Genomic DNA, 144179 nt, shown 5'->3' with positions numbered 1-144179 from the left:
TAGGCAAGAGCTTTAATGTTTTCCATTGTAAAAACTTGTTTTATAAGTTTTGCTGAATAAAAGTAAAAGACAATATTTGTGAGAAAATTTGGGCTGATATATTTGTGTATTTCAATACCGAAAAGAAATTGGTTACATCAATCTAATCAGATTTAGCAGAATTTTTGCTCTGAGCTTACATTACCTGTTATGAAATTGTTTTTTTCAATTAAAAATATTATGGTCAGACAGAGAAGAGTCAACTGAAGATTTCACACTTCAATCTAACCACATAGAATATTTTAGGCAAAGTTTTAGAAAAGAGAGACTATTTTTTAAAAATACAGCCTTCAAAAAAAATACCAGAAACAGTGTATCATCAACAAATATAAATAGGAGACTAATTAAACTACAAGACTATCAGTGAAGATAAAAAATCTGCTTATGTTGTGCCTTAATATTCAGAAAATTGCTGTAAACTAAGTTTTTTAATTTGATTTTGCTTTATTGTGAAATATCTTTATGTATGATTATCTATCTATATACCTGCATCTGTATCCTTAAATATAGATAGTACATATAATAGATAATTCTAATTTTGAAAACAACTTTTTCATAGTAACATATTTTATGTCAAAAAATACAAGTCAACACATTTATAGATTTGAAATAAATATTTCAAATACTGTCTATTTTAAATTATTTTATTGCTATGTTTTACTCTTAAAAGTGGCTCACAGGAATGATAACTTGGTGTCTTGCCATGGACAAGGTTTTTGAAAGATATGTTTGTGATTGTCATGATTGTCAGATGAAGAAATGACCTGGTAGTCAATTTTTTGTATAACTAAAAAGCAATTTATTAAGGAAATAGAAGATTTTGTTTTAACCGGACAGTAGCAGTTGACTGCAGCAGTTTGTTTTCAGTGACTAAACTTGGTTTCATTAAACAAGTTAAAGTAGTTGAGACAATAAAAAATAAACATCATTGCTAACAAATAAGCCTTAAAGCAAAAAAGACAATAAGAAAAAAAAAATGTCCCTACTTCTTATTAATACAAAATGAGATCATGTATTGGTGATCCAAAGGCCACTTCTTGCAATCTTTGAAAACCTGCAGGAAAGTACATGTCGTAATTATGTAGAGTTTGGATACATCTACTGCAAAGTCTAACATTGAACATGGACTCAGCTCATGCACTTCTTACTTTGAAAAATCCACTGAAGTATCAATGTCAGCAACAGCTAGGCTGTGATCTGAGGGCATCACTTCAATTGTGCCTGTCAACAGCTACATCCAGCATGGGGAAGACATCAAGAAATTAAACACATCCATCACTGGGGCCAATTTTAGAGGAATGAATATTTGGTGACTTTACTTGTTCATTTCTGCATTTACATACATGGCTCTAATTTATTCTTAAAAGTACAAAGACAAGAATATTAAATTAAGTTGCCCTATGATAGTGGATTAGCTAAAATTGGAAATAAACTTTATTTTTTCTCTAAAAAATTCTTATTTTAGAATTATAATTAAGGCTTTCTTCTTTCCTGAATGAACAAGAAAAACAATTAGAAAGAAGATTGGAAATAACAGCAAATAATGTTCATGCCTTGTTGAAATCAGCTCACAAGCTGGAATAGTGCAGGTGAAGAGAGGGGTATATTTGGAACTAGTTGCCTGGAGTGGTCATCCATATAGCAATCCCTGAAAAGGTAGAATTATATAGTCAGAGGTGTCTGCTGCACTTTTTCGTACATATAGTTTCTTTATTATGCCTAAACTAATGGTCATGATAAGGTAACTTTATTGCATGCATAAAATAGATCTTGTTACTTTGTTGGCATTCCAATGTTTTGTGCTGTAGGGGAAAAACCCTTTGTTAAAGAATACATATTTTGTTACAATCTCTTCTTCAAGGTAGGGCAAATTGTAACCATAAAAATCAATGTATATTAAATGACAAAAATAGAGTGTGTTTTCTGACTGCATAGAGTATTAAGCTTGAATTCAAGAATAAAAATAACTGAAAATGTTCAAATATATTTGAAAATTAAACAATACATATCTTATTAATTCATGAATTTTTAATGGAAATGAGAACATGTTTTGAACAACATGATAATGGAAACTTGATGTAAGAAAACTTGTTGGATGTAGTTAAAAGTTTTCTCCAAGAGGAATATACAACCTTAATTGCATATAATAGAAAAGAGGATAAAAATGAATAAACTAAGTATGCAACTACAGGAATTATAAAATATTATCAATTTCACTCAGCAATGATAAGGATAAAGGCATAAGTAAGTGATAGAGGAAAATAGGATAATAGAATGTTTTTTAACAGGTAAATGTGATATTTAAAAAATCTAGTGAAATTGAAAAACATGGAAAAACAGAGAGCACAAAGAAGAAGGCAGAGTCATCAATATCAGAAAAAAAAGGAGGTGATGCTGCTCACGCTCCTGAGGCATCAAAAAAGCAATAAGTAGTTTAGGAAAAGCTTATGATAACATTAAAAATTTTTACTTCAAACACATTTCTGGATAAACGCAGTTTACAAATCTGACACAAGAATATCTGGAAAATCTGATTTGTCCTTTGTGCATTAAAGATATTCAGTTCATACCTATACATGGTCCACAAAGAAAACACCAGTTGATCTCATCAATGATAACTCCAAACATTTAAGGAATCAACACCACCAATCCTTCTCAAACTTGTAAGGAGACTCTAACAGAAAATACTTTCCAACTTCTTATTAAAACTACATAAACCTTGTTATCACAACCTGACAAAGATTGTATGAAAGGAATTGGAGAGGGATTTTTCCCAATAACTTAAATTCAAAACCACAAAAAATAAAGTTAGACTATGAAATTAAGCAGTGTATTTGTAAGTATATTATAATCATATAATGTTGTATTTATTCTAAGAAAGCAAGGATGAAATGGCATTTGAAAGTCAACTCAGTTTATTTATCACTATTTGAAGAAAATAATATAATGACTAAACAAGATTATAATAGTTAATGATAAATAAAGTTGATTAAAATGCAACACGGTGATGTGATCAGATATAAGGATGTAAACAGAAATTCAGTGGGACAGAATATTAAATTTGAAATTTAGGAAAAGCCTCTCTGAAGAGGTATTTTTTAAGCTAAGATCACAGTTGTGAAAAGCCAACTTTTCAGAAACATCTTGTGGAAGAACATTCTGTGTAGAATGCACATTTTTGCAAGAAGCTGTGAAGAAAAACAAAGTCTCTAAGTGGGTTTTTTTGAGTCATCATTTAAGCTAATACAAATCACTAAAATTATTTTATTTAATGCACACTCCAATTAAATAGCCCCATTTTCTTCAGACTATCACAGACTCCTTAAATAAATTTAGCCTACTCTCCTGTATCTTCATTCATTAACCCAATGCAATGTGACTTCCTTATGCAGAATTCCAGAAATACTAATTAGGCCAAGACTTCTTAATACTGATTTTTCTCCTTGTTTATTACTATGTCCTCATTAATTACCAACCTATACCATCTTCCTAGGTGATCGATGACATCAATAAAATGAAGACTCCCATAATCTGATAATCCATCAAGCCCAGAATTCTCTCCTCAGTGCTAAATTCATTTTTATGATTTCCTAGTAGATAGCTCTACCTCAGTGATTCATATGCAACTAAACCTCAGAAGGTCCCTTACTGAATGTCACCAAACTCTATTGCTTTGCAGTTTTCTGTCTTGATATAAGGCACCACTGACTAACCTGTTCCCCAGTTTATAAATGTAGGCACCATTAATACCCCACTCTCCATAATCACATCATTGCTCAGTCATCAAGTCCAATCAGTTCTAGCTCATATATTTGTGGAATAATTATTCTCTCATTCTTTCTGACTCTCTCTGTCCTGGTTGAGACTATAAGCATCTGTTTCCTGGACAAAAGCCAATTCACCTGTTTCAACTAGGTCTTTCTCCTATTTTAATTATCCATACTCTAGTGTTTCAACAAACAAAATCTATTAATATACTGTCCTTCAGAGGCTCCACATTGGATTCTCACCACTCTTATAAGACCCTCCGAAATCTCTGAACCTGTTGATCTGATCTGAACTGATCTGATATCATTGTTTTGTGCAAATTTGGGTATGCTTTAATCATGTTAGACTACTTTCAGCATCTCAAAGGTGCTAGACTCACTTGTTTTAGGATCGTCCTTATTGCTGGAACAATTAGACTTGTTTCCTACCAAACAACCAAACTCTCAACAATTTTCTTTCTAAATCTTCACCATTCTTTTAGTACCAGTGTAAATTTCTCTTCTATGGGAGGTACTGTCTGCCATGCATGCTCATTGAACCCAGAATTTCCCTTGTAAGGGTCATCTCACTTCACTGGAGTTTTGCAATTACCTATCTGCTTTACCTGCTAGATAGAGACATTTATGGAGAAAGGGACCTGCTTTATTTTTGTTTACCACTTTGCAAACCCCCACTCCATACAGTGCCTGGCACCAGAGTAGGAGCTCTTTGAATAAAACAGTGAGTAAATTAATGATTAAAAACTAAATTACAGTTGAAATATTCAGCAAAGCAGAAAGGGGTGTGCAGTGAACGTGCTTTGAAATTCCGTTTTCCTTTAAAACATTTTCTTTGGAAACTCTCGAAATACTTTGAATTTAGAGATAAGTATAGAGAATAAATTAATATCATTAAATATCCAGATTTGAGAAATGTTAACATTTCGTCTTAAAGTTAAAAAATTAATAACAATATTACACATTTCAAGTCCTACAGCACCCATTTGCCTCTTTGCCTCTCCACAAGCAATGTATTCAAGTTGATGAGTTTCTACCCTATCCATGCTTTTATGAGTATATGATATATAGTCTGTATCTATAGTGTATGATATATAGATATAGATATATAGATGTAGACTGTATGATATATGGTCTATATCTATAGATAGTATATGATACAGTCTGTATTTATAGATATATAGTCTGTAGTCTATAATCCCATCTAAATTGACTTTTTGTTCATTTTAAGTGTAAATGTAAAAGCTTAACTGTTGTTATGGTTTTAAGATTCTGATTTTGAGAATCAGAACTAATTCATTCATTTTAAATTCTATAACCTTTCCATTATATCAAACCACTATAATTGATTTCTCATTCCTGTATTTAAATATAGTTTTTTGTAATTTTAAACAATGATTTAATGAGCAACTTATTTTTTTCATTAACACATAATCAAGCATTTCTCTAGTTATGAGTTAAAATGAAATAGTCAAATTACATCCACACAAATTTTAACACTCATAAATCACCATTATGTCCATTTTCTTAATTGTACAGCTCATATATTCTTTGTAGTAACCTTCAAACTTTATCTGTCAGTTTTGGCAAAATCACAATTAAAAGGTTGAACCAAGATTATAAATTTATGGCTTTGGCTTTGTAATTCTATTGATGGCTTTTTATAGATTATGAGAATATGTTTCTGAGGACATTGAAATTCAAAAGTGTTATATATTCTTTGGAATTTTTTCCTTTTAAATTTAGTACTAACCTTTTTTATTAATAATACTTTTTATCTAAAAATCTACTTTATCTGATAGAAATATTATTATACGAGTTTTTTTTGGTTAATTTGGTTTCATATATCATTTTCTAAAAGTTGAATTTCATATTTACAGTACCCTTATGCTGTAGTTGTATCTTTATGGCAGTTGCCTTCTTCACATGTTTTAAAAATTAAACTGGGACCAAATAGTTTTTCATTTTTATTTTTAATCTGTGAATGTTCTATATGCATATGCATGAGGAATTTCCTGACAAGGAAATTTCACATTCGCTTGAGTTCCAGGAATATGAGAATTTTATAAATTTTTTAGTTAAATGTAGATTTCCCGCATTTTGAATGGTGTAATTCAGATCACTCATTGCAGAAGATACAGTCCTGTGGTTCCAAAATATTCCAAGTGACTGTTTTCTATCCATGGCCCAAGAAGGTCGGTCTTCTCCAGTTCTAAGTCCCTCAGCCCTTCAGAACTGATGTTTTATTTTTTAGAGAGTTCATTTCACCTTCATTGTAGCATGATATTGGTGTAAGAATATCAGTCTTTAGGAATGACTCTAAAACTTGTCTGCACTTGTAATTAATAACTGTTAAATACTTTGTATCTGGGTTTCTTCTTCATATCTGGTCCCTGAAGCTTTTACTTTCTTACTTGTGAGCTAGTATAAATACTATAAAATATTTTGTTATATTTTATGTATTATTTCATTGTGTTTTAAAAGATAGTAGAGATTTTGAAACACATGGAAATAAAAGTAGAAAAAATAAATTAGTAGTTAGTATTAAAAATTAAAATCAGTTAAATTAAAATGATTTATAGCTAAAAGTAACAGAATTCTACCTAATAATTATCATTCCATATATGTGAAGACATTGGAGAAATTCCAGCCAAGATACCGTTAGCAATGTGCATTTCATATGTTTATTTTTAATAATGTCAGACTTCTGAAAAGAAAATCTTAACAATATTATCATTTTCTAAGGAGATACCATATAAAGATGACGTTAGAAAGTCATTTCAAAACTGACACGTGTTGGTGAATAAAAATTTAGCAGTAGTGGTAATAAAAGGGAATTGATAGTGAAAGTGCTGGTAATACTTGGAAAAACGGCTAATAAAGTAGCAGAGAAAAGCCAAATATTGATTATCTTATAGGCTGTAAGCATTGTACCAGGTGACTTATATATGTTATTACACTTAATATCACCATAATCTTATATCCTAGTTATTAGTCTTACTTTCCTGTGAATGAGGAATATGAGTCTCATAGTTCAAATAAATTATTTAAGATTACCTAGCTAGTAAGTAGCATGCAAAATCTGGCAGTGTGCCTTAAGTTTTAATAATTCCATATTATATTAATGCTAATTTTAAATCATAAGTATAACATTTGCATATTATAGAACATTTAAGAATTACAAAATAAATTTAGCTCACTTAAAACCCTTTCACCAATTTTATTGAATTATCAAAATATTAGGTATATATTTCCATTCATCATGTTCCTATGTTGGTAGATTTTATTTTGATATAATTAAGAAATTGAAGATACAGAAGACATAGGTATGGATATAAGAGTAGAGATAGATAATACACATATTTAGGATTTCTTTTTAAGTAAGCATGTGATAAGTATGAATATATAAATCACATTCTCATGAGTAATTAAAAATTTGCCAAGACTGATATCAACTATTTTCAAAATTTGGAAACTTCAGTTCTCTCTTTCTCCTCCTCTTTTCATTCCTCAAGACAGCAAAGATTGCACACTTCTTCAGTCTTTCTGTCACAGATAAACATAATTACAAATAAAAAAATTAGTGACATTATCTCACTTAAGACTCTAATAATTTTTTTAATTTACTTATATTATTAAATTGCTAGTGATTTTATAATTAATAATCTTAACATGCAACACATTACACATACATATAAAATATATAAGACATAATATAATAATCATTATCATAATTATCAGTGACAAATTGTCTCACTTCGAATGTTCATGCTGCACACAGTTATTTCATTTCTAAAAGATAAGGTGAAGATTCTTAATAATGAACTGATTACTCCATTTCAATTTATTCAATCACATTGCTCCCTAAAGGATTACAAAAACAGTGGTGGATGAGGTGCTTTCTGTCTTAGCATAAATTACCCAGAAAACAGAGTCTGAGGCAAAAGTTTATGGTCAAAAAAGTGTAATCCCAGGGAAGCAAGATTGAGGGGAAAGGAAATGAGGCAAGAAGGAAGCAGAGCATTATGCGGTACATTACAAGCTGCTCACTATTTGCTATCAGGTGATTCTTACTATTTGATTCCACCATTTTCAGAAAGGCCATATATTCTGCATCTTAAGTCAAATGCCTTAGGGGAATAACTGTTCTACCAATTTACAGCTCTCCTTTGTCAAAAGTTTCCTTACAATGAGTTAGCTTTTCTGTATGACTAATTACCCTTATATAAGCAACAAATGAGGCCTGTAGTCCTGTGGTAGCACATGACTTCGCATCAAAAAGAAAATTTTAAGATGGGGCATGAGAGTTACTGAGTGTGCATATGAGGTAGGGTGCTAACTGCACATCTCGCTTGCTTATGTCCTCCATTTTATGTTGCATTATGGGATATATCTAAAAACAAGAGAGTCTTCTGTCTTGAGATAATTACAAATCTAACTAGTCACAGGGTATCTTTCAAATTCTTAAAATGATTTAGGTCAGAATCTTAGTAAGGAATTAACAATTCTCACTGTTTTCTTCCCCAGTTTTATTCAGATATAATTGACAACAGTCCTCACTGTTGAAGGTAGTGACTGAGACTCATCATTTCCTTCCTCTACTACCCATTCTAAAGGTTGGGTAATGTGCCCTGTTTTGCTTCTATTTGATTTGACTTTTTTCTGGCTTTCTGTTTTTGTTTTTGTTTATTTGTTTGGACTCGGTAAAGTGTCCTGACCTTTAAAACCACAGGCGATTAAACTTGTCCTTGTTAACTTGTGGATGCTTCAATTTGCCCACTTGCCATTATCAATGGGTATTGAACCAGAACAAGACATCTTAGTAAATACCCTGAGATGCAGTCATATTTCTCCTCTTCCCCATTGTGTACCTCTTCAGAGACGTTACCGCAACAGGATATTACCTTCTTCCTTTGTTTATTGTTCTATCTGAAAAGGAGCCAAAGTGACCAGGTGATAAAATTGAGCATCTAAATAGTTCCTTTGGCAGAAGAATTATCTCTTAGGTACCAAGGTCTCTACCCAGAAGAATCCCCTCAAGAATTCCCAAAAGAAAATACGGTTTTCACATGACATAGATTCAGTCTACATCTTAGCTTGAGATAAACTTCAGTGTAAATGTGTTATTTGATAAATGAAGGACATATTGGTATGGGAGTGATGAATTGAATCAGGGAAAAGCAGGCAGGCCACAAAGGGTGCATCATTAAGTCATCTACCTCTGTGGATATGGAAACTCAAACTCAACAGGGAAATACTTGAAAATATGCCACCCAAGAGGCAATTATGATATTTATGTACCGAATCCTTTTGTCAATGTGAGGGCTAATTCTGGGGAGTCATTGTTAATTCCCTGGCACTACAGTTCTGTCCTGCACATAGCTTTGGAGAAAGGTTTTAAGCAAAAATATGCAGATACTAACTGTTAGAAGTCCTAGAGCACACTGGAGTCATAAGGTTCCAGGGAAATATCCTTAGGATCTCATAATCTCTTAACCATGTACTATATCCTAGGGAAGAGCATCCTTTTCCCACAAGATGCTGACACCTTAACTGAGTGTTAAATAGACCATTGCACCATATTACTCTGTTGGCTATATAATATTCATAGTAAGTATATCAGATTCCACTTTAATGTGCATATTGTCATATAACTCCATTATAAAATACATCTTTTGGCTGGAGGTGATGTGTGGGAATATTTGGGGATAAGATCAAGCATTCCTAAGCCATCATGTGGCAGAGACACTGTGGGCAAAGAATCCATATCTGCCAAAAGTATGGATTATTGTTAGGATAAATCACTTCTCCATAGGAGAAAGGAGTCTAACATAATACATATGCTAGCCACTGGGAGAATGCATCACCTTGAGGGATGGTGCAAAATTAGGGACTCAGTGTCAATCTTTTCTCTTGGCAGGTTGTGTATTCTGCCGTGAATGTACATAGATCAGTCTTGGTAAAAGAGAGCCCAGGCTTCTGGACTCATGAATATCCTTTATTCCTATTGCCAAGGTTAATCCACCCATGAACCCATGTGCGAACACTGAGGTGACAGAGGACAGAGGTTATATACACAACGAAATTCCATCCTGTAAATCTGGTTATTGAGAGCCCTCTCTGAAGTTAATTATCTCCAGTGAGCATTAACATGTGACACAAAGATCCACATATTCTATGCACACTTCACCAGATGTCGGGCTCCTGGATCTACCATTCTTAATTCTTCTGGGGATGATTTAAGACTCACGCAATTTGCCACTGCCCAGGAACCTATGTAACTCTGTCCATTTCTCCTTTACAACCTGAATGACTGAATGTACTACTTGAAATTCAGCTACTGGGAGTTTTTCATGACTGGTCTTTAGGACTGCTGTTAAGTGAAGCTGTAAGGTGGCAACAATCCATTTTCAGTTAGTACTGTGTAAGAAAAACTGAGCTCTTTGTGACTCATACATAGCTTCTGTCCTCTGCCAGTTGGTTACAGCAAACCTTTCATTAGACCATAGATGTGATTTGAAAAGAGGCATGTGTGTAACAGAGGGAAGTGACCTGATGGTCTGGGATACCAGGGCATGCCATTTTTTATTGCTCTATTAATCTACTCAGGCTGATCCAAACTGCATGATTTCCATTTTGCTATGCATGCTGTTATACACACCTAAATGAATCAATTTTTTTCTCATTGTATTTAACTCATATGCTAGCCACAAAGTCTCTATGTGACTCATGATGAGTCATTCAGGTTCTTCTTGGGACCAAAAGAATGAAAGTATTTTAGCATAATCAAAATACATTAAAAACCCATTTTCTTATATTTTTTAAATAAATTACCAAAGTACAGTGACAATGAAGGAAATTTAGAGGATAAATGTATGAAGTCCTAAAATAATGCAAATAATTACTAATCCTGACACCTAAGTAGAACCTCTATTAATCTCCCCTATAATGACTTTATACTGCACTCTACAATTTTCAATTATCATCAGATTTAAGTACATTGAAGAACTTTCAGTAAGGTATTTCCAACAGACAGTTTTCTTAAATATCATATTTTAATATGAAGTAAATTACACTACATGATTTCAGATTCAACATTAAAATTAATTTTACCTCAAGACTTTTGAAAATTGGTTTGTTTTTAATTTATGCCATTATTTTCAGTTATCTTATATAAAATTTTCCATGCATTTTCTGGAAACTTCATTTGTTCTTATTTTTAAATAGAATAAACCAAATAACATATTTGAAAAAAATCTTTAATTTTTAGTTTCAAAATATTACTATCTCTAATTATTTATGCTTGCTTCATATTTTTTAATGATAAATTCAAAAAGAACAATTTAATGGCCAAAATAAAAGCCTTTGTTATTTGGAAAAAATTGAATCATGATAATCTTTTTAAACTTATCTAATTAAAGATTAGTTATTCTTCAATCTGGAAAATGAAAAATTAAAACTCACCTTTTACGTCTATCTGAATACTCAAGAAATGTTATTCATATAATGTATTTTAACTACTATTACATTGGGGTTTACTTTGCTATTATTATATAATGAATTCCATTTATATCAAAATATATTATTCTCCAGCTTTCAGTGCTGCCAAAAATCCCAATAAGTTTCCTTGCATGAGTTTAACAGCCAATGAAAATGATTTAAGACTATTTATCATCACAAATATATCTTGATTTATTTTTAGGCTCACAATCATAGAAACATCCATAATTTTTAACTGAATACTTAGTCAGTTGCTTTCTCCTCAAAAGGGTAGTGAAACTTATGAAATTTGGAAATTCACTTGTTTAATTTTTTAAATAATTAATTAAATTTTGCTATGCTAATTACTCAATTTTGTTTTCTTGTTGTCAAATGATGGTAAGTTAGTGACTTTTTATCCATGAAAAGGGATCTGTCTTACCTCCAATAATTTAACCTTATGAATACTTATGCTGAGTTAACAGTCATCAGAATAGATTGAAACTGATGGAGTTATTTACTCTAATTCCCTGGAGGCTAATTTAATATTGGTGTTTCTATATCTGTTTAAAAGACCCTCCATACTAATTCATGAGTTAAATGAATTACAACATTCTGATTGAGCTGCTTTTCTCTGGGACTTACCTTAAAGCCTTATTATAAAGGTTTAAAGCTAAATTAAGATGACATCTAAACACATAAAAATATAAATCTACCTTGAATAATGCAACTTTAACAAATAGCCGCATTGTAAAATTTAAAAAATTAGGCTTATATTAAAGGCAATAAAACCTCAGATCACTTAAATTATTATAGCTAGCAATTATTTGCAAAATCACTTTATTATCTAATATATTCAGCTAATTGCTTTTTCTTTCACGTCACTAAATTAGACAATAGCTTATTTTATTTATGTTTTTCGGGAGAAAACCCTCTTGGTTCTCTTATGCCATTTGCGTAATTTGCTTTCAGAACTACAATGTTTAAACAGTAGTGGGTTCTCCTTTGCTTAACAAAAAAGAATATGAGAATTTAATCATTCTGATAGAAAGAATTCACATGAAGGATAATGACGATAAAAAGTCAAAGGCTGGTTTATAAATGAGGTCTTTTCACACAAATACTTAAAACTCTGATATCTTTTCATCATATTAAGTAGAAAATTTTTTAAATGTATTGTAAATTTATCAAGTTTATCTTTTTGTTTTTCCAGTTTTTACAAGGAGTCTTTGGCTTAGTGTTGCATACGGTGCCAACAACTTTCAATTTTTCAGGCCTTATGGGTAATTAGACATTAGATTAGAATGACAGCAAAGGAATAGCCAAGATTCACAGTTTGTATATTTAGTATGTGCTTGGCAGTGTTCTAAATACTTATCACTCAACAAATCTTAATGACCCTAATAGGTAGGTCAGTGTTATCATTTCCCATTTTAAAAGAGAAAAATTGAGGCACAGAGCAGTTTAACCTGACTTAGTTTATACATCAATTAAGTTGAAGATTTGGAATATAAACTAGGTAGGTTGTTTTTCCCCAGATTCCAAGTCTTTATCATGAAAGCCTTCACAGTAGATGAAGTCTCCTTCACTAACCAGTATTATGCCCTTTGAAGAGTTACAAATGTTTTCTGTGACTTGCTTTCCATGTAAACAGGGAATGCTAATGTTTTATCCACCTATTTGTTTATGTCTGTGGATTCCTGAAAATGTGTCCAATAGATTAAGGAAGATCTAAACAACCCATGTGGGCCAAGCCTGGACCAGGCCACTTGTCTGAGTGACTATTAGTTCTGCTGACTAGGCTGCACCATCACTCCTCTGCTGTGTCATCACTTTATAAGTCATCTTTTGAAAATTAACATAAAATCGTTTACTTACATATTTCCACATTTAGAAGACATTTCTCTGGCTCCAAACCAGGACCGTTAGATTCTTACAGGGCAAAGAAAGTATAGTTAAGTAATCTATTCCTGATATAATTTTCCCACCTACAATAGTATTTGTTATTTGTTATAATTGTTCCTGAGTAAGGAAGCACTAATATGTTTACGTGGCAAGATGATCAGATGATGCAGAATGAATGCAGCATTCTGATGTCGGGCTCCCAAGGACCTTTGGCTCTATGTCAACATTTATTCTTTGCTTTGTTTATTCATCTTTTTTTTTTCTCCAGGAAATGAATTATGGATGAGGGTAAATGGTATTGGGATGTAAAGAAATAGAGGTATAACTTTGATGACAACCTTTATGGTGTATGTTATTATCTTCTAATGGTTTTCTAAGATTTCAGAGAGAAGGAAAATATAACATAACCAGTAAACCAGTAAAAGCAAACAAAAAAAGAAAAAAAGTATAAGGAATTCTACATAATGATCTCAAGCCAAAACATCTGGATATGTCCTCTGACACCTTGCTCAAGTCCAATACTTAAGTACATTTTGAAATTGAAGATTCTTTTCCTCTACTATCCAAATGGAGGCTAGTAGAGAAAATGACATAGTGCCATTCATAGTCCTATTCTATGATTAGATGGCTGCTGCTCCCAAAACCAGACAGCATCCTCATTCTGAAACTCAGGTATTCAGACTTCAATCAGCCTAGGGTGGAGCCTACAAAGGTCTTGAAAGAAAGTTCTATGCAGCGGATGCTTTTACCATGATTGAATTAAATAATTGTTTATTTATTTCCTAAAATAAAATTGAATACAAATACAAGAATAATAGAAGTAGGTAATAACAGCAGTAAACATCTACAATAGGAAAACAGGGTCTGAGATTAGTGAGGTGAAAGGCCCATAGAGCTGCTTCCTCCCTTACACTTAAGAAGATCAGAATACAAAGCTCCATAAAACAGGTATAAGTAAAATGAAATGACCAAGTTATGTGTGTGTGGCTGATGGGGACGGAGTGGCTAAAGGTAATTGGGAGTAATAGAGAAGTTTCCACGACATAGAAAGCATTGTGCTGGACCTGTATATTCATGCAAGCTTTCTAATTATGGACATGATAGCTATTAAAAAATGTGTGTTCAGTGCATTGGTCATAGATAATTTGTTTTCTTCTTTCGTTACATTTTCATTTGTCTTTCAATAACTATATGCCCCTGTATTTCATGATGATTAGGATCCTAATGTTCATACAGAAAATTTAAACATTAAAGAAAGTTCATTGACAGAGTTATATCCAAACTATTTTCTTTATGAAGTAATCTGCCACTGATTATATCTAAATGAGGGAAATTTATCCTATAGCCACTAGCCATCTTATTTGCCATCTTTATTTGATACATAAATTCTTGCATACAGAGACAGTCCTACAGAGCAATGATAATTATTGAGACTTTTCTTTAATTTTACTGTTTTGTGTATAAACTTAATGTGCTTTCACTAATATATTATGAAGCTTTTTAAAAAAATATGTAACTACTAACGACTTCCTTCTTTACCTTAGTTGTAACTTTTTTTTTTTTTTGGTCACATATAAAATTGTTTCCCAGAGATACATTCTCTTACAGATTTCTTTAAGACTACTATGAGAACACTTGGGCAGCTGAGTCCATGAAAGGGAGGAGTCAGAACAGAGAATCGCCTTACTGTCAGTGCTATTGTACCATTATTCCTAATAACCTAGGAATTTAACTAATATCCTGCATGAGATTATAGTACTTTTTGTCAGGTAGTTTAAATCATACTATTCTAAGATTAGTGATAAAATGTTAAAATTTATTAAAATACATGAGTGATTTTTTTACCAAAACTGAAAAATTGGACCCATATATGTGGATAGGTTGAGTTATTTAATTAAATATAACACATTTTAAAGTTATGCTTTGGAATCAAGTTTAAAATAGATATACCATTTTTTCACTTTTTATTACTTTTCAAACTTCTTCTACAGTTCAAAACATAACCATTTAGCTTGCAAGTGCGAATTTGATAGGTAATATTAATTGTATAATAATTTAATAAACAAGACATTCATTCTAAGTAAGTCTATTAAGTAGACTATGAAGATAAACTTTTTTTCAGCTTTACTGAAGTATAATTGACAAATAAAATTGGAAGACATTTAAAGTGTACTATGTGAATACTTGATGTTTGCATACATTGTGAAAATATTCTTCCACTGAGTTAATACATCCATCACCTCACATATACGTGGGTTTTATGTTTGTTTTTGTGTTTTTTTAATTAGAACATTTAAGTTATCCTCTCATAGCAAACTCAGTTATAAGATACAGTGTTATCAACTATTTTCACAAAGCTATCCACTAGGTCCTCAGATATTCAATCGGGTGACTTCTTACAAAGCTACTGAGAATGTCATTGATAAAGGAAATATCAGCATCCTTGACGTGTACTATAAATGGCTTTCTTCTGTGGGCAGAGGATATAAGCGGGAGATGCTTCTGTTGACATTAATTCAATGTTCAGTAGTAATTACAGAGTTCTTGTGGTTGCAAAGGCAAAAATACAACACTTAAGATCAACTAACAAGCCAGAGAGACAATAATTATTGAACAGGTAGCAGAGAAAAAGTGATAAAATCAGAATCATCTGAGTGACAGATTTTGTCAGTAGCTAGTCACTTACAATATCCCTAAGAAACTGTATTAGCCAGTTAAGATTGCACTTTATTTACTCAGCCAAAAAAACTCTTCTATGTCTAGTGAAGAGAGAGTAATATTGAATTGAATCACCAGATGGGGCTTTATTATATCATATCAAAATCCCATAACTAGTTTCACTTAAAAAGAAAGTCCTTTGAGTGAAGAAGGGAAAGCCACATATCTGGTTAAAGGATGCTACAAAGACATATTAAGTATATGTAGTTTATCTACTTCCCAATCTTCACCTAAGAGATCTATTTTGAACAACTTGCACTGGAAAATACATATATATTCTTTTCTGAAGTAATTCAACACTGACTCAAAACCAATTCTATTCTTTTGGATGTAGAATGCCATAGTGGTTCATTGATCAGAGTGAGGACTTATGAGGGTCAGATGATAAATAGAATTTACTCTGTTTATGAACTCACTCTGTGATTATTTCCCCAGTTCCTGAATGTGTGATTAGAATATAATTACTTAGACATTTATAAAATCCCTACAATACTTCCCTGTAGAGTGAGGACTATTGGTTGGCAAGTTAATTGGAAGCCTTTGGAGCTCTCTGTCCTTACCAAAATAGTAAATCAAAAGCAGCAATGAATCCCTAGAGGCTTTACAAAAGGCTTTTAAAGGATGCTACAAAGACATATTAAGTATATATAGTATATCTACTTTCCAATCTTCACCTAAGATCATTATCAAAGATATCAAAGAGAGAGCAGAATTGGCCTGTGTCACATCCCTATATAGCTTATCTTTTTGACCTACACAGAAGAAAAATTAGTCTTAGAAATTAATAAACAATTATTTCAAATTGAATTAAGTGATTACATCTATATTAATTTTAATTTTTTAATTTTATTGCAACAAATTAACACAGCCCTGACACCTTTTATAGAGATATTGATCTGTTAAATGTTATGTGGCTACATGGATAGGCCACATTACAGGTGTTAGTCTATCCCAATAATCAGAAGAACATAAGAAGCACTATGCTTTCCTCCAAAAGTTCCAACAGTAAATCTTGCCTGATCTACTTAAGGTTATGCAATACTCTCCTTCTTGGTCATATTTTAGTCTGCAGAGACCTTAACTGTCTTACCACACCTTACTTGCTGATAGCAGCTATTGATAGGGAAGTAGGAGTTGATGGATGCCAGATGTATAACAGCACAGGCATCTGAGAGTTTCTGGCATCTATACATGTAGCCATGTTAGGATACCGCCTCTAGAAAAAAGGACAAGTTGTTTCAATTTATCTTATTGACCATTGAGAAAGAGGCATAATATTTGGTATACCTCTCTGGATTTTGGAATCTATAGTATGTTTAATAATATTGCTTTAACACATTTACTAAGTGGCCCATCAGATTTCCAGTCTGGAGCTGAACTAAAGTCAAGAAAAGGTTTTCCATTTGTCTTAGACTTGATCTACTCAAGGGCTGCCTCCACCTAGCCCTTAGTAGGCCCCACATGTGATAGTATTTTCAATGCCTGTCTGATAAAGATGATTCATGGTGAATCCTATCATAGACTTGGATGGGCCAGTCAGAGCAGAAGCTGCTTAGAGTTTTAGAACAAAATTACATTCTCTTTGAAGTGACCAGAAATAATTCTTAGATTGTTATTGTGCCAAGGTGCATACTGATCACCTGAAGAGGGAGGGAAAAAGTGACTGTAAGCCCAGAACTTTCCATCAGACACTTGGTGTTATTTGACCTAAAAGCCTTAAAGCTGGTCCTATCCAGAAGCACGTTCTCATAATTGGGTGTAGTATATTCAAGACCAAGTTTGAGCAGTTTTTTGTTTCCCTGTGAACTTGACCCACCTCTCTCTGAACCCAAATTTATAGAATTTCCCTATTGCAGTTAACTGAAGAGAAGCATTTGACACAGAAGTAGAATGCTACAGTTGTACAGAATAACTGGGAAAAGAGTGGGAAAAGAAAATCTTACCATTAAGCAAAACTTCCAGAGTTAGATAATATTTTCCATTTGGCTGGGGATTTAAAATTATTGGAAATGCAAATTTGTGGTGATTCATGGGCAGTGTCTAATAGTTTGTCCAAATGATGAAGGATTTGGAAATGACAAGATTGCAGGATTTATTACAATGCAGTTTGTGAAAGAGGAATATGGGTAGACCTCACTAAATGGTCCTAGAAATTGAGAATATTTATGGCTGACATGAATATTCTGTAGAGGAGGTTCTCAAAAATTAGATGAACAGTCCATCCCTACTCTTGCTCAATGAATTTATATAATGTGGCTATCGTGTCAGGAGCACAGGTTATGCATGGGAGCATCCTCACAATAAGGAGTATCTTCTGAAGTTGAACCCCTGAAGTGCATATCGCAGAGAACTGTCAGTAAGATGCCATATTCTGGGGAGTCAGATAGCCAACTAGAGGCAGAAAGATTAGATCAGATATTACTTTCCAGAGAGAGTTCAGTAATTTTTCTTGACCATAAATAAATGCTTATTTAAAAATAATTATGTCTTTTATGTCCACCATGCTTTTAAACATACATTCAACTGATTTACTAAAACCTTTCTCACCATCAGTTTTTCACATACAATATTTATTCTTATCAAAGAATTTTCATTTTTAGCACAAAATAAATAAGGCACCTGATCTTATACTGGATTCACTGATATACTAGAAGGAGCTGCTCTTAGAGAATGCTACTGAACTAGTCTGAAATAGGTGGTGAAAAAACCCTGGTATTTTTGGAGTTTGTATTACAAGGTAGTGTTTTCTATGACCAGAGTCTATGTGTTTTGATACTAAGAGATGTACTTAATAATGACATTTCTCGAAATTATATAATTTGAATAATTATATAATTTTTAAGCCTATGGAATAATAAATAAATAGAAAATCTTACTTCCTATCTCTTTAACTTTTGTATCATATTTTAATAATTTGGCACCCAGTGGTGTCATGCTTCCATAGGGACTTAAGAATGAGATCACTAAATTGAAAATTGAAACTTCCACTAGGCAGCTCTGGGAACCCATGCCATCAGAACAATAAGCAAAAAAAAAAAAAGGTTATTCTATTGCTTTGGTGTTTGATCTTTCCAATCAAAGTTTAATTTGTTTGCTGCAACAAAATCAAGAGAGGGAGTAGTATTTCTCAGACTAATTTGATCATCTTAAGAACACCTTAGTCCTGCCATGTGCATTGGCAGACTGGAAATATCTGGACTGACATGACAACCAGGAGACCAAAGAGACCTGAACAATGAGGGAAACAGCCATAATGGCCCCTCAGAAGGGTAAAAGAAACAGAATGCGTAAAGGAAAATGAATATTTTAAGTGCCAAACAAGCCTTTAGAATCCTAGAAAGAATGAGGATATCTATAGTTATCCATACTTTTCTCTTCTGCTGTATTTATTCATATTTATGTATAAGATATATGTATATGTATATATACATACACACACACATAAATGGATATGCACATAACATATGTGTATGTATGTGTAGACTGTAGAGACTAACAGAATATGTCAGACATGATAATGTGATTTCTGAGACTATATCACAAAAAGCTGTGGAGGTTTATTCTTGCACACAAGATCACTCATGCTTTAGTGAGGAAGCTCATGCTACATGGACAGGCCACTTTACAGGTGTTAGTCTACAACACAGGTCCTAATGCTTGCCATTCAAGTGGGCCATTCTGGATAGACAACCTGACTAAGCATTCAGATGAGTGGAGCCCTAACCAGTGTCTGACCACAACTGCATAGAGACTCAAAGAGAAGGATGAGAAAAATTAAATGGTTTGTGACACTGCTAAGCATTGAGATAATTTGTTTCTCTACCATAGCAACTGGAGCAGTGCCGTTACTGATGCTGAGTAACCAAGGAGGTAGGGTTAGAGCTGACACATTTTCCAGTATACACTCCAATACCCTCTAAGTGTATGGAGTCTGGAGACTGGTTACATTTGCTGTAATACCTTGCAGCTAGAATACCAGATGTAATGTTGGTTCCTGTAATTAGATTCGCTTATGATGGGCTTATTTAAGAATCAAGTAATATATAATTAGAGTAGTATGGTTCTAGGCTGGTGGTAATAGTGAAGGACTTCCTAACTTTTCAGACTTCTCAGCTTGGTAGTTTTAGGTTTGTCACGGGAAGTGATTCATTCTGGAGTTTACTTCTGAGTTTCAGGTTCCTGACAAGGGCTGTTATGGTGGCTCCTACCCGTAATCCTGGAAGCTCAGCCTAGAGTCTCTATCTCTCCCAGCACATTGGTGAACTATCCCTCACATTTTATAAATGCCTATTTAGTTTAACAAGCTTTTTTGGATTGTTTTCTACCAATAAGTATCTTGACCTCTTCTTTAGCTTTTTCAGGAGATGAAATTTAAAAAATTGTCAAGTGTCTGGAATGCACAAGCCCAAGAAATGTTAATTTTGTTCTCATCTATTACTTTATCCACTTAAAGATATTAGTGTCTTCTATTAATATTTTAGTTTATTTCTGTACAGATATTTGTATTTTTCCCATTTCCTCTATCTAAAAATAAAATTTACATTATTCATTTTATAAGACAAAAAGAATAATCATAAAGCACTAGTTTTGTAAAAGTTCTACTCTTTACAAAGTGTAATTTATGAGAGTAGAACTTATGAATAAATATGCCTATTTCCTGCACTTCTAATAATGTTCTAATAATACTGGTAACTATAAGATTAGAATCAAAGAAGTTGCCTTTTCTGTTTAATAAGAATGTCATAACCTCTTTTCATCTTTCATTACTAAGGTTTATCTTTCATAATCATGTTCAATCCTATGGGTACAGGATGAAAAGATTTGATGTAGCTAGCACAGAGAAAGTTCATTATGAAAGGGGACTGATTGTCAATATTGGAAAAATAATCTAACAATAGATTATCAGCTTGCATTTTAATTTAACTTGGCTAAGTAGACAAACAGGTCTAAGGATCTGCAAATACCTTTAATATTTGAGGAAGAAAAAGAATTTGAAGCTAAAATCACATTGGTTTTTTTGAATCTGTACACATCCTTTGTCTGTTAAAAAATTAATGATAAAAATCTCTCTTTTATAATGGAAGTTTACTTCTAACTACCCAAAAGAAAGATAAGTGTTTTTCAGTCTCCTGTGAGAATAAAATCTGTCAATATTCTAAATTTTTCCTGTGCTTTTGAGAATGTTATAAGAAACTATTATGAAAATATATTGGAATATTCTTTTTGACATTTTGCCGTGTATACTATAAAACATATTCAAAACTGTTAAAACATTCACATTCCAACTTTCTCCATGGTTTGATGTAATGTTAGGCTCAGATTTGTGGTGAAGCTGTTGATACATTTTGTTTAATTGTTGACTAGGTTTAATTTTGTAACTACATTTTCATTTTTAAAGAGTATTTTTCCTTTTCCTAATTAGGAGATATATTACTGAATGCAATCATATTTCTTGTTTAATGAATCTTCTTATGTTAAAGGGAAGTAACATTTCCAAGCTTCCTGAATTCACTTACAAAGTATATGTACCAGGTAAGTCACCTTTATTTAAAAACCTAAGTACATCAGCATTTAGAACCTCATGAAAAAAACAGTAGCTAACATCAGAAGAAGTCACTACTGGATGCAGAAAGAAGAGATTTTGCATGAAAACTAATAGTGTAATAACCCAATATTCAGTGATAGAATTGAAAATATTATTGTTTCACTTATGAAATGTCAATGCCTTTAATTTTGTTCAGACTTACTTTACTGAGAGAAGATTGACTTTTTGAAAATGAGCACCAAGTAATAGCCTGAATATGTTTTCCAGGTGTGATTTTTGCCAACACATAGAAAATATTCCCTGTCCTGATAATGTTCAGTGAATTTTTAGATGCTGTCAAGTTGGCAATAAAAAAGGGCAGATAAAGAGAAGCCAATGTAGGCAGAATACATACATGAACTGAGCCAGTAAAGAACAATAATACTTAGTACATTTTGCTAAATATGTTGCTTGTATCATTGCATTTCAAAATAATTTATAAGACTTTTTACCAATTTAGTATGCATTGATAGCCATTTAGGTGTAATTTTTACTTGATGAGACATGAAAATAAGTCTTACAGGTATACAAAATTGTCATATCCATTCATGCAGTTGTAATAAGCTGGCCTATCACTCTTGTCTTTGCTATTGTTAAGAAGGAAATATATATAATAGGAAAACACAAGTAGTGATTCTGTTAAAATGGGGACTAAGGTACAATGCACTCTATAATAGTTTTAAAATATGTCAGCAGAGTATTTGACACTCCTCCCATTAAAAACTAGAATCTAATGTCTCTTCCCTTGAATTTGGGCCAGCTTAGGTTATGCTTTTTGATGAATAGTATGGGACAGAAGTGGTATTGCTTGACTTCTAGGACAAAAAAGGTAAAAAGTAATATACCTTTCACTTTCCTCTCTCTTCTCTCTATTGTGACAGTTTTACTTGGAACCCACCTGCTATAATGTAAGGAAGCCAAGTAGCCACCATGGAATGGTGACATTTATGTGGCCTGCTCCTTCTCTCAGCTGATGTCCAAACTAACAGTTGACCTCCAGAAATGTGAGACTGAGCCTTTGAATTGTTTTAGTCTCTAGGGTTCACACTGTCTCCACTGACACCAGGAGAATCACCGATGACTGTGCTGGGTCCTCCCCAAATTCTAGACTTGCGATATTGTTTTGAGCCACTAGGCTTCGATCATGCAGCAATGCATAACTTAACCAGAAGCTATCACTTGTATTAATCACTATTCTTCAAGGAAGTTTTCACCAATTCATTTATGCATTAGTTTGTTCATTCAACAAATATTTATTGCATACCTACTACCCAGTGGGCATAGATTTAGGCATTGCAGGGGGTACATCAGTGAACATTAAGGAAAAAATATCCCTGTCTCCACTAAAATTATATATTAGAAATAGAATCAGAACAGGTATAATAATAAGGCTTGTAAGGAAAAAAAACATAAAGGTAAGTTAAGAAAGAGAGTGACAGGGGATTGCTTACAATCAGATATTGAAAGGAACCATCTCTGAGCCTGTGGCATTTCAGAAGAGACAAGGCAAAGAACAAGAAGTAAGTCACTCTAATATATGGTATAAACACTAAAGGGAAAGGGAAGAGAGAATATCAAAGGACAAAGGAGGATATCCCTGTGGCTGGAGCAAGAGAGTAGCTGGAGAAAACATCATGGCCAGGTAATGTGGGGTTTTTTGACTATGTTAGGGGATGACTTGTATTCAAATTACTACATACATTCAGATTTACTCGAAATGTAATGGGAAGCCTTTGTAATTGTTTTGAAAAAGAAACTGACATAATACTATATAATATTATAATAAATATCACATTTATTACAGCAATTTGAGAAAGCACTGACAAAGTTTAAAATTCTGGTCTTTGTGGGGAAAAACAGAGAGTCTATGGATTCAAAAATTGTAGATGAACCTATAAAGAGAGAGCAGTAGGTTGGTGGGATGATCGCTGACATGCAGGTGAGAGAGAGTCAAATGAAAAATGGATTTTGAAGACAGAGAAAGAGAATAATATTGTCAGTGGTTAGATGAAACAATGCAACAATCAGTAAAAAATTAAGTGACATTAATACTAGAATAAGGATGCAAGTGTAATTATTTGCAGATGATGTAATTGCTTATACAAAAGAAAGTTAGAAAATTAATAATCACATAACTAAATGAGATATACAATATTATTGCAAAATTTGGGGCCAAGACAGTTAGAGTTGAAATTGGACCCAGTTTTCTCACAGTCAATAAGACAACAAGCCTCAAGTGTGGGAAGGGGCAGGGGATATTTGGCCAATGCAGTGGACTAAACTGAAGCAGGAAACAGACCTATCATTATATATTTACACACACATACACATGCTGAAATACTGAACATGATATTAAATTTAAGAATAATAAAACTTGGGAACAAGTAATGGGAATTCTCAGGCATCAGAAAGCATACATATACACACAAACATAAATAGTAAGATTCTGATTAAGGTAAGTCCTATAGTTATTTGATATGCTGGGTATAAGGGAATATTTAGTTTTTAAAAAGTCACCAAGTTGCTCAGTTCTCATAGTGCACTTTTCTATATTCATGTAGCAGTTCATCAAAAATTGTTAAATATAATTCTATGTAAGGGAGGAAATATTTCCCATGGGGGCATCAGAGTTGGTAATACAAACATTAATTGGCATTTTAAGTCACTCAGAAGAAAAGTGAGGGCTCTTCCCTGTGTGGAATAGTATTATAACTACATTCCTTCATAAGCCTGGAAAAATGAAGGCTTCTTCTCCCCTAAAAATAGGGACTTAAATAATTATGGCCACCAACCTGGAGATTTGGCAAGTATGTTTTAGAATTAGATATAGAATTATGAGTAGATGAAAAATGAATCATTTTTCATTCATGTGTGCAGATTGAAATTGTCACTACCCAGGAAGAACATCAGTATAAAAACCAAACTTGACTCAATGAAACCATAGAGTCCATGGAGAGGCAAGTAGCAAACTATTACATAGCAGCCTGTACAATTTGTAGCATTCCGAGTTCTCAGGGAAAGTAACCGAGCCGGAAGATAAGATCACTGAACATACAAACCGTATGGGGAAATAAACTGCCATGAAATAAAATGAGCAGCTAGACAAAGAACAATATTGCCTCCTAAGAACTATGGTACACTATTCAAGCATCTTTAAAATACATAAGCTTACAGTGTTTAAAGAGGTAAAAAAGAGAGAAGCAAAGAGGAAAAAATATATTCTTAAAGTGAATAGATAGTACTAGAAAGAAGTAAATAGAAAGTTTACAAATAAAAACAAAGTGGTCATTGTAATTAATAATAATAGATTATACAATAGGCAATACAGACAGAAGAGAAAAATGATGAATTGAAAAACAAATTTGAAGGAATTATTTGTAATAGAGCACAGAGAGATATCTAGAGAGATTGCATGAAGAAGGAAAGGGGAAACACGAAAGCTAGCTTGAAGATATTCAATTTATACTTCTTAAAAAGAAAAAAAAACAGAGAATCAATATGTAAAGATATAATAAGAATTTCTAAGAACTGAAGCAAGGCATGGGTCCTCAAACTAAATATAGAGTCCGTAGCAAAATTTACATGTCCATGTAACTATATATAGATATATCTGCTTTAGCACATACTAGTGATACACGTAAAAAATTCTAAGACAAAAACAATTAAACATAACAAGAATGAAGAGTGGATTTTTGCAAAGAGAAGGCAATAAATAACAATTCTTATGAGCAATAACAGATGCAGGAAAGAGAGAGAGGAGTAATATCTTTATTGATTAGGTGAAATATTTCCCAAGCCAGACAGACAAAGTAGCTTAATTATCATTGAAGAGTGATTGTAGACTAAAGCTGTTTTCATGCAGTAAAATGTAAGTGAGCTTATTATACTTACATTATGACTGAGAGAAAAGCTTATATGCAATTTAGATTCAAACTAAAGAGAGACCACTGAATCAAGAAGAAATGATGAGAAAAATATTATCACTCTGATATGCTGGTTAATCAGTATGTATTGACTATAATATTTTATTAACTTGTAAGAGAAAGAATTAACTTCCAGACAACAATATTACAGGTATCCTCCCTTTCCCAAAGTTTGCGTTTTACCCCTTCATACACTAGCAAAACAGTATATTTTTGTTAACCATTAGAAATCTGAAGAGGATTTTCACTTTTACAAAACAAGGCATGACGGTATTAATGTTATATCTTTAGTAGAAGTGAAGTGGCAAAATGGAAACTTGGGAAAGCTGGGAATACTCTTCACTTTATACTATTTCTGCAAAGAAACATTTACATATGAATGCTCTACTTTTGGATCCATATTAGAATTGCACACAGAATTGCAGACTTAGAAGTCTATTGTATTGTTTTAACTTCACCGCCTTACCTGGAAGGACAGAAGAGATTATGATTAATTTTAAATTTTCTTAGAATAGCAAAAATATATGTTTGGCAGATTGTTGTGTTGGCTCCCTTACTTAAAATTCTACTACCCAATTACTTTGCAGCTGGGTTTCTATAAGAAGTGGCCTGGGCCAAGGGGTTGGAATAAAACAATGTGATGCAAAATCTGTAAATAAGATGATGATCTAAAATTCCCAAATCAGAAACAATTGTCAATCATATACATATGTTGATCTTTTTGGGTTACCTAGCTACAACTATACTACCTTGTCTTCCCTAGTCTAGGCAGTTCTCTGACTAAACAGTTAAGCCTTTCATAATCAATATAACACTACAAATTCCTATCACCCCTCTGGATTCGAAAATCAAAATAAAGAATCTACCTAACAATATACACTGTACCCACATCTGAGTTGCAAACAGCAAACAAACAAAAAGTATCATTATTTTCCTTGTAATCCTCTCCTACTGTGGATATTTTAATGTTGAATGAATTTCTGGAGGTGGTTTAGTTTGGTTTCAGTAGCAGTGAAGTTCTTGCAGCCTATGAAAAGATTTCAGTGTTCAGGCATGAGACAGACAGAAGATCCATAGGTAAGGGAAAGGTACTTCAGAAAGCGAAAACCAAAAAGAAAAATAGATATGCAATACAAATAGCCATTGAAAAACCTTACATGTATGAAACCACAAGAATTATAAAAAAAGAAAACAAGGAAACTGGTCAATGCTTTCTGGGCTTCCATTATGATAACAAAGAATGAATAAAAACTTTCTTTCCTCACCACTCCTCAGTTTAATTGTTGGGCTAGACCCAATGGCTGGGTAGTTTCTACATATCTAAGTCTTCTGAATAATTTTGCTAACAGGACTGCTAAAATCCTCTTTCCATTATGACCTTTAACAACTATCAGCTAGTGCTTGCAATTAATTATTTACAGCAATGAAAGTTGGGATTCACTAAGAAATAAAACATTTATTTGTGACCTGGTCTGCATGCAATCATTAACCTTTAACTATATCCCATCTATTCTGGTCCCTTTGTTAGCAAAGTGACAGAACTTATTACAGAAAGTTCAAGACCTTGTGCTTAAATCTTGTAAATTAAAACATCCTATGTTGTGACACAACCTCCCCAAACACGATACTTTCTGGAACTATTCTGGATATTTTTAAAATCTGCTGCCATACTTTCTGTCTTCGACCTATTAGTGAACAAAAATGCTGTCATGGCATGTTTATTGTCTGTAGAAATGAGAGAAAGCCGTAGCTTTGGTAAATGAAGTACATGATTTCAGGAAGGTGTAAAAAAGTTCCTACAGAAATGGTTTGAAAAGTCTTGTCATCACAGACACTGAGTTGACAGGCAAGTGTGAATGTTCAGTTAAAAGTGGACATGGCTTGTCCATCGCAGTGGTGGTTTCTGCATGACAGACAGAACATGAGCAGAAGGAAACATACTCTAACTTTACTGTGAGTTGAGAGGGGGTAGAAACTGGGAAAAACTGAGAATTGTAGCACACTGTAAATGGCATAATAGGACATATTTACAGCATATATGAATATGGATAAACTAGATTTTAAGTGGGGCAAATGGAGTGAATTCAATCATAGAAGGATTGAGTGAAGAAAAATAAAAAGAAGCAGTTAGTTACATACAATAGAAAAAGGGGGAGGTCAGAAGTTTCAAATATTGAACAAAATGGAGAAGAAATCAGAAGCATTAGATAAAAGATTATGAGTTCAATTACTTACATCAAAATGCCTACAAAATGTTTCATAAATTAATAATAACCAAATACTGTTATATTTAGAACCACTGTTTCTGCATTGTACTGTTCCAAAGAAATTTAATAACTTGTTATTAATCTTGCAGACACCTGCCTGATACTCTACTTAAGGTCTAATTTTTAATATTCTTTTGAATATATTTTTTTATTTGTGGACTTTGATACTTGACAGCTATGAATGAAATTAAATTACAAGTCTACCTTTTGGAAAGTTCAGCATATGTATTGGTTATTAAACTGTTTCATAGTCTGCAAAATGCTGTATTTGCTTGTCTGATACATAATCAAATTTAGTTGCATCCAATTCTGCATTGTGGAAAATGAAGGCTTGCAGGAGGAGGCTTATTCAGAATTTCATGTATTTGAATTGTTCCTTGGACACATACCTATTTTTCAAGGTGATGGAAATATATATTAGTAATGTCTAAATGTAAATAACTAATTTCAAATGTACTTATGTTTAAAGTAAAATAATAGAAAGTAGATGATAAAGATAAATGGACCTGATTGTGAATAAGGACAAAATAGCAAAGCAATTTAAATTACAAACTCAGGATGAAATTTAATTTACTATCTCGGCAGCATTGGGCAAGTACTTACAAGCTCTGGCTTCAGTTTTCTCATCTGCAAAATGGGATAATATTGTTGAGGATTATTATTTGTGAAATGCTCTGAACAATTCTTGACACATGATAAGAAACTGATAAACAAATTAATTGAAAATCAGCATCATTTTGGAAAGATTTTATTGGTATTCAACTGTATACTATGTGAAAATACACAAATCATCTCCATATATCTGTATATGCAATTATTAGTTGAATCATGCAACTTACTAATGCATAATACCCTCTTTGAAGGTCCTGGTGTATCTTAATATATGGCTTTAAAATCCTAGTGTTCAATAAATATCCCACTTACATATTGTACAGTCTTAAGATACTGAACAATGATTACTACATTAATATTTTCTCTTTTACTGCCTACAACTTAAGCTCTGAGCCTGAAGTCGTACTCCACAAATAAACATCATATTGAGGGAAAATAAAAACTATGATTTTCATCCTGGCTAGTTTCCACTGTGTTACCCAGGGGTATAATTATCCATGGTAAAATGAGTTACTCTCTACAGCCCCTTAGCAGCACTTAGTACACCGGTTGGATCTCAGGTCAAGCCTGGCTATTTAGAACACCTGTGACCTTCAGTTTGGGGCACAGATTTAAACCAGCATTTGTTTTCTCTATCTTTGGCATTATAACACATACATGTGAACCCTGGTTATCAGCAAATATGCTACTTGTTATACTTCTGTTTTTGCTACTCTGCAGCAAAGATTTTTTAATTTTTTTGATGAAAACTCCATGAAAAAAATGTGTAAATATTATCTTATAACTATGACAATACACACACACAAATACAAATAATTTAAACACGAGTTTGGGAAATAAAAAGAACATTTATTAAATAATAAAATGTGTTATCTCTGATGCACTTTGATTTTTTTCTTTTTTATTATACTAGTCCAATTTATTTGCTCTTCTGTAATATTCCTTTATTTTTAAATATTATTTTATTTTTGAAATTGTTGGTTCTGAATGATGTGGATGATTAAGCAGAATTCACTACTCACTAACAATGCATCCGGCATTTTGTACAACTTCGTTCTGGAGGATGTCTCCTATTTCTGGTATGTCACTCAAAGCCTCCCCAGTCCCAATGTGAAACTTTCATTTACTATATAGCTTGCATTCTAAATTGAATCATCTCTACCATACCCTCAGTCTCTCCCAACAATTTTTATAGAGTGCTTAAGCTCTCATAAAGGCATAAGGTTAATTTGAAATTCTGAAGAGATGTTTTACAACAAGATTTTCTTTTAACTTGAGAAGTTTGGCTTCAGAACTTTTTGTTTGCATAACCGTCATCCCAACATCTTCAGGATTTCATATGCTGCTTTTCACTTATGTGCTCTGTAGAAAGTCATGCTGGGAATGAATTCTCTCCTTAAATTTTACTATAGAGGAAATTACTGTTTTCAACCTAAAAAAAAAATGTGTTTCCATTGTCCTTCACACAAAAGTGAAGGGGATTGAACTTTTCTATCTCTGTCCCAACTCTCCCATCTCCAGCCAGGCTGTTATATCAAACAAAAGTCTTTCTCATTATGATGAATGCATAAAGCTTGGCTGTTGCTGACTGAGGGACTGCCAATGAAGGGTAAATAGCTAAAGGTCTTTTTAAAGTAAAGATAATTTCTCCCCAGGAGAGCAACAGGACTGAGAAGTTGCTGGGCAGCAGCAAAGGCTCTGTCCCCAATTTGTCCCAGGCTGTGCTCTCTTTGACTCCCTGCCTCCCAGAAAGGTACAGATTCAGAGGCTAGCTTGTAGCATCCCTGGAATGTCTAATGCAAATGGCAGGAACTGTTTTTCTCTCCACAATTGAGCGCAAAACATTCAGTATCTGCCTACTTAATCTCACACAGACCTGCCTTTCCTGTGCTAAGAAGGAGGGGAAAAAGCTAAACAAATTATTTCAATGAGATGTTATGTTAATTAAGATTGTAAGCATTCAAAATTACCAAATTTACAGAAGCTCTCTTTTAGTTATTTTCCTAAAATCTATCAAATTGCTATGACATCTGAAAAACACACATATATGAAACATTATAAAATATAAGTGCTTCCTTTTCATGATATATTATTTGCCCATATGGAAATGTCTAAACCAATATATTGATTTTTAATTACTTACTTTAATTTAAAATGACATTTATAATAAAAATAAATAAAAGCTCTCCAAAGCAGAGAGAATTAGGACAACAAATGTGATGTATTTCACTAATGAGGTCGCCATTTTAAACATTCGCGAGGTTACTTATTCCGTCTTTATTAGAAGGAGAGCTAAAATAAAATGGAAAACTATCTAAAATAGACCTTTGTTATTTTATAAAGTCAAACTTTAAGCAAATGCTATGTTCAAACTTACCAACTTTTCTGATTTAGATGTTTATCTGTGGAAATGGTGCACTTATAGAAAGGCTTACAGTTACATATGTTCACAAACTGAAACAGACTCCTAATTTAATAAATTTCTAAGTTGTAATACATGAGCCCTTTATTCTCAGTGAGTATAGAAGTGGCTAAATTCGGTTTTGCATTAATAAACTTTTTATAATGTTCAAATGAGATTTTTTCTTATTATCACTTAATAATTACTCTTAGCAGTATTTGTTAGCTATATTTAAAAATGAGTGGCAGAAGTCCTTGCTCAAATGATACCTCTGTATCCTCAGTGAGAGTAAATATAACTCTTAGGATAAACCAGGTAAGCACTGCCCTGTTATCTGAGCAAAGCAAAGAGGCAGTGACCTACTTTCCCTTCACATTTTGCCTACCAGCAGTATTAAATCAAATGGAACACATTAAAACCATCACGAAAGGCAGACAATAGTTTCTCTCTGATTGCCTGCCTCAGCCTAGTAGCAGTGTGAAAGTTACAAAAGTCATTTGTATCAACTCATTACCATGTCACCTCATTTCATGCCCCTGCTGGATAAGTGGCAATAAGCCCTGTGTTAGCGTATTCCACATTGTCACCATTAGAACAAATCCTAATAGCACCCAGCTGTCGAAGATTACACTAGACAGTTATTGAGATTTAGGAGGGGCAGCTTGCTACTGATTTAGGACATATTCTTTATAATGTTCTATCATTTATTCTAGAATGGAGAAATAAAGCTAATTTTATGAAGAGTACTCATGAATTATTTTCTTCATGTAGGATACTATAATGCTCCCGGTAGAGTGTTCTTACACTTTAATTCAAGGAAATGATGTTGTCACATCTCTTATGTAGGCATTTAAAATGCAGTTTAATGCCACAACCACTACCAAAACTCCTGTGTGGATTCTTAGTATATTAAATTAACTAAAAAGCTGAGTAGTGAAATTAATAGCTTTGAAGTATTAAAACTTTTCTTTCTTTTTTCAGTATAAAAAAATTAAAAAAAAGTTGCCTCCTGAATTTGCAAGGAAAACCCTTTATTCTAGAAATGCATCGGTTGTCAGAGAGGAGTGGATGAGATGAAACAATTGCAAAAATGAATTTCTATCGGATCTTCATAACATATCTAATAATTGAGCTTCTGGAGTAAGACTTTTAGTACTCTCCACAATCTGCCCATTGTGTGGGTAGTTTATGGCAAACGTTTCTACTATTTAGCATGTATTTTTACAGTAGAGCACCAATTTTGCTGTGTTCATGATTAAAGATCTTAAAATTGGTCCTATTTTCTACATAGTGGTTTTATATCCATTTATTAAGTTGGAGAGAGTAAATTAAAGACCACAAACTGCGTAGATGTCTAAGCGTGTCTTCAGGTTTACTTTCTGCTAAATCACTAGTCATTTAATATAGAAACACACAAATGCTCTATGTGCTTGCATAGTGTGTAAAACACTAAAAGGGAGGTGAGCCATTAGTTTGTAATTTGTACTGTGGCTTTCTGTTAGGAACACCAGAACATTGCCCATGATGCTCAGCGAGGATCTGCCCTTGCCCCGATTTAGAAGGGCAATGGTTAGGGCTACTGTTTAATAAGTAAAAATTTAGGAAGCTGAAAGAAAGACAAAGGGAGAGAGACAGACAGAGAGGAAGACGGAATTTAGCCACATTTACTTATTCTTGGGAAGTAGTGTGTATGTACACATGTGTTTCCAGTATAAAGAGAGGGGAAGGGAATGAGAAAGAGATTAGATTCTGCAATTTACTGACTATATCCTCACCCATGTAAAGTTAAACTGAGAGGCCCTGACCTGTCAGAAATTTCTTCTAATGAATTAATGAATTCTCTGTGCTATTACAGAGATCAAGTCACTTGATCATTTACTCTATCTGAAAAATTGAGATTAAAAATAAAATGTATCTAAGAGCTCCTGTGATTATTACATTACAAAATAAAATCTTAATAAAAATTAGCTCATATAAGAATATTACATAAAAGCTTTTTACAGTTTGACTTCTGAATGGAAGGTAACCTATACTTTAATTACAAGTAATTTCTGGTTATATTACTTCTCATGTCTGTGCTTATATACTTGCAAACAACCTGCATTTAATTAGTTGTAATGTCTAGTTGTATAAAATACCCACTTTGCCTCTTTCACTGCTGCTGTTCAGGAAGCTGCATGTTTCCATAGCATTACAATAACAGGCAACATTAAATTTATATATGTATTTATGCTTTTTATAAAAAATGAGTTAAGTCAAATGAATATATGGATCGAATTTCAAATTAAGGCAAGAAAGATTTTGGACAGGTACATTTTAGCAATCACACAAATTGTAGAACTATGACATTTTCAGAAAAGCAGATGTTTAGATGAGAAGACCATTGTCTTCTCAATCATTTACTACAAAGTATAATATAGGCCAATTACACATCAGGTATAGACAATGAGGAGGTGAGAGTCTTAGAATTTCATTGATATCTTCCTCCCCACCATGAATTTAGAAATTATTCTGCCTCATGAAAATTAAACTATGAAAATTAATCATCAGATTTGATCAGATTAAAATCAGTCAAAATCTTCTTTAAAAAGGTGACGTTGGTTTCAGACCAGAGTAACTTTAGCAGCAAAAATAAAATTCCAATGTCCCATGTCGATATGTACAAACTTATTAGAATTTGATTTTCTCTTATTTTAATTTATCTATAAAGAAATCATTCACTTCCCAGAGAATTTGGCTTTGGAGCTCTTTAGCATTATAGTACACACTTAAAAGTAATAAACTGTCATTTATATCTATGTCTGTAAGCATAATAATATGTCTCTAGTCTAAAAAACAAGATCCAACATTTCTGGGCTGACTACTCAGATTTCTGAACCTACAGACATTTATACTATTGGTGAATTCAAATGAATTCTAAGCAGATAAAATTCTTGATAGAATATTGGCCTCTGCAGTTAAGACTGAGATTTTGCAGTAAGTATGTGTGCACATATTTATGGATATAATTTTTCACCTAAAATCTATACCATGCATTGTCAAGCTTCTCTATTTCGTGGAAATTTCACCTACCATTGTGATTTTTCGCTACATCTTTTCCTTTAGTCAATTCAACCAAAATTTATTATGATGCTATATTGTAACAAGCATTGACAAATTTTTCAAATGGGGAAATATACATTTTATAAGAATGCACACATATCTACATATACACAAAGATTATGCTTCAAGGTATTTATTTTGAACACAACAGAAAATGGTTTGTTGATGTCTACAAAACTTCTTAATAGCAAACAATAGAAAGGTAGAGCATACTTCAAAGTATTTAAAAATATTGTTACTACTAAGTAAACATCTTCAAAAATATTTAAAACTTTGCTGTTTTAATGAAAACAATAAAAGATCACAAAAATAAGAATACTTCTAGGTCGAGCATTGCTCTTCTCCTTCTTTAATAATGAAAATAATAATTGCATCTCTAGAGACCTTCTAAATCCTGTCAATATCGTTGGAAGTCCAATAGAACCCTAGAACAAGGGTAGGAGTCTTTATTTGAAAAATAAAAAAGAGAATTTGTTCTCTGTTGATGATTTGTTTATGGAAAAAAATTATCAATTAACTTTTAGCACAATGATCTCTATTAAACATGCATAACTATGGTTCATTTTGAAGAATGTACATTAATGAGAAATCCTAGCTTTTCTACCTGTATTTCTGTTTTGCAACTAACATAGAAAACAGGAATTGAGGCTCAACCATACTCCCATCGTTTCCTCATGTGTGGAAAAGTGAAATATATGTTGAGCATGGTTTGATGAGTATGTCAAGAATAAGCTTGTCAGTTTTTATGTGATTTGAAGAAGAGTTCTATAGCTTTGGCATAGATTTACTGTGACAGTACTTTTATTTTTCTTTTAGTATTCTTGGTTATATTTATATCCAAAGGAACAGGTTTTCTTTAAGGGCTCACCGTATACATGGCATTAACAAAAGATTTTCTCATGATGCATTCTGTCATAAATATTACAAACAAATTTAATGAGAATTCACATAGCTGCCAAGCTTAGGAAGGGGCAATTTTGAAACTATGTTTTGCAATTGGTATCTCTGACTACTTGTAAAAATAGAAGACCAAATAACTATCTGTCAACAATGAATCCTTTGTGATCAGATTGTTTGAAAGTTATTCTAAACCTAGAAACACACATGGTTGTGAGAAAACAAGACAAAGAGGAAGAGGGGCTGTGCTTATGCAAACTCATATTGGGGCTATTAAAAAAAGGATCAATTATTTGGGAAGCCTGATTTTTCAGTTTTTATGCAGATAGGTTTCCAATAATGCAGGTCCATATGAAAAAGGTAGGATCACATTTTCCTTTTCCTGAATTCTCACTTTTAAGGAATATGCTCGTACCACTGCAGAAAATTGGGCCTCAATTCTATTGTTAGCAACTATGTCACATGATGGGCATGAAGGAAAATTTTATGAAGTGATAGACATTAACTTCTCAAATAGCAAGATTCACACTCAACATTTGTTAAGAGTAGGGCCTCATCTTTATCTTCTTTGAGGGTTCTAGCATCTCACCCCAAATCAGAAGTATTCATCACTTATTGATTCTTCTTTACCATTTTTAAATTTTGAATGCTTAAATTCACCTTATGTTTAACATATCCAGTGAAATTAGTACCAGTGAGTATCAGTAGTATACCAAATATTCATTTAAAAGAATTGTATTTGTACATATCAACATATCATACATATGTCACTTTGGATTGTGATTAGGGACAAAGTGGATGATTATAAAATATTGAAGAACTACAATCAAAAGGAATTTTGGACTTATTTGAGATAGAGACATGGTTGGGATACAGAGATGTGAAGGATAAATTTCAGTTTGCATAATTGGGCGAATGGTGGTCATTTTCATCTAAACAGAAAACATTGGTAGATACTATTGAGCCATCTCAGTATAGGTAGTAAACTAAATAACAGGAAAGGAAGTGAATCCTAGACAATGAGACAGGAAGGGAAAGATAGGAGGAAACAGGACAGATCCCTGCAGAAAATTAAACATTTAATTTCAGAATAAGGCAGGATAACATTTCAAAAGACATTCCCAAACCTGCCAGAAAAATTAGGGAAAACTAGGAAGCAGAAAGGAAGCCAACGGAAGGAAGTGTTTCAAGGAGGGTTTTGCAAAAGAAGAAAGTACTTTTAAGAGATCATTTAAAATGAGAAAAGAAATACATGATCTAGCTGCAGAGAGCTAACGGTTCTCTTTCCGTAGAGCTGTGTTCTGGGGGTGGGGGTGGGGGTGATGAAGCAATAGACATACCTAAATGGATCAAAAATTGAATTTGTTGTTGTGAAATACTCAGATGGTGAGTGATCCAAACTGTTTTGAGAATTTTTTTTTGGTAAGGGGGCAATGTACGGTAATTAGAAGAAGGTATGAGAGTAGATCAGGTTTCATGCGTCCATATATTTTTTGTTGTTGTATTTTTATGTTCGTTCTTTCAAGAGGAAATAGTTTAGCATGTTTGCTTTATTGCTGCATAACCAGCAATAAAGTAGCTTTTAGTCAGCGATAATTTGTTATTTTTCATGTTTGCCCGGGTCTTTAACTGAGGCAGGATTCTGCTGAGTGATTTATGCACTTGATGGAATAAATCAGTGGAGTTGTTCATAGCTATATTTAGCTGGTCACTGGGTGTAGGTGGAAGGTCCAAGAAGATTTCATCTCGTGTATCTAATGCTTTGGTACTCTTTCTTATGACCTCTATCACACCATGGGGATTAACTTGGTTTTCTTACAGTTTAGAGGGAGTTTTACAAAAGAGGCAGCCCTGACGTGCAAGTCTTTATCAAGTCTCTGCTTGCCTCATGTTTGCTAATGTACCATAGGCTGAAGCAAATCATATAAGCAGACTCAAACCTGACGTGGCTTTTCAGAGACATAGTTCACTGGAGATCCCAAACATAATAATCAGCTATATTATAAATGAAGCCAGTATAAATGAAGGATTTGAGAGGCTGAATATCCAAGAAAGAGTTAGCAATTTTTCAATATCTCAGAGAACGTGGGAAAGTTTGGGTGGCTTGAATTCAGATAGGAGGAGGCAGAATTTCCCTGGCTTGTCTGGAAGAAAGGGAATTAAAATGGATGGAGATATAGTCAGGATTGTATCTATAATTCCAGAAGACAGTTTCATTAAATGGCTTCAATTTTCTTTCCAAAGCAGGAGGCACAATTGTCAGCTATGTATGAGGGAGAAGAAAAGGCACAGGACATTTCAGGAGGAAGAGAGCTTTAAAAAGGTCATGAAAATTAAAGACTTAGGGTGGAGAGAGAAACTTTATTGGCTTGTCAGGAAAAGTTTAAGAACCATGAGAAGTTAGTGATAACAAATTTTCGCAGAGACTGTTAGCTTTTTTGTATGAGTAGTCCGTTTTGCCACAAAATTTTACTAGTGATGAACTAAAGGTAATTAAGTTAAAACTGAAGAAATAATGAAGAAAATATTTGAGGGAAGTATTATTCCTCAAATACATGTTGTGTAAAAACACTTTAATCTCTCTTTTAGGTGTCAAAGTTTACAACTCTTTATTGTTAAACCTTACAACTTTGTGAGATATTATCTACATTTTACCGAAGAGTCAATGGAAGCCTTCAGAATTTCAAATTCTCATGAATTGCCAAAAGTTACATGGCTGGCAACAGGCGATAGGCCCTCAGTGCTCTCTACATCACAGTTATCTCCTAGGAATTGAGTCCAAAAGTCACTTAATTAAACTCCTATTTGCTTTACATAGAGGCCGTATGACCTGATGAGTAAGATTGGAATTCCCAGTAGTGATTGGGGTAGTGTGGTTGTAGTGACTGGATTTTAATGCCAGATTCACAGTCATTAATTATTTGACTTTGGAAATGCTATTTAACCTCTCTTTGTCTTCCTTCCTTCAAATCTTGAATCAGGATTATTATAGTACATAATGGAAGGATTTAATTTAATGAGATGATATTGTAGCTTAGTGCCTGAACATACAGTAAACACAGAGTGTGGTGATTATCATTAGTAGCAGTTTTCAAAACTAACACCAATAAAAATGTACTCATCATTTTGAGAAGAATGGAGAATACAAAATAGCAATTAACATCTATACTTGGAGCAATGCTCATTTCTCCATAATCATTTACAAAGTGCCTATGACATGTCATATAGCCTACTAAGTACAAGCAGGTGCTTATTAAATTAATGAAATGAGATAGTTTTGTATGATATGTGTTTGAGTCAATTTTGCTGGTTTGCCTTTCCAGGTTTCCCGTTTCTAAAATTCCTGATGAAACTTCTAATGTATTCAGGAGTTCAAAATTGATTTGACATAACTGAAGCAGAAAATCATTAGCAAAGTATGTAAGTAGAGCTGGCAAACAATTTTCCCTTCAGACAGGCACAAATGGAAAACTTATCCACAAGTAATCAGTCCCTCAGTTCCTGAGCCTCGTAAAGACCATAGCTAACAGGAAAAATAATTAGAGACGCTAAAATCCTCCAAAGCATTACAATATGAAATCTCAGTTAATTTGAAATTATTTTTAATTTTCAATTATCTACAAAATCCTCACTTCCATTCAGCAAATAAAGAAAAAAATATATATATATATTAAAGAGAAAACTAGTTAATGGATGTTACATATGAAATAAACTTATTGATATTACATATATACATTACTCAGTACTGATGCTATGGAATTTCAAATATATTTGTAATCAAGATAGCAAAAGAAACACTCCCTCGTTGACAATGGTTTTGCTTTGTTTGTTTTTTGCTTTTTTCCTGATTGTGATATAAGAAAACAACCTTTGTATGCAGAGACAGTCCAGGTATATGTGAATAAGTTGGCTCAAAATTGGACAGAACAGCAAGCACAATAGATATGAGAAAGGTAAGGATAGAATTTACTCAAATGATGAGACTTTAGGCATACCTAACAGTGTGTCTTAAGGTCCATTAAATCTGAGCCTAAATAAGTAACCATTACAATTGATTTTAAAGGACATCATGACTGATTAATCATAATTTCCTGTGACAAATTTTGACGAGCAAATTTACACTAGGGAGCTGCGGTTTGTCATAACCACTGAATCATATTCACATGGAATTTCGAATTATTATGTAACTACATAGTTTCTACAGTCGTTAAAAAATATATTGATTATACCATAGCAGTGATACATATGGAGAAAAATGACCCATCTCATAAATTGCTTCTTATGTTTTCCATAAATATCAATGGAAAAATGCCAAAACTGATTTAACATATATCCTTATGTAATAATAAAATAAACAAGACTGCATTGAAAGTTGCTTAATGTTGTGGAATATACTTTCGGGTGCCAGGATAACTACCAAACAGCACACTGCTGGCAAGCATCGCGGTCTCACACTCCCAGGCACTTGCAAGCTTTCTAGGATTCCATGCTACAGTCACTGCGAGCTGCCTCTCCTGGAATCTCAGCTGTACCATTGTACCAGCTGTTCAAGTTTGGCTAAATTACTTACTCTTTTAAACTCTATATTTTGTCCTGTGCAAACTAAAAAAGTAATACTATCTTTGTTAATAGGGTTATTATATATATTTGATAATAAAAATAACAATTACCATTAATTCATCATATGCAAACTTTGAATGCCTTACATATATGATTTTACTTAACCTGCTGAGCAATCACTTGAATTAGGCATCATTATTATCACCATTTCAGAGATGAGAGACTAGAGGCTGAAGAGCATAAGTAATTCACCCTGCATTTAAACATGGGAAGAATTTAGCAGAGCACCTGCTGTTGACCCCCACTCTTTCAACAGCCTATATTTTTCCTACTGAATATTTAGTGTCTCCTAAATTTTCTTTGCCTCCAACCATTGATAATTGGCTTCCCCACTCTCTTGCCAATGGGTTTCAGCCCCAGGCAAGTTCACTATGGATTAGGTGTGACCAAAGAAAATGACAGCAAATCATTCTCTTTGGGTGAAAGGATTATACACAACTTTATTTCCAGGTGGCAGGTCAGTCACTAGAATCCCATTCACTCAGTGAGTCCGTATGCAGCAAGTCAGTCTCTGCTTCTGGGCCCCTCTGTCTGCACAGCTGTCCTCTGGGCTTCTCTGCACAGCTGTCCCACAGAGCCATCCTCTGGGCCTCTCTGCACAGTCGTCCTGCACAGCCATCCTTTGTGCCTCTGTCCTCGGTGCTGCCACCACTCCAGCCTCTGCTCTGCTCTCCTGCAGCCTTGAAGCCCTGCCACATGTGGCACCCAGAACACTGGGTGGAGCTCTTTTTATAGAGTCAGCAAACATGTAGTGCCCACAGGTGTGCAGTGAGCTAGTCAACCACAGCCAGGTGAGAATCCAGGCGACAGGAACTCTCATTTTATCCACACCCACTTACAGATAACCTTAAGTTTTTCCCTTTTGGCAGAAAATTTCAAGACTCCTTTCTTGTAACATAGATGTAAAGTAAAGCAAATCAGTTGTGAGAAACTAGATACAGTAACCAAAGCTTTAGTTGTTGGTCATTCAGAAGCACATGCAACAAGTATTTATTGAGCTCAGACTATATGACAATTAAATGCTGAAACCTCTTAAACATCTGAACAGTGTATTTGTGTCATAATTTCTGAAAATAAGGTGCACATAAACTCTAAAGCAGTCACCACTCTCCACTGATTCACGTTTATCATTCTGAGTGGGAAGTGAATACTTGGCCAGGAGTAGAGAGAAGTCAACAGCATATTTGTGCTTCATAACATTAAGTTGGCAGATGAAATCAAACATTTGCAAATTCTTTGATATTTTTCTATGTTATTTTCAGATAAGTGCCTGAAGTCAGTGCCTCTACTACTTCTACATTTGATATCAGAAATCCGTGTTTTTACATCTCTGTCTTCCTTAAATACATCTCATTCACCCCCATCTCCAGGCTTTATGACACAAACACACTGTTCAATTTCTCTAAGCATTTTGTTCACATAATAGATGGTGTTAATAATATTCAACCTTAAGGCTGGCAAATATTTAATAAAATACAATTAAAGAGTTTCCTGTATACCTAACATTCACTCTTAGTGAAATGTAGTAAGAACAGGGAAGAAAAAAGAAATTAGTCTTCTATTCTCTGGGAATACTAAAGGAACTGAAAATGATCCATAGTCTATGTTTTATTAAGTTTCCTTGCATTGCCATGTGATGTGTATTTATAGAAGAAAGAAAGGTCTATGTTTCTAAGTAATTAATTCTGTGAAATATCTTAAATATCTAATGTTTAAGAGATTACAAATCTAGGTGATGAGGGCATTTTAAATCTAAATGTAATGGCTTTTTCAAGACATTTTCATTATGTCATGTTTCATAATTTGGCATCTAAAATGCCAGGGAATTTGGTGCTCATTTTTTAATTTAAGTAACATTAGAGTTAATATCAGCCCATGTTTATGTATAGTGGGGGTTCACTTTTTGATGTAGTTGAGCTTCTCAATCTTTTTAAAAAAAAATCATGGGCACATCGAAAATGAACATTGAAGTGTGCTACTGGTGCAAGCTTTAGGAAGTTGTTCCTGCCAAAACAATTTCCTAGGAGTTTAGCAGTCCCCTGGTGCTACCTCATACCCAAGGCCTGAGAATGTCAAAATGTTTGTACAAGTGAGACCTATTCATGCCACCTGCAGACCACAGTACATCTGTGAGCTATGCCACACTGTAAGCATGGCATCCATAAGCCACAGCACGGTTGGGAAACTTCATGTGAAGACACAATCAAGCCTACATACACATTGGCCTTATCTATTTGTAAATAGATATTCATTTATCAATATATGTCTTTTAGTTCAATTCACTACAATACCTTTTTCAAGTCTATATGTGGATCCAATGTCTTATTTAGTTAATTATACACAGTGGATAATTATGCCAATGCACAGGTAAAAATATTATGTCCTGATTTCTAGAAGGTTCTGTTAGGAGTTGTGAAGGATATGACTGCCAACTGTACTTGCAGACTGACATGATAGCCTGCTACCTTTTCACTGATACAGGAAGCAGACTCTGAGATCAGAGATAAAGGACATTATTATTCTAGATGGATGCACTATGAACAACTGCAAATTTGTATCAGTTGTCCACTTGTCCAAGACCCCCAGGGGTGCTGTGGATGGACACACAGTGTTTTAGAACAAGGACCCTGAGCTTGGAAAACAAGTATTTTATAGTGGTTAGGAAGTAGTTTTGTCCTTTCTTCCTGTCTTCAAAAGCTTGTTACACAAATATCCTTACAAGAATAGACCAGAGGAACGAAAAGCAGTGTTCTCTTTGCTGGAAAGCTATAAGGAAATGAGAGAAACCCATGGACAGTTATCTACCAACACATACCAGCGATATCAAGAAGGTTTCTTTACATGATAACAAGGTCAGTATCACTTCCAGTCAGCACTTAAGTCAGAAATTACAAACTGAAATGTTTTCAGAAGCTAGGAAAGTTACAGAAACATAAATCGACTTTTACATGGCATAAAAGAAAGCAGTTATATATTGTATTTTTTCTATTTTTCTACTTTTATTTTTATTTTGTTATCATTAATCTACAATTACATGAAGAACATTATGTTTACTAGGCTCCCCCTTCACCAAGTTCCCCCTGCACACACCATTACAGTCACTGTCGATCAGTGTAGTAAGACGCTGTAGAATCACTACTTGTCTTCTCTATATTGCACAGAACTTCCTGTACCTGCCCCACATTATGCATGCTAATCATAATGCCCCCTTTCTTTTTCCCAGCCCTTATCTCTCCCTTCCCACCCATCCTCCCCAGTCCCTTTCCCTTTGGTAACTGTTAGTCCATTCTTGGGTTATGTGATTCTGCTGCTGTTTTTTTCTTTCAGTTTTTTCTTTGTTATTATACTCCACATATGAGTGAAATCATTTGGTACCTGTCTTTCTCCACCTGGCTTATTTCACTGAGCATAATACCCTCTAGCCCCATCCATGTTGTTTCAAATGGTAGGATTTGTTTTCTTCTTAAGGCCGAATAATATTCCATTGTGTATATGTACCACATCTTCTTTATCCATTCATCTACTGATGGACACTTAGGTTGCTTCCATTTCTTGGCTATTGTAAATAGTGCTGTGATAAACATAGGGGTGCATCTGTCTCTTTCAAACTGGGCTGCTGTATTCCTTGGGTAAATTCCTAGAACTGGGAGTCCTGGGTCAAATGGTATGTCTATTTTGAGCTTTTTGAGGAACCTCCATACTGCTTTCCACAATGGTTGAACTAATTTACATTCCCACCAGCAGTGTAGGAGGGTTCCCCTTTCTCCACAACCTGGCCAACATTTGTTGTTGTTTGTCTTTTGGATGGTGGTGATCCTTACTGGTGTGAGGTGATATCTCTTTGTGATTTTTAATTTGCATTTCTCTGATGACTAGCAATGTGGAGCATCTTTTCATGTGTCTGTTGTCCATCTGAATTTCTTCTTTGGAGAACTGTCTGTTCATCTCCTCGGCCCATTTTTTAATTGGATTATTTGCTTTTTATTTGTCGAGGTGCATGAGCTCTTTATATATTTTGGATGTCAAGCCTTTATTGGATCTGTCATTTTTGAATATATTCTCCCATACTGTAGGGTACTTTATGTTCTATTGATGGTGTCCTTTGCTGTACAGAAGCTTTTCAGGTTGATATAGTCCCACTTGTTCATTGTTGCTTTTGTTTCCCTTGCCCGTGGATATATGTTCATGAAGAAGTCACTCATGTTTATGTCCAAGAGATTTTTGCATAGGTGATTTACTAAGAGTTTTATGGTTTCATGACTTACACTCAGGTCTTTCATCCATTTCAAATTTACTTTCTAGATGTAAGGGGTTAGACAGTGATCCAGTTTCATTCTCTTACATGTCGCTGTCCAGTTTTGCCAGCACCATCTGTTGAAGAGACTGTCATTTCTCCATTGTATGTCCATGCCTCATTATCATATATTAATTGACCATATATGTTTGGGTTAATATCTGGAGTCTCCATTCTGTTACACTGGTCTGTGGCTCTGTTCTTGTGACAGTACCAAATTATCTTGTTTATGGTGGCTTAGTAGTACAGCTTGAAGTTGGGGAGCGAGATCACCCCCATTTTATTCTTCCTTCTCAGGATTGCTTTGGCTATTCAGGGTCTTTGGTGGTTCCATATGAATTTTTGAACTATTTGTTCCAGTTCATTGAAGAATGTTGTTGGTAATAATTTGATAGGGATTACATCAACTCTGTATATTGCTTTGGGCAGGATGGCCATTTTGATGATCTTAATTGTTCCTAGCCAAGAGCATGGGATGAGTTTCCATTTGTTAGTGTCCTCTTTAATTTCTCATAAGAGTATCTTAGAGTTTCCAGGGTATAGGTCTTTCACTTCTTTGGTTAGATTTATTCCTAGGTACTTTTTCTTTTTGATGCTATTGTGAATGCAATTGTTTTCCTGATTTATCTTTCGATTAGTTCATTTAGTGTATAGGAAAGCCACATATTTCTGTGTGTTAATTTTATATCCTGCAAATTTGCTGAATTCTGATATTAGTTCTAGTAGTTTTGGAGTGGACTCTTTAGGGTTTTTTATGTATAATATCATGTCATCTGGAAGTAGTGACAGTTAAACTTCTTCTCTACCAATCTGGATTCCTTGTATTTCTTTGTTTTCTCTAATTGCTATGGCTAGGACATCCAGTACTGTGCTGAATAACAGTGGGGCGAGTGGGCATCTGTGTCTTGTACCCAATCTCAGAGGAAAAGCTTTCAATTATCATTGCTCAGTATGATGTTGGCTTTGGGTTTATCATATATATCCTTTATTATGTTGAGGAACAATTCCCATTTTGTTGAGAGTTTTTATCATGAATGGATGTTGAATTTTGTCGAATGCTTTTTCAGCATCTTTGGAGTTGATCATATGGTTTTTGTCTTTCTTTTTATTTATGTGGTGGATGATGTTGATAGATTTTTGAATGTTGGACCATCCTTCCATCCGTGGGATTAATCCCACGTGGTCATGGTGTATGATCCTTTTGATATATTTTTGAATTCGGTTTGCTAATATTTTGTTGAGCATTTCTGCATCTATGTTCATCAGAGATATTGGTCTGTTATTTTTTTTTTGATGGGGTCTTTACCTGGTTTTGGAGTTAGGGTGATGTTGGCTTCATAGAATGAGTTTGGGAGTATTTCCTGCTCTTCCATTTTTTGGTAAACTTTAAGGAGAATGGGTATTATATCTTCTCTGTATGTCTGATAAAATTCCGAGGTAAATCTTTCTTGCCCAGGGGCTTTGTTCTTGGGTAGTTTTTTATTACCGATACAATTTCGTTGCTGGTAATTGGTTTATTTAGATTTTCTGTTTCTTCCTTGGTCAGTCTTGGAAGGTTGTATTTTTCTAGGAAGTTGTCCAGTTCTTCTAGGTTTCCCAGCTTGTTAGCATGTAGGTTTTCATAGTATTCTCTAATAATTCTTTGTATTTCTGTGGGGTCTTTCATGATGTTTCCTTTCTTGTTTCTGATTCTGTTGATGTGTGTTGATTCTCTTTTTCTCTTAATAAGTCTGGCTGGAGGCTTATCTATTTTGTTTATTTTCTCAAAGAAACAGCTCTTGGTTTCATTGATTTTTTCTATTGTTTTCTTCCTTTCAATTTTATTTTTTTCTTCAATGATCTTTATTGTGTCCCTCCTTCTGCTGACCTTAGGCCTCATCTGTTTTTCTTTTTCCAATTTCGATAATTGTGACATTAGACCATTCATTTGGGATTCCTCTTCCTTTTTAAAATATGCTTGGATTGCTATATACTTTCCTCTTAAGACTGCTTTTGCTGTGTCCCACAGAAGTTGGGGCTTAGTGTTGTTGTTGTCATTTGTTTCCATATATTGCTTGATCTCTATTTTAATTTGGTCATTGATCCATTGATTATTTAGGAGCATGTTGTTAAGCCTCCATGTGTTTTTGGGCCTTTTTCTTTCTTTGTACAATTTTGATCTAGTTTTATACCTTTGTGGTCTGAAAAGTTGGTTGATAGAATTTAAATCTGTGAATTTACTGAGGCTCTTTTTGTGACCTAGTATGTAGTCTATTCTGGAGAATGTTCCATGTGCACCTGATAAGAATGTGTATCCTGTTGCTTTTGGGTGTAGAGTTCCATAGATGTATATTAGGTCCATCTGTTCTAGTGTGTTGTTCAGTGCCTCTGTGTCCTTACTTATTTTCTTTCTGATGGATCTATCCTTTGGAGTGAGTGTTGTTTTGAAGTCTCCTAAAATGAGTGCATTGCATTCTATTTCCTCCTTTAATTCTGTCAGTATTTGTTTTACATATGCGGGTGCTCCTGTTTTGAGTGCATATATATTTACAATTTTTGCATCCTCTTGTTGGACTGAGCCCTTTATCATTATGTAATGTCTTTCTTTATCTCTTGTTACTTTCTTTGGTTTGAAGTCTATTTTGTCTGATACTAGTACTGCAACACCTGCTTTTCCTCCCTGTTGTTTGCATGAAAAATATTTTTTCATTCCTTGACCTTTGGTCTGTGCATGTCTTCGGGTTTGAGGTGAGTCTCTTGTAAGCAGCACATAGATGGGTCTTGTTTTTTTATCCATTCTATTTCTCTGTGTCTTTTGATTGGTGCATTCAAGTCCATTTACATTTAGGGTGATTATTGAACGATATGAACTTATTGCCATTACAGGTTTAAAGTCATGGTTATCAAAGGTTTAAGGTTAGCTTCTTTAGTATCTTACTGTCTAACTTAACTCACTTATTGAGCTATTATAAACACTGTCTGATGATTCTTTATTTCTCTCCCTTCTTATTCGTCCTCCTCCATTCTTCATATGTTGTTTGTTTTATTCTGTGCTCTTTTTCATTTCCTTTGACTGCTTTTGTGGGTAGTTGATTTTATTTTTTGCTTTTTGTTAGTATTCGGTTGATCTGCTTTCTTTGCTGTGATTTTATTTTCTCTGGTGATATCTATTGAGTCTTCGGAGGGAATTGTTTAATCTCTCTTTTATATTTAAATGATAATCATGCTGGATACAGTATCCTTGGTTCAAGGCCCTTCTGTTTAATTGCATTAAATATATCATGCCATTCTCTTCTGGCCTGTAAGGTTTCTGTTGAGAAGTCTGATGATAGTCTGATGAGTTTTCCTTTGTAGGTTACATTTTTCCTCTCTCTAGCTGCCTTTAAAACTCTGTCCTTGTCCTTGATCTTTCCCATTTTAATTATTATGTGTCTTTGTGTTGTCCTCCTTGAGTCCCTTCTGTTGGGAGTTCTGTGTACTTCTGTGGTCTGAGTGACTACTTCCTCCCCCAGTTTGGGGAAGTTTTCTGCAATTATTTCTTCAAAGACACTTTCTATCTCTTTTTCTCTCTCTTCTTCTTCTTCTGGTACCCCTATAATGCAGATATTGTTCGTTTTGGATTGTTCACATAGTTCTCTTAATGTTGTTTCATTCCTGGAGATCCTTTTATCTCTCTCTGTGTGAGTTTCTATGCATTCTGTTCTCTGGTTTCTATTCCATCAATGGCCTCTTGCATCTCATCCATTCTACTTTTAAATCCTTCCAGGGATTGTTTTATTTCTGTAGTCTTCCTTCCTACTTTGTCCATTAGCTCTTACATTTTTCTCTGCAGCTCCATCAGCATGGTTATGACCTTTATTTTGAATTCTTTTTCAGGGAGATTGGTTAGGTCTAACTCTCCCAGCTCCATCTCAGGGGTTGTCTCTGTGATTTTATTCTGGTTCACATTCTTCTGCCTTTTTATGGTGATAGAGGTATTTGTGGGGGGCTTGCGCATGTGTCATCTGGGAGAGTGTCCCTTCTTGCTAGTTTTTGGCCTTCCTATCCTGGGAGAACTGTGAGCCCTAAGTGCTTGTGCTGGGCAGCTGCACGCAGACAGCATCTCTGATTCTTTTCCGGCCTCTGTGGAGTAAGTTCTGAGTTTGCTTTGGGCACATCCGCTCTCAGGCTACCACTCCACTATGGCAGAGCCACGTCGGAGGATGAACAGGCAGGAGGCTATTTATTACTGTGAGGGGCCTTAGAGCTGTGCTGCCTCCCAGGGGTTTAGGGCGCCCGAAGTTCCCCGGGATTCCCACCTTCTGGGCTGAGTGCCTGGGACACTTCCATCCAGGTGTGGGGTCCCTGTACCTTTAAGATTTTCAAAAAGCATTCATTTTTCTTTATCCCAGGGGCACCGGCTGCGGGGACCCACTCGCAGGTTTTACTGTTCTGTTTCCCTATTATCCAGCACACCACACACTATGTGTCTGCGCTCCCAGTGTGGATGGCTAGGGTTGGGTGTTTAGCAGTCCTGGGCTCCCTCTCCCTCCTGCTCCGACTCCTCTCCTCCCACCAGAGAGCTGGGGTGAGGGGCGCTTGGGTCCTGCCAGGCCGCAGCTTGTATCTTACCCCCTTCATGAGATGCTGAGTTCTTGCAGGTGTAGATGTAGCCTGGCTATTGTGCTGTATCTTCTGGTCTCTCTTTTAGGGATAGTTGTATTTGTTGTATTTTCAAAAATTTTTATTGTTTTGGGAGGAGATTTCTGCTTTTCTACTCTCACCGCCATCTTGGCTCCTCCAGAGAGCAGTTATTTTTATTTAAAAGTTTGTGTGGTAGTGTGTGCTGCAGAAATATTAACTCATTTCAAAATAAGTCTTCAAGGGAAGGACAGCTATTATTCTATCTAACAGAGGAGGAAACTGAAGTCTTGAAAGGGTGAGTAAGGTGAACTAGGCCACATGTCTAATAATTAGCACAGCCAGGTTTCAAAGTCAGACACTGAGTTCTAGCTCCATTAGTCCATTAGTTTTAACCGCAATTATCCTCTGTCTGAATAGCAGGGACTGTGGCAACTAGTGAATAAACATCTGCTTAAAATCACCCCCTTTTCCTGTCTTATTTTTTCTTTTTTCTTAACTGTACTTGGAAAGGAAAATATGCATATTTTTCTAAGCTGCTCATTTCAATTCCTGATTTAATTAAATGCATAGTTTGATGATGAAGATAATTCACAAAATCAGAAACTACCTTTTTTTATTTTAAGCGAAAATGGCTGTTTTGAGTTATGTCTGGCTAGTATATATATAGTGTATATATATGTGTGAGCAGGCATTCTATAAAAGAGAATCATAAGTTGGGTTTTCTGAAAACATACAACAAAATATTTTTTCTTTAAAGCCTCTAGAATCAGGCAGAATGCACTTATTTGAATCAAGCATTTCGATGGAATACCTTTTACTGTAACAAATATGGAATACAGCAGAAAAACCAATTAATACTCAGTCATATTTTTTTTAACTCACTGGTAAAGTACAGAGGAAGGAGGAAGAAGTATAACAAGAAAGGTTTTCAATCTCAGCCATATTTGTGTGGCCTCCATACACCTCATAAGCTCTGCTCCTAGGCAAGCAAGTGATCTAATATTAATATCTGTCATACAGAAAGATGGTCTTGTCTTTTAACGATGCCCTTTCTAGCTCTAGAGTTCAATTCTTCCTTCACGCATTAAGACAGTGTCAAAAAATTATAATGACTAATGCAAGGTTGAATTTTAGCACTACTTGTTAAATCCAAGTTCCCAAAGCATGTAGCTTCATTCTCATTTTATAGCAATTCCTTTTCAGTCACAGAGTGCAAAAAAAGTATCTGGGTTTTTATGGTATAAAAAAGTTATCTTATATGCTCCTTGAAAACATATATTCAATTATATAAAGCCCTATTCCTAACATGTCATATCAATTCCTGATTTAAAAAATCAGACATGCTGTTTAGTCTGCATGATGTATGATAAAATTAACTTTTTGTTATGTGCCAAATAAAAATCAATTTCATCAGCTTGGCTGGCTGGAGACAGAAAAAATAAAGACATCATCTCATTGAGAATGAGGTTTCCCTTTCCCAAAAAGAGCCAAAAGAGAACACTGAAAGAAATAAGGCATGGAGTCAGATTAAAGCATAACGTTGAACTGGTTTTTTAGATTTCCTAAAGTAAATTACTACCACATTGTAGGGTGCTTCATGCTATCTTCCTTATTTCTGTTACTAAAACTAATTTTCAGGGCTGTTTTCCTTGAATTAAAAAGGCTTATAGATAGAATGAGACTAGAAATTACCTCTCCTAACTCTATCCTTATAATTTTCCAGTAGTTGAAATTGAAATAATATTCAAGACTTGAGGGACAAACTTACCAGTTCATAACTCATCATTAATGAAGTGTTCTTTGTAGTACACCTCATTTATGGAGAGCTCAGTTTGATTTATAGCACTCAATGTTTCTTTAAATTTTATAGCAAAATAAATATTACTTTTACAGAAACAATCAGGAGTGTACAAAAATGGAACTTTCTAGAGGACAGAATGTAGAGCCTAATGGGATCCTAAATTACAAGATGAGCTTTTAGTGTCCTGTAACTATGAATAATAGCAACTTAAGTGGATATCACTGTTTTGAGTCCATTGGTCACAATAAACATACCTTTGAAAATGGTGAATATTCAAAATGCCTAGCAAAGTATGGATTTTTGTGAGGTAGTTTTCCTATCTTTTATAGAGTTCTAGGTGTGGGGCTAGGATTACAGCTGATGCCTATACCTTAATACCTATATTCATAAAAGGAATCTTCTAGCTATGCTGAAATAACACAGTTCTGAATTTTTTTGTTAACTGAATATCAGACCAGGACACAGCTTCCCATATTGTGTCTTTAAAAGTGTGAAAAATCTAAAATACACAAAAAGACCACATGTTTCAAAAAACAGAAATAATATGTCTTGTAGAGATAAAAAGTTGTGATTAATATTCAAAATATATCTCAGTGAGTACTACAGTTAGAAAGCAACAATTGTAAAAGGAAAAAACATACGGTGATAAATTAAAAGTGGGCATCACAAAAATATACACTTATACCTTTCAATTTTAAAATCCAAGAGGGTTCGTTTTAGAGTTTGCATTGTGAAAAGCATAAAGTACTAATTGAAAATTGTATATGTTTAGTTAAACACTGTGCTTCTGAAGCTTCCAATTTCCTCATCCTTGTCAGGCATCATTACCTGTCAATTCTCCAACAAGCCTGTGCGAAGGGATTTCACAGTAGGAAAGAAAAGAAGGAGAAGCAGATTTAGAGGAAGTAATCATAGGAAAGGTATTCTTAAAATAATAATTGTGGGAAGTACATGTATTTGCTTAACAAATTTGAATTTGAATATTAGTATCATCTATATTAGAATTTTTTTCTTTTTTTAATATTCTTCATAAATGTCCAAATTCCCCAAAGTCAAGTCTTCCTCAGCCCTCTAAGGAGATGATATCAGTTACCTATGCATACAAGGTTTCTTGATGGGGGAATATATGATATGACCATAAAATAATGAGTGAGATATTTCCATAAGAACTATAGAAAAAGAGACCTGTCTTTAAAAATCAGGCACTGAGACTCCAAAATAACATTTTATTGCAGCCCATGACACCCAGTCTTGTGTGTTACCTACAACTGCTGTAGCACCATTAGGAGATTCTCATAATGAGAACTTGGCAAGCCTCTCTCTCTCCTATAGATTCACTGTGTGACAGTTTGTAGAGTTAATATATCTCCAATTAAATATATCCAGTTAAATATTTAATTTTACTGAACGGAATTTTCATAGTCAAGGAGACATCTCTAGATTATTCCTTGTATGGGGGTACAAGGAACCCTGCACGGGGGAAAGAATATAAGAACTTCTGCAAACTGAGTATCATTGAACACTTTGCTAGTAGGGAAAGAGGGAGCATTTTGGGACTTTTTGCTAAACATGCTTGGATTTTTTCAAAAGCAATTATTTGGAGATGTGGCTCAGCTATTTGAAAGGTGAAATAATATAAGTATCCCAGAGGAAACCACAGCACACTGATTTCTACTATACAACACAACAAATATTGTCTTATTCCATACACCCCATATATACAGACTTGACATTAGAAGAGTATTCCTGTGAACACATGCTTTCTTTTAAATATAATCTTCCTAGGAACCGTATCTTCCCATGGAAGCTCCTAAACTTGGACTTCATTTTGTTAGTGACTAATGAAAACACCCTTTCTGTGGCCAGTTACTAAATGAATGTGTTACAAAATCCCTGAATGCTAATGCTTGATTTCATAGTACATATGGTGACAGAAAAGAAAACATGGCCCAAATCCACAGGAATAAAGATACACCTTTGGCGACCAAAGAATAAAACTGAATGCATGAAGAATGACTGACGCTGCCTGAAAAAGGAAACAATGCGTCTTCAGTGATGAAGAGGAATCTTCATAGTTATCATTTTCACACTTTAAAAAAAGCTAAGCATTCATTCCAGATACAACACATAGAGTTGCTAAACATTAGGTTAAATATATCTCAATAGTGTTAGTATATTATATTTTAAAATAATTCATTCCATTATGTTTATCCTACCATGTAATCGCTTTTTCACCTCAAACATATATATTATCATTTTAGCAAAATTGTTTAATGGGTGCAGGATTACTAGTGCAAACAAGGAAATGCTTTAGCTGGTCTAGCATGCATTTCATAGAATGTTTACAAAAGTAGTTCTTTACTTCTATTTATAATCTACACGTAATTGCGAATACATTTTCCTAAAAATAGTTCCTCCCCCTTTCGGGAGCATTCAGATGTTAAAATAATTCACTTGCCAAGTATAGCAAAGGGACCCAGAATTCTATGACCCACACCTACATACATACCACTGACTGAGAGTTTATAAGTAACAACCTTTAATGACCTACAACACAATTTTTGCTTCTTTTCTTTCATTATCATCTATCATTGCTAAATACAAAGCACTGGCTTCTATTAAGTCTGTTACCAAAGCTTTTATGTCTGTCCTCTGACTCGTAATAGCAGGCTCTACTGTGACACTCAATAGCACCTTTATGAGTCTGTCCATACTCCAAAGCATTGTACATCATTTTATTAGAAACAGTGGATCAAGAGCCAGGTGAGATAAGTTAACCAGTTATCAACAAATGCACGAAACATGTAAGTTTTAAAACATATCCTGTTGTTATAACAATATCCATTTTTGGGACCTACTCAGAAGAAAAAACATGACAGAGGAAGGCTAGTTTTGCTGTTCCAAATCTGCAGAAGGTTATGAGTTATTACTCTCTGTATTTACAATATGATAATATTAGTAGGGAATTCAGAAAAAGAAAGGGGGTTTAGTTTATAAATTTAGAGATGTTTAAATATCTTTATTATTATGTTGTCTGGAAATATTAAAATTAGGATTCAATTGCACTTTACACTTTACACTAAATGTGTTAAAAATATTTTACTTGACTACAATCTTTGTAAGAAATGAGAAAAGATGACTATTTCCATTTTACAAAATCAAACACTGATTTCCAGAAAGCTTATATATTTTAAGTCCAGGAGTTGAGCACAGCCTTTTTGATTCTCTGTACATACTCTCAAAATTTACAAGAAGCCTAAAACTAATTTTACAGACCCATCTTCTATGAACCACTGTGTTTGTTTTATGTTTTGTAATACTGTACTAAGCTAAAAACTAATGTAATATAATCTCTGAATAAACTATATATGTCTTCCTTATTCTACAAACAAAGGTTACAGACATACATTACAGTTAATCTTGGTTACTCATAAAATAAAATAATTCTGTTATTAATTATTGAAAAAGCCAGTGCTAAGATATATATTCCAAATTTAATACTTTTCATACCTATAGATGCATATGTATGTATATATAATTTCTTGTAATAGTCAAACAGTTAATGTACAACTACAGTCTTATATCTGCAGTTGTCTGAAGGTAATACTGAACTAGAATGAATTTGTGACTCAGTGTATGTTTTTTCTTTTCAAGTTTCTTTCAAGTTAAAACACAATTATCGTAAGTTAAGAATCATACCAAAGATTCAGATTAATTCACTTCTCTTTTCATTGATATATACTGGTTTTGGTATCTTTGTTTCCCTGTAATATACTAAATTAAGTATTTCATTTGTTAATTATGTTGACAATAATAACAACTGCTAGAAGTGAGAATTATATGAACCATTTCTGAATTGTCACTTTATGTCAATACTTTTTATGCAGGAGATTACTTAACCACCCAACCATTTAACATAGGTATTGTTATATCTCCCTAAAGTAAGTGAAGAACTAGAGAAAAAGTGGCTAGATACAATTTCTCTCTGTTATAATGCTAGTAGATGAAAAGGCAGAAGGTGAACCAAACCCAGGTTTGTTGGTGAGACAGCCCATATCTTAAGATGATATTCTGCATCCAGATTTTCAGTTCACTAAATAATATGATCTTCTAGAGTAAAAAGTTTTAATATTTACAGTTCACAGTCAATAGAATACATGTGTCTCCTCCATTCTCAGAGGGAAGTGCATACAATTTAAGAATGTTGGCATGCTGACTGATGTGAATAGAACTAAGAGCTCAAGACTCCTCTAAACCCATGTGATGGTACAGTACTTCCATACTATTGAAAATTCTTTAATTCAGTTGATTTTCAAAATAATTCTTGGAAAAAGGCAGACAGTAGCTACATTATAGAGATGATAATATGAGGAGCAAAAACATTCAATGCCATTCCCAAGGTATAATAATAGCAAAATTCAGAGTAGACCATTTTTTAATACCTTCCATCTCTTTGGATAAAATTGCTTTTGCTTTAAAATTAACTGACTAATAAAAACTTCTCAAAAAGAAATGTAAAGTGCCAATTTTTCATCTTGAACTCTGTATATATATAATAGATTTAGTAACTGTAAGTAAAAATAAAAAAATTGAAACGGTAAGAAATTAAATATCTTCAATTACATTAGTTTATTTTTTTAAGGAAGAATATACCTTATTTTGCACCTTTCATCATTTTAAATATAAATAACTTATTTTGCATCTTTTATCATTTTAGATATCAAACATTAATAAAAATTCAAAATTGTCACATAGAATAAGAAGATTGAAGCATCTTATATTCTGTTACTTCATGCTCACAATCCCTGTGTATATTTCAAGATTAGTGAAGTGCCATAGAGATTGGAGACATGATGTGTGCTCAAAGTGAACTTAAATGAGTCTAAATTATTGAAATTTGCTCTTGAAATAAATACCTGTAGCTGATCCTTGGTGTGTTGGTGATGACTATATGAATGGGAATTCTACATATTAACTTCCTTCTATAATGCAAAGTTTACTAAAGAGTAATAAACATTACTATTGAAGTTACATGTATATTATTAAAACTCAACAGTAGCCACAGCAGTTTAGATCACTAGAAAACATTTCCCACAGAGGAGAATTTATCAATTGGTTTAAAATTGCTTGCATAATGTGATAATAAAAATCACGTGGATATTTAATTCATTTTATTATTGTTTTAAAATTATCTTCAGATTCTGTACTTAGTGCCAGAACATGGCAAATGTCTTCCAACACCCCACTCTTGGGAGGCAAGTTACTATACCTAAATGTAATTATTTGGAAATATTTAATGAATATTTATATATCAGGCAATACTATGAAATCTGAGGACATAGTGGTAAATACAGTTATTGAGAGGGACTTTCAGTGGAAGTGCTTTTTAAATTTAAATCTGAAATATGGAAACTTATGGTTCATAGAAACACAGAGGAAAAAGAAATTACAGATAAAGTAAACCACATTTACAAGAGCTCTGAGCTTGGGTATCTAGAAATTTAAAAAAAAAAGAAAAGGGTGTGATAAAGTATATTTCATTTTAAATTTCAATGGCAAACTATTCAAGTGTTTTTTTAAAATTATCAAATGTACATCATAGTGGTTCAACAGTTCCCCACCCCTGCCCACTCCCATCCCCCTTGGTAACTACTAGTCACTTCTCAGTGTCTATGAGTCTAATGCTGTTTTGTTCCTTCTGCTTTGCTTTGTTTTTCTATTCTACAGATAAGTGAAATAATATGGTATTTGTCTTTCTCCACCTGGCTCATTTCACTGAGCATAATGCATAATACCTTCTAGATCCATTCATGTTATTGCAAATAGCAGGATTTCTTTTCTTTTTATGGCTAAATAATAAATATTCCATTGTGTATATGTACCACCTCTTCTTTATCTACTCATCTACTGATGAATACTTAGGTTGTTTCCATATCTTGGCTATTGTAAATAATGCAGCGATAAACATAGGGGTGTATATGTCTTTTTGAATCAGGGATCTTGTTTTCTTTGGGTGAAGCATTTTTTATTTTAAGAAGAATAAAACCATGATATTATTTAATTTTTTTGCTTATTTGGAGGAGGATATTATGTGGACCAAGTGAGACAGCAGATTTGGGTAGCCAAGCCTTAGATTTCTTAAATAAATATATTTCTAACACATGCATAATGGAAATGGGAGGACAATTAAATAGGGTAATAGAACAAAATTACAAATATTTAACAAATAACTTAAAAAATCTAAGTTGACATCTAATAGGTTTTGAGATCAATAACAGCAACAAATGTCTAAAAACCATTTTTGTCTTTATCTAAAACCTTTATATATTCAATTTTCTAATACCTGATGTTTATTTGAAAGAGCTGCTACTTTGTAAAATTATTACTATAATAAATTCTCTATATCATAGTAAACATTTCTACACATTTTAAGTGGATTTTTTTAAAGGTCCAAAAATTAAAACAAATGAGAGCTTCAACTAAGACACAGATACAGCATGAACTTCTTTGATGGAAAGATTTCTTATTTTCATAATATAGGAACATAAGTCTGTGGAAATTATACTATGTTGTATAATTTTGATTCTCATTGAAAATTAGTAATTTAGCTACTATTATATGTTAAGATTAAATACTACAAAATAATTAAGTGTATCTATACATTCAAAATGAGTGTATGTCAGGAAGTTCAGTAGGAGACCTGTTGCCCCTGCATCTGTCCATGTATGTACTTGGCGGCCAATATAATGTATTCCTTTCAACACAATGATATAACTAAATGCGAAAACTGTTTAATGTTCTTAGTTGTATTATTTATAATGTGTTTCAATGAAGTATAGATAAAAGTAAGGGAAGATATATATGTTTAGAGCTATACACAAGCATTGGAGAAAGATCTTCAGGTTATGAGACCAACTCTTCAGGCAGAAGAAGCTGTTATTATTAGCTTTTTCTAGGTTTTTAAGCTGTTGTTATTAAGAACCATATCAGCTTATCATACTGAAGGGCAGTTAGGATTTGAGAAATCTGGGTAATGCTCTGAAAGAAGCAGAAAATCAGTAAAAGTCTAAGAGGACTAACTATGATGTCAGATAGATTTAGAAACTCCAAATGTATAGAACTGAAACAGGTAAATGATGTCATAGGTGGACTTCGGTTACATTCATAATCCATGACTCCATATTCACATGTGGAAGTAGATACTGTTGCCGGGCAGCTGCGTCTGGGAGGTCTCTCTCTGTGAAACCTCATCCTGCATCAGGTGAAACCTCAACTTGCACAGGGGAGGATTCTTGACTCTGAATGAGAAAGAATTCTCAAGCAGGTCAGAAGAGTGTAGGAAAGGAAGGAATTTGTTACAGTGAGAGTAGCCGGGAGTGATAGCTGCCTTGCAGGCAGCTGAGAACAGGAAAGTGCAGAGGGAAAGAGAGAAAGTTCACTGAACATGTTCTTGGTATAAAGCAGATTCCCTTGCCATCTCTTAAAACCAGGGTCACTTGGTGTCCTGTGTCCACTTGGATCTGCATGGCATGGGACCAGCTCCTACCACCCCAGGATTTGTGGGAGCCATGGAGCATGGGATAGAGTGAGATTATGTTCTGAGAACGTCTCAAAGAAAGGAGATTTCCAGGCTGCCTCCAGCAGATGCAGGTCCCTGGGTCACCAAGGCGATGGGAAATTGCAGGCCCAAATCGAGCTCTCAGCAGCCCCGCTCTATTTGTCAGGAGTAAAATGGAGACTAAGTGAAGACTTAGAAATAGAATGAAATAGCAAATAAACAAAGACACTTAGCACTGGAAAAGTGCAGTGAGACAAAACACAATTAAGTTGAGTTGTGAGAAAGTTTTATTTAAAGTTACACACTTAAAGAGAGAAAAGATGTGAACATCCTCAGAGAGGAGGTGCAATGAAAGGCTGCGGTTCCCTCTTTTAAGGATTTTTCAAAGGGCCAGTGGGTATAGACTTGTAAAGTGGTTTCAAAATGCTTACCTCTGGTGTGAGATATTCAGTCTCTTCTATTATCAGTCGTTCAGGTAATTCTGAAAAATTAACCACACAAGAAATTGGTCAGTTCCTCTCCAGGATAGCAGCTTCCCTTTGGGAATATACCAATCAAGACCGCCTGCCCTGACCCCAAAGTGGAGTGAGTTATTGTCTGTTGTCTAAAAAATATTTAGGAAGTTAGAATCTACCTTCCTAATTTTCTGGTTTTTAAAATGGAATCTTAGTTTTAAGATGGAATCCTTCCTGTTCTTACTATACTATTTATATCTCAGCATTTGTCATCATAAGCAGGAAAAGCTAACTATGAAGCTTGTTTCCTGTCTCTGTCCTATCTCAGTACAGGATACCTCATAAATAAATATTTGATTATGATAGGGTCTGGTCTGAGCCATCTGATGACTAATACGGGTCTTTATAGTCTTAGAAGGGAAAATGGCTCTGCTTATGACCAGAATACAAACAGGCAAATAAAAAAACTATCTCAGTTAGTTTTGAAATCATTAAGTGTCAAAATGGGGAGGAAAATCACATTTTCCAATCTCAGTATGTGAAATGGGCCTAAGCCACAGCCTATGTGAAATTTTTCTTTTCCTTTCTAATCAAGTATACTCAAACACTGGCCTTTTTCTAACTGTAAGAATAAGACCTGGGGGAAGTGCACACAATTTATTTTTATGAAAATATAAGAAAAATAATTAGTGGGGTAAAATAGAGACCTACTTTTGCTAAACAGAAAATATTTGATTTTCATAATTATTCATCATTGAAGAAGGTGCATGAAATTAACCACTTGAAAATATATGTGTTAAATTCGCTGTCCTCTTACTAAAAGAGAAGGGAGAAAGAAAGCTAATCACATGTGACTTTGAAAAGCAAAGGCTTCCCTTGAACTCCATTAGCACACATCTTTAGTGTTAAGTAAAATACAACCAGATACTATGATTAAAGCACACATAGCATTTCTAGAAGCTGATTAATTTTGGTCAAATTTTTATAATACTAGATTGTTATAAACCATTTGAAATGATATTGACAAGAATATTTCAGGATATCAAATTCTGTGGCTAAGGACACTAAAGAAAAATGTATCTGTTGGTTTTCAGAAGAGAGCCATTATCTGACATGAAAAGGGGTTGATTAGTGTTGCATAGATCAACTTATTAATCCATGAAGGCAAATTTCACTTTAAAGGAAGAAACAAATATCTTTAATAATGTCTGTACTACTCTAGAGATAAGTCCCATATTTCAGAATTAAACTTTGGATATTGAGCTTACTTCAATCATCTGTCCACCCATTTATAAATTTATTCATGTATTTATTCATCTGCAAATTTATATTTCTCCATGAATGAATAAAAAGAAAATGAAATAAAAAGTACTAAAATTCTCTTGTTAATTTCTATATACCTCCATTTACACACTTGGATGTAGATAAGAGGCAATTAGCTAAAGATCTATGTAATACTTTAATTGTAAGTTAGAGAATCATTAAAAATAACTAGAGAACAAAAAAGGTATTTCTTCATTTGGAATTTAGAAACAAATCATTAGGGAATATAGGTGGGAGTTTTTAAAAAAAGTAATAGAATAGTTAAAGTTTAAGACTGGTGTAGTATATATGGAGTCTTGAGTATTTCTAGGTTAAAAATGATCTCTGTCCAGGAAATTTCATTGTATGATTAAGCCATTGACATTGTAGTTAGAAAGTAACAAATATAAAATAGTCTTAACACAGTATTTTAAAGTCCGCTAGATATTTTCTTGAGAAATAAGCAAGGAAATATGTCCTATAAATCATAATGCTGGGCACCAGGCCTTAAAATGAATTTTTCTTATATAAATCAGTGACTCTCACTATACTCAAAATTTTAAGATACACACAATCAGTACTACAATATTTTAATTTTGGAATTTATTAAGATTCATTTTCAATTAAAGGATTCTGCAAAAGTCCTGAAAACCTGAAGTTAAGAACCATGGACTTAAAGATAGGCAAGCATTGTTTCATATGGAAGGTTATAGTTTCTCATTCATTCAAACATTTATAAACATTTATTGAATTCTTTCCTTGTGCTAGTCCGAATGCTAGAAGATCTAAGGATACAGTAGAAATAAGCAGGATGTGTTTCCTGATTACATACAGCTTAGCACTGACTTTTAGAAACAATAATGTAGGCATTTAGGATTCATCAGAAAGGTTAAGAGAAATATTTTTTAATGTTGCTTTTGGAGGATATAAAATATCATGAAGAAATAATACCTAAAGTGAAATTTTAACAGGAAGTAAGAATAAATCATAGGAAACATGGGAAGAGCATCAAGAAGGATGACAGCACTTAATAAAAGTGATGTAAGTGAGCACAGAGGAAGGTCAGACTGTGTAGGTGGGGAGATTTGCAACATGGAGCCTGGGAGAGTAACAGAGGCTAGATCAAGAAAGACCTTCTAGACCAGATTAAGTAGTTTATGCTTTATCTTCACAGGAATGAAGAGCCATTGTTATGATTTTAAACTGAATTTCAACATGATTGGATTTGAGTTTTAGAAAAATCACTCTGAATACAGGTCCAGTACGAAGAATAGATTAGGGTAAGAGAAATTTAAATGTTGATTAATATCAGTAAGGAAGCATTTTGATACTCCAGGAGAAAACTTTAGTTTTAGCAGAAATAGATTCATGAGAAGTGTCATAAAGTACTGTAAGTCCAGGGAGAAGAAATCCTAGGGCAAAATACCTCTAAAAACCAAAATCAGTCAAAGGGGTAAATAAAGTTTAAAACCCATTTATTGCTTACAAATTGTAGTCCAGGGCCATCTCTTTCCTCTGCTCCTGAGGAAGCAAACAAGCCAGCCCCTCCCTTTAAACTCTCAGGTTCAGACACACCCTAGGTTGCTGAGGTAATTACCCATTGACAAGGAAATTCTCTCCACCCCTGAGGATATACAAATGTACTAAAGCCAGGCTAGATACCCTGGAAATGTTACAATATTGCCCACAGGTATAAAAGATATAAGACTTAAAGCAACAGAATTTTTAATATTTTAATCTGGACTGGACATGGGGGATTTTAAAAAGTGAGGAGTCAAGATGGGATCAGCTTTCTTGGAAATAAGACACACTGAGGGAATTCAGATGCACATAGGTTCAGTAGGACCCTTTTAAATTTTCTAGGTGCAAATGTCAAGTAAATAATATGGAATATATATAAGTAGATAAAGGTAACTTCCTTTTTCTTTTTTCTTTTTTCTTCTGCTTCCTGTCTTCTGCTCAACAGTATTCATGTTTTTACCTCATCCTTAGATATACTGTCAAAGTATATTTTCCATGCTCCTGTAATTAAAATGGGCATGGAGAGTTTGCTACTTCTTGAGATGTGGAATATAATTCTCCTCCCATCAAATAGGGCTGATTTCTTTGACAAATAGAATGTGGTAGAAATGATTCTGTACAATGTCTAGGAAAAAGATAAGGGCCTTGCAACTTCAGCTTTGCTCTCTTGAAACATTTTGTTGGTAGTTAGATGTCATCCTCTGAAGAATCCCAAGCAACACCATAGATGAAAGGAAAGGAGCGACACACAGCAGCAATTCACCGGAGAATTCCGCTTTATTGGGGAAAGGTGCTGGGTTATATAGGAAGGGGCATGGGGTGATTGTGGTGTTACTTCTATGGGGCTGGTGGCTATTGGCTAGGTGCTGGGAGTGGGAGTGGGGAGAGAGGTGATTGGTCTTTAGGTGGCGCCGTCGGGAACTGAGGACCCGGAAGAGAAGCCGGAAGTTCACCATCTTACTGGTGGGGGCCCTTCATTCCCCCCTTTCTCCTCTATGGGGTTGTGGACGTTGCTTTCTTTCTGACTGCTTCCTGCTGAACGGGGGCGGAGAAGGGAGTGAGGGCTTGAGGATTGGGGGGAAAAGGTTGATAGGACTCCCCACAGTAAGGACGAGTAGATGTGGACTTCTTCAGGTTGGAAATCAATGAAGGTTCCTTGTAACTATAGGTCGAGGACTTGTCGATTTTAATGGTGCCAAGAGGATACGGGTGCCAGAAGCCAGGCGTCTGCGGCCATTGTTTCCAGGAACAGTTTCCAGCGAAGAGAGGGGTCCATCTCAGCGTGTGGTGAGGAGGTTTCGTGAAGGTGAGGGATCTTCTGTGGCCAGAAGCTGATAGTTCCTGAGTAAAAGCTGGTTGAAAGTTTGATTAGAGATTTTTCTGACTTGGGATTTGATGAACTTCATTATACAGGATAAGAAGAGACAGGTGAGAATGATTATTATGGGGCCTGCGATGGGCCAGAGCCAGGTAATGAGGGGGTTTGTTAGTATTGAAGAGAATGGGTTGGAATTGGAAGCAGAGTGGAGGCTGGAGGCAAGGTCGGTGATTTTGGTAATGACAGTTTCTACAATGCCGGATTCGTTGATGTAATAGCAGCACTCCTCTCGAAGGAAGACACAGGTGCCGCCCTTTTCAGCTGTAAGCAGATCTAAGGCCCACCGGTTTTGAAGGGTGACCTTAGCTAGCGAAGTGACCTGTCTTTGGAGAGAGGCTAGGGAATCGGCAGTGGATGTCAGGGCTCCCTCAAGTTTGTCGTTGAGATGTCTTATTGCTCATAGAGAGTGACCCAAGGCTCCTCCCGAAAACCCTGCCCCAATGGCTGAGGTGGTCAAAGAGATACCGACCATGATGGGAAGGAAAGCAGCCCTTTTTGTGCGTGAGGGCAAGGGAGGTTGGAGCTCAAGAAATTCTGCCATGCTGTAAAGTGTAAGCTGTGGGATTAGGGTGACGAGAATGCAGTGTATATCAGAGTTGGGAGGCAGTGAGTTAAAAAGACTGCCATTACACCAAAAGAAGTGTCCCGGTTGAGTGAAAGTCTTAGATCTGGAGGTAGGGGTGTAGATAGAGAGGCAGTGAAGTGCGCTGGAGGGGGGTAGAGCTGGGCCTACACAGTGGTGGATGGTGAGATTATCTGCGTATTCTGGTTCCCATAGGGGTATGTCTGCCAGGGTGCAGAGGGGTGGTCCTTCTGCATGGAAGGAGTAGTTGGAAATATTAAGGGGCATGGTGGCCAGCAATGGGAGCTGTAGTGATGCGCACAGGAAACAATTGGCGGTGTTGAGGGTGTGATTGAGAAAGATGGTGGTGTCTTGAACAAGCTGTAACCAAGAGTAGGAGGAATAAGAAGATGAAGAAGTGCCGTCAAGGGTTTGGATAATGACTTTTTCGGAATGTCCAATATCTGATGCAACTTGAGATATCTGGGAGTGAGAGGGAACATACTCTCGAGAGATATGAAGGGTACCGTGGGGGGGTCGAGAATCCCCCATAGTAAACTGAGGCTGTGACCCTGGTGGCCCATCGAGAGTCCCAGGGATCTGGGATTGATAAGGAGAATGAGCCGTTGGGGTATCTCATGAAACGGTTGGAGGAGTAATACTGTGGGTACTGGGGGTTACTCATGTAGTGAATGGCGCAAGACCTGTAGGGACATCCCCCGTAGGTGTCTTGCCATTGCTTACAATAGGCTTGTCTTTGGTCATAGAGGAAGCAGAGGTAGGGAGAATAAAGGTAGCTGCTAGTGAACACTTCGGCGGAGGGAGGAAAGTGGAGGTATAAAGGCTCAGAGCAGCTTTTCAGAGGGCAGTCTGATGTGGCAATGAGGGCAGTAACTTTTGTTTGATGCTGTGTGTAAGTCTGTCTTACTTTGAGTCGCCATACAAAGGAGGCTGGGGTGGTGGGGAAGACAATAGGAATGAGGAGAAAAAGCAAGAGAGTGGTAAAGGAGGAAAAAGTCATGATTCGGGTATGGATGGCAAAGGGGGTGAACGGGATTTTGGAGGAAAGAGGACAGTAAGGTCAGGAGTCTGGAGTGAGGGAAAGTCTGTAAACTTTTGTAGCTTAAGAGATCTTTTAGGTGATGTGGGGACAGAATGGTAAGGGGCGCCCCGAATGTCAGTTTATGAGCTTCCTTCTGCAAGAGCTGTCCAGTGGCTAATGGCCTTAGGCAGGGGGCTCATCCCCGAACTGTGGGGTCTAATTGCTTGGAAAGATAAGCTACTGGGGCAAAGGATGGGCCATAATATTGGCTTAGGACTCTTAGAGCTTGACTGGACCTCTCATGAAGGTATAATGAGAAGGGCTTCAACAAATCAGGAAGATGGAGAGCTGGGGCTTCCACAAGGGCTTGACGGAGCTTAATGGAGGAGTGTCGGGGTGAGGAGGATAATGGTTCTTCAGGGGGGCTCTTGCTGAGGTCGTATAGGGGTCTTGCCAACAAGGAGAAGTTAGGGATCCACACTCTAAAATACCCAGCCAGGCCTAGAAAGGAAAGGATTTCTGTCTTGGTTTTGGGAACGGGCAGGTCAGAGAGGAGCTGTTTTCTGTCTAAGGTAATGGACTTTCTTTGTTGAGATAGAAGAAATTGGAGGTAAGTGACAGAAGGGGAAGAGATTTGAGCTTTGACAGGGGATACCCGGTAACCTCTGGAAGCTAGAAGGTTAAGTAGGGAGGCAGTGTCAAGTTGAGACTCTTCTCACGAGGGACTGCAGAGTAGAAGATCGTCCACTTATTATAATAAGGTGGACTCGGAAGACTTGTGGCAAAACTGTCCAAGTGAGTTGTTCAGAATGTCTTGTGTATGGGTCTGTCCAGGTGAAGGCGAAAAAATCTTGGGAGGAGGGGTCTCAGGAGGCTAAGGCAGGGCAGTGATAAAAGGGTGTATGGATTTGGGACTAAGGGATGGAGAGGGACAACGGCCATATTGATGAGGCGAAGGTCTTGGACGAGGCGGAAAGATCCGTTGGTTTTTTTTAACAGCTAATATGGGGGTATTAACAGGGAGTGAGTGGGTCTGAGGTAATGTTTGTTTAAGAGATCTTGGATGATGGGTTGGAGGCCTATGAGGGCTGAAGTGGTTAGGGGTATTGGGCTTGACAGATATACTGAGAGGGGTCACGTAGTTTGATAGAGGCAGGAGGACATAGAGCTATGGAGGGGCTTGTAATGTCCCAAACTTTGGGATTTACAGGGTGTATGAGGGCGAAACTGGAGCTTTCATTGGGTAGAGGGGGGTCGTCGGCTATGAGAGCCATCAGAAAGGGAGTACTGGGGGCTGTGGGAGTGGATATAGTTATGGAAACATGGAGGAGAGAAAGGATGTCCCGTCTTAGTAAGGGGATGGGACACTGGGGCATAACTAGGGAGGAGTGGGAGAAAGGTATGGGATTGTCTTGGATTGTGCATAAAAGGGGGGGGGTTAATGGGAAAATCTGTTTACCTCCTACCCCGACTATAGGAGTAATGGCAGGCGTGGTAGGGCCCCGGTATTCCTGCAAGACTGAGAAGGTGGCTCCTGTATCTAGGAGGAAGGAGATGGGGTGACCGTCTATTACTGAAGTAACCCTGGGCTCTTGTTTGGTGATGGAAATGGTCGGGCGAGAAGCTCCCAGGCCCCGTCAATCTTCTTCTGCCAGCCCCACTATGGCGGGCTTAGGATGGGGGTTGTTCGTCCAGCCTCCCCTTCGGGTGGCTGGGCAATCAGACCCCCAGTGGCCCTTTTTGTGGCATCTGGGGCATTGGGTGGTAGGAGATCTGTGGTAGGGGCATGCCCTTGACCAATGTCCCTCTTGTCTGCACTTGAAATAAGCTCCTGGGGCGGGGGCTTGTTTGTAGAGGGGGGCCCAGGTTGTGGTTTTATCAGCTGGGCCAACATTTGGAAATTGGCCTGATCAGCCTTTTGTTTACGGCGTTCCTTCTCCTCTTCCTGGTTATGGAAGACTTTAAAGGCCACTGTTAAGATCTCAGTCTGTGGGGTAGTGGGGCCCTGTTCTAACTTTTTGAGTTTAGCTTTAATGTTGGGGTAGCTTTGAGCTAGGAAGTATGTCATAAGGACATGTCTTCTATCAGGCGTTTCTGGGTCCAGGCTGGTATACTGTAATAGGACTTGAGTGAGTCTGTCTAAGAACTCGGAGGGAGCTTTTGAAAATTGATTATTTATGAGCTGTTTTTTTTCAGACTTGCTATTAAGCAGCAGGTGAAGATATCTCGAGAGCGGAGACTCACAGTGGTGTTATAATCGCAGTGTGGGTCTTGTTCGGGAACAGCGGTGGGTCCAGAGGGATAGGTGAGGTCAGTCCTGTGGGTTTAGGTGGCGTGCATTTGGGCAAAGACTCAAACTCATCTGTGCTCTTCAGGAAGGAGGGTATTGGCTAGGAGCATGGAAATGTCATGATGTGTGAGGCTGTATGACTGGAGGGTCTATTGAAACTCTCTGATATATGTTGTGGGATCAGTGGAAAAGGAACTTAGGCGTTTTTCAAGTTGGGCTAAATCTCTTAAGGAGTAAGGGACGTAAACGCGCACGATGCTTTCGGATCTTGCTACTTCTCGGTGGGGGGGGCGATAATTTTGGGAGGCCCTCGGGACTGAGTCTGAGGAGGACTGAAGGGTTCTGGCTCAGTCTGTGGGGGAGAAACAGGTGATGGGGGCAAAGACAGAGGAGGCTCTTGGAACTTAGTTAGAGGGGGGCTGAAAGGCCCAGGCTTGAACTGCAAGGGGGGTGAGGTGGGGGAGGAGATGGTGGTGGAGGAAGGGGGAGGGGTTGTTGTAGGAGAGGAGGGGGAAGGGAGTGAACGGGAGGCTTTTGCGGGGGAGACGGCTTGCAGGCTAGGAGAACTTGGGGGCAGGCGGGGGGAGGAGGCGGCGGCGGTGGCGAGGGAGGTGGGAGGAGGAGGCGGAAAGCTTCGGTATAGGGAATCTCCTTCCAGTTTTTCAGGCGCTGGCAGTAGTTAAAGAGATCGCGAGTGATGTTAGGATCAAGAGTTCCCCCTGCGGGCCATTGGTTGTTATTGTCTAGGGGGTATGTCGGCCAATCTTGGGAGCAGTATTTGCGGAGAAGTTGTGGTTTTATATCAGGCGTCAGGGAGAGGGTGGCTAGATGCTTGAGCAGGCATTCAAGAGGTGAACTTTCAGGGAGGGATGAGGAGGCTCCCATGGCTAAAGGACAGAGAAGGAGACAAACAGGGGAAGATGAACGGAGATCCTCGGACTGGGAGCAGACCACAAGGAGACAAGGGGTGTCCCCGATGATCCTTGGTGGTCTGCGGAAACTCGTATACGAGTCGGTTTCTTAGGAAGTGTGGGTCGTCACCCAGACTTCTCTAAGAAGGCAGAGTGCCGGAGTCCGAGGTACCTAGTACTAGGAGTTTTCGGCGGATGGAACAGATTTCGGCAGGTAGAACGGAAGGAGTGGAAAAGGGAGCGTTCTCTTCCACAAAGGAGTCACCTCATTTATGGCTGTTGAAGGAGGGGCCTGAGGGTCTGCTGCAGCCGTGAAGGCCGGAGGCGGGGAGAGTTTTTTCTTCGTCCCCGAGCGTCAGGGCCTTGCCGGACGATTACAGTCAATGGCACTGCGATAGCTCGGGGAAGAGCGGCCCACTCTGGGGGAAAACTTACCTAAAGGCCAAAGAGGAGTGGTGAGTGTGAGGAGCCAGTGCCGGAAAAAGAAGACGAGGGCAAGCTGCTGCTGGTGTTGGGGGGAAGACGGGGCCCAGTTGGGGTGTCCCGTCTCCTGGGTTTCGGCACCAATGAAAGGAAAGGAGCGACACACAGCAGCAATTCACTGGAGAATTCCACTTTATTGGGGAAAGGTCCTGGGTTATATAGGAAGGGGCATGGGGTGATTGTGGTGTTACTTCTAGGGGGCTGGTGGCTATTGGCTAGGTGCTGGGAGTGGGAGTGGGGAGAGAGGTGATTGGGCTTTAGGTGGTGCCGTTGGGAACTGAGGACCCGGAAGAGAAGCCGGAAGTTTGCCATCTTACTGGTGGGGGCCCTTCAATAGAAAGGACCAAATGGAGAAGAAATGAAGTCTACAGTCCAACAATGGTGAAAGGAAGGATGAGTCCTCACACACCACTGGCGCCTTCCCACCATCCACAGGAGGGTTTCAGGTATATACCCACAATTTCTAGGGCAGACTGCCCAAGGGTTGCACCTATGAAGACAAATTTTGGTTTCAGAGGTTCTGCCGACTACTACCAGGTGTAATTCTGGGAGAAAATCTGTTCCCAGCCTGGGGCAAATAAACCATTGAAGCCAAAATCTGTCAAAGGGAGAGTTAAAGTAGGAGAACCCCATTTATTGCTTACAAGTAGTCATTTACTCCTGCTCACCCATGTCTCTCATGACCCCACTGCCAAGGCCCCATCAAACCTCTCCAGTCCCAGTGCATCTTCACTGTCCAACCCCCTTATAATCACCTATTGATATGGGGATAGACTGCTTCTCTCTACACCTTGGAAACACCTATTGATATGGAGAGGGACTAAGTCCAGGCAAGAGATTCTGGAAATATTGAAATTTTATCCACTCATGGGTTTGGGTTCTGGCCTGAAAAGATGGCAGAAGTTTCATACTCATGACTTCATAAATAATAGCATTTAAGAGGGTTATTTCCTCAGAACTATTTCTATTCATATCAGTACAATATTGCTTTTGTACTAGAACTTTGAACCTAGCTGGACCCTCTGGCTTAAGGATTATCATGATTTTAGTGTTGTCATTATTGTATGTCATTAATCTGGTTACTGTGCTCCAGTTTTCTGACACAGAGGCCATTGTAGAAGATGGGGAGCAAGTAGATTGTAAGGCAAGATTACTGGAGGGGTAGGCTGTGGCTAAAATTGCAGTATTTCCAGAATGTCTTACCTGGCCTTAGTTCATCCCCATATCAATAGGTGTTTCCAAGGGGTGGAAAGAAGTAGTCCATCTCCATATAAACAGATGATTACAAGGGGTGGCAGTAGAGAGTGAGCATACATCTGGACCGGAGAGGTTTGGTGGCATCATTTTGCAACCAGGCGGCAAGAGACATGGCTGAGCAGGAGTGGACAACTGCTTATAAGCAATAGATGGGTTTCTCCCACTTTATTTCTCCCTTTGACTGATTTCATCTTCCAAGGTTATTTACCCTGGGCTGGGAACATATTTTCCCCCCAGAGTTACATCATGCTGTCTAGAAACAAAATATATCTCTTCCTTCTGGAAGCAGCCTTTATTCCTCCCTCTCATTCTTTCCTTGAATGACCAATCATTCACAGAGGCCTAGCTTTTTCAAGGGAGAAATGACTGGATAAGGCAAATGCCTTTTCTTGAGAGACATTGTTGATCCAGGACAGAGTATAAGGATTGATATTTTCACATAACCTGAGACAGAGCATCTCTTTATTTGTACAGTTACCATCAGTAATCCCTAACAGCTTTCTCTTCTTCTCAAATGAGTATTTAAACCTCCTTTCCTACAGACTTATCATCCACTGAGACAGTATGCAAGGTACCCATTTATTGACTGACGGTTCTTTGTCTTCCCTTGCTAGAAATTGGGCTCTTCTCTAGAATAAGTTACCCCTGGAACTCCCAAAGGACATTCATTTCTCTACAGATAAATTTCTCTTCACTGAATTTATCACCATATGACATAATGCATATTCCACACATTCATTTATTATTGTTTATCTTAACTTTCTAGAATTTCAGCTCCTCTGGGCATGGATTTTTATTTTTCTCATCTCTGTCTGATCCTCAGTGCCTAGACAGAGCATTGCCACTCAAACAGCCCCAGGGTCAACATACCTTTACTGTTCCCTGCCCGAAGATGTTTGTTGTGAAATGACTGATCATATTAGCTGCCAAGTACAAAAAAGATATCTGGGAACAAAGCCAGCATATGGGAAAACAGAGTTATAAGAGACAAAGGATTTCCAGAAATAATGGGAACAGCAGAACCTTTGCAACTTTGGTGTTGATTAAGGAAGTAAATACAGCTGACTTTTTTTTTTGGCTAAAGTTAGTCATGAGGTCATTTGTACCTGAAAAATCATTATCAGTAGACAAATTTTGACACTTCAGAGATACTGTAAGTAAAATCCCTAAACTGTAGGACTGACTGAGTCAAAGTGGAATCACAGTGTAGGGACTGTAACCTAGTCCTTAGCTTGGAGCTTGTCAACCTGAATTGTGTATGACAAAGAAACTGTTATAGAAAATGTTTTTCTATTTAGGGGCTTAGATAATGAGCTTATTGAGATTTAAATTAGAGGCAAATTGATAGAAATTACCAAGATGTTAGATTTTGTTGCCTACTTCTCGTCACCATCCTATAATATGCTGTAAATCTCAGTCCAAAAAGTGCAGCCCTTAAACTAAGCCCTCATTATGGGAAGTAACACACTTGGAAGGAGTCATCAGGTAACTGTGTACCATGAAAATTTGTAATCGCCACATTCATGATCAAATACAAGCTCAGCATAAGCATAGTCAGGAAGGTCTGCTGGAGAAGGAACCAGACCATAGAGACCAAATCCTGACAAAGCTGATAATCAATCCCCAGGGAAGCAGCCCAGGGCAGCAAACTCTTCCACACCACAATACAGCCTACACCATTCTCCCTCTAGGCAGAGGCTCAATGGAGACTACCAAGCCCTGAAGCCTGCTACCTCAATCTAAAATCTTCCTGTGCAGATCTAATTTCAAGAGCCATGCTATGAAAATAAAGGTTTGGGGCTTCTAATTCAAAGAAATGCTGGACTACAGCTTACTTTAAGGAGATTTATGGTCATCTAGGCCCCAAAATTGATTAATTAGGGTTACCTTTGCAAGTTTCAGAATCAGTTGACAGGCTCAAGGAAAACCCTCTTCAAGAGCCCATCATACAGCTGCTCTTGGACAAAAAATAACCCCCCAGAAACAAAGTTGAGAGCAGACAGATAATATGCAAGTTTATATTTGGCATATACTTTGAAAATAGAACCAAACAAATTATTGATGAATTGGGTATAATATCTCAGAAAAATAAAAAATGTTTCCAATATGTTTTGTATGAGCAATTGTGAGACTGGGATCTACTGAGATAATGAACATTGGGGTAGGAGTAAATTTGGTACAGCTGCAATTCTAAGTTCTCTTTGTTAAATGCTGACTTTGGAATGTTTTACATATTCAAGTAGTGTTACTGAGCAGGCAGGCAGATACAAAAGTAGGAGTTCAGAAGAAAAGACAAAGCTATGATAAAAGATTTGCTGTCATCAGTATAAAAATGATACTTAAATCATTAGATTACCCACAGAAAGAGTTCAGTTAGAAAACACATGAGTGTCAAGAGTCAAGCTGATACATTAGGTTTAGGGAAGGGGATTGACAACTGGACTTGGCAAGACGGAGGCTATGATTGACCTTGAAAAGAAGCAATTTTAATGATGTGATAGGAAGAAAGCTTAACTTTTAAGAGGTTAGAATTTATTCAAAGATGGTTGAGACTTTAAGAATAATGAATTATAATGGAAATTCATCTGTTTATGCATAATATCTTTAGGTTAAATAAAAATGACTTGTATTGAATAGCCAAGATATGGAAGCAACCTAAGTGTCCATCTGTAGATGAATGGATAAAGAAGATGTGGTACATATATACAATGGAATACTATTCAGCCATAAGAAAAAAACAAATCCTACCATTTGCAACAACATGGATGGAGCTGGAGGATATTATGTTCAGTGAAATAAGCCAGGTGGAGAAAGACAAGTGCCATATGATTTCCTTCATTTGCGGAGTATAAGAATGAAGCAAAACTGAAGGAACGAAACAGCAGTAGACTCACAGACTCCAAGAAGGGACTAGTGGTTACAAAAGGGGAGGAGTGGGGGAGGGCAGGTGGGGAGGGAGGGAGAAGGGTATTCAGGTGTGCTATGATCGGCACACACATGGTTCGGGGGGAGAGGATAAGGGGAAAGACAGTATAGCACAGAGAAGGCAAATCGTGACTCTGTGGCATCTTACTACACTGCGGCAGTGATTGCAATGGGGTATGGGTGGGGACTTGATAAAATGGGTAAATGTAGTAACCACGTTGTTTTTACATGTGAAACCTTCATAAGAGTGTCTATCAATAATACCTTAATAAAAAATGACTTGTATTGTTTAATTTAAATATTGTCAAGTATAATCTCCACTTTTTTTCCTCTTTTATTTGTTAGTGCTTATAGAAAGTTCTACTACAGGTTAAACTGATGTTGGTCATAAGATATAAAATTAAACTGCAATTGTGTGATAGGCCCTTCGTATATTTATTGTATTTTTCTATTTATTCTTTTTATCTACTCATTCTTAAAATTAAGAAACTATTGATTTATGTAAATGCTTTAAATAAAATTGTATAATCAGAGTCATGTGTCTGTTTTATGAATATCTTGGAGATGCTCAAGAAAATAAAATATATCTCACGCATTGTACTTAGAGCTCAAATGTCATCCTTAAAATATCATGCATGACTTCAGACTGTTACTGAATCCAAGCTTGTGCCACTTGCCACACAACATTTCCATAAATAGACAGACAAGATGTTGGGACAAGGAAAGCCACTTTATTAGGAAAGACATCAGGCCAAGAAGATGGTGGGCATGTGTCCTGATGAACCATCTTAAGTTTGATTTCAAGATTCCTTTATATTAGGGAAGGGGGAACAGGATGGGGTTGTGGTTGGACATTAATGATACACTCAGACTTCTGGGCATCAGCAAGGGTTTGAGGATGGTTGTGAAACTTCTTGTTCTTGGTCAGTGGACTCTAGTCCTTTCACTGACACAAGTGAGGCCATGATGTTCCTGTAAATCCCATTTCTAAACTACTTTATCTGCTCAGGAGGCAAGTTTCAGCTAAAGGTCTGGTTGCATCAGTCTTAAGTCAAGAGCAGAATTCCTTTTGATGATTAACAAGCCTATGTTCAGGGTTATAGGGCTGAGCAGAACCTTTTTGACCCAAAGTGTAAGGTAGTAAAGGAGACAGATACAATGTGAAGGCATAGATGCCAAGGTTTTTTTCCTTGGTTACAGAACGAAAAGCTTTTCAATTTTTGTACTATAATGAGTTAAGGTATTGAACTGCAGCTTATCAATTAACGTATGCATAGTATTTGTTTCAGGAATCTACATATTACTTGGAGATTTTAATGTAATACTCAAAAGTTATATAAGTTTATTTTTGTTCCCATTTACAGTGCGAATTAAAGGGTTGAGCTTACATAAACACCAAATTGAATAACTGTTCAATTTTCCAATTCACCTTTTCAGAATAGATTAAAGGCTTATTGACATTTCCTTAAATTATAGCAATAGGGAGATGACCAGTATTTTATTACTGATAAATAATGAATGATACATGCAAAGTAAATTTTCTCTTCACATTTTACCTGAATAGGTATTTCAAAATTATAAGTGAATATGGAAATTTTATTTCTGGCATTCAATATGCTTTATCTAAAACACTCTATCTTGTCACTGCTGAAAAGGCAATCTTCTGCAGTTTATCTTTCTTTTTCACAAATCAGCAAAAGGGAAGAAAACTGATATAAAATGACTATAGTTAATTTGTAATTTTGGGGAAAAAAATAAACATACTGATTTTAAGGCTAACAATTCTGCATATTAGTTTTTGATAGATGAGGTACTGTGTGTTTTCCAGAGCATATGTGCCAATCAAACTCATTCCTGAGCTACAACACATTTTCTCAGGACTAGACTGCCAATCACATTAAGGCTGCAAATAAGAAGTGTTATCTCTTTCTTGAATTATAATTATTCACAATTTTCTTTCTATATATTATTCCATATTTTTATTACTTGCTATTTAACATCAGTGAACATAATAAAGATTTGAAGACTGAATACTACCAAATGTAAATTCATATTTTCTCTATAGAAAGGTAAAATTGTTAAAATATTAATTTCCTATTGAATCCCTATACCAGCTATTTTCAGGAACACAAGAGAATGATTAAATTCTATCACAGCTAAACGTTAATTGGACTAGATGCAATAGGTTGAAATGTCAGGGTTGCCCTCCAGTCCGCCATTTCTCAAACGCTATTTTCATCTTGGGATTTTTGGTTCTATCACTATTCAGAGTATAGTTCATGGTATTTGGACAGTTTATTTTCCTGAAGATTCATTTGCCATTAGTTTAGATTTTATGAGAGAATAAATAAATTGATGTCATATTTGTGACTGGAAGAAAGTGACTGGTCATTGTTATGGATTACTTAATCATTATTAAGTAAAAAACAAATACAAATGATAGAAATTGTAATTTGTGTCTACACATGACATATAAATGTTAGTTGAGGTAATCTTATGAATCTTTGCAAAATACATTAATCATATTCTGCTATTGATCATTTGTAAGAGTCTCCAATGTGGTTTAAAAAATAAAGTGTGGCTTGTGGTGCTTTAGAGCCAAGAAGGATTAATATTTTATTCTTCTCCTTTATGAGAAAAGAAAATAATTAAACAATATTTCCTCTGCAATATTACAATAATTCTACATGATATGAAGCACATTAGATTGAAGTGATATTACTACATTAAATGGATGTCCAAAAAGTCAAACACAAATACACAGTATTTATCAAAAGCAATTAATCTTTTTTCATCCAGAGTATGACATTTCACTATGTAATTGCACAGGAAATTAAAACTCTTTTCACAGATTTAATAATGGATGAGATATGGGTTTTGAAATAATTGTTTTTATTGAGCTTTGTCATCCTAAGGCACAATATGCAAGCTGTGACTCGTAACTTGCACCTCTGTCTGCTCTAAAATGGATTAGAGAAAAACAATAAGAGGCTCCATTTGGAGCCCACCAGGACAATAGCAGGTGCCAAATTCAAGCAAATTTCTAACATTTCATTTTTACTTTCAAATCAATTTCTCTGCCTAGTACACTCTGTTATGCTGTTCTAATATCACACACAAGGTTCTACACTGACCTTCCTTTAAAAGCATGTAAATCATGTATGATAGCAATTGCTTTCTGCATGCATGTCTGTACATTGATTGAGGTTTAAGTGTATGTAAATTTTGGCTTTCAGTGGTGGAATGATGCAATCTAACACAATATTAAAATTGCATTAAATAAGAAAATTGTGTTTTTATAAACAACTAAAATTGCCAAAGATTTATGCATTCCATATTTTAAAGGCTAAATTTCGTAGGTTGTTACATAGCAAGCTAGCTACCGATATGCATATGTGTATGTGTTCATAATCTGAGAATCATAGAATCTGTCTGACTCATTTTGAAATAAATATTTGTTTTCTTCTCTGCCTTTAACTAACTTTTTATTTATAAATTTGATATATGGGAAACATTTTTATAAATAGTCAGGAGAAAAGAACTGTAGTGCTATTTTGAGAAAGAAATAAAAATTTAGCAAAATGGTAAGAGAGAAGATACCACAATATTCTGTTTCAATCTGAATACTCAGCTTAAACTCACACTGTTAATATGAAAATAAAGATTGCTTGAAAGTTCAATTTGATTGAAATACTATAGTGTTTAAGATCAAAGAAACAAAATCATGAATTTAACTATAACTGTTCCTTTGTGTGTAGTAACTGTTCAATTAATATTTCTTAATCGAATTGAAGTAATGATAATTTCTTCTTAGAAAATTAGTTTGTGTATTTTCTATGAAACATATTGGGCTTTATACTTAATTTGTAAACTTCTTATGTGCATGGTGGAGGATGATAAAGGAAATTTTCTCTAGAGTATATCTGGAAAAAACACACTTATTTGCTGGAGAAAACATGCTGTCATGTTGCTCATTTATGAGATAAAAAAGCCAGAATGTTAATTTTTTCTGGTCCCAGTGAATGGCACAGCTGCATTCCACAATATGCTTTTAAAGTTCTCAGTATTCCTATATGGAAGCTGTGTTTAGAAAATGCCTTATGCAGAAACTACTGTAGCTACTAATTCCAAGAGAATTAGTATAGAAAGATGGACAAACTTCTAATCACAAGAAGAGGAGAAAGAACTAGGAGGAGGGTAGAACAGGGGGAGAAGAGTTAGAAGAGTGAGTGAAAAGGGAGGAGTAGGAGGAGAGGAAGAAAGAAGAGGAGGTAGAGGAAGAGAAGTCGAAGAGAGAGAGAGAAGGAGGTAGAGAGTTGCAAAGGCAGATGAAAGCTAGATCATTTGCAAAATGATACTTTTTTTATATTGTCAGAAGCCAAAGGAAACCATTTGAGAAGACAATGACTAACATATTCAAAACTCCTTCATTAATAAAATAATTTTACACAAGAGGCAATATAACATAACTGAAACCAAGGGATTGTAATTCCACTGGCCCTGGGTAGATTGCTTAGATTTATTGTAATTTAGTTTCTCTAGCTGAATAATTGGGGTAATGACATTTGCTCCACAGTTTCTATGAAGAGAAAATGACAAAATTTCCCCTTTGGTAAAGAAATTAGGACATAGTATATGCCTGGATAAAAAGAGGCAAAACTCAGCAAGAAAATATGTATAAATATTTGTGTATTAAAATGAGGCAAAATACAGTAAAGAGAAAAGTCCACTGGGAGTTGAATTTATTCATTTTAGCACCCGCTCTGATACAACCTTAATGTTTTTCATGAAACTATTCACTGAGTCATTTGAGAAATGAATTTCCACATCTGTAAATGGATAGGATTGTTTCATAACCTAAGACCATTAGGCATATACTGGTGATAAATATGCCTATTTAATTAACTATAGTCCTTGTACTACTCTTTCTAATTCAAAATTAATTTGATAATATTTCATCTATCTTATATCTAATTGGTTTTGTCATTGTCAACTTGTACTCTTATTCCATCATATATTTAATTAGATTAACTTGAAAGTCAGTTTGATACTAAAATCTGTCTTTGAATGTATTGATTATATGATTTCAGGCAAATTATTTAGCTTTCTGTGCTTCAATTTCTTCATTTATAAAATGATTATAAAGTAGTATCTCCCACATAATTTAACATTTATATGTATTACGATCAGAACCGTGGCTGCAATATAGTAATGACTTGATAAACATTTGCTATTACACATGGTTGTTATTTCTATTGCCAAAGTCTGTACTATTGCTCCTTGGTGAAGGTGACATGTAAACAATAAGTAGAATTAAATAAGCTGATATTTTCAAATATTACTTAAAATCTTAAGCCAGCTTATTTTGTGCTTCTGAGCCAGTGTTTAGAAGGAGAGTGCCAGGGAGGGAGGGAGGGAGGGAGGAGCTGAAGTAGTAAAAAAGCACACTGCCTTTGGAATTGGTCACATCTGGGTTCCAATTCTGACTCTACCGCTCCTAAACATATGATTTTTGGGTTTTACTATTCAAAATATCATATTCTAAACATGTTAAATGAGCATAGTCTTATCTCACAATTTTTTGATGGAGATAATATCCCTAAGTGACTACAATTTAATAATTAATCATTTAAATTTCTATTCTCAAAAATTCTTTCTTTCTTTCTGATTATATACTCAGAGGGTACTGACCTACTCTCATGCTGAAAACAATATAAAGCTGGACCATATATGAAATAATTTTAGGGATTGGAAATATGAGAGTGCAGGTCTGTGGTCCTTCAGAGAAAGAAAAGACAGGTGAATTTCGCATTCACATTGACCTTCTAGCTAGACCAGTTTCCAAACTGTGCAAAAGTAACCTGTGATCATACAAAGAACAGGAAACTTGCTGGGCAGAAGCAGCAGAAATTGGAGGTGGTTGAAATTTGCATGCAGGGTGCCAGAAATGAGAAAGTTGCTCGGACAAGGGGAACTAAAAAACTGCTTAGGGGTTCTCCTCAGTTGTTAGGCAAATACTAAACTCCATCTCCAGCACTATACTCTGAGGGGGTTTCTCTTTCCTTTTTTTCTATTTGCATAAGGCAGCTCCTGGGAACTACTAAATAAACAGTTCCCAAAGTTTTCTCAGTGTTGAAGTCATTAAAATGGATAAAACCTTGCTGAACACTCAGGCATTCCCTTTTGTCTCTGGAAAGGCCATGTTTTAGGAATAGGGACACTGTAGGCTAACATTATGATCTTCTCTAATTAAGTCTCAGCAAAGTCTAAAATCATGCCGTGACAGATTAAATTAAACTGCCAGTAAATTAACTCTTGCAGAACAAAACCTTTCACTCTTTAAAAGAAAATGACATACTACAGACTCTCAACAATGAGGCATTTATAATATCCAGCCTATAATAAAATCAATATAGACATGAGGAAGCATATGTAAATGGATCCATTACCTGGATGAAAGTCAGTAAATAGAGACAAACCCAGAGCTAATTCAGATATTGTAAGTATTAGATGATGACATTAAAACATTATTAATAATGTTAATAAATTAACAAATTTTAATTTAATAATAAATTATCTGACAGTGATACCTCAACAGATAAATATAAACAAGAAAAAAATAGAACAGAAAAATATCTTAATTGATTATACAAGCTCAAAATACTCTATAAGAGATGGAAAAACTAAGTTAAAAATTAAGAGTGGCTATAATGTAAAAAACTTCTAAGTATTACTGTAAAAACTTCTAAATGGTATATACTATTTTATGGCAACTTTGAAAAAATTGTAATTTTATAAGTGGAGAATGCAAGGTTCTCAGAAGCATCTGCAATATTCCTTGAAATATATGAAGATCTATTAGGGATAATATATACAAACTTGGCCAAAAGCATGAATTCTAGCAGTTATGGATGTACCATTGCTTTAAACAGTAACACTTCATTTCATATTTAAGTAATTTATTTATTTTAGATACACAGATACAGTGATAAATATAACTGAATGTTCATCTTTGAAAGTATGGTCTCATTATGTCTATGGTTATTTATTGATGATGAAAAAATGGTTTGTTATAATGGTAATTTCATAGTCATTAGTATTTGCCTGTTTAGGATTTACTAATCATTCCAGTGAAATAGTATTCAATTTTCAATATTCAGCTGAAACTTGAACATACTAAAAAAAAATCACTTTTAAGTGGATATCATTTTCCTTTGGATGACAAAATGTTACTCAGAATATTGATCAAACAAAATGGAACTCTCTGGGTCATAACAGGAAGCACATAATCTTTGTTCTATGCATAAAGTGATCAGACATTCTTGGTCCATGTCTCAAATGCATCACATATTCTGAGTCTTGCCTAATCTAAGCCTTATTATCGTGAATCTCAATTCCAACAATTGATCTGAGTTTCTAGTCTTTGGGTATAGTAGTCCTGATATTTCTCAAACACCTTGCTATAAGCTCATTATGTGTTTAATCAAAAATCCAAAAAAGAAGGAGGCAGAGCCAAGATGGCAGCATGAGTAGGACAGTGGGAATCTCCTCACAAAAATATCCATATTTTTGAAAATACAACAAATACAGCTATCCCTAAAAGAGAGACCAGAGGACACAGGGCAACAGCCAGACCAATCCACACATGCGAGAACCCAGCGCCTGGTGAAAGGGGTAAGACACAAGCCGCAGCCCGGCGGGACCCGAGGCCCCTCACCTCAGCTCCCGGAAGGAAGAGAGGAGTCGGAGAGGGGAGGGAGAGGGAGCCAAGGACTGCTGAACACCCAGCCCCAGCCATCCGCACCAGAGAGCAGACACACAGTGCATGCATTGGGTCCTGGATACTAGGGAAACAGGACAGTAAGACCTCTGAGTGGGTCCGGAAGCTGGCGCCCCTGTGAAAAAGAAAAGCAAGTGATTTTTGAAAGTCTTAAAGGGACAGGGACCCCACAACTGGACGGAAGTATCCCGGGTCACATTCCAGTAGCTGGAAATTCCAGGAAACTCCGGGCGCACTGACACCCTGGGCAACAGCTCTGAGACCCCTTCCAGAGGTAAACAGCTAAACAGCCCCCATTCTTTAACCCTCCGGGGCCCTGCTATAGCAGAGCAGCAGCCAGAGGCTGGCCACGCCCACCACAAGGGAGCAACCTCCATACTGCCAGGCAAGATACAGAGAACCAGTCTACATGCAATTGCCCAACGTAAGGCACTAGGGGTCGCAGCTGTCCCAGTAAAGAAAGGCCAGAAGCAAGTGGAAAGTCTTGGCTCTGCCAACACAGACAAGTCAATAGCTCTTCATTGCACCTAACAACATGAAAAGACAAAAAAATTTGATCCAGACAAGATTAACCTGGACAGCTTCGACATCTACTACATCTTCCCCTGAGAAGGAACCTGGGGAGATAGACTTAACCAGTATTCCTGAAAAAGAATTCAAAACAAAAGTCATAACCATGCTGATGGACTTGAAGATAAATATGCAAGAACTAAGGAAGGAGAATACAGAAATAAAACAAGCTCTGGAAGGACTTCAAAACAGAATGGACGAGATGCAAGAGACAATTAATGGAAAACAGAAAACAGGAATGCAGAGAAACTGATGCAGAGAGAGATAAAAGGATCTCCAGGAATGAAATAATTTTAAGAGAGCTGAGTGACCGATCGAAATGGAACAATATCCGCATTATAGGGGTACCAGGAGAAGAAGAGAGAGAAAAAGGGATAGAAAGTGTCTTTGAAGGAATAATTGCTGAAAACTTCCCCAAACTAGGGGAGGAAATGGCCTCTCAGACCACAGAGGTACACAGAACTCCCATGACAATGGATCCAAGGAGGGCAACACCAAGACACATAATAATTAAAATGGCAAAGATCAAAGACAAGGACAAAGTATTAAAGGCAGCCAGAGAGAAAAAAAAGGTCACCTACAAAGGAAAACCCATCAGGCTAACATCAGACTTCTGAACAGAAACCCTACAGGCCAGAAGAGAATGGCATGATATACTTAATGCAATGAAACAGAGGGGCCTCAAACCAAGATTACTGCATCCAGCACGATTAACATATAAATATGAAGGAGGGATTAAACAATTCCCAGACAAGCAAAAGTTGAGAGAATTTGCCTCCCACAAACCACCTCTACAGGGCATCTTACAGGGACTGCTCTAGATGGGAGCACTCAGAAAAAGAGCACAGAAAAAAACACCCAATATATGAAGAAGGGAGGAGGAGGAATAAGAAGGGAGAGAAAATAAAGAATCATCACACTCTGTTTATAATAGCTCAATAAGCGAGGTAAGTTAGACAGTAAGATAGTAAAGAAGCTAACACTGAACCTTTGATAACCACAAACTTAAAGCCTGAAATGGCAATAAGTACATACCTTTCAATAATCACCCTAAATGTAAATCGACTGAATACACCAATGAAAAGACACAGAGTAATAGAATGGATAAAAAATCAAGACCCATCCATATGCTGCTTACAAGAGACTCACCTCAAACCCAAAGACATACACAGATTTAAGTCAAGGGATGGAAGAAGATATTTCATGCAAACAACAAAGAGAAAAAGGCAGGTGTTGTAATACTAGTATCAGACAAAATAGACTTCAAAATAAAGAAAGTAACAAAAGACAAAGAAGGACATTACATAACGATAAAGGGCTCAGTCCATCAAGAGGATATAAAAATTATAAATACATATGCACCCAATACAGGAGCACCAACATAACTGAAACAAATATTAACAGAACTAAAGGGGGAAACAGAATGGAATGCATTCATTCTAGGAGACTTCAACACACCACTCACTCCAAAGGACAGATCTACCAGACAGAAAATAAGGAAGAACACAAAGGCACTGAACAACACACTAGAACAGATGGACCTAATAGACATCTATAGAACTCTACATCCAAAAGCAACAGGATACACATTCTTCTCAAGTGCACATGGAACATTCTCCAGAATAGACCACATACTAGGCCACAAAAAGAGCCTCAGTAAATTCCAAAAGATTAAAATCCTACCAAACAACTTTTCAGATCACAAAGGCATAAAACTAGAAATAAATTGTACAAAGAAAGCAAAAGGGCTCACAAACACATGGAGGCTTAACAGCACACTCCTAAATAATCAATGGATCAATGACCAACTCAAAATGGAGATCCAGCAACATATGGAAACAAATGACAACAACAACACAAAGCCCCAACTACTGTGGGATACAGCAAAAGCAGTCTTAAGAGGAAAGTATGTAACAATCCAGGCATATTTAAAAGAAGGAAGAACAATCCCAAATGAATGGTCTAATGAAACAATTATCAAAATTGGAATAAGAACAAATGAGGCCTAAGGTCAGCAGAAGGAGGGACACAATAAAGATCAGAGAAGAAATAAATAAAATTGAGACGAATAAAACAATAGCAAAAATCAATGAAACCAAGAGCTGGTTCTTCGAGAAAATAAACAAAATAGATAAGCCTCTAGCCAGACTTATTAAGAGGAAAAGAAAGTCAACACACATCAACAGAATCAGAAATGAGAAAGGAAAAATCACGACGTACCCCACAGAAACACAAAGAATTATTAGAGACTACTATGAAAACCTATATGCTAACAAGCTGGGAAACCTAGGAGAAATGGACAACTTCCTAGAAAAATACAACCTTCCAAGACTGACCCAGAAAGAAACAGAAAATCTAAACAGACCAATTACCAGCAACGAAATTGAAGTGGTAATCAAAAAACTACCAAAGAATAAAACCCCCGGGCCAGATGCATTTACCTTGGAATTTTATCAGACATACAGAGAAGACCTAGTACCCATTCTCCTTAAAGTTTTGCAAAAAATAGAAGAGGAGGGAGTACTCCCAAACTCAATCTATGAAGCCAACTTCACCCAAATACCAAAACCAGGCAAAGACACCCCACCAAAAAAGAAAACTACAGACCAATATCCCTGATGAACGTTGATGCAAAAATGCTCAACAAAATATTAGCAAACCGAATTCAAAAATACATAAAAAGAATCATACACCATGACCAAGAGGGGTTCATCCCAGGGATGCAAGATTGGTACAACATTCAAAAATCCATTAACATCATCCACCACATGATCATCTCCATAGATGCTGAAAAAGCATTCGACAAAATTTAACATGCATTCATGATAAAAACTCTCAATAAAATGGGTATAGAGGGCAAGTACCTCAACATAATGAAGGCCATATATGATAAACCCACAGCCAACATCATACTGAACAGCGAGGAGCTGAAAGCTTTTCCTCTCAGATCGGGAATAAGACAGGGATGCCCACTCTCCCCTCTGTTATTCAACATAGTACTGGAGGTCCTAGCAACAGCAATTAGACAAAACAAAGAAATACAAGGGATCCAGATTGGTATAGAAGAAGTTAAACTGTCACTATTTGCAGATGACATGATATTGTACATAAAAAACCCTAAAGAATTCACTCCGAAACTACTAGAGCTAATATCAGAATTCAGCAAAGTTGCAAGATACAAAATTAACACACAGAAATCTGTGGCTTTCCTATACACTAACAATAAACTAATAGAAAGAGAAATCAGGAAGACAGTTCCATTCACAATAGCATCAAAAAGAATAAAATACCTAAGAATAAACCTAACCAAGGAAGTGAAAGACCTATATCCTGAAAATTATAAGACACTTTTAAGAGAAATTAAAGAGGTCACTAACAAATGGAAACTCATCCCATGCTCCTGGCTAGGAAGAATTAATATCATCAAAATGGCCATCATTTCCAAAGCAATATACAGATAAGATGCAATTCCTATCAAACTACCAGCAGCATTCTTCAATGAATTAGAACAAATAGTTCAGAAATTCATATGGAAACACCAAAGACCCCAAATAGTTAAAGCAATCCTGAGAAGGAAGAATAAAGTGGGGGGGATCTCACTCCCCAGCTTCAAGCTCTACTACAAAGCCACAGTAATCAAGACAATTTGGTACTGGCACAAGAACACACCCACAGACCAATGGAACAGAATAGAGACTCCAAACATTAACCCAAACATATATGGTCAAGTAATATTAGATAAATGGGCCATGGACATACAATGGGGAAATGACAGTCTCTTCAACAGATGGTGCTGGCAAAACTGTACAGCTACATGTAAGGGAATGAAACTGGATCACTGTTGAACCCCATACACAAAAGTAAATTCCAAATGAGTCAAAGACATGAATGTAAGTCATGAAACCATAAAACTCTTCAAAAAAAAACATAGGCGAAATCTCTTAGACATAAACATGAGTTTTCTCTTCTTGAACATATCTCCCCGGGCAAGGTAAACAAATGCAAAAATGAACAAGTGGGACTATATCAAGCTGAAAAGCTTATGTACAGCAAATTACACCATCAATAGAACAAAAAGTATCCTACAGTATGGGAGAATATATTCGTAAATGAGAGATCCAATAAACGGTTGACATCCAAAATATGTAAATAGCTCACACACCTCAACAAACAAAAAGTAAATAATCCATTTAAAAAATGGGCAGAGGAGCTGAATAGACAGTTCTCCAAAGAAGAAATTCAGATGGCCAACAGACACATGAAAAGATGCTCCACATCGCTAGTCATCACAGAAATGCAAATTAAAACCACAATGAGATATCACCTCACACCAGTAAGGATGGCTACCATCCAAAAGACAAACAACAACAAATGTTGGCGAGGTTGTGGAGCAAGGGGAACCCTAGTAGACTGCTGGTGGGAATGTAAATTAGTTCAACCATTGTGGAAAGCAGTATGGAGGTTCCTCAAAATGCTCAACATAGAAATACCATTTGACCCAGGAATTCCACTTCTAGGAATTTACCCCAAGAATGCAGCACTCCAGTTTGAAAAAGACAGATGCACCCCTATGTTTATCACTGCACTATTTACAATAGCCGAGATATGGAAGCAACCTAAATGACCATCAGTAGATGAATGGATAAAGAAGATGTGGTACATAAACACAATGGAATATTACTCAGACATAAGAAAAAAAAAATCCTACCATTCGCAACAACATGGATGGAGCTAGAGGGTATTATGCTGGGCGAAATAAGCCAGGTGGAGAAAGACAAGTACCAAATGATTTCACTCATATGTGGAGTATAAATAAGAACAAAGAAAAAAAGTGAAAGAACAAAACAGCAGCTGAAGCATAGAACCCAAGAATGGACTAATAGTTACCAAAAGGAAAGGGACTGGGGAGGATGGGTGGGAAGGGAGGGATAAGGGCTGGAAAAAAAGAAAGGGGCATTACAATTAGCATGTATAGTGTGTGGGGGGGGGCACAGGGAGGGCTGTGCAACACAGAGAAGACAAGTAGTGATTTTACCGCATCTTACTATGTTGATGGACAGTGACTGTGAATGGGGATGTGGGGAGGACTTGGTGAAGGGGGAGCCTAGAAAACATAATGTCCATCATGTATTTGTAGATTAATGATACCAAAATAAAATTTTAAAAAAAATCCAAAAAAGAGAACCCCAAACACTTTGTTCTTTAAAACTGCTAAGGCACAAATGGAAATATTACTTTATTTTTTTGTATTGCCATTACTTATTTTCAATTAAGAATGAAAAATCTAAAATTTTGACATATAAGTAACCTTACATATCTAGAAATGTTTAAGATGAATTATCTGACAATTAGAACACAGTGATATTAGAAAAATCTGACTCATGTTTTAGAATGAAATATAAAATATAATGATTTCAAGCATATGCTTTGAATTTAAGAGCAAGGCTGATTCAATCTAGTATCACTAGTTTGATGAAAAGGAATGATTCTGGTGATAAAGTCACTATTATTATTTTTATATCCAAAGTCAATTGAACCCCAATATCCTTGGTTTTGCTGATTTTATCTTGGCTATTTCCATCAGGCTCTATTACTTCATAAATCAGTGTATAAGAGAAGCTTACTTATAAACACTGGCAAAATGCTTCTGTAAAATAAAGGCTTCTCATTAAAATTTTCCAAGTTTTATATTATATTCTCATTATATATATATGTAATATGTATATATTAATATATATAGAATATATTAATAAGGATGTCATAAAAGTGTTTGTTTTTTAGATCTACTACTTGTATCATTCCAGTTTTATTTTTATAGCAAATTAGAACTACCTCATTTAATTCACTTGAAAGGAAATTAGTCTGGTTTTAGTCCTCTTTCATAAAATTTAGTCTAATAAATAATATCATTTGCCAAACTAAAAGATAAATTAAGGCATATTCTTTATATATATGTTAATATTGTCCTATGAAATTAAACATAACGAATATTAACAATGTCTAATCCCACGGTTTTAATCAACATTAATCCTTGGAGAGTCTTCTGGACCATTTTTAACAGTTCAAATTGTTTCATGAATTTGTGTTTTTTTTTGTTGTTGTTGTTGAAGCTAACCGTAAAGTAAAGGTTATTATAGACAAATGATTTAACAATAAAAGTAATGATAGTTGGAAGAAACACAGTTATTCAATGCTTCCTTACTGACCATGTAGTATTTATGAGTAATGTCATAAAATATAGATCTTAAAACAATTACGAGACTGAGCTTCTAATCGTGGATTGGTTCCTGTGGTTTGGTAGCCACCTGATTGATAGTCATGGCTTATTTTTCATCCAAAAATGTAAATGCTTATACTCATTTAAATGAGTTATAAAAGAGACATATTAAACAGTTTGCAAACTGAAATAGAAACTTACACAGAAATGTATGCACACGTTAGTATAATATTCAATGCATAAGTCCTACAAAACTCAGATTGGTTATGATTTATTTTAAATCTGCATAAATGAAGCATACTTAATCACAAATTTACCATACTGAAGAATTTTCATACATCTTAAAGCATTAGTCAGCAGTAAAATAAAGCCATATCAGTGTCTTCTAAGTGGTTTTATAAAAATATTTCCCTATAGGATAGAGTTTGATCCTAAAAACTTAAATAGTAGTATAGAAACTAAAGTATAGATTTTATGGCTAAAGAAGTAGTAATTAGAAAAGATGTGTAAACTTGGAGACACTTTAGTTACTCACTTAAGGTATACTATTTTATTATAAAATGGATTTTGAAAACTACCTCATGTGATTTTGTGGCAATTTCAGAAATAGATGTAATTTAAGTGGTTTTGTTTCACTAACTTCTCAAGCGAGATTGTCTCACAATTACGAACATATTTCATTACAACTCATAAGAAGTTATGTTTCAGCTTTATGGCTGAAAGTTTGATAGCATTCAGCTTTATTTTACTTTTCAGGATAGTGAGAAGGTTGGACTACGTAAACATTAAATTTAAATGTCAATATAGCCAAGAATACTTTACTTCCTATTCTTTTAAGCTATGAGAAATATATCTACATTGAAAACTCAAAATGTGCCCAAAACACCAAAAGCTGTGATACAGAGAGCAAAGTATTTCAGCTACACTGTAAAAGTGTGTAATAATGAACAATGACAACTTCTGTATTGGTGGAAAAGGGTGAAATTGTCTGTTTAAATCTGAAGCCATAATTCTTATGCACTAGACCTATGGGCAACCTACTTATTTATTTATTTAACTTTAATAATAAAGAAGTCATTTAACAGAAGATTCTTCTCCCCAGAAGAGGACATGGATTCAAGGAACTGCAAATCAAACCAATTTTAATTCATGAGAGGCAGAGTGAGACAGAGAGGGAGGGGGAGACAAAGCACTGAGCAATATGAAATCATTGCAGCATGAGTGCAATTTACACAAGGAACTATGGATAAATTGTTTTGCTTGATAAGCAATGACTATAAAGGTCAAGCTTCTTTCCAGTTTATTGAAGAGAATTAATCTAGGATGTAATAAAAATGTCTGTAGTAGTGGACACACAAACAGTTAAGAACTGATATTCCTAGGTGTTGAAGTCTAGGTCAGGTAATATTTATTTGGGCATGTATCAAAACAAAATATCCTGGATTACAAGGTTAGTTGAGATTCAATAAGTATATTTGAAAATAAAAAGTTCAAGGGAAAGAAAACAAATCCTACCATTTGCAACAACATGGATGGAGCTAGAGGGTATTATGCTCAGTGAAATAAGCCAGGTGGAGAAAGACAAATACCAAATGATTTCGCTGATATGTGGAGTATAAGAACAAAGAAATAACTGAAGGAACAAAACAGCAGCGGAATCACAGAACCCAAGAATGGACTAACAGTTACCAAAGGGAAAGGGACTGGGAAGGATGGGTGCGAAGGGAGGGAAAAGGGTGGGGGGAAAAGGGGGCATTACAATCAGCATGTATAATGTGGGGGGAGGCACGAGGAGGGCTGTGTCACACAGAGAAGACAAGTAGTGATTCTACAGCATCTTACTATGCTGATGGACAGTGACTGTAATGGGCGTTGTGGTGGGGACTTGGTGAAGGGGGGAACCTAATAAACATAATGTTCCTCATGTAATTGTAGATTAATGATACCAAAAAACAAAGTTCAAGGGAAGAGGGCTTGTGCTTTTTCTACACATGTGTGATACACTGAGATTAAAAAGGATAGAAGGCACTGGAGAGGTAAACTTTAGATGAAGGGATAGTTGAAAGAGGGTATGGTTGAGTTAAAGGCTCTAGGAAATAAATATAATAAATCAATTTCCATTTTATATAATAGACTTCGAGATGGGAATATAAGAAAAGTCACATTTAAGATACAATCAAGGAGGTTCTGGTAGGAGTCTGGCAATAATAGATAATGTCATCTGCTCAGAGTGAATATTTTAAGAAAGAAAGTGATGATTTAAGGTGAAAGAGAAGAGAACTGGGACCACATTGTAAACAAGTGAAGCCACCAATCAAAGTATATATGGACTGAAGTTTTTGTGAGACAAGAAGTTAAGAAAGTTATGCTCTGTTGGATATGTAGTGATATTGAGAACTTGTAAGATTATATCCATGACTCAATTATTCAGTCTAAAGGATTAAGAAATATATAATAGAATATGCTATTTTATTTAATTAATAACCTCTATGATATTCATAAGTATTATACTAACATTGCTATTGGAGTGTCAAGCAGAAGGTAAGCTAACTGAGGGATTCACTCTCAAAAACATACTTCCCAACAAAGGAAAATAAAGTAAGTGAACACTTGTAACTATTTGTACTATGGGATCTTCATTCATCAGCAAGAACTATTGTGGAGGAGAAAGTACTGTTGGACGTTCAGATAAAAAATGGTAACTGGACTAAGTCCTACATAAGAATTGAACAGAAAAAGGATTTTACAAAATATTCTTAAAGATACAAATTTTTATGTTTTATTAACATTAGTGTTGAGGGTAGCTGATAGTGATTAAGAATCATCAGCAAAGTATCATTCTCGGCAGCAAAGTATCTTTTCTCTTTACCCTGTGACCCATGGGACAAACATCACAATCACAATATTCTGAAATGGTGTGGGGTGAAAGTGAGTGGAGAGTGTACAGTGAGAAGTCAATTTCCTTAGTTGTCATAAGATCCTCAACAGGGTGTACAACCTAAAATAGTTCACATTTTCTACATGTTCTGTAGTAGAAATGTATATTTTGGTAGTCATAGATTTCTTAGGGAACATCCATCCTTATGAAAGAATGATAATATATTTCTGTGGGATCCATGTACTCTCAGCTCAGGCACTCAACCTTCACAAAATTCCCAAAGTCCACAACTAAGTGTACAGTGTAAGGTAACAATCAAAAAATGTAGTTGAAATAGAGCTAATGTGAGAGCAATCTTTATTTTAATTGAGATAAAGTAAAACTTCTAACCAGCATCTGGTACATTAAAGTTTCTAAACAGATGTTTATTAATACCTGTCTTTTCCTCCTAACCAATGGCATATTTTCTTATGAACTGAGATGTATATTAGCATATTACAGAATTTCATATCGTGACATGCAGAGTTTAATAATTATTATTCTTTTCGACAGGCTAGATAGTTTAATTATAGAATAACACAACCAAATATTTGATTTTGAGGAAGTTTTTGATCCTGTGGACCATTTTCCGAGAATTGCTCATTCAAAAGATTAGCTTAATAGGTGGTACATGCTTTTCAAATCAAGAGTTATGATGTGAGAAAAATACTTGGCATGTTTAGAGCACAGAAAAACGCCACTGTGAATATAAGGAACACAGGAGAGTGGAGTGAAGTAAACTTACAGAGGTGGACTGACTCCAAATAATTTAGGGTTTTTGTGGCCACAATATCATTGTATTTTTTCTACTTATAATGGAAGATCATTGGTGGGTTTTAAGCTGAATAGTGCATGTGTAATTTACATTTAAATTGCACTCTGGTTACTTTAAGAAGTGTGAATTATAGGAGGCAGTAGAGAAAGCAAAGAGACTAATTAGGTTGATATTACAATAGTTCATGTAAATGATGTAGACAATTTGGGCAAGATGGCATGGCAATAAGCAATAGACACACTATAAAAATATTTAGAAATAAAGCCAATAAGCATAGCTAATGAACTGGGGACAGAAGCTATAAGATATTTGTTGTGCACAATTTACTACTCAGAGTACCTTGTTGGGGAAATTGGGATTTCTCATTGGACCTGCCAAGCTTAAGAAGGCTTTTAAATACCTAGATAAAGATGTCAATTACACAGTTAAGTATGGAGCCTAGTATTCAGCAGCAAGAAACATGTCAGAAAATAACTTTCAATATTGGGGTGGAGGGAGGAATGAGAGAATAACATTTTCCTTGCAGAGGAAAAATTTCAAAAGACAAAAAGATGAAGGTTTGCATTGTATCCTTTTAAATATTAAGAATAAAATCACTAACTAGAATTGCTGGAAATTACTTGAAAGAATGTATGCATGTAAAACAGAGAATGACATTTGAGGAAGAGATGATAATTTATTATTGTAAGTATGTTATATTATTATTATTGTAAGTATGTGCAAAATCAGAATTTTAAAATATCTTCATGTTATCTTCCCAACATCAAGTTTTTCTATGTAAGCAGAGAGTTCAATTGAATTTCTAGAAATAGCAATACTCATCATATATTTGTATGCAATAAATAAACAAAAAATGCTAAGTTTATGTATATTTTATGGTCTTTATTGATGGCTTGTCACATCAATATCTTATAGAGGGAAAATAAGTATGTCATTTCATTGAATCTGTTTTATCACTATTTTAATGTAAAGTTATCAGTCCTAAAAAAAAAGGCTACATTTACCTATAAAGCAAGCATTTTTCTTTATCTCACTCTGAATTATCTATTGGCTATTAGCATTGAAAACTTTAAAATATAATTATTCTTCAGCAAGATAATACCATGGTACCTAATCCATGCTTAGCAAATAAAAATAATTTCAGTTGGATTAGGAAACTCTTATTTTTGACACCAATATCCTTTTCCTGTGATCCTCTATAGATTGCCAATTAGCACACATTTTAGAAAAAGATAAAAAGTTTCTTCCCAGAGAAAGGTCCAAACTATGCCAAACCTTGCTCACCCTGGCAGCTTCAAGACCAGAGTTAGTGAGTAGCAGAAGGAGAAGATTTCAGAGAGCTGCAAAAGGCCCTGATAAAAAAAGGTTTACAGCATGACAAACTCGGAGCTGATGCTCACATTAGTTGAAGATTATGCCACAAAAAGAGCATTTAATCGATCAGGGAGAAAGAGTAGAATTGGAATGGTGAAAAGAAATACTACCTGCTGACTAAGCAAACTAGAGAGGAGAGCAAAATTAAATATCTCAGGAAGACACTAATGCTATTAGCTGACAAGGAAATTCAAGAGTTTTTTCATGTCACTTATGATCGTAATGCACAGGAAAGAAAAGAAAAAGAAAAGTAGTGTAATTGGCAAGGTTGACAGCCATCTTGCCTAAGAAGAGAATATAATGAGATTGTAAAGGTAGAATGGTTTAGCTCTCTTTCTTCCTAACTTTTAAGTTTTTTATTAATTTTTTATATTATTTTTGATTTCTGCTTCTTTTGGAGACAACTATGATTGCTGTAGACATCAAGTCTATGGTTGAGCTGATTAGCAAGCATAATAAACAAAGTCAGTTTTCAAAAGAAGCTAAAGAACACTGTTCTCAAAAGAAAAGAATCACCTGTAAAAATTTCATGACAAAGATCAAATGCCACTTATATGTAGTGAAAAAACAAGAAAAAAAGATAAAGAGTTAGCAATCTTAATAAAGTCAGAACTCTGATTAGGGAAAAAATAAATGATGGCTATATCAGCACACACATACACACACACAAAGGTAGATTGGTATAGGGAAATATAATGTAAAAGAATATATTTAAAATATTTTTAAAGACAAGTATCTTAAGCTATTGCAGAAAGGTAATGATATGTGCCTATGTATATTTGGCCTGTGATTTTTTTATTAATGACCAACTCTCTCTCTCTCTCTCTCTCTCTCTCTCTCTCTATATATATATATATATATATATATATATATATATATATATATATATATATATTTAGGGTAAGTGTTTTATGTCTGCTTGCCTTTGCTTACTGTGGCCTAATTTTTATAACTCTAGAAAATACTGGCAAAACTAGTGAGTGGACTACATTTGAGAAGAGTAGTGACAAGGAAACAAAAGTTGAGGTAATAAATTTTAGCTTAATAATTTGTATTAATTTGTATATCCAACATTGAGCAAAATCCTGGGTCAGCACTGGATTTCATAAATATGATTACATCATTTAATGAATGGTATAAATTACCTCATTATCTTAACCTTTGAACCCTAAGGAGATATTGAGATACAACATAATTAATATATGTAAAAAAGAGCACTGTGTTCTTATATGAATGTCTACAATGCCAGTAATAATGAGAACTGTTTCCTTTGTAGAGATTCACTTTTTAACTACATCACTAGTTTTCTTGTGAAATTAACTAGACATGTAGTAAATACATACAAAATTAGCCCAATAAAAAATAATCCTGAAAAGTTTTTATTTGTAATACTGGTAATTTTAGATTAAATGTCAACAAAATGAACTTTTGGGTACATTTACAAAAATATATATATAATAAAAATTGGAGCAAATTTCCTACTCTTTTTTTTGGTATCATTAATCTACAATTACATGAAGAACATTATGTTTACTAGACTCCCCCCGTCATGAAGTCCCCCCACAAACCCCATTACAGTCACTGTCCATCAGCATATAAGATGCTATAGAGTCATTACTTGTCTTCTCTGTGTTGCACATCCCTCCCCATGCCTCCCCCCACATTATAAATGTTAATCATAATGCCCCCTTTCTTTTACCACCCCTTTATCCCTCCCTTCCCACCCATTCTTCCCAATTCCTTTCCCTTTGGTAACTGTTAGTCCATTCTTGGGTTCTGTGATTCTGCTGCTGTTTTGTTCCTTCAGTTTTTTCTTTGCTCTTATACACCACATATGAGTGAAATCACTTGGTACTCGTCTTTCTCCATCTGGCTTATTTCACTGAGCATAATACCCTCTAGCTCCATCCATGTTGTTGCAAATGGTAGGATCTGTTTTCTTGTTATGGCAGAATAATATTCCATTGTGTATATGTACCACATCTTCTTTATCCATTCATCTACTGATGGACACTTAGGTTGCGACCATTTCTTGGCTATTGTAAATAGTGCTGTGAGAAACATAGGAGTGCATCTGTCTTTTTCAAACTGGTCTGCTGTATTATTAGGGTAAATTCCTAGAAGTGGAATTCCTGGGTCAAGTGGTATTTCTATTTTGAGCTTTTTGAGGAACCTCCATAGTGCTTTCCGCAATGGTTGAACTAATACATTCCCACCAACAATGTAGTAGGGTTCCCCTTTCTCCACAACCTCGCCAACATTTGTTGTCGTTTGTCTTTTGGATGGTGACAATCCTTACTGGTGTGAGGCGATATCTCATTGTGGTTTTAATTTGCATTTCTCTGATGACTAGCGATGTGGAGCATCTTTTCATGTGTCTATTGGCCATCTGAATTTCTTCTTTGGAGAACTGTCTGTTCAGCTCCTCTGCCCATTTTTTTATTGGATTGTTCACTTTTCATTTGTTGAGGTGCATGAGCTCTTTATATATTTTGGATGTCAACCCTTTATCAGATCTGTTATTTATGAATATATTCTCCCATACTGTAGGGTAACTTTTTGTTTTATTGATGGTGTCCTTTGCTGTACAGAAGCTTTGCAGCTTGATATAGTCTGACTTGTTCATTTTTGCTTTTGTTTCCCTTGCCCAGGGAGATATGTTCATGAAGAAGTGCTAATGTTTATGTCCAGGACATTTTTGCCTGTTTTTTTCTAAGAGTTTTATGGTTTCATGACTTACATTCAGGTCTTTGATCGATTTCAAATTTACTTTTGTGTATGGCATTAGACAGTGATCCAATTTCATTCTCCTACATGTAGCTGTCCAGTTTTACCAGCACCATCTGTTGAAGAGACGGTCTTTTCCCCATTGTATGTCCATGGCTCTTTTATAGTGTATTAATTGACCATATATGTTTGGGTTAATGTCTGGAGTCTCTATTCTGTTTCATTGGTCTGTGGGTGTGTTCTTGTGCCAGTACCAAATTGTCTTGATTACTCTGGCTTTGTAGTACAGCTTGAAGTTGGGAAGCGAGATGCCCCTCACTTTACTCTTCTTTCTCAAGATTGTTTTGGCTGTTTGGGGTCTTTGCTGGTTCCATATGAATTTTTGAACTATTTGTTCCAGTTCGTTGAAGAATGCTTTTGGTAATTTGATAGGGATTGCATTGAATCTGCAGATTGCTTTGGGCAGGATGGCTATTTTGACAATATTAATTCTTCCTAGCCAAGAGCATGGGATGAGTTTCCACTTGTTAGTGTCCTCTTTAATTTCTCTTAAGAGTGTCTTGTAGTTTTCAGGGTATAGGTTTTTCACTTCTTTGGTTAGGTTTATTCCTAGGTATTTTATTCTTTTTGATGCAATTGTGAATGGAATTGTTTTCCTGATTTCTCTTTCTATTAGTTCATTCTTAATGTATAGGAAAGTCACAGATTTCTGTTTATTAATTTTGTATCCTGCAACTTTGGTGAATTCCAATATTAGTTTTAGTAGTTTTGGAGTGGATTCTTTAGGGTTTTTTATGTACGATATCATGTCATCTGCAAATAGTGACAGCTTGACTTCTTCCTTACCAATCTGGATTCCTTGTATTTCATTGTTTTGTCTAATTGCCGTGGATAGGACCACCAGTACTATGTTGAATAACACTGGGAAGAGTGGGCATCCCTGTCTTGTTTCCAATCTTAGAGGAAAAGCTTTCAGCTTCTTGCTGTTCAGTATGATGTTGGCTGTGGCTTTATCATATATAACCTTTATTATGTTGAGGTACTTGCCCTCTATACCCATTTTGCTGAGAGTTTTTATCATGAATAGATGTTGAATTTTGTCGAATGCTTTTTCAGCATCTATGGAAGTGATCACATGATTTTTGTCCTTTTTGTTTATGTGGTGGATAATGTTGATGGATTTTCGAATGTTGTACCACCCTTGCATCCCTGAAATGAATCCCACTTGATCATGGTGTATGATCCTCTTGATGTATTTTTGAATTCAGTTTGCTAATATTCTGTTGAGTATTTTTGCATCTATGTTCATCAGGGATATTGGTCTGTAATTTTCTTTTTTGGTGGGGTCTTTGCCTGGTTTTGGTATTAGAGTAATGCTGGCTTCAGAGAAAGAGTTTGGGAGTATTCCCTCCTCTTCTAATTTTTGGAAAACTTTAAGGAGAATGGGTATGTCTTCTCTGTATGTCTAATAAAATTCTGCCATAAATCCATCTTGCCCAGGGGTATTGCTGTTGAGTGGTTTTTTTGATTACTGTGTCAATTTCATTGCTGGTTATTGGTCTGTTTAGATTTTCTGTTTCTTCCTTGGTATTGCATGGTTGTATTTTTCTAGGAAGTTGTCAATTTCTTCTAGGTTTTCCCTCTTGTTAGCATATAGTTTTTCATAGTATTCTCTAATAATTCTTTGTATTTCTGTGGTGTCTCTCCTACTCTTTTTTAGTTTTTGCTTACTCCTCTCTCTTTGTCTGATATCTTTTAGCTTTCTGAGGCTTTTTCACTTCCATTCATCTCAAGAGTGACTTAAATGACTATGTGTTGAGATGTGTTGTTTGGGCAGTGAGTTTCACTGGCATGAGTAGACTGCTATTCTTCTTTTGCTATGAAATCTGTCCCTTTGTTTGGAAACATTAACATACTGTAATGACAATGAACAAGGCATTTGGTCAGGCCTTCTACCGCAATGCTTGCAGAATTGTTGCCATCAGGGCATGAAAATGCCGACTTAGAGAGATGATTATACAAGAGAGACCAAATTGTTGCTGCTTTCTTAATGGAAGACATCCAGTGGAAAACGTTCAGTATGACCAATCTGCCCCCAGGTGGGGGAGTGACCCTCACTGGAGAATGGTGCCACAGTGGAGCACTGGTTTGGCTTCTGCCTTTTGCAAGCCTGTATTCAGCCGTGGCTGTAAAACAGACTTTGATGAGGGAAAGTCTTCTTTGAGGAGCTCTTGTCTAACCTCAGTCTTTGTTACTATGGCTACTTTGTACATGAGTCCATCGTGTTAGCACCAGGAAGTCTGATGATAAAAGTGGACTAATGTTCAAAAGATGAATCATATTGTCCTTCTGACTACTGATGGAGTCCTCTACAATGGAGAAACCTAAGTTAACATTCATAAGAGCCATGAATATCTGCATACTTGTTGTTCATTCTGAGAAAGTCAACCACAAATCCCTTTGTAATATCTTCTTGTCAAATCTTAAAATAATTTTTTCTTGTCCCTTACCAAATAGCCAAATACATAGGCATTTAGCATCAATTTTAAATTCTGGCTATTTCTCCTTCCATTCAAAATGTACAGCCAAGATGTCCTGCAAAATTCTGTCCACACAAGTACTTTCCTTTACCATTGTCCTCCAGGGCCTGCCCTACAAGCAGCTGAAGTGGCAGCCCATTTCTGCCCAAGGGCAGAATTTCATACTGAACCATGCAATACTACCCTTCCTCTCTCAACTATTCATAGTGAATAGTTCATGCGGTCAGCAGTGTAGGAAAAGGCAAGGCCACTATGCACTAAGAGGGGATGTTGTGTGTCTGTCATCTGATCAAAATTTGCTTAGATTCTGTGCACAGTCTCACTTCCATTTCAGTGTAGAGATATTATTCATATCCAGGTTTGTGAAAGAGAAAAAAGTCAGTTCACAAAAAACCTGCTTTGATCAAATACCATTTGAAATCCCACATAAAGTATAAAGTCTCTAACAGGGCTCAGGAATGAGACTTAAGTACTTTCCTAAAGAAGAATCCTATCAGGAAACGAATGAATTATATGAAAGTTCCTGTTGTGTGCTCTGTGATTCTCCTTTTGGGGATTAATTGTCAGAGGTCCCTACCTCATACTCACCAGTTCATGAAAGACATCACTGGATACCCTGTGTTTAAGGCCTGAAGGATGGAGAGCCTGTCCTGCAGCCTAAACGTTCTGTACAACTTTGGTTTTGATACCCCTAGAAACTAGAAACTTTACAAATTACCATGTGAGTGGTTTGAAGCCCACCTAAATACACCGTGCTTCCAAAATCTTAAGAAGCTTGCTTAGCATGGTACCTCTTTCAAACTAGTAAATAGTGCAAGATACAGTGATATATTTTTAAAATTAGAACCTTAGCCCCTTCCTCCTTAAAGTGTAGTTTGACTGAAAAGAGCTTTAGCATTACCTAGTAGCTTGTTTATAAGGCAGAATCTCAAGACTCAAGATTTATTGAATCACAATATGCTGAGTTAACCCAATCCTCAGATGACTTTGTCTATGCAGGTTTGGATTTGAAACTCACTATACTTGACCACTAGAGGGAATTTCACTGTTGCAGAAAACCTCTAAATTTTGAGGTTTTACCTTTCACCCTTCGATACCTATGTGTTTCACAGAAGTATCTCAGTTATTCACTACTACTGATCACCACATCAAAATATCATATCATGAATGGAGTTGGCAAGAGTGGTGTTTAATGGGTTGCTTAGACAATCAATAATACCACACACATATTTTGAGAGTGGAATAGTTGACATTAGCCCTAACCTAATATCATGAAGATTTACTACTCCTCCCTTTCAGTGAATGTAAGTCACTTCTGGAAGACCTTGCTTATTAATATGAAGGATGATGTAATTGCTAAATCAATGGCCCATACTTATTTCCTTCAAGGTACCAAAACTGAGCTAGTAGCCTGCAAATGAGCTTATCATATCATTAAATTTATGATAATCCACAGGTCTTATCTAGCTAACCAGGAATGTAGTAGATATCATCACCTTCAAATAAATGAATGCAATATTGTTTTTACTTTACTTTGATAGGAAAGGTCAGGGACAGGAGCTTTCAACTGACTCCTCCTAACAAAGCAAAGAATACCCATGATGCTGGGGATCATACTCATTACTGTGTATAATCTGTCCTGGGAACTAGGGGAAAGCAAAGGGCTGATGTATAAATCTAATGTTCCCAATCTAGCCATTCTAACCATAACTCTAAAACTTCACAGATCACCTGGTATTCCATGGGATGTACACTGATGGACCACCCAGGGTAAACCCAGAGCAGTGAATAATAATCCCCCAAAGCATGGGTATTTCTATTTCCCCAGGGCAAAGTCAACTTATAATCACCTGCCAAGTCCCTTTGAGGAGGCTTAAAAAAATTTACAGTATATACCTATTGCAAGAGAGCCAGATTCTTTAATTGAAACTAGGCTATCTTTCAAAGTACTCTAGGCCAATGAATTCATTTGGATCTGGGAACTTTTGCAATGCCTTCATTTTCAGTTGCAATCAATTCAATCTAATGCCTAGTCACTCACTATAAAAAAAAATTCCAATTAAATAGACCAAGTTGTTTTACTACACTGCATAACTCTTTCTCTACATCCCTTTAAGATATAAATTGTTCGGATCATGTAACATATTTACTTTATTCACTATTTCTCTTGGAAAGACCTTGTAAACTTTCCCTTACCTCCATTCTCACACATATCTGATATCTAATTATAAGTTCGGAGGCAATGAGGGAATGGAGTAAATGCTGAGGAGACTGTGTAGTTCACTGTACAGCAACTACATCAGGAGAGGCACTCTAGGGTCTCCAAGCAAGACAAGGGGAGCTTCCTTGGAAATGAAGAATGAATGGGGCTAGAAAGGAGAAAAGGAGCTAAATCCCATTTTATTCACTGTGGATATATTGAGTTATAACTTCAGATTAATTTATTCATAGCTTAATGATTTTCCAGAATAAATCAGAATGTGTCAGAAGAATGCATGTTTTTGTTTTTGTTTTTTTCTTTGGGAGGAGATAGTCAGGAATTTAGAGAGAATATAAAAAAAGAGAATATCTTCTTGTCACTTTCAAAATTTCTATTTTTAATGAAGATTATTATATATGCAGAAATAATTAATAGACTTGATTATGATGCACTCTACTAGTTATACTTACTGATAACTAGTTAGTTATACTAACTAATGAGAGAGAAGCCATCTACTGAAATTTTTCTCTCCCAAATGTATTCATTGCTCCTCCAGGAGTAGGAAGATTCTTATCTCTTTCACCAAATAAATAAATTGTACTTGGCCCATTGCCTGAAATAGCTATAAAACTAAACTTACATATGTTAAAATAATTATTTTCTCAACAATTTACCTCTAAAGAATAGTTAAAAAAACAATGTGAAATCTTAGTGATAGTTACATAAATTTATCAATTGGATTAATATCTAACACAACAAATATAAAATATATAAAATAATCATCTTACATATGCATCCCTCCACAGATTTTCCAAAATAAGCGAAAAAATTAAGTATAAAGACAAATACAACCATATCACAACTATGCCTATAGCAAAAAGACAAATGAGAAAATCCTAAGACTCTCAGTTTACTTGGAAAGTTGGTAAATAAATACCTGAAACCAGCAGTCAGTTGGAAGTTAAGATGGAAGCTATGTGAAAAAGAAGGAGGCAGTGTGTTCAAGCGATGTCTGGAAACATACAAAATTATCTCCAGAAAGCAAGGCTTCACCTGCCTGAAGAATTCTCATATGAGCACTGACTTCCAGGAAATCGGATGTAAAGAACTTGTTTATAAATGCATAGAAACAGAGTAAGAGTTTGGGAAAGTCTTGCTTCTACAGTGATAGAAGCAGTTTAAAAAATAATCTTTACAGGACTTAGTGGTGATTCAGGTAAAATTAAAAACATAAGTGATTATTAAAGGCCCAAAAGAAGCAAAATAGAACTTAAAAATTTAGAAATACCCTGAAACCTTTACATTTCGCACAGTCTTTTCCATTAAAAATAAAAATCATTGCCTCACCAGAAATTAGGAAACCTAGTAATTCACTGCATCCCTCAGACCTTCTACAGAAACAAGTGTGACTGCTAACCCAGGAAAACTCCAGACTTCCATGATAAAGAGAAAAAAGTAGTCATTACCCACATATTTATATATTAAGGAACAAGAAAACAATGGACTTAAAGTGGTTCAATTAATAAGAAAAATCCCCCCCAAACAACTATTAATCAGATAATAATTCTAACATAAAACTGAACATGGACTAAATGTCATTAAACAATTAGCATAAGCAGATATGAAACAATAACTCTAATTTGAAATTCAAATTTATAAAAGAAATGTACAAAAACTTAGACTAGATGTAATAATTGATCAAACAGGAAAAAAATGAAGAAAAAGAGAAATTTATCTCAAAAATTAAGACTAGAAACAAGTTCAAGATACTTAGATTTAACTGAAAATATAACAAGGAAAATGGAGAATTAAAATCAAAATAAATAGGTAAAAATTATCAATGAGAAAGTTATTGAGAAGACAGACATTCATCATACATGTAATTGACATTCTTGAAAAAAATAAATCTAAATAATGGTTGAAAATTCTCCCCCTCTCTCTCTACACACACACACACACACACACACACACACACACACACACACACACACACACACACACACACATACTCACACACACTCACACAGACTGTGGTGATGGTTAAACAACAACTTCATATATATACTGAAATGTACACTTTAATGGGTAAATTAAAACAAGAATTATAGGTATATAATATATATGCAATTTGCCAGATTTGCTATATGTGTGATTGTGTATGTAATTTGTTGGATTTGCTAGTCTGAAAAAGTAAACTTTTCAAAATTACAATAATTTTTCTGATAATTATTATACAAATAGTTTTCTAGTTTTATAACTATTCTACTTGTATAGATATCAATGGGGATTTACTTGTTTTGTATATTTATATAGATTATATAGTCATCATTTTTCTGTATTATAATGTTTCATTACATTCAAAGTTTTTAAGATAATAAAATTTTCCTAGTGGATAGTAAGTGATTATAATATTTATTCTATTTTACTAGATTAGGTTGATCAACATCAAATAAAAAGACTGTGAAAGTATACACAATTGTTGATTTGTTATTAAAAAGTAAAATGTGTTGTATATGTTTGTTTTTTACTCCCCTTTTCTAGTCTAGGAAAATTTCCGTGAAATTAATCAGGTTACATGAGTTAAGTTAGAAATATTAACTTTTCTTTGTTTCACATTTCTTTCTTTTTTTATTGAAGTATCATTGATATATAATATTATATTGGTTTAAAATATATAACACAGTGGTTCAACAGTTGCACATATGATTAAATCCTCCTCACCAACTAGTATGGTTACTATCTGTCAACATAGGAAGATATTACAGAATCATTGGCTATATTCTCCATGCTGTACTACCATCCCTGTGACCAACTTATATTATGACTGTGAATTTTTATGCCCTTTTATTCCCTTCCCTATTCCCTTTTCCCCAACCCCCTCCCTCATGGTAACCACCAGTCACTTCTCAGTGTCTGAGTCTACTGCTATTTTGGAACATTAATGTTTTAAAGTAGATTCAATCCAACATTTTAAAATATACTCTACCATTATATACCATTACAAAAAAAAAGACCATTTATACACTAGCCTTACTGTGACATTTAAGATCAAATTTGACTTTTCATTTAATTTAAATTATTTGTTAATATTTCAAGAGTGGCAGGATAGCCTTGTAAATTCAAGTTCATATTCTATATTGTGTAGCATACTATTTGGAACTAGTTACGAGTATTTAAAGAAAATATTTATCAAGAAAAACACTGCACTTAATAAATAAGAAATATTTCACTAAATATAGTGGAGAAAAATACATTTAGTCCATGTTAGTAAAGCAGTTAATTTGGAACTTCCAAAAGCATCCACTTGTTTTTTGTCTAAAAACAGAAAGCATTTTATTCTAACCAAATTCACTTCTATTATATGTCTTAGCCCATCAAACTCTGCTATTATGATACTGTCATGGGTGAGTTGTGTAACTTGTGTATCCAAAATATTGGATGTCATTTCTGGCCATCACTTGACTGGCAGGCAAATACTATCACAACCTTTTGCCAAGTGTATAAAGTCCAGATAATATCTCATTAGTCAAACTATTAATTGTGTAAATAAACAGACTCATAAACCTAGAGAAACCTATAGGATACAATTTCAGATGGAATGTTTAATAATTCAAATAGGAAAATTAGTGTTTATTATAAAAGAATATTGTACTTTATTTGTTTCCCTATGTCAGAATGGACATTTAGTTAGACATAAGCAGGAGAAAGTGATCAGCCCATCACCAAGGAAGACTCCTCACTAGCCAACCCTTAAGCCCTCCATAGTTCCCAGTTCCACAGTCAAGGACACCTAGTTTATCACGAGGCCCAGATAGTCAGGGATACCTAGACTGTCAAGAGGCCCAGGACCACAGGGCTTCCCTAATTACAGGGAAAAAACCCACCTTATTAAAATCACATCTAAATCTACTTAGCATTGTGGTTTTGGCCCCTCTGTGGGCTTTGCTTATAGGTCCTTATGGGTAAGGTGTCTGTTCACTGAGGAAAAGGTTATATAACCTACAGCTGTCAACCAACCTGTCAATTAAAGGATGTAAAATGCAGGGTAGGACTTCCTGCCACCTTAAGAAGAAATACAAGTCAACCTAACCCTAACAGCAGGGTTGCTGGTTTCCAGACATCTGCTTTCCTGTCTCCAGAGTGTACTTTTCCCTTAAGCCTAATGAATTCTCTCCTGCTTTTTTCTTGTTATCTGGTCTCTACTGAATTCTTTCCTTCAAGAAGACAAGGCTAGGGAAACACGTGTTCCACTGGTTAACACCTAGAAATGAGTTAATGTTATTAGTGAGATATCTTCACCAAAGCTGTCTGTAAGTAAAAACGTCAAAAGAACATTGATTATGTGTTTTTATGTTTTATAGAATTAATGTGACTACATGCTATTGAATATGGTTGCTAATTTAATATATTTAAGTACTGCCTTCAAAAATTATGATGAAGTTTTATATAAATTTTTATTACAATTTGTATCTATTTTTTTTCATGTTCAAAATAAATTGCTATTAAGACAGTGGGCAAGTTACACATGGTGTCAGCTGTCTATTACCATCATATGTTGTGTGTTACCTGGGGTTTCCAAGATTACCCTCACTTTCCATGTTTTACTAAAACTTGCAGATCTCTGAAAAGCAGTTATAGTAATGGTTAGAGTTTATTACAGCAAAAGAACACAGACTAAAATCAACAAAGGAGAAAGGTATATAAGGCAGAATCCAGGAGACTTGAGTCACAAGCCTCCAGTTGCCTTCTCCCAGAGGAATTAAGACAGCATTATTGAAATAAAACACAACAATTGAGACATGTTTTTAAAGATGTTGAAAAAGGCAAATCTTTTCTAAGGATTCATTATCTTAACTAATTGTATGATCAAAGAAACAAAAATATTCTTAAGTATATCTAATCTGTTCTCTATTAGTCAATTTTTTGAAACTTTTTGTTCATCAGGCATAGTTTTGGGTTGTAAGAAGTAAATAAATCATATTTTATCCTGTAATCACAAAACATTGTCTCATGTGCTTTGTGATTAGTACCTTAAATTAAAATACAATTTCCTTAAAGAAGTTTAACCCTAAATTATGTTTAAATTGGGTGTTAAATTTTTAATTATAAATTCTTTGATACTTTATACATTTTCCCAATAAAATTATTTTAAAGGTATGCCAACAAATCCTATTGCTTATTTTTATTTACATAGCTTTCAGCAATATTTCCTCAAATCAAATGCATAATCAAGACAACTAATAAAATACTTAAAAGTAAAATTATTTGTTTTTCCATTTATTTACATCTAAAATTTTGGGCTAGAGATGGGGTGTTTGCCTGTTTCAGATAACAATATTATCAATATAGTTGTTAAGCCTTAATTCCCGTGTGACTTCAGTGTTCTCCTGGATTTGTTTCTCTTTTTATTAACATACTCCACCAAAGAATGTTTTTATTATAAATTTTTTTCATAGAAGAATTTTTAGGCCTCCTGTACTCAAGAATTGAATTACTCTAGTACTAAATTTGAATTACATCGTGTTCAATACAGAACTGTAGGTTTCAAGTTTCTTTTGCCCTCAATACTGTGTGCATGTATTTGTGTATGTGTGTGTGCATGTATGTGAGTGTATAAAGAGATAGCAAGCGAGCAAAAGGATATCTAAAGTATAATTTTCAAAGAATGAACATGAATTAAATATTTTATTTAACTCATTATTCTATGAGTGAATCAGGCAGATGTTACAAAGGGATCAAAGTAGAAATCAAAGGAGCACAATTTTATATGTGCTAAAGGAATGTTGAAATAAATTTACACATGGATTCATGCTCTTCCTGTGGAGAGAGGTGCCAACTGAAGCTCCACTGGATGTAATTCATTTGCATGTGCATAATCAAGAATGATTTTGTATTGCTATCAGTTATCTACAACTCAGATTTGTAGAATAGCTCAACTAAATAATCAGATAACCCCAAAAGGATGAGTTCTATTAATACACAGTTTTCACTAGAGATACCTGCAGACATTTTTATTTACTCTAACTTCCCTTACAGTATTTCCTCCTTTTTACAAAAATAATTCCAAACAAACATTATTCTTGATTGAAAAATAGAGATTTTTATTATGTATGGCCTATACATTTAAACAGATGCTTTGAGATAATTGATCTACCTATAGGCCTTCTTATTTGTGCTATTGCTTAAAGTTTTCATAAGGAATTTCAGATTTGACTTTTAAAAATCTCTATTATTTGTTCTCACAAGACTGGGAAGCCAAGCTCTATAAACTCTCCTCCAGATTTCACCCACAGTGTTTTTAATTTGTGTGACTCCTGTACCTGAGATCTCTAAAATGTCCTAAGTATCCTTGGCTTACCTGGAAGCAATCTTCTCACCTTCCCTACCAGTCTGAGAACCTAACTCTAAATGCCAGGTATGGGCCAGTATTTTTAGTGGAGCTTTGTAAGCTTTAGGTCCATAAAGTAAACCTGAGTTTTTAAAAAAATGGTTTATCATATTGGATTAAACTATCATTATTGTTAAATAACATTAAAGGCAAAGCTGTGGTTGCTTTACTTTCCAACTCATCCTAGTAAAGAGGAGAACAGATTATTACTGAATACGATTGCTATTGTACAACCATTGCATAAAAAAGTATGGAAGTTCAATAAGAATTTTTGAATGGTAGGAGGTGGGGTAGGTGTCAGTGAGATTCAGATACATATATATATATACATATATATATTTGAATATATATATAGGGAGAGAGAGAGACAATTTTTAGAGCAATTTTAAGATTACAATACAATTTAGAAGGAGGTACAGAGATTTCCCATATGCCCTCTGTCCCCACACATGCATAGCCTCCCATATAATCAACATTACTCACCAGCTCAACAGAGTGGTGCATTTTTTTTTTTTATGTAGGATGAACCTATATTGGCACATTATTATCAACCAAAGTCCATAGTTTATCTTAGATTTCCCTCATTCTATGGGCTTGGATATGTACATCCATCATTATAATATCATACAGAGTTTTTACTGCTGTAAATCCTCTGTGCTCTGTCTGTTCATCTCCCCAGCCTCCCCAAGCTCTGGCAACCACTGATCTTTTTATTGTATCCATAGTTTTACCTTTTCCAGAATGCCATACAGTTGGGATCATACAGTATGTAGCCTTTTGAAATGGAAATGATACTGTGCACAAACAGGGTTTAAACAAGTTTTGAGCGGATTACACTCACAACATCTCCAATAGTGCATAACTGCCCTTGCATTTCCTATGTTGCTGACCTCATGAATTATTCACGGTGAATAAGTGCGATATTTTGTGGTTCAGTATGAAATTCTGCCATTGGGTGGAAATGGGCCACTGCATTTCAGCTGCTTGAAGGGTGGGCCCTGAAGAAGGGTAAAGGAAAGTACTTTTTTCATTTAGCAATATGCATTTAAGTTTCCTCCTTGGCTTTTTAATGGTTGATAGACATTTCTCTTTAGTTCTGAATTTTATTCTACTACCTGAATGTACTGGGGTGTATTTATCTATCACCTACTGAAGGATGTTTTGGCTTTTTCCCAGTATTAGCAAATTGTGAATAAAACACCTATAAACATCCATGTACCATTTTTCATGTGGAAAAAATTTTCAATTTCTACTAAGTTGAAAATATTAAGTAGTGCAATTGCTGGATCATAAGGTAGGAGTTTGTTTACCTTTGTAAAAATCTGTCAAATTGTTTTCCAAAGTGGCTCAGTCACTGCATTTGCACCAGCAATATATGAGATTTCTTTTCACTCTGCATCCTTGCCAGCATTTTGTGTTAAAATCATCCCCAAAGATGGCCATTACAATAAGTGTATAGTGGTATCACACTGTTGTTTTAATTTGTATTTCTCTAATAACCTATGATGTGGAGCAGCTTTTCATTTTTCTTAGGTACTTTCTGAGTATCTTATTTGGTGATGTGTCAAAGTCTTTGGCCCATTTTTTTTTTTTATCAAGCTGTTTGTTTTCTTATTGTTGAGTTTCATAAATTCTTCATATCTTTGGAACAACAGTCCTTTAAAAGATGTGCGTTTTGCATATATTTTCCCCCAGTGTGTGGCTTGTCTGCTCATGCTGTTGACATTGTCTTTATCAGAAAGAAGTTTTTTTATTTTAATGAAGCCCAGCTTGTCAGTTATTTCTTTCATGGATTGTGTCTTTGTTGTTGTATCTAAAAACAAAAAATCACCATACCCAGATCATCCAGCTTTTTCAATTATGTTATCTTCTAGGAGTTCTGAAATTTTGCATTTACATATAAGTCTATACCGATTTTGTGTTGATTTTAGACACTGGTCTATAACTGAATGCAGGGCCTTTAGGCTGGCATACAGTGAAATAAAATTTATATATAAATGGTAAATATTTATTACAGTCATGGTTAATTTATTAATGATAATTTTTAAGTATGAAAGTTATGAAAATTCACAAAGAAAAGTGCAAGAGACAAGGAAATTTCTGTAGCATGCAAAATAAGGCAAAATAGTTGTTTCCCAAAGGATAATCAAGATGTCATTAAGGGCAATCATTAAGCCTACTCAAAGAAGTCAGTGAATGTTACAAATTACTTACAAAAATTGGTTAATATAATTTTATAGAGGAAAAGCATTTAATATATAACACAAAATATTGAGACATTATATGCATAATATATTAAGAACATAACAAGAGTATACCAAAAATACATATCAAGAATATCAAGCAAAATGATTCAGTAAAACCTGAAGTAGAACGTAAACATCTGTTTTATAAAACATTATAGATGATTTGGATGTGCATCCCTGATTAAAAAGAACTGACTTAGAAGATGCTAAATTTAAATTAAAATGGTAAGGTTGAAGTCATAAGCATTTTAATAACACTTGACTCTTAATACCTAGTATCTGGCAATCAACCACCAGGACTCTGCTAAGCAGAAAGATTATGTACCTGACAATTTCTGGGAAATTCCCTCTTTGTCAAGAAGAGTGGAGGGTCTGAGCTATTACCCTAGTTTCACAGTTATGCGCAGGGTCTAGAGTTCTTTATTGATACAATCAGAATAGCAGATTGAGTGACATAGTATCAGTCTCCTATACTTTATTCCTGAAGGGAACATGATAAGAGGATTACATCCTTAAGTTGAAGGACAATGAACATCATCTTCTCCATTCATATACTGGAGAGAGACAGCTGTTACCCATCTACCCTGAAGAGAAGTATTTTTAAAAAAACACTGATTTGAGGCTTGACGGAAAGAGTTGCACTTTAATCATTTTAGATACATAAATGAACTTTCCTAAGAGTCAGATTAACCTGAGCGTCAACAGGTCTTTTTTTATTTTATTTTAGTATCATTAATCTACAATTACATGAGGAACATTATGTTTACTAGACTCCCCCCTTCACAAAGTCCCGCCCACAAACCCCATTACAGTCACTGTCCATCAGCGTACTAAGACACTGCAGAGTCACAACTTGTCTTCTCTGTGTTGCACAGCCCTCCCCGTGCTCCCCCCACGTTATACATAATAATCGTAATGCCCTCTTTCTTACCCTCCCCCCACGCTTTATCACTCCCTTCCCACCCATCCTCCCCAGTCCCTTTCCCTTTGGTAACTGTTAATCCATTCTTGGGTACTGATTCTGCTGCTGTTTTGTTCCTTCAGCTTTTTCTTTGTTCTTATACTTCACAGATGAGTGAAATCATTTGGTACTTATCTTTCTCCACCTGGCTTATTGCACTGAGCATAATACCGTCTAGGTCCATCCATGTTGTTGCAAATGGTAGGATTTCTTTTCTTCTTATGGTTGAATAATATTCCACTGTGTATATGTACCACATCTTCTTTATCCATTCATCTACTAATGGACACTTAGGTTGCTTCCATTTCTTGGCTATTGTAAACAGTGCTGCGATAAACATAGGGGTGCATCTGTCTTTTTCAAACTGGGCTGCTGTATTCTTAGGGTAAATTCCTCAAAGTGGAATTCCTGGGTCAAATGGTATTTCTATTTTGACCTTTTTGAGGAACCTCCATACTGTTTTCCACAATGGTTGAACTAGTTTACATTCCCACCAGCAGTGTAGGAGGGTTCCCCTTTCTCTGCAACCTCACCAACATTTGTTGTTGTTTGTCTTTTGGATGGTTGCCATCCTTACTGGTGTAAGGTGATATCTCATTATGGTTTTAATTTGCATTTCCCTGATGACAAGCGATGTGGAGCATCTTTTCATGTGTCTGTTGGCCATCTGAATTTCTTCTTTGGAGAAGTGTCTGTTCAGCTCCACTGCCCATTTTTTAATTGGATTATTTGCTTTTTGTTTGTTGAGGTGCATGATCTCTTTGTATATTTTGGATGTCAACCCTTTATCGGATCTGTCATTTGTGAATATATTCTCCCATACTGTAGGATGCCTTTTTGTTCTATTGATGGTGTCCTCTGCTGTACAGAAGCTTTCCAGCTTTATATAGTTCTACTTGTTCATTTTTGCTTTTGTTTCCCTTGCCTGGGGAGATATGTTCATGAAGAAGTCGCTCATGTTTATGTCCAAGAGATTTTTGCCTATGTTTTTTTCTAAGAGTTTATGGTTTCATGATTTACATTCAGGTCTTTGATCCATTTCAAATTTACTTTTGTGTATGGGATTAGACAATGATCCAGTTTCATTCTTTTACATGTAGCTGTCCAGTTTTGCCCACACCAGCTGTTGAAGGCGCTGTCATTTCCCCATTGTATGTCCATGGCTCCTTTATTGAATATTAATTGTCCATATATGTTTGGGTTAATATCTGGACTCTCTATTCTGTTCCACTGGTCTGTGGCTCTGTTCTTTTGCCAGTACTCCTCAGGTCTCTTGTATTGGGAGTTCTTTGGTCCTCCATGGTCTGAGAGACTATTTCCTCCCCCATTCTGTGGAAGTTTTCAGCAACTATTTATTCAATGACACTTTCTATCCCTTTTTCTCTCTTATTCCTCTTCTGGTACTTCTGTAATGTGAACATGGTTCCATTTGGATTGGTCACAGATTTATCTTAATATTCTTTCATTCCTGGAGATCCTTTTATCTCTCTCTGACTCAGCTTCTTTGTATTCTTCTTCTCTGATTTCTATTCCATTAATGACCTCTTGCACCTCATCCAGTCTGCTCTTAAGTCCTTCCAGAGGTTGTTTTATTTCTGTATTTTCTCTCTCTACTTGCTCCTTTAGCTCTTGTATATTTCTCTGCAGGTCCATCAGCATGTTTATGACCTTTATTTTGAATACTTTTTCAGAGAAATTGGTTAAATCTATCTCCCCAGGCCCTCTCTCGGGGGTTGTCTGAGTAATTCTGGACTGGACCAAATTCTTCTGCCTTTTCATGGCAATAGAGGCAGCTGTAGGCAGGTAGAGTGTGTGTCAGCTCAGAGAACCAGTTCTTTCCTGTTTGCTTGTCACTTTGCCCTTCTCTGCTGCCTGTGTCAGTTACATGCACTCCTGGAGCAGCCCCTGGAATAATCCCCTAAACTGCCATGGGTGGGGTCACCAGCAGGGTAATCCAGAGCCCTGCGTGGATTGGCAGGCACACCAAGTGTGCTCTTCTGCAAGAGTGGTGCCCCTTCATGCCTTGCCCCAGTTTGTTCTGCCTGTGCCAGGCAGCTGCGTGCTGGTGGTAGCCTTTGGGACTGGCCCAGGTGACCACGTGCCAGGAGTTTCTGGGTGGCTGCTGGGTGCGTGACCACTCCTGGGCTGCTCGGTCACCACCACCACCACTGGCTTGTGCGCCCGCTACACGGCCACTCCGCTGCCGCCACTCTCAGGCCACTGGGCCACTGTGTCATGTCCATGCCAGCTGGGGAATGACTTGCGGCTTCTTATCACCTTGAGGGGCTTCAAAGCTGTGCTGCCACCCAGTGGGTTAGGGTGCCCGGAGTTCCCCAGTATTCCCAGCTGCTGGGTTGAGTGTGCCGGGATGATTCCGTCCAGCTGTGAGGCCCCTGTCCCTTTAAGACTTTCAAAAAGCACTCCCTTTTCTTTCATCCCAGGGGCACCAGCTCTGGGGACCTGCTCACAGATTTTGCTTTTCCTTTTCTCTAATATCCATGCACTATTTGTCTTTGCTCTTGGTGAGGATTACTAGAGCTGGTTATTTAGCAGTCCTGGGCTTCCACTCCCTCCCCACTCCAACTCCTTTCCTCCTGCTGGGGAGTTGGAGTGGGGGGTGGTGCTCAGGTCCCGCTGGGCCGTGGATTGTATCTTACCCGCTTCGTGAGATGCTGAGTTCTCGCAGATGTAGGTGTAGCCTGGCTGTTGTACTGTATCCACTGGTGTCTCTTTTAGGATTAGTTGTATTTGTTGTATTTTCAAAAATATGTATGGTTTTGGGAGGATATTTCTGCTGCCCAAATTCACACCGCCATCTTGGCTTCTCCTCTCCCACAGTCACCAGCTTTTACAAACTAGGGTGTCTCCTAATTCCAGGATTCATCCCTTCTAACATATAAATACCTATGTAGAAGTGCCTCAGTCCTCCTTGGGGCTTAACCTAGGGTCCTAGTACAGGTTGTAAACACTTAGCTCTCTAGGGACGATAATAGAAGTTTATTATCTTTTCCGATCAGAGTGTAGAAAAACCATAAACAACAGATCAGAGATCACTGACTACAAATGCAATCTCTTATGGTATATGAAAAAATATTTCTGGGTGAAGTGAAAGAAAATATTCTCTAGTTTCATTCATATTGTACAAATTTCCATGTGTCAGGAGGTTAGAGCATTTATGAAAGTACTGATAAAACAGGGAAATGGTTATTTCCTCATATTCTTATAAAAAGATAACATTAAATATTTATATAAATAATGTTACCTGTACAAATTTAACCTAGAGAAGGCTGAACACCTCCTCTAATTTGACAATAGTGCTCATGCTATTCATGAGTTATAAGATATCAAATGAATCTATTTATTTGTAGGAACTCTAGTGGATGTAATATATATATATATATCTTCTCTCTGTCACTGTTGCTTCTAGTATAGTCTCAACTACTTGTACTCTAAATCAGCCAAAGTAACTAATTCCTATTTCAAAGGAAAAACTTAACACTGGGTGTTGGATAGTTGAGAAGTGTCTTATGTGCATCAGTGTTTTAGCCTATAAACAGAATTCTTAATTTCATAAAACATAGCTTTCTACAGACACAAATATCACTTTTAAAGATACTCAAAGTATCAAAAATTATTTTTTTATTAACATGGCCTAAGGATCCAGCCTTTGTATAGCATATAATAATCAAATTAGTAAACTTAAAATTATAATTAATAGGTAATGTTTCTATGTTCTATTTTAGGAATTACCTGGATAGCCAAGAAGTACTCATTAATTAGCTAATTAAGTCATTCCAAAGTTTTAAGTTATCTAAAGATTTTGAAAGTCATCTTACAATTGACATATTACAAAATCCAATTATTGTTGAGTTTGTCATAATGATTCATTAGTTAAATATACATTTTCATTCATAATCTTAAACATTCGTAATAGCAATGTAACTTTTTGATCAACCTGTATATATTTAGAAAAATCATACCCAAGTAGAATAATCATACTAAATAAAATAAAAAACCACTCTACTTAAAATGATCAATACAAGAAGGTATAACTAATTTTATATAGCCAAAATTATTAATTATTTTTATTTGCCAAAGTTTTACCTAATTTACATGTACTGGGATTCTTTAAAGTTGCTGGATTAGTTTATATTAAATGCTATATCTTTTAATTAGAGCATATTTAAATTAGAAGTACAATTTCCTTATTACCTGTGAATTTTTGAAGTTTAATGTTTAAATAAGTGCTTATTTTTCTCTGTAAGTCAATTGGAACAGCACTCCTTTCAGAGACTGTATAGACTAATTGATCAATGCCTTTCAGAGGTAGGAAAATATTGCACATTCACGCTATGAGGGCTAATGACCTTTCCGAATTTCAGACACACTTACAGACATAAAAAATAATCTGTAACTACAATTTTATACTTTCAGTTTTGAGCCAACAGTGAGCACAAAACTGCAGAAGCTCACTAAGATGTGAAAGCTTTGTTTTTAACAGTAGTCAAAAATTTCTGATAGATTTGAGCTTAAAGTAGACAGAAAAAACTCATTAAGAAGCTAATAAACCAGTTTCTCTATCAACTCTATAAAGCAGTTAATAGATCTCTACAAACCATTAACACATTTACAGATATCATAAAAATGACCATGCCGGCGGAGTCAACATGGTGGCATGAATAGTACAGTGGGAATCTCCTCCCAAAAACATATATATTTTTGAAAATACAACAAATACAACTAATCCTAAAAGAGAGACCAGAAGACACAGGACAACAGCCAGACTATAACTACACCAGCTAGAACCCAGCACCTGGTGAAAGGGGTAAGATACAAGACCCGGCCCAGCAGGACCCGAGCGCCCCCCACCCCAGCTCCCAGCAGGAGGGAGAGGGAGCCCAGAACTGCTAAACACCTAGCCCCAGCCACCCGCACCAGAGCACAGGCACAGTGCATGCGTGAAGGGCTGGAAACTAGGGAAACAAGGCAGCAAGACCTCTGAGCGGGTGCTGAAGCTGATGCCCCTGTGAAAAAGAAAAGCGGGGACTTTTTGAAAGTCTTAAAGGGAAAGGGATTTAACAGCTGGATGGAAACAGTATATGTCACAGCCCAGTGGCTGGAAATTACAGGGAAAACTGGTGCACTAAGCCCCTGGGCAACAACTCTGAGACCCCTCATGGAGGTAAACAGCCAAACAGCTGCCCCGTCCATTACCCCTCTGGGCACTGTGAAAGCAGAGAAACAGCCTAAGGCAAAACACACCAACAGAAAGGCAGAAAGGAAAATACTTACACTTCAGCTGGGAAAGACACAAAGAACCAGCATACACGCAATTACACAACACAAGCCACTAGGGGTCGCAGTTGCCCCAGTAAAGAAAGGCCAGTAGCAAGTGAAAAGTTTGGCCCTCACGGCTGACAGTCAATAGCACCTCAACATGAAAAAGCAAAAAAATATGATCCAGACAAGACTAACCCAGACAGCTTCGGCATCTGCTACATCTTACCCTGAGAAGGAACCTGGGGAGATAGATTTAGCCAGTCTTCCTGAAAAAGAAATCAAAACAAAAGTCATAGCCATGCTGATGGACTTGCAGAGAAATATGCAAGAAATAAGGAAGGAGAGTACAGAAATAAAACAAGCTCTGGAAGGACTTCAAAACAGAATGGGCGAGATGCAAGAGACCATTAATGGACTAGAAAACAGAGAACAGGAATGCAGAGAAGCTGATGCAGAGAGAGATAAAAGGATCTCCAGGAATGAAAGAATTTAAGAGAGCTGAGTGACCAATCAAAAAGGAATAATACACGAATTATAGGGATTCCAGAAGAAGAGACAGAAAAGGGGATAGAAAGTGACTTTGAAGAAATAATTTCCGAAAACTTCCCCAAATTAGGGGAAGAAATGGTCCCTTAGACCACAGAGGTACACAGAACTCCCATGACAAGGGATCCAAGGAGGGCAACACCAAGACAAATAATAATTAAAATGGCAAAGATCAAAGACAAGGACAAAGTATTAAAGGCAGCCAGAGAGGAAAAAAAGGTTACCTACAAAGGAAAACCCGTCAGGCTATCATCAGACTTCTCAACAGAAACCCTACAGGCCAGAAGAGAATGGCATGATATACTTAATGAAATGAAACAGAAGGGCCTAGAACCAAGACTACTGTATCCAGCCATGAATATCATTTAAATATGAAGGAGGGATTAAACAATTCCCAGGTAAGCAAAAGTTGAGGGAATTTCCCTCCCACAAACCACCTCTTCAGGGCATCCTACAGGGACTGCTCTAGATGGGAGCACTCCTAAAAAGAGCACACAACAAAACACCCAACAAAAGAAGAAAGGAGGGGGAGGAATAAGAAGGGAGAGAAATAAAGAATCATCAGACTGTGTTTATAATAGCTCAACAAGCGAGTTAAGTTAGACAGTAAGATAGTAAATAAGCTAACCCTGAACCTTTGGTAACCACAAACTTAAAGCCTACAATGGCAATAAATTCATACCTTTCAATAATCATCCTAAATGTAAATGGACTGAATGAACCAATCAAAAGACACAGAGTAATAGAATGGATAAAAAAGCAGGATCCATCCATATGCTGCTTACAAGAGACTCACCTCAAACCCAAAGACATGCACAGACTTAAAGTCAAGGATGGAAAAAGATATTTCAGGCAAACAACAAAGAGAAGAAAGCAGGTGTTGCAATTCTGGTATCAGACAAAACAGACTTCAAAATAAAGAAAGTAACAAAAGACAAAGAAGGACATTACATAACTATAAAAGGCTCAGTCCATTAAGAGGATATAAAAATTATAAATACATATGCACCAAATACAGGAGCAACAACATACCTGAAACAATTATTAACAGAACTAAAGGGGGAGATAGAATGCAATGCATTCATTCTAGGAGACTTCAACACACCACTCACCCCAAAGGACAGATCCACCAGACAGAAAATAAGTAAGGACACAGAGGCACTGAACAACACACTAGAACAAATGGACCTAATAGACATCTACAGAACTCTACATCCAAAAGCAACAGGATACACATTCTTCTCAAGTTCACATGGAACATTCTCCAGAATAGACCACATACTAGGCCACAAAAAGAGCCTCAGTAAATTCCAAAAGATTGAAAACTTACCAACAAACTTTTCAGACCACAAAGTCATAAAACTAGAAATAAACTGTAAAAAGAAAGCAAAAATGCTCACAAACACATGGAGGCTTAACAACACGCTCCTAAATAATCAATGGATCAATGACCAAATCAAAATGGAGATCCAGCAATATATGGAAACAAACGACAACAACAACACTAAGCCCCAACTTCTGTGGGACACAGCAAAAGCAGTCAGAAGAGGAAAGTATATAGCAATCCAAACATATTTAAAAAAGGAAGAACAAGCCCAAATGAATGGTCTAATGTCACAATTATCGAAATTGGAAAAAGAAGAACAAATGAGGCCTAATGTCAGTAGAAGGAGGGACACAATAAAGATCAGAGAAGAAATAAATAAAATTGAGAAGAATAAAACAATAGCAAAAATCAATGAAACCAAGAGCTGGTTCTTCGAGAAAATAAACAAAATAGATAAGCCTCTAGCCAGACTTATTAAGAGGAAAAGAGAGTCAACACAAATGAACAGTATCAGAAACAAGAAAGGAAAAATCACGACGGACCCCACAGAAATACAAAGAATTATTAGAGAATACTATGAAAACCTATATGCTAACAAGCTGGGAAACCTAGGAGAAATGCACAACTTCCTAGAAAAATACAACCTTCCAAGACTGACCCAGAAAGAAACATAAAAATCTAAACAGACCAATTACCAGCAACGAAAATGAAGCGGTAATCAAAAAACTACTAAAGAACAAAACCCCCGGGGCCAGATGGATTTACCTCTGAATTTTATCAGACATACAGGGAAGACATAATACAAATACTCCTTAAAGTTTTCCAGAAAATAGAAGAGGAAGGGATACTCCCAAATTTATTCTATGAAGCTAATATCACCCTAATACCAAAAACAGGCAAAGACACCACCAAAAAAGAAAACTACAGACCAATATCTATGATGAACATAGATGCAAAAATACTCAACAAAATATTTGCAAAGCAAATACAAAAATACATCAAAAGGATCGTACACCATGACCAAGTGGGATTCATCCCAGGGATGCAAGGATGGCACAACATTCGAAAGTCCATCAAGATCATCCACCACATCAACAAAAAGAAGGACAAAAACCACATGATCATCTCCATAGATGCTGAAAAAGGATTTGACAAAGTTCAACATCCATTCATGATAAAAACTCTCAGCAAAATGGGAATAGAGGGCAAGTACCTCAACATAAGAAAGGCTATCTATGAAAAACCCACAGCAAACATTTTATTGAACAGCGAGAAGCCGAAAGCTTTCCCTCTGAGATCGGGAACTAGACAGGGATGCCCACTCTCCCCACTGTTATTTAACATAGTACTAGAGGTCCTAGCCACGGCAATCAGACAAAACAAAAAAATACAAGGAATCCAGACTGGTAAAGAAGAAGTTAAACTGTCACTATTTTCAGGTGACATGATACTGTACATAAAAAATCCTAAAGACTCCACCCCAAAACTACTAGAACTGATATCGGAATACAGCAAAGTTGCAGAATACAAAATCAACACACAGAAATCTGTGGCTTTCCTATACACTAACAATGAACCAACAGAAAGAGAAATCAGGAAAACAACTCCATTCACAATTGCATCAAAAAATATAAAATACCTAGGAATAAACCTAACCAAAGAATTGAAAGAATTATACTCTGAAAACTACAAGTCACTCTTAAGAGAAATTAAAGGGGACACTAAAAGATGGAAACTCATTCAATGCTCGTGCTAGGAAGATTTAATATCGTCAAAATGGCCATCCTGACCAAAGCAATATACAGATTTGATGCAATCCCTATGAAACTACCAGCAACATTCTTTAATTAACTGGAACAAATAATTCAAAAATTCATATGGACCTACCAAAGATCCCGAATAGCCAAAGCAATCCTGAGAAAGAAGAATAAAGCAGGGGGGATCTCACTCCGTAACTTCAAGCTCTATTATAAAGCCATTGTAATCAAGACAATTTGGTACTGGTACAAGAACAGAGCCACAGACTAATGGAACAGACTAGAGAATCCAGACATTAACCCAGACATATATGGTCAATTAATATTTGATTAAGGAGCCATGGACATACAATGGCGAAATGACAGTCTCTTCAAAAGATGGTGCTGGCAAAACTGGACAGCTACATGTAGGAGAATGAAACTGGACCATTGTGTAACCCCATATACAAAAGTAAACTCAAAATGGATCAAAGACCTGAATGTATGTCATGAAACCATTAAACTCTTGGAAAAAAACATAGGCAAAAACCTCTTAGACATAAATATGAGTGACCTCTTCTTGAACATATCTCTCCGGGAAAGGAAAACAACAGCAAAAATGAACAAGTGGGACTATATTAAGCTGAAAACCTTCTGTACAGCAAAAGACACCATCAATAGAACAATAAGGAACCCTACAGTATGGGAGAATATATTTGAAAATGACACATCCGATAAAGGCTTGACATCCAGAATATTTAAAGAGCTCACACACCTCAACAAACAAAAAACAATAACCCAATTAAAAAATGGGCAGAGGAACTGAACAGACGGTTCTCCAAAAAAGAATTACAGATGGCCAACAGACACATGAAAAGATGCTCCACATCGCTAATTATCAGAGAAATGCAAATTAAAACTACAATAAGGTATCACCTCACACCAGTAAGGATGGCTGCCATCCAAAAGACAAACAACAACAAATGTTGGCGAGGCTGTGGAGAAAGGGGAACCCTCCTACACTGCTGGTGTGAATGTAAACTTGTTCAACCATTGTGGAAAGCAGTATTAGGGTACATCAAAATGCTCGAAACTGACATACCATTTGACCCAGGAATTTACTCCTAGGAATTTACCCTAAGAATGCAGCAATCAATATGAGAAAGACAGATGCACCCCTATGTTTATTGCAGCACTATTTATAATAGCCAAGAATTGGAAGCAACCTAAATGTCCATTGATAGATGACTGGATAAAGAAGATGTGGTACATATACACAATGGAATACTACTCAGCCATAAGAAAAGGGCAAATCCTACCATTTGCAGCAACATGGATGGAGCTGGAGGGTATTATGCTCAGTGAAACAAGCCAAGTGGAGAAAGAGAAATACCAAATGATCTCAGTCATCTGTGGAGTATAAGAACAAAGGAAAAACTAAAGGAAAAAAACAGCAGCAGAATCACAGAACTCAAGAATGGACTAACAGGTACCAAAGGGAAAGGGACTGGGTAGGATGGGTGGGTAGAGAGGGATAAGAGGGTGCAGAAAAAAGGGGTATTAAGATGAGCATGCATAGGGGGGTGTGAGAAAGGGGAGGGCTGTACAACACAGAGAAGACAAGTAGTGATTCTACAACATTTTGCTACACTGATGGACAGTGACTGTAAAGGGGTATATAGTGGGTCCTGGTATAGGAGTGAGCCTAGTAAACAAAGTATTCAGCATATAAGTGTAGATTAATGATAAAAAAAAAAAAAAGCAGTTCCTGTGTGGTGACCTCCAATGAGCTCTACACAATGATATAAAGGGCATATAAAAGTGTAGGCAAAGGGTCTGTTTGTGTTTATACAGGGGATCAAAGCCTAATTTGGCTACCCCGAAAATGAACTAAGATACAATATGAAAAAGAACTTCCAACATCAGCACTCTCTGGAAGACTCATGCCAGAAGATGATCATCAAAAAACCCAACAAAGATCCACGCACTGCTACCGCTGTAGATGCACTCATCCCACCTGTTCCTGGACTTACCATGGGAATGTAGAAGGAGATATCTAAGCTGGCCTGTGCATACAGTAAAACAACAAATTTGACTGGATCTATACTGTTGGAACTCAACCAAGAATTAGGGGAAGTGTAAATTGTAGCGCTCCAAAATCTTACAACTACAGACTATTTACTGTTAAAAGAACATATGGGATGTGAACAGTCCCCAGGAAGGGGTTGCTTTAATTTGTCTGAATTCTCTCAGACTGTTCAAGTTCATTTGGACAATATCCACCATATCATAGATAAGTTTTCACAAATGCCTAAGGTGCCTAACTGGTTTTCTTGGTTTCACTGGAGATGGCTGATAATTACAGGTATGCTTTGGTTACGTAACTGTACTCCTATTATGTTAATGTGTGTGTGCAATTTAAGTAGTAGCTTAAAACCTATACATGCTGAAGTTACTCTACAAGAAGTTATGTCAAAGAAATAATCAATCTTCCCATGTTTTCTCCCGCCTGCTACTTCTATAGCTTTTCTTCTTCCTTCCTAATTACAACCCTTAAATAGAATTCATGCCACATATCGAATTTACCGAGTATCATAATTCTTCCAAGTGGTAAAGACACCTCAAGACAAATGCTGGGCATTGAAGCCACAGGGCATAAATATGCAAAGAAGTAAAAAGCTAACCTTTTCAAACAATAAGGCTTCTCTCTCACTTACCAACTTAACATTTCCCTGTATTTCCCTGGAAGATGACTGGTTAGCCAGAGACGGGTAAGATTCCTCAAGGGAGGAACAACCTAAGACCGGCACAGTCACAGGGGCGCCATCAGGTGAGAAATTGGGGATCAACAGAAGTGAGGCTTAGAACCTCACCCCCCTGTTCTGAGAGAAATCTTCTGCATACGTTAATGTTTTATTGCCCTTGTCTAGCTTGGATTAACACATAGTCTGCAGGCACACACCTGATATCTACATTTTCTCTCTTACAACCCTAAACTATGTTTTCTACCTTTATCCTGTATCTACCTACCACTTCAGCATTTTATTAAAAATAATAATAATAAAGAGAGAAATGTGGTATCCACATATAAATCAAGTATAAAAATCAAATGAATATTCATATCTGAACTGACTGTTTATAGTTCATAATGCATGAGCAAAACCGAAAGCTTCTGTGATGACTGCCCTTGTACTGTTCACCATGTAACTTATTCACTATGTAAGAACTTGTACTCCATGTAAGAACTTGTTCGTTATACTTCAGAAGATTGGAGACTGACGAAAATTTGGCTTTGGGTGGATTAATGATTGTGCATTGAGCATTGACCCCCCTATACAGAATTTTATTGTTGTTAACAACCATCTGATCAATAAATATGAGAGAGGCTCTCACAAATACAAAAACTAAAACAAAAAAAAATATATATATATATATATATACACACTTTCAATTGTAAAATAAGTAAGTAACCGGGATGTAATGTATAGCATAAGGAATATAGTCAAAATATTGTAACAACTTGGTATGGTGATAGCTGGTACCTAGAATTATCATGTATATAAATGTTGAATCACTGTGTTGTACACCTGAAAGTAATGTAATACTGTGTGTCAACTATCCTTCAATAAAAAATAATTATATAAAAAAAAAAAAAGTGACCATGCCACAAATTCCTTATCACTGCTGCAAAAATACCCAGAAAGTACATAGAAAAGAAAAGTGAAATTTGAAAAACAGAGAGTTAGTAAAATTCTATTGTGTATGGATTCACCTAAAGGAGTCAATAAAAGATGTGCCTTGGCTTGAGCCATCCATTTGAGGTACACTTTTCTGGCAATCTGACACTGACACTGTTACGAAAATGAATTTCAGTGAAAGACAGCTAAAACCATTAAAGAATAAATTTCAAAAAAATTAAAATCATGAGTGTCATACAAATATAAGATGAACTCTTATTTATTTACACAGAATTAATGAAGGATCCAAGGAGAGTTTGCAGCCAGTTCGAGGGAGAATTGAAAGAAACACAATTTACATTTGGATAAATAAATCTTGGAATTAAAGACTGGTCTTTTTTAAGAGTGTAGGTTGGAGGAGAAGAAAATCTATGAAATCTCCACAACAGAATTCATTTGCGTGTTCAGAGATAAGAGTTACTTTGCCAAACTTTCAGTTACCTACAATTTGCAAAGTTGTAAGTTACTTTAAAAGTAATCAAAATCTAGAATCAGTTAATCTGGAAGGATGTTCTTGAAACAATCCTATTGTATTGAAGATACCTAGTAATCTATTCTGCTATTTCAAAATTTCCTTAGAAGATACATGCATAAATAAAAATTGTGTTCTTGTATGTATCTAGTGATGCTATTGAGCAGTCTAATGCAAGTTTGATTCTTAAACCTTTATAAATGATGTGCTTTTGCTCCTAGGGATTTGGTTTGGCTTTTTACTTTGTTTTATTTGAAGGAGTACACTCCTTGTGTTTGTTGTTTTTAGGTTTCAGTGTAATGAGTCTAGTTGTAGGGTTTTGCCTCTCTCTCCCACTGAGATCTCCCTGAGGTCTTTGCCATTCTATGTTTTTATTTATTATCTTTTGCTTTTAAAAAAAACTGATGTTTTTTTCTATTTCTGATGTTATCATGCATTTCTTGGTACTAGAATAATTTGTGGTCTGTAGTATGGACTACAAGAGTATTTGATGACTGAATGAATTGACTGTTCATTCATTTTGTCATCTTTTGTGGTAGTAGTATTGCTCTGGTGTTGGCTTAATTTGGTTGTGAACATCTTCCCATGGGTGCCTTTCTCCTCCAAGATTGGAGCCACTGTTTTGACAAATTAATTCAGTGAACACGGAGGAAAGAAACCTTGTTCATTCACACTCAGCCTGTCACTCCAGCAGGAAATTTCTCTACTCCAAGTTTTGCTTTTAAACCTTTAAGAAGCAACAGCTTCTTTTCAAGGAAGTGATATTCCTAAATTAGAATCAGCCAGAAGGCCTGGAAGAGTGACAGTCTGTAGCCTGTCCCTGCTCACAACAGGAGGACCTTTGTTCTGTCCTCATATATGACACTTGGGAACAAAGAATTGGATTTTTGTAGTGTGAAGGCAAAACATTATTTTCCCAAGGGACAGGGGAAAGGATAAGACAGAACTTTAACACTACTGCCATGTGAAAGAGAAAAGCAGCTTCTGCAACCCAGTGCTATCATCTAGGCCTCGCTATTCTCCTGTTGAACAGAAATCATTTCACAGAACACTAGCATCAGCTAAGGCCACTCCACCCTGAGGACAAAAAACAGAGAGACCACTCCATAATTATGTCTGAACACAGACAAAACAAGACATTTACCAAGCCACTGGTTACAGAACGTCACCCTCTCCCAGATAATAATGAGCACTGCTATTTCTTTAACAAATTCAGCTTTAGCTTCAATCAATTTTTCTCTCCTTTTAGATAGGGTTTACTGAGGAACTCAATCATTTAATAACTTCCATCTCCTCACAGCATACATCCAAAGAAAAGGACCTCTTTCTACACCCTGGCAGAGTCATCTGACGCAAAACCAACTCTTTTATTAATGCCTTTCAGATACTCTTGCACTGAAATGCCCTGTGGTTCCCACGGTGCACATTCCTCTACACTGAGGTGGTCTGACTGACAGCGACAGGTGTGTCTTTGGCTGGAAAGCACTGATACCCACCCTCTTTTTATCCTGAAGCTTTAAGGAGACAGTTTTCCATTCAGTGAATGCTGGGAAATATTTACTAATGGGCCTTCATAAACAATAGTCCTGATTTGTAGTGATTGCTGATTCCTGTGGTGTAATTATTTCCACCATGTTGTGATGAGAAAAACAACTTTTGTTTTTCTGAGTTGCTGCCTAGGCCTTTCACAGTGTCACTCTACTCACACACAGAGCCTGGTCATTTAGATAAGGACTTGAGTTTAGGATTCCCCTCATAAGTTCCCACTTTGCTTTTTCTGGGTAAAATCTCTTAAAATAACCATTTATAGTTTACTTGTGAAGTCAGTGACCTCCACCCCAATCACCTGGTATTAATAGGGAATCACAGCCTTGCACTGTATCTCCTGCTCAGTGGTGATCTGAGGTGGATGACTCCCTTTCCACCATTGCACCCCCACCCCCAACATCTAGGATCTGTAATAAATCTTGTGACTCTCTTTCATTAGTGTGGGTGAATTGAAATTGTGCCTTCCTTCAAAACACCCCTGTGGGTTTCCCTTCCCCAAAGTGGGAGTTCTGAAGATGAGGGAGCTTTCTGCCGACTCTGTGTGGGAGACCTGTGCCCTTTATTCAGCAGGTCATAATCTGCATATTCTTAACTCATATATCAGTTCCTGCTTTTTGACACACATGGGAATTTAAAGATATCAGAGATTTATTTGGCTCTTAAAAAACCTGGAATTCCAATAATCAGCTCTGCTCACCGGTATGAATGGCTACAAGACCCCACACCACTTCCTTTAGCCATTATATAATTATAGACATTTTTTTTTCAGTTCTTGGAATCCATGCATCTCTTCCAATTCTGCAGTTTCCCTGGGGTAACTTGAGAGGAACGAAGCAACATCCCTCAACTGCTCATTCTTCCAACAAGAACTAGAAAGCTTGAAATTTATTTGTTATTCAAGCAGCCATGTGTGCAGGAGTTTGCAAAGTGAAAATCAGTCTTTGATTTAAAATACATATTGACAATTACTTAAAGGAAAGGAAAGAATTTTGAACTTAATGGAAAATAACTTCTGCAGACAGATCTTATTTTCCATTTAAGCTTCATCATACTGAGTGGCACAAATGATTATGTATGATATTGAAGGCAAATATTTTAAATCTATTTTGGCATTGACTTTCATTAATACTACTTAAGAGCTGTTTCTAAAGAGAAATAATTTTCTCTTAATGCACAAACATAATGATATTTAAATGTCACATTTAAAGAAAAAGTTAATATTATCTGAATCATTTATAATTATAGTATTCTAACACACCATAAATTGCAAGATCTGAGCTGAAATGGAAAACTTCTTATGACAAACTGCTTTACTTTAGTGTTCCTAAAATACCTGTATCGTAAGATTTTTGAACGCAGACTGCTTTTGAATCTCAGAAGATGTGCTAGTTTGGTGGCCTTAGTAAGTTACATAAACTCTAATTCTCAGTTTTCCGTAAAGGAGTGGGAAATTCATAGAACCTGCTGCACAGAGGATTGGTGAGGATAAATGAGTTCTTATATAGAAATTATTTACAAAATGCCTGTAACATATGACACAATATAAACATGTGAATATTCTTATTATTCTATGACTCAAGCCTACACTATAATTACTCAATCAAATATGTAAATCTTACCTAAGTAAGCATTGTACAATAACAACAACAATTTGGGAGAAAGCTTATATATATATATATATATAGTATTGAAAATCAGCTCCTAGATGTGCACATTTTCAATGCAGAAAATCTTGGAAATAAAGAGTTAACAAGATAATATTCACAGGATCATATGGGTGTTAGTTATTTGGGAGGTGAGAGTTGTATTATTTGATATATTTTAAAATAGAAGTTATAGAAAGGAATAAAACAATTATAACTGTGTTTCAATATTGGCATATTTTGTTTAAGTGGAAATAAAATCTATTTAAAATTTTAAAAGTGTGAAACCACCCTTGCCCTTTGAAGTGCTAGTTTAATGTAAGTGTAAGAATTAAAAGGTGACTAGCCATGTATTACTTTTTCATATTTGTCAGCTTAATCCAGTAGAGTTGCTTAGAAATTCTGTCACAGATGTCTGAAATTGTTAAAATTAGCATGTTTTATCTGAAGAATGCAGAATGTTCATTTACATAAAATTGGTCCATTTCTAATACAATGCAGCTATAAAAGTATGTTTTTATAAAATATATTTAAAGTAGTTGAAACTCTCTGGGAAAATTATTTGAAGGTAATACTCATAGTATTTCTAAGGCATTTACCATGATTTATCCCAGCAGGGCCATGTCCACACTCTTCCTAGTTGATGATGTTATTGAACACTGTTTTAAAGGAAACAATTATTATTACTACAAAAATAGGATGAAGTATTAAGATCTATTAGCACTGTAGGCAATTGGTTTAGAATGCTTTCATTAGCACTTCTCTATCCAAATTCTAGAATATATTTTAAAAGGTACCATCGGTTCTTACAGTGTGAGACACAACTAAGTATGTTGAGCCATGGAGCATGCATCTGAAAAGAAAGTAATATTGTAAAGTTATCTCTTTTTAGTAAAACATTTTAAAATGAAAGTGATCAAGAAACAAAAATAGGTAATAGATTGATAAGTCAGAGAGAAAGAGAGATAGAGACAGGGAGAGAAGGATTGGAAGAAAAATAGGAAAGAGCAAAGAAAAAGGTGAAATTAATCTCAACGTAAACAATTTAGAAGTGGATATATAGTTCTAACAATATAGTATTTATGTAGGGCAATCTTTCAACCAAAATCTTCATACATTATGTCCACAAATGGTTTAATTTTACTTTTTCAAACCAAAAATTAGTACCAGAATAAGATAAATATGTATCCCTACATTTATTCCTGAGTTATACTCCAAACATAAGATTTCTGCTGTCAATGCATCTTTCTTCCAAGACTCTCTTTGAGTATCATCTGCCATATATGCGCCTTTGAAAACAATCTTCCTTGCCTATGGATCTTGTTGAGGCACAGTTTTACTACTAATAAATTGCACCATGTGCAACAACCATGGCTGATTAGCTCACGGACAGACACCTGACCTCTGGGCAGCCAGTCCATAAAGTGAGAAATTATCACCGGAGAGAGCAGGTTTGAATAGTTTTGCAGGGCAATGACCAGCAGGACCATTGGAATCTGGCCCTTAGGAATCTGAATGGGTAAATATGGGTAATATTGTAGATTTAGCAGTGAAAATAAAACTGCAAACATCATAAAGCAGAAACTAATGGCACAAGGAACACATAATCACCAGAGCATTGACCGAATGAGATTTGAAGAAGCAGAAACAATTATGAAAGGGAAATATACGGCAAAGGATAGGCAGATAAGAAGGGACATAGTTACGTTGACGGTAGAAAATACTGTGGAAAATAACAAACTCCTTGGTCAAAACCTCTGTCCACTCCTTATCCTCCAGCCATGCTCTGTTTTTTCCTTCACTCTTTGTATCTTCATTAACATGAAGTGTGACTAAAATATTAATAAATCCTTTACTTTTTTTTTTACACTGGAATATAAGTTCCATGAGAGAAAGTTTGTTGGTGGGTTGTTTCCACAAAAGCCAGAATAGTGTCTGGAATATAGTTAAGTGTGCAATAAATATTATAAATCTATGAAGTAGATGAATGAATACCACTCAGATATTCATAATTTTAGTCCTACATTTCCTTGCATTTGTTTGTGTGAGTTTATTTATAGGAGATGTGTTTTTAAGAGTGTTCCTAAATTAATTCTACATGACTTCTTAAGTGAACATACACATGTAAACACATATGCACACATGCAGGGTAGTAGCTGGCCTATTTCTGCTATCCCAGAGGAAAACATTTCAGTACTTTTATCACACTTGTTTGCTGTTTATCTCTATTTCTAAATAATACCACATAACAGCTTCATATCGTTCCTTTTTAGGTTTTGCAATTTTAGGTATTATTTATTGACTTCCAGCCATGGACAGTCTTTTTTATCACCATCTACTCATTTATTTATTTTGCTACTTTCAGTTATTTTATCTTGCAATCTTTATTTAGATCCTTAGTAAATTTCTATTGTAATTTATTTCCCTACATTTGTTTCTGTTCTCTGAACACTCCTTCAAAACTCACAATTGTTCAAAAAATGGAGAAATAAAAAGCAGATCACAAATAAAAATTAAATAATTGCAAGTCAGTGGTTTTCAAGCTGGGTACAGGCTGGAATGTGGGCAGGGATCTGCAACTCTCTCTGCTCAGACTTCCCCTTCTCTGTGTCAGTGCTTTATGAGCATTTGGGCGAATCCCTAGGCCACGTAACTTGTGTATTTTTTTTTATTCATTTTATTACCATTAATCTACAATTACATGAACAACATTATGGTTACTAGTCTCCCCGCTTAACCAAGTCAACCCCACAAACCCCATTACCGTCACCGTCCATCAGCGTAGTAAGATGCTGTAGACTCACTACTTGTCTTTTCTGTGTTGCATGTCTCCTTATGCACCCCCCACATTATAAATGCTAATCATAAGACCCCCTTTCTTTTTCCCTGCCCTTATCCCTCCTTCCCACCCATCCTCTCCAGTCCCTTTCCCTTTGGTAACCATTAGTCCATTCTTGGGTTCTGTGATTCTGCTGCTATTTTGTTCCTTCAGTTTTTCTATGTTCTTATACTCCACATATGAGCAAAATCATTTGGTATTTGTCTTTCTCCGCCTGGCTTATTTCACTGACCATAATACCCTCTAGCTCCATCCATGTCATTGCAAATGGTAGGATTTGTTTTCTTCTTATGGCTTAATATTATTTCATTGTGTATATGTACCACATCTTCTTTATCCATTCACATACTGATGGAAACTTAGGTTACTTCCATTTCTTGGCTATTGTAAATAGTGCTGCAATAAACATAGGGGTGCATCTGTCTTTTTCAAACTGCGCTGCTGCATCCTTAGGGTAAATTCCTAGAAGTGGAATTCCTGGGTCAAATGGTATTTCTATTTTGAGCATTTTGAGGAACCTCCATACTGCTTTCCACAATGGTTGAACTAATTTGCATTCCCACCAGCAGTATAGGAGGGTTCCCCTTTCTCCACAACCTCACCAACATTTGTTGTTATTTGTCTTTTGGATGGTGGCAATCCTTATTGGTGTGAAATGATATCTCATTGTGGTTTTAATTTGCATTTCTGTGATGACTAGCGATGTGGAGCATCTTTTCATGTGTCTGTTGGCCATCTGAATTTCTTCTTTGGAGAACTGTCTGTTCAGCTCCTCTGCCCACTTTTTATTGGATTATTTGCTTTTGGTTTGTTGAGGTGCATGAGCTCTTTATGTATTTTGGATGCCAGCCCGTTATAGGATCTGTCATTTATGAATATATTCTCCCATACTGTAGGGTACCTTTCTGTTCTATTGATGGTGTCCTTTGCTGTACAGAAGCTTTTTAGCTTGATATAGTCCCACTTGTTCATTTTTGCTTTTGTTTCCCTTGCCTGGGGAGATATGTTCATTAAGAAGTCACTCATGTTTATGTCCAAGAGATTTTTGCCTATATTTTTTTCTAAGAGTTTTATGGTTTCATGACTTACATTCAGGTCTTTGATCCATTTCGAATTTACTTTTGTGTATGGGGTTACACAGTGGTCCAGTTTCATTCTCTTACATGTAGCTGTCCAGTTTTGCCAGCACCATCTGTTGAGAGTAGACTGTTATTTCCCCATTGTATATCCATGACTCCTTTATCATATATTAATTGACAATATATGTTTGGTTAATATCTGGGGTCTCTATTCTGTTCCACTGGTCTGTGGCTCTGTTCTTGTGACATACCAAACTGTCTTGATTACTGCGGCTTTGTAGTAGAGCTTTATTCTTCCTTTTCAGGATTGCTTTGGCTATTCGGGGTCTTTGGTGTTTCCATATGATTTTTTGAACTATTTGCTCTAGATTACTGAAGAATGTTGCTAGTAATTTGATAGGGATTGCATCAAATTTGTATATTGCTTTGGGAAGGATGACCATTTTGATGATAATAATTCTTCCTAGCGAAGAGCATGGGATGAGTCTCCATTTGTTAGTGTCCTCGTTAAATTCTCTTAAGAGTGTCTTGTAGTTTTCAGGGTATAGGTCTTTCACTTTCTTGGTAAGGTTTATTCCTAAGTATTTAATTATTTTTGATGCAGTTGTGAAAGGAATTGTTTTCCTGATTTCTCTTTCTATTAGTTCATTGTTAGTGCATAGGAAAGCCACAGATTTCTGTGTGTTAATTTTGTATCCTGCAACTTTGCTGTATTCCGATATCAGTTCTAGTAGTTTTGGAGTGGAGTCTTTAGGGTTTTTTCTGTATAGTATCATGTCATCTTCAAAGAGTGACAGTTTAACTTCTTCTTTACCAGTCTGGATTCCTTGTATTTCTTTGTTTTGTCTAATTGCCATGGCTAGGACCTCCAGTAATATGTTGAATAACAGTGGGGAGAGTGGGCATCCCTGTCTTGTTCCCAATCTCAGAGGAAAAGCTTTCAGCTTTTCACTGTTCAGTATGATGTTGGCTGTGGGTTTATCATATATGGCCTTTATTATGTTGAGGTACTTGCCCTCTATACCCATTTTGTTGAGAGTTTTTATTATGAATGGATGTTGAATTTTGTCAAATGTTTTTTCAGCATCCATGGAGATGCTCATGTGTTTTTTGTCCTTCTTTTTGTTGTTGTGGTGGATGATTTTGATGGATTTTCGAATGTTGTACCATCCTTGCATACCTGAGATGAATCCCACTTGGTCTTGTTGTATGATCCTTTTGATGTATTTTTGAATTCGGTTTGCTAATATTTTGTTGTGTATTTTTGCATCTACATTCATCAGGAATATTGGTCTGTAGTTTTCTTATTTGGGAGGGTCTTTGCCTGGTGTTGGTATTAGGGTGATGTTGGCTTCATGGAATGAGTTTGGGAGTATTCCCTCCTCTTCTAGTTTTTGGAAAACTTTAAGGAGAATGGGTATTATATCTTCTCTGTATGTCTGATAAAATTCTGAGGTAAATCCTTCTGGCCCAGGGGTTTTGTTCTTGCATCGTTTTTTGATTACAGATTCAATTTCTTTGCTGATAATTGGTTTGTTTAGACTTTCTGTTTCTTCCTTGGTCAGTCTTGGAAGGTTGAATTTTTCTAGGAAGTTGTCCATTTCTTCTAGGTTTCCCAGCTTGTTAGCATATAGGTTTTCATAGTATTCTCTAATACTTCTTTGTATTTCTGTGGGGTCTGTCATGATGTTTCCTTAATAGTTTCTGATTCTGTTGATGTGTTTTCATTTTCTTTTTCTGTTAATAAGTCTGGCTAGAGGCTAATCTATTTTGTCTATTTTCTCAAAGAACCAGCTCTTGGTTTCATTGATTTTTTTCTATTGTTTTGTTCTTCTCCATTTTATTTATTTCTTCTCTGATCTTTATTATGTCCCTTCTTCTGCTGACTTTAGGTCTCATTTGCTCTTCTTTTTCCAATTTTGATAATTGACTTTAGACTATTCATTTGGATCTGTTCTTCCTTCTTTAAATATGCCTGGGTTGCTATATACTTTCCTCTTAAGACTGCTTTAGCTGCATCCCACAGAAGTTGGGGCTTTGTGTTGTTGTTGTCATTCATTTCCATATATTGCTGGATCTCCATTTTAATTTGGTCATTGATCCATTGTCTATTTAGGAGCATGTTGTTAAGCCTCCATGTGTTTGTGAGCCTTTTTGCTTTTTTTGTACAACTTATTTCTAATTTTATAACTTTGTTTTCTGAGAAGTTGGTTGGTAGAATTTCAATCTTTTTAAATTTATTGAGGCTCTTTTTTTGGCTTAATGTGTGATCTATTGTGGAGAATGTTCCATGTGCACTTGAGAAGAATGTGTTTCCTGTTGCTTTTGGGTGTAGAGTTCTATAGATGTCTATTAGGTCCATCTGTTCTAGTGTGTTGTTCAGTGCCTCTGTGTCCTTACTTATTTTCTGTCTGCTGGATCTGTCCTGTGGAGTGAATGGTATGTTGAAGTCTCCTAAAATGAATGCATTTCAGTCTATTTCCTCCTTTAGTTCTGTTAGTATTTGTTTCACATATGCTGGTGCTCCTATGTTGGGTGCATATATATTTATAATGGTTATATCCTCTTGTTGGACTGAGCTCTTTATCATTATGTAATGTCCTTCTTTATCTCTTGTTACTTTCTTTGTTTTGACGTCTATTTTGTCTTATACTAGTACTGCAATACATGCTTTTTTCTCCCTATTGTTTTCATGAAATATCTTTTTCCATCCCTTGACTTTTAGTCTGTGCATGTCTTTGGGTTTGAGGTGAGTCTCTTGTAAGCAGCATATATAGGGGTCTTGTTTTTTTATCCAATCATTGACTCTTTGTCTTTTGATTGATGCATTCAGTCCATTTACATTTAGGGTGATTATCGATAGGTATGTACTTATTGCCATTTCAGGCTTTAGATTCATGGTTACTTTCAAGGTTACTTTCCTTACTATCTAAGTGTCTAACTTAACTCACTTAGTGTGCTGTTATAAACACATTCTAAAGGTTCTTTTCTATTTCTCCTCCTTTTTTTTCCTCCTTCATTCTTTATACATTAGGTATCAAATTCTGTACTTTTTGTCTATCCCTTGATTGACTTTGGGGATAGTTCATTTAATTTTGCATTTGCCTCTCAATCAGCTGCTCCACCCTCCCTACCATGATTTTACTACCTCTGGTGACAGCTATCCAACCCTAGGAACACTTCCATCCATATCAGCCCCTTCAAAATAGACTGCAGAGATGGTTTGTGGGAGGTAAACTTTCTCAGCTTTTGCTTATCTGGATATTGTTTAATTCCTCCTTCAAATTTAAATGATAATCTTGCCAGATAAAGTAATCTTGGTTCCAGGCCCTTCTGCTTCATTGCATTAAATACATCATGCCACTCCCTTCTGGCCTGTAAGGTTTCTGCTGAGAAGTCTGATGTTAGCCAGATGGGCTTTCCTTTGTATGTGATTTTATTTCTGCCTCTGGCTGCTTTTAACAGTCTGTCCTTATCCTTGATCTTTCCCATTTTAATTACTATATGTCTATATGTCTTGGTGTTGTCTTCCTTGGGTTCCTTGTGTAGGGGGATCTGTGGATCTCCATAGCCTGAGAGACTATGTCCTTCCCAGATTGGGGAAGTTTTCAGCAACTACCTCCTCAAAGACACTTTCTATCCCTTTCTCTCTCTCTTCTTCTTCTGGTATCCCTATAATGCGAATATTGTTCCACTTGGATTGGTCACACAGTTCTCTCAATATTCTTTCATTTTTAGAGATCATTTTTTCTCTCTGTGCCTCAGCTTCTTTGTTTTCCTCTTCTCTAGTTTCTATTTCATTTATTGTCTCCTCCACTGTATCCAACCTGCTTTTAATACCCTCCATCGTCCTCTTCAACAATTGGATCTCCAACCTGAATTCATTCCTGAGTTCTTTTATGTCTTTCCATACCTCCATTAAAATGTTGATGATTTTTATTTTGAACTCCCTTTCAGGAAGAGTCACAGGTCCATATCATTTAAATCTTTCTCAGGAGTTGTATTAATAATTTTACTCTGGACAAGGTTCCTTTGGTGTTTCATGTTTGTATATGGTGCCCTCTAGTATCCAGAAGCTCTATTCTGGAGCTGCTGAGCCCCTGAAGCAATGTCAGGGGTCGCAGGGGAGCGGTACTGGTGCCTGGGGGGAGGAGAGAGTTGTTCCCCGTCTCCCGGCAGCTGTGCCTGTCTCCACTGCCTGAGCCAGTGGGCTGGTCACACAGGTATAAGCTTTTATCCCAGAGCAGCTGGATATGGATCCCTGCTTTCCACAAGTGGCTGGAATCCCAGTGTTTCCAGAAACTCTGCCTGTATTAACTTTCCAACCCATTTGTCATGTGAGTCTCATGAAAGCACCCTGAAATGTAGGTTTGTGCTCCCAGAGCAGATCTCCGGAGCTAGGTTTTCAGCAGTTCCAGGCTTTCCACTCCCTCCTTGCTCCATTTCTCTTCCTCCCACCACTGAGCTGGGGTGGGGGAAGGGCTCAGGTCCCGTGGAGCCACAGCTCTGGTACGTTACCCCGTTCTGTGAGATCTGCTCTTTTCTCCAGGTGTGTGCAGTCTGGTGCTGTCCTCTTTCCAGTTGCTCTCTCAGGATTAGTTGCGCCAGCTATATTTTCTGATTGTATCCAGTTTTAAGAGAATGCCTCTGTCTGTCCTCTTACGCTACCATCTTTAATCCTCACTTCACTTGTGTTTGAAAATAAAGATTATGAAGAAATAATTATCTAATTATAATCCCATTCAAATAGCTTTTGTAGGTTATTTCAATAAAAAATGTCTTTCCTGTGAAATATATGTTGATGTGTTAGAAAGTGAATATAGACCCCAAATGATAAAGTCACATTTACTAATGAGGCCTATCTTTTGAGTATATACCATTAATAGAAATACATGACAAAAATTATATAACTAAAATTAATTTTGTAATAATGATAATAAAATTTCATCAAAATCACAAAATTTTTGGGTTTATTTCTAAGCACAATGTTGGCCTTCTGTAACTTTTCAAAGCTTCTTACTCCACATGTGAGCTTTTTCAGCTGCATAGCTTTTTCTATAACCTCCAAACCATCAAACTCCAGCTTTCAAGTGTTCACCTTCCATAGTGGAAAGGCCTTAAAGAAAGATTTGAATGTCCATGTGCAGAGATGGTAACAGAGCATCTTATATAAGTGGAAAGTTTTCAGTTATAAGTTCCTCGATACTCATCTCACTTACCTAAATTTATTTCCTGAATTATTTATCATCACAAACCTTTTATAAACACAGATCCAGATTGACAGATGTTCTCCTTCTCTTACAAAAGGCATTCCTGTGGAGAGCTGTTTAATTGGCTTCCCACTAGGCCCACTTTTATTTTTTTCCATTTGCCCCTCATTTAAGTAATTAATTAATTAACTTTCAAAATAACATTTAATCACTTGGGCATTAAAATTCATTGAAATTTCTAGATTCTTTTGCAAAGTCAGAGATTGTGGCTAGTGGGTATGTATTTCTGTAAGTGAAAAAGTGGCCCAGGCCTCAGACCTAACTTCTTTCTTTATCCAGGAAAAGTCATCAGCCTTACAGTCCCCACCACAAACACATGCATATTTGTACCAGTCTGTGGGGCTTCACCATGTATACCTCCTGTCTGTGCCAGTAGACTTTGGCATGTCTAGGATTTTGACCATTTTTCCTGTAGTCAAGTTTCTTCCTTTTCCAACTGCACTGATTTCTCCACACATTATATCCCCCAGATTTCTACAGATTTGTACAAACCTTTGTATACAGTTCTCTGTCCTTCCTTTCATTTTCAATGGTAATTATGAGCCAGGATAAGTATTTTTATTCAATATTTATGAAGAATGCACTGATAGCTACATGAAAGGGTTTCTTTTCTTTTGATTGTTACCTGTTTTATCAATGTGGTAGTGTAATGAGATTTTTATTTGAAATTAAGTAAAGGTTCACAGATATAATTTTACATGAATATTTTTTCTTCATATAAAGGTCAAATTACACTAAAACATGCATGACTTTCATAATATATTTTGATATTTCTAAATTTTTTACTTTAATCAAAATTTAAAAAGTTAAAATAGCCACATTAAAAAATATCTATTTAAGGGTTTTGTCAGCAGTATCTTAATGAGATGCTAATAGAAAATAACACTTTTTCTCTTCTTAAAGCTGACCCACACTTCAAAATGTTCTGATATAAAGACAGGTGAAAAAGACATGCTGTGTAAATTCAGGTAACTTGGTTACAAAAGGATAAGCAAACTTTTTTTTTTAAGTTCAATAAGTCAAAGTGCTACAGACACTTAGGAGTAAAAGAATACAAATTTCAAGGGAATAATAAAACTCTTGAAGGAGTATTCTTTTTCAATATTTATTTGAAATATTTTATATAATATGTGATTAATTTTTTAAACATGCTCACATCTCTAAAGGCTTTGGGAAGGTGATAAACTTTCCATGTATATCTTATTTAACATTACAGCTACTGAATCAGCCTCACAGTTCTGTTAATATCAAATACTTTCTATTAGGAAATATTGAAAAAAAGCTAAAAACTTTTAATACATTCTTGGTTGAAATATATTTAGTAAAATAAAATCAGTATTTGACTTACTTCTTCATATGTTTACATATCATTACTTTAGGAACTACTTGTTTTTAAAATAATTAAACAAGACCATTATATGCAAAAAGTAAGAACTATAATTTAAATCATCAATTGCTTTCAAAGGAAGATGGACCTGTTAAAAAAATTTCAGGGGCTGCTATATACTACTAAAAATGTGGCCTCGTGTTTGCCTGAACATTGGAGATCTTCTGATCATGCAAGTATGGCCCAGGTTTTTAATTTGAGATTAAGGGCTAGAGAGATCTGATTTGCTGCTCATAATCATATGAGCTCATGAGAAGAAAAGATATGAGGCAGCAGACATTTATAAACATCCCATACTTTCAACATCATATTTTAGGATTTATTGTAGGTTTCCTAAATATATCTATCTATGTAGAGTCCCTTAAATATACAGAATTGTTCTATTGCTATCTCATGTCATTATTCACCTATTCAATTAATAGAAATACATATGAGAAAATGATGTCATATTCTTTAATCTTTCTCATAGATAAAATATTAGATAAAGAAAATGGCAAAGCAGGACAGGGAGGGCTGGGAGTGGGTGGAACTGCAGTTTCATGTAGAGCTGACCCAAAAGAGTGACATGAGAAACAACTATTGAAAATGCTTGTAGTGAAAATTTGCCAGAAGAATTAAAAGGACAGATAGCCAGGGAGCCAGGGAGGCTGAGGCAGAGGGCTGAGGTGAGAAGAGTGGAGAAGGACTTCAGCTTTTATTTAATAAAATGTGAATCTCCTATGGAGTGTTAAGCAGACAAGATGTTCTCAACTGGACTTAAAAATTTTTCTGGCTACTAGCCTGAGAATGAATTGAAGGGGAGCAAAGGCCATATTGGGGAGCTCTGTTAAGAGGGGGCAGTGATAATTTAGGTAAGAAATGTCAGGGGCTTTGCTTATGATTGTACAATGAAGGTAGTGAAGGGTGGCAGCAATCTACACACCTGTGGAAGGCCAAAAGGGAAGTATTTGTTGATAAGCTCAATCTGTAAGATACTGATTCTGTACATAATACCTTAAAGAATATTTTTCAATTGTGTGATACAATTGTTCAGTAAATCATTACAACTTCAAATCCAGGGTTACCTTACTGATTACCCCTGTCAGTTAATTTAATTCCTTAATTTATCCAATATATCTTTACTGAACATTTAGTACATGCCAGACATTTTTGTCAAAGATAACTGCATAGCTGAAATAATATGACTTTCAAAAGCATGTTTTCATTATAGTGAAAGCAAAAGCCATGTAAAAACTCAGAGGACTTAGAACTATTTGGAGGTTGGTAAATATAAACAGAGACTTAATAAGGGTTCTAAAATTCTCATGAATTGACTTAATTACAGGGAAAGTGTAACATGTTAATGGGTATCAATCACTTTTGGCTTCACCATTCCTCTTTAAAATGAGCTACACCAAAAGGGCAGAAATGGATGAAATGCACTAAGTCTAACTTAAAAGAAAGCCACAGAACATTAAACATGATCCAGTTAAAATACTATGGAAATATTCTGAAAAAAATGAATCTATTTCTACTCCAAAGCTTTATAATCCCCTCAAACTTGTGAGTTCATTGATATCAGGATTCTTTATCAATGGGAAAAATTTCAATATGCCTGTCAAGGGTGAATCTAAAAACTTATATGACTCCTTGGAAAAATAATGAAGTCTGTTTTTCTTCTTTTCTCTGCAGTTTCAAATTCAGAAGGTTTTGATGTCCTTGAATCAACTTTAAGGCTTTGTGAGCTCTGAGAGCTCTGAGTTGGTTTTCTCAGTGTCTTTAAATAAATACAATCTATCCATCCATCTATCCATCCATCCATGATTCATCCATATAATACTTTTGTGCCAACTTTATGCCAGGTGCTGAATATATACTAGATTATCATTCAAGAAAATTTTTAAAATTTCATTCCATTATTTAAGCATTAGAATGAATTAAAATCAACTAAATTCTATATGCTGATTCAAATTCTTCCATACTTTTACAAGTCAAAAACTTAGTGTTAGCAAAAGTATTCTGAGGCACCGTGTCTGTCACCCATGTCCATCAGCTTTCCTTCAGCCAAAGAAACAACTAATACCTTTTATACATAGAAATTATGTGATAATGACTTTGTAAATTATTTTCCAATTCTAAACTATTACAGATGATATAATTTGGCAAAAAATTTACACAGAATAATTTGGCATTACATGAAAACATTTGTAAGAAACCTATGACTTGATTCAAAAAATCAATATATGAAAGAATATACATATTACTTTGTTAGGGCTGCCATAAAAAAGTACTGCACTTCTTCTTTACCAATCTGGATACCTTGTATTTCTTTGTTTTGTCTAATTGCCATGGCCAGAACCTCCAGTACCATGAATAACAGTGGGGAGAATGGGCATCCCTGTCTTGTACCCGATCTCAGAGGAAAAGCTTTCAGCTTCTTGCTATTTGCAGATGACATGATATTGTACATAAAAAAACCCTAAAGACTCCACTCTGAAACTACTAGAACTAATATCAGAATTCAGCAAAGTTGCAGGATACAAAATTAACACACAGAAATATGTGGCTTTCCTACACACTAACAATTAACTAATAGAAAGAGAAACCAGGAAAACAATTCCATTCACAATTGCATCAAAAAGAATAAAATACCTCGGAATAAACCTAACCAAGGAAGTGAAAGACCTATACCCTGAAAACTATAAGACACTCTTAAGAGAAATTAAAGAGGACACTAACAAATGGAAACTCATCCTATGCTCTTGGCTAGGAAGAATTAATATTGTCAAAATGGCCACACTGCACAAAGCAATATACAGATTTGATGCTACATGTAAGAGAATGAACCTGGATCACTGTCTAACCGCATACACAAAAGTAAATTAGAAATGGATAAAAGACCTGAATGTAAGTCAGGAAACCATAAAACTCTTAGAAGAAAACATAGGCAAAAATCTCTTGGACATAAACACGAGTGACTTCTTAATGAACATATCTCCCCGGGCAAGGGAAACAAAAGCAAAAATGAACAAGTGGGACTATATCAAGCTAAAAAGCTTCTGTAAAGCAAAGGACACCATCAATAGAACAAAAAGGTACCCTACAATATGGGAGAATATATTCATAAATGACAGATCCAATAAAGGGTTGACATCCAAAATATATAAAGAGCTCATGCACCTCAACAAACCAAAAGCAAATAATCCAAGAAAACAATGTGCAGAGGGGCTGAACAGACAGTTCTCCAAAGAAGAAATTCAGATGCTCAACAGACAAATGTAAAGATGCTCCACATCACTAGTCATCAGAGAAATGCAAATTAAAACCACAATGAGATATCACCTCACACCAGTAAGGATCACCACCATCCAAAAGACAAACCAAAACAAATGTTGCTGAATATGTGGAGAAAGGGGAATCCTCCTACACTGCTGGTGGGAATGTAAATTAGTTCAATCATTGTGGAAAGCAGTATGGAGGTTCCTCAAAAAGGTAAAAATAGAAATACCATTTGACCCTGGAATTCCACTCTTAGGAATTCACCCTAAGAATGCAGTTGCTGAGGGAGCCAAGATGGCGGCGTGAGTAGAGCAGTGGAAATCTCCTCCCAAAACCACATATATCTATGAAAATAAAACAAAGACAACTCTTCCTAGAATAAAGATCAGAGGATACAGGACAACATCCAGACCACATCCACACCTGCGAGAACCCAGTGCCTCATAATGGGGGTAAGATACAAGCCCCGGCCTGGCGGGATCTGAGCACCCCTCCCCCCAGGTCCCGGAGGGAGAAGAGTAGGCAGAGAGGGAGGGAGAGGGAGCCCAGGACTGCTGAACACCCAGCCCCAGCCATCCGGAAAAGAGCGCAGACACAGTGCGTGCGTGGGGCCCTGGATACTAGGGAAATAGGGCAGCAAGAATGGTGAGAGGGTACCAGAGGCCTGGCGCAGGAGGACAAAAGAAAAGCAAGCGGACATTTTTTTTTTTTCTGTTTTGTTTTGGCGAGCGCTTTTTGGAAGTCTTAAAGGGATAGGGATCCCAATACTAGGGAAACAGGGCAGCAAAACCGGTGAGCAGATGACTGAGGCTGGCACCGGAGAATAAAGATGAACAAGCGGCAATATTTATTTATTTATTTAATAATTAAATTTTTTTGTGTGTGTGGTCTTTGTTTTGGTTTGGCAGGTACTTTTTGGAAGTCTTAAAGGGGCAGAGCAGGACACTTAATCCAGAGGTAGGGAATCCAGGGATTTCTGAGCTCCCTAATCCCCTGGGATGCAGGGAGCAGGGAGGCCCCTTACAGAGATAAATAGCTTCCCGGCCGCTCCCAACTCAACGCGACTCCACCACTTTGGAGTAGCTGCCCGAGCCAGGCCACGCCCATAGCAACAGTGGAGATAAACTCCATAGCAGCCGGGAAGGAAGCAGAAGCCCTTTTTGTGCACAACTACCCAGCACAAGCCACTAGAGGTCACTGTTCTCCCAGAAGAGGAGAGCCACAAACAAACAAAAAGGGAAGTACTCCCAGCCGTCACTCATCCCAGGTCTGCAAACTATTCCTATCACCATGAAAAGGCAAAACTACAGGCAGACAAAGATCGCAGAGACAAAACCAGAGAAGGAGACAGACCTAACCAGTCTTCCTGACAAGGAATTCAAAATAAAAATCATAAACATGCTGACAGAGATGCAGAGAAATACGCAAGAGATATGGGATGAAGTCCGGAGGGAGATCACAGACGCCAGAAAGGAGATTACAGAAATGAAACAAACTCTGGAAGGGTTTAAAAGCAGAATGGATAGGATGTAAGAGGCCATTGATGGAATTGAAACCAGAGAACAGGAATGCATAGAAGCTGACATAGAGAGAGATAAAAGGATCTCCAGGAATGAAACAATATTAAGAGAACTGTGTGACCAATCCAAAAGGAACAATATCCGTATTATAGGGGTACCAGAAGAAGGAGAGAGAGGAAAAGGGATGGAAAGTATCTTGGAAGAAATAATTGCTGAAAATTTCCCCAAACTGGGGGAGGAAATAATCGAAAGGAACATGGAAATACACAGAAACCCCAACAGAAAGGATCCAAGGAGGACAACACCAAGACACATAATATTTAAAATGGCAAAGATCAAGGACAAGGAAAGAGTTTGAAAGGCAGCTAGAGAGAAAAAGGTCACCTATAAAGGAAAAACCCATCAGACTAACATCAGACTTCCCAACAGAAACCCTACAGGCCAGAAGAGAATGGCATGATATGTTTAATAGAATGAAACAGAAGGGCCTTGAACCAAGGATACTGTATCCAGCATGACTATCATTTAATATGGTGGTGGGATTAAACAATTCCCAGACAAACAAAAGCTGAGGGAATTTGCTTCCCAAAAACCATCTCTACAGGACATCTTACAGAGACTGCTCTAGATGGGAGAACTCCCAGAAAGAGCACAGAAAAAAACACCCAACATATGAAGAATGGAGGAGTAGGAATAAGAAGGGAGAGAAGAAAAGAATCTCCAGACAGTGTATATAAAAACTCAGTAAGTAGGATAAGTTAGGCAGTAAGATACTAAAGAGGCTAACCTTGAACCTTTGGTAACCACAAATTTAAAGCCTGCAATGGCAATAAGTACATATCTTTCAATAGTCACCCTAAATGTTAATGGACTGAACACACCAATCAAAAGACACAGAGTAATAGAATGCATAAAAAAGCAAGACCCATCTACATGCTGCTTACAAGAAACTCACCTCAAAACCAAAGATATGTACAGACTAAAAGTCAAGGGATGGAAAAGCATATTTCAGGCAAACAACAGTGAGAAGAAAGCAGGGGTTGAAGTACTAATATCAGACAAAGTAGACTTCAAAACAAAGAAAGTAACAAGAGATAAAGAAGGACACTACATAATGATAAAGGGCTCAGTCCAACAAGAGGATATAACCATTCTAAATATATATGCACCCAACACAGGAGCACCAGCATATGTGAAACAAATACTAACAGAACTAAAGGGGGAAATAGACTGCAATGCATTCATTCTAGGAGACTTCAACACACCACTCACCCCAAAGGATAGATCCACCGGGGAGAAAATAAATAAGGACATGGAAGCACTAAAAAAAACAGTAGAGCAGATGGAACTAATAGACATCTACAGAACTCTACATACAAAAGCAACAGGATACACATTTTTCTCAAGTGCACATGGAATATTCTCCAGAATAGATCACATACTAGGCCACAAAAAGAGCCTCAGTAAATTCCAAAAGATTGAAATCCTACCAACCAACTTTTCAGACCACAAAGGCATAAAACTAGAAATAAACTGTACAAAGAAAGCAAAAAGGCTCACAAACACATGGAGGCTTAACAACACGCTCCTAAATAATCAAAGGATCAATGACCAAATCAAAATGGAGATCCAGCAATATATGGAAACAAATGACAACAACAACACAAAGCACCAACTACTGTAGGATACAGCAAAAGCAGTCTTAAGAGGAAAGTATATAGCAATCCAGGCATATTTAAAGAAGGAAGAACAATCCTAAATGAATGGTCTAATGTCAAAATTATCGAAATTAGAAAAAGAAGAACAAATGAGGCCTAAGGTCAGCAGAAGGAGGGACATAATAAAGATCAGAGAAAAAATAAATAAAATTGAGAAGAATAAAACAATAGGAAAAGTCAATGAAACCAAGAGCTGGTTCTTAGAGAAAATAAACAAAATAGATAAGACTCTAGCCAGACTTATTAAGAGGAAAAGAGAGTCAACACAAATCAACAGTATCAGAAACGAGAAAGGAAAAATCACGACGGACCCCACAGAAATACAAAGAATTATTAGAGAATACTATGAAATCCTATATGCTAAAAGATCGGAAACCTAGGAGAAATGCACAACTTCCTAAAAAAATACAACCTTCCAAGACTCACCTAGAAAGAAACAGAAAATCTAAACAGACCAATTACCAGTAACGAAATTGAAGCGGTAATCAAAAAACTACCAAAGAGCAAAACACCCGGGTCAGATGGATTTACCTCAGAATTTTATCAGACATACAGGGAAGACATAATACCCATTCTCCTTAAAGTTTTCCAAAAAATAGAGGAGGAGGGAATGCTCCCAAACTCATTCTATGAAGCCAACATCACCCTAATACCAAAACCAGGCAAAGACCCCACCAAAAAAGAAAACTACAGACCAGTATTCCTGATGAAGGTTGTTGCAAAAATACTCAACACAATATTAGCAAACCGAATTCAAAAATACATCAAAAGGATCATACACCATGACCAAGTGGGATTCATCCCAGGGATGCAAGGATGGCACAACATTCGAAAGTCCATCAATATCATCCATCACATCAACAAAAAGAAAGACAAAAACCACATGATCATCTCCATAGATGCTGAAAAAGCATTTGACAAAGTTCAACATCCATTCGTGATAAAAACTCTCAGCAAAATGCAAATAGAGGGCAAGTACCTCAACATAATAAAGGCCATCTATGATAAACCCACAGCCAACATTATATTGAACAGCGAGAAGCTGAGAGCATTTCCTCTGAGATCGGGAACTATACAGGGATGCCCACTCTCACCACTGTTATTTAACATAGTACTGGAGGTCCTAGCCATGGCAATCAGACAAAACAAAAAAATACAAGGAATCAGTATTGGTAAAGAAGAAGCTAAACTGTCACTATTTGCAGATGATGTGATACTGTACATGAAAAACCCTAAAGACTCCACCCCAAAACTACTAGAACTGACATCGGAATACAGCAAAGTTGCAGGATACAAAATCAACACACAGAAATCTGTGGCTTTCCTATACACTAACAATGAACCAACAGAAAGAGAAATCAGGAAAACAACTCCATTCACAATTGCATCAAAAAATATAAAATACCTAGGAATAAACCTAACCAAAGAATTGAAAGAATTATACTCTGAAAACTACAAGTCACTCTTAAGAGAAATTAAAGGGGACACTAACAGATGGAAACTCATCCCATGCTCGTGGCTAGGAAGAATTAATATAGTCAAAATGGCCATCCTGCCCAAAGCAATATACAGATTTGATGCAATCCCTATCAAATTACCAGCAACATTCTTCAATGAACTGGAACAAATAATACAAAAATTCATATGGAAACACAAAAGACCACGAATAACCAAAGCAATCCTGAGAAAGAAGAATAAAGTGGCGGGGATATCACTCCCCAACTTCAGGCTCTACTATAAAGCCATAGTAATCAAGACAATTTGGTACTGGCACAGAACAGAGCCACAGACCAATGGAACAGACTAGAGAATCCAGACATTAACTCAGACATATATGGTCAATTAATATTTGATAAAGGAGCCATGGACCTACAATGGCGAAATGACAGTCTCTTCAAGAGATGGTGCTGGCAAAACTGGAGAGCTATATGTAGGAGAATGAAACTGGACCATTGTCTAACCCCATATACAAAAGTAAACTCAAATTGGATCAAAGACCTGAATGTAAGTCATGAAACCATTAAACTCTTGGAAGAAAACATAGGCAAAAATCTCTTAGACATAAACATGAGTGACATCTTCTTGAATATATCTCCCCGGGCAAGGAAAACAACAGCAAAAATGAACAAGTGGGATTATATTAAGCTGAAGACCTTCTGTACAGCAAAATACACCATCAATAGAACAATAAGGAACCCTACAGTATGGGAGGATATTTCTGAAAATGACAGATCCGATAAAGGCTTGATGTCCAGAATATACAAAGAGCTCACACGCCTCAACAAACAAAAAACAAATAACCTAATTAAAAAATGGGTAGAGGAACTGAAAAGACAGTTCTCCAAAAAAGAAATACAGATGGCCAACAGACACATGAAAGGATGCTCCACATCGCTAATTATCAGAGAAATGCAAATTAAAACTACAATGAG

The sequence above is a fragment of the Manis pentadactyla genome, chromosome 5, assembly GCF_030020395.1.
Source record: "Manis pentadactyla isolate mManPen7 chromosome 5, mManPen7.hap1, whole genome shotgun sequence".
Taxonomy (NCBI): domain Eukaryota; kingdom Metazoa; phylum Chordata; class Mammalia; order Pholidota; family Manidae; genus Manis; species Manis pentadactyla.
Note: the sequence above shows the minus strand (reverse complement) of the source record.